The sequence below is a fragment of the Strigops habroptila genome, chromosome 3, assembly GCF_004027225.2.
Source record: "Strigops habroptila isolate Jane chromosome 3, bStrHab1.2.pri, whole genome shotgun sequence".
Taxonomy (NCBI): domain Eukaryota; kingdom Metazoa; phylum Chordata; class Aves; order Psittaciformes; family Psittacidae; genus Strigops; species Strigops habroptila.
The window spans coordinates 80100121-80244299 of NC_044279.2; the positions used below are offsets into that span (position 1 = coordinate 80100121).

The window sequence follows — 144179 nt, forward strand, 5'->3', positions numbered from 1 at the left end:
AAAAGGCCACTTGTGCTTAACACCTAGCCTCTGCAAACTAAAACACCCAAAAAGGAGAGGAAAAAGGACACACAGACCTTTCTCAGAAAGCATTAGTATACACATACCTTCCATCAGCTATAGATAAAAGGCTAAGAATATCATTACTGTCATGGTATTTTTAACTGGCATCATTATAATCCCTTGTGATGTCTAAAAGTTGAATATTCCTAAGGACAGGTAGTTTTTTGAGTAGTCTTCCATAACTCAGAGAATCTAAGCTCATTGCTTTTCATTCAGTGAAATTTGCCTGAAAGTAACTTGATAATTTTACAGTTCCATTTTTATTAGGACTTAGTAACTACAAAGGCATACTTAGATATTGCAGACAACAAATTTGAAGACAGACAAATCTGAAGGCAAAGCATTTATCTGCCTCAAAGCAGAATGAGATCAGCTGCAGATAACTAATGGGTCAAGATGCTGAATCACTTAACAAGAACAAGAGATGTTTTCAAAGCCATGAAACCACATCAGATAATTAAAAGGGAGTATTTTACTACAGAAGTCCTTACTGGGCTTTTATAATCCTCTTTCTCCTTGTCTACCTGGCAGTTCAAACTTCTGCACACTGCTGGCTCCATTCAAGATTCTCAAATGTGGGATAATCAGGAACCACTGGACAGTTTGCTCCCCAAGAAACATCTGCTTTCTGGAGTGAAGGAATGTGACTAATACAGTTGTGCCCTGCAGGCAAACATGTCCCCTTTACAAAAGGGCTGAGCAGTTTCTGTTTCAGAAAGGATTACCTGTTAAGATCAATAATACTGGCTGCATTTTCTGCTTCTGAGCAAACCTGGGGTTCAGTCTGCATGTGTAATAATCACAGGGTGTGTTTGCACACACGCAGACTACGCAAAACCTGTCCCTTAGATAGGATACTGCAGGCCAGAAGCGACTTGAGAATCCAGTAACTCTAAAACACCAAAACCCACCACCTTAAAAGCAAAGGCATCCCTAAGTCTTGATCATCATGAAACTAGCACCATTTTTTTTTTTATAAATGCAGGATGATGTTTCATGGCTCTGAATGGAGTACTTTGACAGGAAAGATTGGCATATAACTTGCCTTTGTAAGCTGGAATAATAGCCACCAAAAAAGTCACCTTTGTTAATAAATAAGAGACTGCAAAAGAAAACAGTGGTTCAAACAAATGATTTTGTCAAGTGTTGAAACACCTGAAGTCCTACAGTGATGAAATCTTCCTGGCTAGACAATAAAGGTTTGGTGTGAGAAATTGGATTCATATTGTACTTCTAAGTGGCAAGCTGATATTGCTGTCAAATGTACCTCTCTCATGCTATAAAATAGGTTCTAACAATGACAAACACTCCAAAGAAACTGAAAGTGAAGACTGTCTATGATGATTTCTTTACAGCTTTGAAAAATATTTCCACTTAAAGAGTAAGTTCTGACACAGAAAAGCTTAGCAGTAGCATTCTCTAGGTACCTGTAAAACAATCTGCTTCCATCAATGTAATTCAGATATGGTCCACATCATGAGTGGAGGAATATCCATCCTGACTGAAATGTAATTCTAAATTCTACAACAAACCATAATTTGGGATAGTAGTACTGACTCCTGGTGATTGTGTGGACAGAGAATACAAAAAACAGAGCTGCCAGGGTTAAGCTGAAATCAATACCATTATCTGAGCACTGTCTCGTCTACTTTTCCCCTGGACTCCATGAATTCTGAGAGATGGTGTGTATCAGCTGAAGAAACCTCTGAAGTATTTGCTATCAATATTGAGCTACTGTACTCCTGAGAACAAGAAGAAGATAATCTGCATTGTCTTTGGGCATAATGAGATCCATCACAGGGATAAATGTCTATGGAATACTTGGGGTACTACAGGCAGCTTTAGAATCCACTTTGAAAACCATCTTAAATTAATCTCAGGCTGTACTATTACTGAATTTAATAGAATCAACCTTTTCGACAGGGGGATGGTCTTAGATAACCTCAAGCTGATGATCGAAATATACCTTCAGAGAACATTTGTGGCAAACAGACTCTCTTGCTCAGATGGTCTGCCAACTACTGGCCATCCCTGCAGAGATGCATAGCCAGTGAATTTACTTGATTTATGATGTTCAGTTCTCAAGACACGTTAGCTTCCTAACAAATACGGTTTCATTCCCCTTGTTTGCTTAAGGATGTCAGATAGCCCAGGCTCTGACACAAAATGTTGCTTTTCCAAATCCAATGAAGATTCACACAAAAGCCATAACAGCTTTCAGTCGTCAAACACCTACATGAAGCCTGAAATTTGGTTTTGATCATACTCTGTGTATCAGAAAATTATGTGACTGGGGGATTAGTAGGCTCTAGTGCCCTTTGTAGGTAAACATTTTCTGTTCTTTCCATCACAGAAAGAATAAGAAAGATTTCCAGACTCTTATCAGCAGACCAGCACCGTTAATATTCACTGACATCTAAAATTGTCTGAAGTTTTACCAAGCAAACTGTCACAAATATGCAAGCTGCTAGATATCCCAAAGGACTGCTGTATTCATTTCTGATGAACCTGGATCAGCTTGTAACTCCTCCGAAATCTTTCAGATGGCTGAGAAAGAAGGAAGGGTCCTTATGATTCCAAAATCCAAGACCCCAAGTTCTTCAACAGACTGTCTCTACAGTCTCTTCTCCCTAGGGAAGAGTGGTAAATCATACAGAGATTGCTCATCCAAGGACTATGTACAGCTTCTGATACCGCACCCTTGTTCTTAATTCATAATACCTTCCATGATTGTTTCAGCTGTTATCTCAACCAGCAATAGACCACTCGGAAAACACCTTCTGATGGGAAAGGTAAAAGGAATCTCCCATGAGCAATCAACCCAAACGGTCAATGCAATATGTGTTACACCAAGGAGAGTGTTACTCTCTAACTTATCAAGGATATTCTAAGAGGACTTCACTCACACCAAGAAAATATCCTCATCCTAGTATACAGAGTCAGAACTCCTCTTATTTCCTCCTTCTTAAGCACCGAATCTTACATTTCTTCTCTCTATGCAGTTGTAGACTCAAGAGATACAGACTTTCACAAGTTTTTCCCACCCCATTTGCCTATACCTTGATGGTACAAACACTGTAAGAGTAAGAAATAGAGATGAAGGTTCTCAGTGCCCTGAAAGGGAATAACATTTCTACCATCAGGCAATTTTGGAATGAGAGGCCATTGCTACCATACTTGGTGCTGAGTTTACTGTTGCTGGGCCACACAACAGGACTCTAGGCCTATTAAGACAGATACCAAGATGCTCAACACAGCACGTTCTGTTTGTAAAAGAACTTCAGGTGACAAGCACTGGCTTTTGTCCCCTTAACTTCACCCCTTTGAACATCTCAGACACTAGGTAAGACTCTTGCAGAGCCTCTGCTAGATCTAGACTCTACAATTTCATCTAAGTCATACATGCACATTGAATACATCTTCTAGCATGGAAGCTGTAAGGGCTCAAACCTGGACTGTACTTAAAACCACTACGGTATTCCAAACAGCTTTGAAAGAGCTTTGTACAGATTTTTGCAGCTACAATTTCCTCTTCTGAGTACAGTACAATCATGTGAAGAAAAGCAACAGCTTTTAAATTTGCATATAGAAAGCAGCTCTAAAAAATATGACTATTATAGGCATGAAAATCTAAATTATAAAAACAAGGTAGGGAAAAATACATTTTAAAACTTCTTATGAGCAACTTGAAAAAATGTTTTTATGTGGTGTAACCAGACTATATAATGCAACATTTTTATATGGGGACATCATGGTTATTAACTATTGTTACTTGTAAGAAAGATCTGAAGTACAGTTTTAACTTCTAGTTATGTAAACATACATGTATGTGCATAATCTACATTTGACTTTCAGGAAATCAGTTCTATTACTCTCTTGCAAATCTATACACCTCAGTTTCTAAATGACCCAAAGCCTTAGTTTCAATTTTTATTATTTTTTTTAATCTATAGCAGTTTTACAATTGGAAACTGGTAAAATGGACTTAAAACCAGTGCTACTTGTCATTTTACTTTTTTTAATCTTAGCATGCAGTGCAGCAAATGTTCAGATAATTTTATAGATTTCCATGTAACTTGGATTAGTTAATCATGCCAAAGAGCATTCTGCATTTTCAAAAATATTATTAGTTTGACAGTTACCAAAGTATTACTAATTCCCTCAGATTAATAAAAATAGAAAACACTGAAAATTGTCACTTCACCTCTTCAGTCTAACACCCCACCCCAACAAAAATACCACACTCAAAAATTGGCAAGTCACTTTAGTCCAATGTTCTGCTCAAAGCAGAGACAACTTTACATCTAGACTGGGCCACTTGTCAGCACTGTTGCTGTTTCTTTCTTAATTTTTATTAATATGCTATATTTGATCACTGAAAAAAGCAGTTTAAATGTTTCTTGGGATTACAAGGAAGCAGTAGGTTCGGGAGCTTGGCTTTGAGAAAAAACACATCAGCAGTATTAACTACATACCAGCAGAGGGAAACACAGCCTCAAGAAAACTAACTCACCCTCTTGAAGATGGTTTTTACCCATTACACCCATTGAAATGGACTGATTTATCCAGGGATAAATTAGAGCCATTGTCGTCTTGTATCTTGTACTTACTATGTACACTGACAGAAATAAATGTGATCTCTGCTTTGATTTCTATCTGTTAATATATGGCCTGGACATCTTGGGCTTGACTTTTTTCAAGGTTGTGTTTCCTACTCCATGAAGTTAATGGGTCCAAGGTGCACCTGGCATGATATCATTCAAATCCAGTTAGAAGTGACTTCTGGACGTTGGAATTCACATCTTTCACCTTGGAAGATGTCCTTCAAACACCAGTCATTGCGGCACTAGGTGCTTGTGGCAAAACCACTTCTGGAAAAAAGAAACAGGATGCACAGGCATGATCAGCAAGCTCTAAGAGCACTTCTCACACACCACTTCAATGTGTCTCTTTCCCAAATACGGATAACCCACACCCTTTCTGTACAAAAGTGCAGTATTAGGCTAGGCTTTGCCAGAAGCTCAATGACAGAACTGGAAAGCATAGAGTCAAAGCAGATGACAAAGTTGGAAGGACACAGGAAAACAGCATGTCAATAATTAGTGAGGCGTTGCTGCCTTAAAGAGGTGTGTTCAGACAGCATGTATCCAAAACACTGGGAGGGCTTCCAAAACTAATAAGGAAGGTAGGAATTGTAGAAAAAGCTTCCAACAATGGACTGCGCACAAGCATGAATTTCACCTCTCTGAAAGCCCTTCGCTAGTCTGGCCTCGCAACATCTGCTTCCAAATCCCTCCAAACCAGACAGCACCTCATATGCGCTGTTCTAGCTCCTAAGGGTTACATCTGTTAAAGGACACTTATGAAAACATGTAATTAAAAGATGCTGAACTACCCTAGGCAACCAAAGCAAACACACACACTCTGACCTGCTTGCCAACTCTATACAAACAAAACAATGCACCACAGTGTGCTCTGCTCCAAGGGACACTGACTGTAGTGATATTAAACACCAGTCGTTTGGGCTAAGGGAAATAGATGAAAATTTAATTTAAATGTGATGGCTATGATGAGTAATCTTGCACAATTTGCCTTAAGAACACATTCTTTTCTTTCCCCCCGCCACATTTGCAGTCATCTACAGCCTCATCCTAGAAGTTCTGAGCACCTTTTTTCTCTGAAGTCAGGAGGCACTGACAAAATTAAGCACTTCAAGTCATTGCCTACAGAGCACCACAATTGCATTCCCCTGACTCTTACTGTACGCCAGTCCCCACGATGTGGAAGAGCTCAATGCTGCCGCACACAGAGACCTGACATGACTTTTGGTTATCAAAAGTGGGTCTGCAGCGTGTCCTTAATGTTAAATTCCTGTGACTGCATCCTCACTTTTGTTGCTATCATTTTCAGCTGTGTGCAGCTCCCTGAGAGCACCCTATGTGAAAAAGAAAACTGTGGCAACTGAGCCTGGTGAGGCAGCTCTCACTACCCTTCCTGTAAGTATGCAGGCCACATCAGTTGCTCAAGAACGGGCACTGATAGTTTCTATCTGAAAATGCAGTATGACTCTAGCAATAATTCCATAGATGAGGGTGAAAAGCAGGATGAATGCAAAGTATAGCAGTCAGCCAACATAGAGAATCTTGGTAGCTTTTAATTTCTTTCCATCCAATGGACCCTACAGCAGAATGGGTAGCTTTTGCCACATGACAGGGATGTTACAACTACTCATTATTGACATGCTGTTTCCTTACATCCTTCCACTTTGCCATCATTTTTGACTGTATACCTTCCAGAGTAGGCTCATCTTCCCGTACAGTCTAGAATAACACACATTCAATGCCACTTTCATGTCAGTAAGTCCCTAAACTTAAGAGGAAACAGAGCTAACTCAGCTGGTGTAAAAACCAGCAAGAGCTCCATGAGTACTGATGCAAAACAGCCTTGCACAAAGGGACATTAACCACAACCCATTAAAACTGAGGAGAAAAAATGTAATTCAGTGCTCCCCCCACCTTTTAGGCAAAGTGACAGTCACACAGATTTCTGAATTTAATAGCCAGTCTTGTAAGAAGTGCCACAAGACTCTAGCTCAGTTGCAAAAAAACAGCCTGTAACAGTTAAGAACTGTTGACCTTTGAAATTAAAGCAAAAAAGCCACCTAACAGATCATTTTGTAAAATCGTATCTCATTAAAGCAATAGGAGGAATAGAGTTTAGAGAAGAAAGCAACTTTAGGAACCCCTCTTATCCTTCTGCTACTACATCATCACTACATGAAGCAGCCAGCTGCATCTAACTAAGGCCGTACTCCTTTAATGTCTCCATTCCAAGCAAACTGATTCGATGTGACAGCTGACGAAATCAGAACCAGGAGTGTTGCAACAGGAGGTTATGCACGCTCACTTAAAAAAATCTGGAAACTTAGGTACTGAAAAAACTCTTTCTTTCCTTCCCTCTAGTGGGCCTCTTCTCTCATTTCAGGGTTTTCCTGTTCCAGAATGAAGCTTCATAACTGGGCTGCAATTTTTCATTTCCATTCCCTGCTCACAACTTCAGCTGCTTTCAAAATACGTCAGCTATTGCTAAGATTGGGTGAAGATCACCAATCCCAGCCATGAGAGGATTCAGGCTGCAGTATATGCTTTCAATGATTTCATGGAGGAGTTCTTCCCTTGGAGTCTTGCAAACAGGACCACAGAATGCTGTACAGTGTGCTGTTACGGGGAAGACCAAGGAGATATTCTTCTTGCCTACAACACAGCACTGCCCAGAAGGCTGGAAAAAAAGGACTAGAAAAAAAATAGACTAGAAGAAGGCTAGAAAACCACAGGAGTTGCTCCTTTCTTTCCCAAAAACCCCAAGCTCTCCACCTTGCCTCTCCCACACCACAGATGTGACCTCTAGTCCATTAGTGACCTATCACAGCTGGAAGAGATTCTGCCCCCTCCTTCCCCACTTCCTCCTGTCTTAATTTCATGTTCTTGCAGAGATAAGCATTGTCACCACTAAGCAGATGAATGTGGATGGATACCAGGGATGCTAGAAAGCAGCATCCCATTCCTTCCTCTTGGAAGCTCATCACTGTATTCTTCTCTTTCTCTTCATCCCAGATCTTAAGGGCTGTAGGGAGGAAGCAGCAAGTAATACCATCAAGCATACAGCTCTGACAGCTGCTGTATGCTCTCTTTAGGAAGGAAAAGACAGGCAGAATTCAAAGGAGGACTTTTTTCCTTCATTAGAAATCTTCAGAAGCACTGACAAAAAAATACAAAAATTTTTAATTATAAAATATGAAGAATTTTACTTTTCAGGCTGAAGTAAAATAGGGAGGAGTCGTAACTCCATCTCTGACAGAAACTCTTCCTAGCGTGTTTCACATGATTTTGGAGCCTAGTATTACTTACTCATCTCCCTTCCATAAACTGGGATAGTAGATCCACAGCAGATCAGAGCAAACATGCAGGAGACCAAGGAACTTGTCTGAATCCCAGTACCAGGCATTTGCAAAGCAAGAAAGAGCACAGCAGTATTGACACAGCAATCACTGATCTCACCAGCTGGCAGGGACAAGTGCTGTTTATCCCAACCACTGAAGCACGCCAATGTCCAAGATAAAGTGTATGAGTCAATAAACAGTGTAGGGCTTAGATTATTAACTAGTGCTGTGCTTACTAGCCTGTGCACCAGCAGCTAAATTGGGGGGGTAGGGGGGGAGGAGAAGCACAGAGTGGCACAGCCTTTCTCCCTTGGATTCCATCCTCGAGGCTTTTGAGGTGACTTGCACTGCATGCTCTTCCTTCTCAACATTACCATCTCAGCAGAGGAAGCCCTCCAAAGTAACATATCTGGAAAAATGCTGAATTGATGACAGCATGGGATGAGAGTCACAGAGAATATGATGTGATGCCTAGTTTCAAGCAGATCCCTAGATTTTGCAGACCACTAGAGGTAAATGTACAGTGATAAAACCATGTTGTTCAGCCAGAGAAAGAACAGGATGGAGAAACAACCAAGGTGGTAAGGTAAAGAATAAGAGAAGTGACCCAGAAAAATATAAAGATCGTGGTCAAAACCCAGCTGTCTGCTTACTTCATGCACAACTGGGAATGCAGGCCAGCCAAGTTGCAGAGGTTTTCCAGATCTTATACTAAACAAAATTACAACCTCTCTCTCAGTTTGGCCTCAATACAAACATACTCCACCCCAAGATCTCATTATACTAAGCAAAGCAGAGTGTTTTAAGTATTCTAGTTCTGTAGCCAGCACAAAAGCACAATTCTAATTGAGAGGAAATGCAGAAACGCAAAAAGAACTATTTATACCAGGTTTCCCCAAGCATCACAGCACAGGTCAGATTTATCACTACAGACCTTAGTTCTGTCTTCATGGTATTGGACAAATAATAATATCAAAATATTTAATTATGAATATCCAATTACTATTTAGTTATTGATACCCGGTAATTGTATTCAAGGAACAAAATTCAAAGTAATAAAGAAAAAGGAAAGTAAAGCTAAACATGTTACTAACATGTTCTTGACTACAGCTCTTGAATTAGAGCCTTTAAGTGAGGTACATGAGAAAGAGATTTCGAGGAGACCAATCCCTTCATCAAAGATAGCTAAATGAGTGCAACAGCCAAGGACCTACTTATCTTAGTACTGCAATTTGCTGACACTCACTGAGACAATACAGTAAAACCAGACATCTCTCTTTTAATTACCTTCTTTTAATTTCTGTTTAACTTCTAATGTGTTTTGGGCTGTGAAATACAAAAAGAACAAGCAGGAGCAGTGGTTAAGAGTAGAAACGACAGCAGGTCTTTTGCTATGACAAGCAGGCAGGAGCATTTGGAAAGGGAAAAAAAAAAAAAGGAGAGTGGGAAGGCATTCTGGACTATGAAGGCAGGAGGAGCAAATCTGTGAACTTTAGGCAGTAGAACAGGGAGAAAATTGCTGAATATCCATAAAAGAGAACCAAAATGTAGACAGGGGACAAGAACTAGCTTAGCAAGATGGGATATATGAAACCAAGCAGCCATTTAGGTGGTTTTCAGCCATTCTACTTTATTAAATATTAAGGAAATATTATATTAACATTAAATACTAAGGAAATATTATGGCTATTAATTTAAACATTAAGTGACAGAAAAGCACTTGTGCAAGCATTAGCATATGCACTACGTATACTCCTAAGTACTGAACCACAAGAGACAAAATGGCCACAAGTCTGCAGAGGCAGATGTTTTACCTGCTTAAAGAGGAACCACAGTGCTACCAGAGGCACGGTCTGGCACACAGATTTGCAAAACAAGTAACCACAAACTGCTGCTATTGGAGCCAGTTTCCACTGACATGTACAGAACTATACAAGCATGCAGAAAACAGGAATAAAAATATCCATACCACCATATGGAATCTTCATCAGTTGTAGCCCTCACTCTTCAACAGGTTTCAGAGAACAAGTTCCTGTACTGTTTGTGATATTAGAGAATGGAGAACCTATTACCCTAAAAGACATGCCTCCGTGCAAGGAATTCCATTTCATATCTGAGCCATCAGAATTGCTTACGGCTTGAGAAGCGATGTCTCAGCTCCACCTTGCACAATCTCCCTCTTTCTTTTTGACATCTCTCTAGAAATATCCAATTATTAAACTGTTTGTCTTTCCTATTGATACAATACACTGGTGGTCCAGTCATCATGTAAACGACAGTCATGTAAGGGCTTATAAAAATAAAACAATTGCCTCACTCTTGCTAAAATCTTGGTCTAAAGAGCACCTTGAAACCAATTCCTATATTCATCTTCTATCCAAGGGCACCTCCTGCACGAAGTGTATTATACTATTTTTACACAAACTGTGCTAGCTTTCATCCTGGTATCATGCAATGTAACTTTAAAATATGTCAAGATTTAAAGTCCAACGGCATAATACCCTTCTATTTCCTTATGCTCTCTCTTGCTATTACCAAGTAGCTGAAGGTTTTACAATTGACTCTCCATTTCCCACTTCAATTTCACCAATTCTTTGTCTTCTTTATAACACATTATCACAGCTCTCTGAAAGATTTAGCCAGGATTTCAAGGACAGAAGGAAAAGATTACAAAGAAACTGAACATTCTACCTTGTCAAGAGTAAAAGGGGGTTTACTGATAACATACCAACTCAGTATCTTGCTTCCCTTTTTGCTTTACTTTTTGTAACACAAATTTCAAGTAAGCACATTATGGAAATATCATCAGTATATGTCTAACTCTTTACAGTGTTTCAACAACAACAAACCAAGAGATATATGCACAAGATCCATAACCTATGGTTTTAAAGATGAGCTTTCTTCAGAAACAACATATAGTATGAATCTACATGACCATGTCTGTAAAGAGCCCTGCCACTGTGGCCTCAAAATCCAAAGGTACATTATAGAATCATAGAATGGTTGGGGTTGGAAAGGACCCTAAGATCATCTACTTCCAACCCCCCTGCCATGGGCAGGGACACCTCGCACCAGACCATGTCACCCAAGGCTCTGTCCAACCTGGCCTTGAACACTGCCAGGGATGGAGAATTCACCACTTCTTTGGGCAACCTGTGCCAGTGCCTTACCATTAGCTGATAGTTTAATAAATCTCTGATATGTTGAGAGTTGCAGTTCTGTTTCTCTCTAGCAGTCTCCAAAGCTATCAGTATGGCATGATCAGTATAGCATTTTTTCTTTTTTTTTTTTTAACAACTCAAGAGACTTGCATTCAGTGACTTAGGCAAATTCATAACTGCTAAAACCAAAGGCCTGATACTGAGATTCCAAGGCATCTGTGAAAATTTTTCATGTCAATATAAAGCATTTTAGAACTCTTAGCAATGAAATTACCGGGGGTGGGGGGAAAGGCTAATATGATAAAGAATATCTAACAGGTTTTACTTTTCTGGCGTAGCTGCAGATTTGATACAAGATCAACAGACTTCTGAAGTTAACCAGCACTTCAAGAAAGGGGAGTTGGCGCAGAAGATGATACCAAAATGAACCTCACACTCTCATGAATCAGAATTAAATTGTTTTATTCATTTCTCCATGTTAGCAGCACAGTGTTTATTATGACTGTTAACCCCAAGTGTGGACATCACCCCATTCCACATTGCTGCTGGTCCATCCTTTCTTCATTGTGAAGGAGGTGGTATCAAGAGATAAGTGTCCCTGTACAAGAGAAGACCTCCTGTGGTGTAGAAAAACCTAGAGAAACAAACCATTGAAGAAGTTAGTCTTTTTCCACAAAATAGTAGTATCAGAAATTCAAGCAGACATCATTACAAAAAGATCTCTGTAACTGGCACCTATCTGGTTTCCTGGATAGCATTACACATGCATCAAGGACTGAGCCATGCGTACCAAACTCCTGACCTTGGAAAAGGCCTTTCTAGGTCAAGGAGTGAGAGATGCAGTGAAGACTGTGTTCTAAAGAGAAAATCTAGTTCCTGTTACCTTTCCTGTGGGTAGAGGAGTTCAATCTCTGCAATTGTTGGTCCAGCATCTTTCACAAGCATTACATTCCTGTGGAAATATTTCATGTGGAGGAGAAATTGTGTAAAAGTTTAGCAAAGTCAAAATGCAGTCTCTTTCTGCCTAATTTTCTCACTGATAAAGCTTCAGTATTTGCCATCCGGTAAACAAACATTTCCATTTGGGCATCGACAAGCCCAAATCACATTACATTTGCACTACTCCTCCCATATGCTGTCGTAAAGATGGAAGGGGAGAATAACCATAACATTTGTGTTGTTTCTGTTGGCCTTGTGTTTGTTAGGTGGATGAGAAAACATACACACAAGCATACCAAGTTTCCTTCTGACACTCAGAAAACACTATACAATTTTTAGGCTTAATACACAATACCACTGAACAGACAGAACCCAGAGAATAAACACTAGCAGATGGTGCTTTGCAGAGTAGTAGTGAGAAAAAGAAACTGCACACGTGCCCTTGGGATAACCACACTTCCTGTAAACACAGGATATGAATTATTTACAGTTGCACAAACAGTCAATGTGGCATTCCCATTTCTCATCATGGTATAACTGTAACAGCCACCCTGACTCCTGGCCTCCCACTAGACTGGTAAGACAGAACTGCAAGATACCTGCATACACAGCTACTGCTTTGTCTTCTCTCTTTGCTTCACAGCACCTTCCTGATTAGTCCATGTAGCACTGTTTTCCTCCATACCTCCATACCTCTCCAGTTCCTTTCTTCCCAAAATTAAAGCATTTTATGACACAGATAAACTAAGCATCAAGGGAGGTCAGTAGTATCACTGCTTCCACCATAAACAGGACATCTGCGTAGAAAAAATGTGTGACTGGCCAAACAGGTAGCAACAACTGAGTTACAGGCTAATATAATAAAAATTTTTTTTCCTCCCTCTCTGGAAGCAAATGCTATTTTGTACAAGAGGAATCATCCCCGTAAATTCTGGATATTAACAAATACCCCTGAAAAATTACGAATGTGACAAATCAGTTTTTTCTGATTACAATACTTCATTGGGGGGGGGAAAAAAAAAAAAAAAATCAAATGATCCCTAATAAAACTTCTTTTCTTTTCCACACCTCAATTATATTGCAATTTGTCTAAGACAGAAATTCAGTCCTGATTTGGAAAACTGTACATATCATACTACAATAAGCCACAGATTAACATAATACTTGTAGTCAGGAAAATGAAAAGCATTACATGGTAAGGGAAATGTAAAGATTCATTATTGATCAAAAGCAACTGCATTCTAGTGACAGCTACACAGGTTACTACTGACAAAGACTTCTGCTACTATTGCATATATCACAATACAGTCCAGCAAAACCTGTGCTAGACTGCAACTCTCTGTCCTTACCTAATCAAAGCCAATATCAGCATAGCTAATTATTCTTGGTTAAAGAGCGTTCCACACCCCTGTTCGACCGACCTGAGCCCTATGCACCAGAGACATTTCAGCAGCCTATACTTTTTTAATAAGATACATGTACAGAAGCACATCAAAGAGTTCTGAAAGCAAAAGAAAAGGCAACAAAAGACACAATTCACTGTCTGAAACACTTTCAAAGTCCTTTCTCGGCTGTCTCAGTGTCTTCTTTAACTAGAAGACAGACCAAAAAGCCTTCTCCCCAGCAACATCAGTGAGTACTCAACTGACACCAGACTACAACTAGTTGTGAAGTTCCTACTTATTTTGACTGCTTTCCCTTAATCATTCTGCTTCCTATAGAAATGGACAACAGAATGACATATTTAACTCCCCAAACACATTTTCCTCCTTCCGAACAAAAAACCCCAACCCTCTGTTACCCTAAGACAGAGTACTATCTGCAGTTGCATAAGGCAAACTGCCTCCAAATAAAAAAAGCATACAGAAATTCACATAAATCTTTTATGAGCCCTTCCCCCACACACACTTGGCAGAGCTTTAATACACTGACATATCACTATGCAGACTCCGTATATTCTAGTAACACTTGTAGTGTTTCTCAATGGAACAAAAGTGGGATGCAGAAATACCTTGAAGATGCCTTGCCTAAGTACAATGTGAATATTAACTTTTCTATCAATCAGCCATAATCACCTTTTCAGACAGCATGAGGAACCTATTCATTCCTCCTTTCACATACATACGACCCCTTGCCTGCCTGTAAAAGTCTATGGCAAGAATGAAGAATATTCTGCCGCCTTCAAATCTCTACCACAGAAGAAAACAGGATGCTTTACTATGTCACATCTAGTAGAAAATAAAATACCCTTTTGTATTGACAGCCATGTGAAAACATGGAGGATCTGGCAAAGTACTATAAATTCCTGTTTGTTGCACACCCAAAATATCTTTTCTTAACAGATGCCTAGAAGTCACTAGAATGGTCCCCTTGCTCACTAAAAAGACTTACACACATTTTTACACCTCTATTCTTTACTGTGCTGAGAAGCAAAAAGTTACAGGTGTATCTGGACAAATAAGCCCATGTTCAGGGCCAGATGACCACCCTTCTTCCCAAGTATTGCTGTCATCCAAACTCAGTGCAGTTACATTTTTAATCCACATGAACAACCATTCTATTCAGCAAGTGCTATGGTTAGTTTCCAGATTAAAATTTCTGTATCAACTTTTAGCTCTCCTTCTTGACAACCAGTCCCCAAAGCCTAGCATATATTATGTACAGAAAGCCTGGTCAGATTCCTCCTTTCAACAAAAAGCTGGGATTGCTCAAGATCAGCAAAAGCTGGTTTATTGCCTCATCTTCATCTCTGCTGACAGACTGACATATGCTTCAGACTCCTTTGCCTCTACCACCAGAATTCACTTTCTCTCTCGCACATCTCCAGTCTGACTGGATTTAAAAAACTTTCTCTATGAGCTTCATCTCACACATAGACTTTGCTCATCATTATGTTTAACAAGGCTCCTTTCAAATCTCCATCCAAAATATTTTTCATTTTGCACATTTGATTCCATTCACTTCACAGGAACTCAGTTCTGGGATTTCCAGCCTGTGTTCCACATACTTTTAAAGGCTGTATGAGAAGTGAGAAGCTATTGAGAAAAGTACACCAGCTGTTCATAGTCCTCAGTGGTATCTGACATGCAATGGAGACTATTTAGTTGCCTGGATATCAATAACTCACATCCATCTTAGTTCCCATACATAAGAGTTGTTTCTGATTTTAGTGTGACTACTAATTCTTTGATGAGGTCTAGCTCAGTGGTGTCTAAAGTGGAGGTCACATTCCCTGGGGCAGGATGCAAAACAACACATGAGGCTGCAAGAAGAAAATAGTTTTTGCACCAAATGCAACAAAATAAATGTTTAAATAGTGTTCATTTTATCTTTACCTCATCTTTTTTTAATTTCTGGGTTTGTGTATGTTTTATAATGTACATAGTAGTACATGTATATAGCTTATAGACATGTATCAGGGTTCATGCTCCAAATGTTTTTTACTGATATAGATCTTTTAGAGACCACTGGTCTAGGTAACTGAAGAGGTGCTTAAAACTACTAGCTGTTAGCCACTAATTCAGAAACATTATAGAATTTACATTTCCCACTTTCAAAAAAGAATTGTAACTGTTGGTGCTTTGAGCATTTTTTCTATCTTGATATATATAAATCACAGAATCAGCTCGCTTGGAAAAAACCTTTAAGATCATCAAGTCCAAGCACCACCCCAGGACTCCCAAATCCACCACTACATCATGTAACCATAAAGAACACTGTCCTTTACTATCGTGGTGTTTCTAAGGCATCTATCATTTAATCTATATGGTGCTCTATAAATATCACACAGTAATTAATATCCATGTAAGACTCACAGGAGAGAATAATGAATCTGGTTTTTGGCTTTTCCTGGTTTAGAGCTTTCACTTACTATTTCCAGTTTTGGAAGTGATAGCATTTTGTTGCCCGAGAAAATTCTGCACTTTTACTTTGTTTCTATATCAGCATCTGATTTTTTCCTTACATAAAAATCTTTAGACATTATGTGGAAACAAATTTTTCTTAAGTTTTCTGTAAAGACATTCGAGCATCTCAATGAATAAGTCCTTAAATCATTTTTATTATATTGTAATGGGCCTAAGAATCAATTTATCTTCTGTACTTACCAGTTCAGATTTACTGGTATGACTAGTTAAACTAACCAATAGAAAAGGGGGGGGGGGGGGCATTTTATGTATAGGAAACTTCATAACAGAATTTTGAAAAATTAAATTAGATTTACTTGAGTAGGTGTGCACCACTGTGCCCTACCCAACAAAATTAAGAGTGGTTTAAGGATACAAGTTAGACTTGATGCAAAACCTATCCATGTGTTACAGGTTGTCTCTAAATCTCAAGTAACCACCATGTATCATATGAAAATACTCAGTTCTTAAAGTGTCATTACAGCATGCAGCTGGTTGCTTATTATGCTTACAAATGCTTATTATATGCATTTGTAAACTATGCTCCTTGCAGAAAAATAATGCACGTTGACAATACTAGGACAGAAGTTCTTCACACTCAAAGGGGTACAAGGCTTTAGATTCAAAGGAACCAACATTTGATGTGAAAAGTAAATTTATATATATAGACATATAATTTCAGTTATCACTAAGTAGCACTATGATGAAATACTCAATACGAGAAGTATATAAGAGAATCACCCCAAAAGTAGCATTACATAGTAGACAGGCAAAAAAGAAAGTAGCAAAAAAAGCAGATGGGCGCTCAGCCTATGAGGTTGACCACTAGCTGACAGTAAGGATGATTTTCAGCTTCATAAAATAAAATTCCATAGGTGAAGACTTCAGAATCTTTCTCATTTATCCTGTTTTTTAAGTCACGTTAAAATAAATATGTGACCGATGGTGTAACTATGACTTATCTTCCTGCGAGACAGAGAAATGGATGGACTAGATAAGGAGTACTGGAAAATAAGGCTGGAAGGAATTTAAGATGTGGCAATTTTTATGAAGTTTAACTTTTCAAGGCATATACTATGCCTTATAGAGGCAGTGGGGAAACCGGAATGTTGAATCAAAGATCACAATTAGGACATCAGGTAAACCAAACACCAACTCAGATTAATGAGTGTACTGTACTACAGTTAGTCTTTTGATCATGAGAATTCTTTAAATTAGACTCACCATTCAAAGGGACAGTTCAGGGACTCTGCCTCTCTCCTCCGTCCCCCTTACTTCAGTTAAGATTTTGCAATCCATTTTTCACAGTACCGGAGGTTTCCCAGGTCAGTCACATGAGTTTCTTCTACTGCTGCTGCCACCTACCAGTTTTATTACTCTGTTGCAGCAGAAGGGCATATAGAAGAAGTTCTTGTTCAGCACGCACATAATCATCATCCACACCATCTAAGATGTCATGGCTTACTCAAGTTCTACATTTCCCCCACACACTAGGCAAAGCACTGGGCACAACCAAGATCAATACAAGGCTTTGAAAGCCACTACATAAAGAGGAAAGAGCATGATCTGTAAAACTACCTTTCAAGCAACATTAAATATTAAGATAGTAACTTCTGCAGAATGAAATTTTTATCAACTCTCCCCACCACAGATCATTTGCAGACACTGCAAAGAACTAGCACCATCTGTCTTTCAAGAACACACCTTCATGTAATAAACATGAAATCAGGTTAAGAGATGCAAAACTGGGAGCCAACATCAATTTGTTAACAATCTGAGGAAATTATCTTTTTTTTTTTAGACATTATTACAAACCCACAAATCTCTTCCCCAAAGACACCCAACACATGCCTGAAAGTGTTACACCCGTGTCCTATAGCAGCTGATTCACAAAAATATACACAAATAAAGGAATAGGCCTGCCCAGTGCTGAGACGCAAGAAGTGGGTATGTCTGAAAGGAAAAAGCATTGGAAACATAAGTAAAACAGGTCTGTAAAATCATCTCGCAAGTAAAATTAAAGACATAAATTATACACTCAATTGTACCAGTGCAATTGGTTATCACTCCACTGGCTTTCCCAGACTGATTCCACGGTTATCTCAGTGTAACTGAGAGCAAAATTTGGCTCTAAAATTATTTCCTCCCACTTTAATTTGAAGCTGCAATTTATGGTATTGCTGATAAAACTTGCTGTGTTTCAGGATAATATAAATTGAGAATATGAAAAGCAGACTATTTGATGATATAGAAGAGTTCTTAATGTACACAAAAAAAAAATCTGAAACAAGTGCTAATTCTTTACAGATGTCATGGGAAATAAAACACTGCATCAGGAAACTTGGAAGCCTGAGTGTAGGCTCATATTCTTCCACTTGGTATTCCAACTGTCTGATATTTACCTCTGAGTAAAATATAGATTCTCCTCCTTAAACAAAGTAAAAAAAGTATTAAGTTCCTAGCACTTTTAAGTGATTTGAGATTAAGGGAGCGAGTTGCCAGAACAGTATAAAATGTACAAGTACTTGGATATAGCAGTAAGGGCAACAGAGAAATGTGTCACCCCATCCTCCACAAAGAGAAATAATCAGCCCCACCGTCTTTTTCTTTGGCACATGTGTTCTCCCATCTGTCCTCCTCATAGGTTCCTGCTCTATTGAATTTTAATAGATTAAATGTTCTTAGTACTATTTCTTCATACCAATCAACTCCTAATTGATGCACTTATATTTTACATTCCATCTTTCAAAAACCTAAGCTAAAATAGTACACTGGGAGGCAAACTACCTTGAATTGATAAAAGAGGAGGTGGAATGAACATATTACAAAACTATTCTGCACATATACTTACTTATATGAGGGGACTCACTTTTGTCTCACCTGAGTAAAGCAAAGGACAATGACAGTTTTTTTAAAATTAACATGTTTAAGGAGAGGAAATAAAGAAGAAATGTAGAATTCTCTCTAAATATCACTGTTAAAGAAATCACTCCAGAAGCTTCACCAAAACGAACTGATGGGATGAAAGGAAGGCAGACAAGTTAAACTTATGAAGGTTACAGTAAGAGCAGAAAAGAACCAATTTACCTGACAACAGGTCGGGTTTGGATGTCACCAAACTGCTGCATTTACCATTTTACCCGCTTGCATTACTGAGGGGAAAAGTTTAGGAAGGAACATTCTCAAGGACTTTTCATAAGTTCTCACTCTCGCCATCAGAAAGGGGAGAAGGGAAGGTTTTCTCTGGATTGTTTGACTTTTTTTGGCTCCTGAAAAGTTTTGCAAAGAACAGTAACAAAGTGTGAACTGTTAGAACACATTTCTGTAAAAAAAGGAGAATAAGTCACACAAAGTAGAGCAACAGCAAATCTCACCCAAAGTCCGCGCATCTAGTTTGTGTCATCAGTTTAAGCAAACAAACAAAACAAAAACTTTTCAACTCAAACTGGAAATACAAGAGGCCTGGAGGCTTCCAACAGCAGGCCAAGATCCACAATCAGAATGCTCCAAAAGTTACCCTCAAAGGTTAGGAAAGACTTAAAGAAATAAAACAAAGGAAAAGGCAGCAAATATCTGGTTATAAATCCTGCAGTGTTCAGCTTAAAGCAACTCCTAGAACAGTGAAAAAAAAACAGAAAAACAGAAAAAAAAAAAAAAAGAAAAAAAAAAAAAAGACAGTAGCAACAGAAGTTACCTGTCCGAGCACCTACTGTTCCATAGAGAGAACAGGAGTGGGTCGTGTGTCTCACACCAGCCATAAAGCCCATAAACCTTCTCAAAAAGAGTGAGCCATGAGAAAGATCCTGTACATACAATTTGTTTTCAGTCTCTCTAAGCCCTTAAGGTCCCTTCTGTATTTAACTGACAGATTTTTGCAATAATGGGGAGAAAAGATTTAGCAAACATCAATGGTTTCATTTGTTGCATTTTGAAGTCCAGCATAACATCTGAAGAAGTATCTCCTTTGCGTCTGACATACACAGATGTTCCAGAGGTTATTTCCTGAGTAAGTACCACACACAAAAGATAGCACACCAAGTGGGAGAAAATGCTCCAAGAGCAATCATCAGGTCAAACCAAAAACATTAACAGTCTACATATGCGTCAAGCATTGACACTGTGTTATGGACGAGGCGCTGACATTCCAAGAGAAGATTTTACAGAATACATTAAAGCATTAAATACAAGGTTTAAGATACAATCCGTACATTGACATAGCAAGACACCAATTATAAACATTGTAACTTCAACAGAAGAAAATCTCCAGTGTTACAAAGAACAAAATTTCATCAGATGCAGTTTAAGAAACTTATTCTTGCAAACAAAGAGTTTCTAACTGGCTCTTTCCAACATTAAAACATACAAAAACAGTAGCATCACCATCAGCTGCATTAGCACTATTGTAATCCAGCACTACATTGACCATTTTTCCAGCACATGCTTCCAAACCCACATATGGAGGTAGTGTTACTGCAACTGTATGAAAATTTAGCAGGTGTTTTTCAGCATATGGAACTGAAGGAAATACAGGGTATAAAACTGACATCTGTAAAGTTCACCTTCAATGGGAAACACTGCCCAGTTACCACAGGCTAGATTTTCTGGCGGGTTTTTTCTTCAAGGAAAAACAAGACTCCCCCCCCTCACACCCTCAGCCCACTCCATACATTTCACTGTTTCAGGAGCAATGGATAAGTAGGGAGTGAACACACAAGACAAGCGTGTCCCTTTGTACCAATGAACCTTCAAGCAAGGTTTTCATGTATTATCAATACCCACTGTCCAAACAAACGTACTTGATGTTTCAAATCCTATCTCCCTCCCTGACCACTGTATATGGACTTATCTCTGAACTAGCAATGGAAGCACCAAACACAGAGGAGCACCTTATCCCAAGGGAGCCAAATTGGAAACCTCTCAGTCCGCTGTTGATCTTTCAAAAAAAAAATCTAGTTTTTACTTCACAGATTTTACTACTGAGAGGTGTAACCTGGACATCCCAAAGGGTTGACAGAAATGTAAAGTTCCTGTGAGCCACAAAATACTATGGAGACTCAAAAAACAGTCCAGAATGTTAAGTTACCTGCTCTTTCTTCCAAAAGAAGTTTCCTGTGATAGAAATACAGAGGTTCCACTATACCAACTAGCACGTGTTTACTCACTGCTGTTATTACACACGTGCTCAATGCATGCCACAGCTGAAAAGGGAAGAATTGACCCTATCAGCCTCTCAAGGAGTGCAGGCACCTACTCATAAAAAGAAAAATCGCAAGGGGGAAAAAAAAAAAAACCCAACCAAAAAAATCCCAGCACCACACCACCACCCGAATTCCCCTTAGATAAACAAGCAAGAGGAGAAGAGCCTCTGGAAGACAAACTTCACTCAGTGACTAGAAAATTCTATTTCTTTCATGTTCTGTGGTTCTGCAACTCTTCATGGAAGTCAGAGACCTTTATATTCTTCAGGTATAACCTGTGTGCTTGAAGGCTCAGGAAGAAAGATTTGAAAATACCTTTACTGCTGAAGCTCCTTTTGGTGCTGGACCACCTGGTCCACTCTCCTGCTTAACACCAACAGTCAACCTTTCACTTGATTTTAATAATAATATTTAATTCTACAAAAAAAAAAAAGCCATTTTATTACATTCCTTTTAAAATAAAATTAAAAAAATAACAAACCAAACTGTACAAAGAAGCATGATCAAACCTCCATAAAGCAGGTTAATACTGTTCTGTTTATTGCCTCTTGAAGACTCTCTGCATAGTGTCCGTGAATAGTGTTTAAGGTCCAAGTGAAGATAAAACAGCAGAGCAGCAGAGAGGTGAGGAAGGGCCACAGAGGTGGGCAGTGCAGAGCCTCAGAGGGTACATGGGACATGCTCCATTAAAGTATCCAGAAAATAGCAGCATTGCACACACACAACCCCCCTCCAAACCAACCCTATTTTCACAAGATTATTTTTCAATTGTAAACATTTTACTTTTTTTTCTTTTTGTTTTTTGTTTTTTAGTTTTTCTTAAAAAGAGGCTTATCTTTTCATATATATATATATATCTATAGTTCCAGGGCTTTATGAACCCCGAGAATGAAAAAGGAATGAAAAGGGAGAAGGAAAAAGAGGAGGAAAAGGAAGAGGAAGATAGGGATTGAAAATGGACTCAGTATCTGTTTTGGTTATCTGTTTTCCAAAACAGCTCAAGGCTAAGGAGAAAATGCACAGCCAGAAGGACTAAGGAAAATCAGGCAGCCTGGAAAAAAACTAGGAGCTAAACAGCCAAAACCCAAAAGAAAAGCAAAGCCAAAAAAGAAACAAAGCAAAGCAAATGCACACACAAACACACACAGAAGTGTGTGTACTCACACCACACACGGAAGGGCCCAGCATCAATTTGTGGACCTAGGTTATATTTTTATTTTTTTTTAAATTCTGGCTGAGCAATTTTTTTTTTTTTTTTATTTTTTTTTATTATTTTTTTACTTTTCAATTTTTAAACCTGCTGCACATTTCCCAAAGCTAGAGAATTGGGTATTTCTCCCCAGTTATACTCTTTGGATTTCTGCCAACATCAGCTTTTATGTTCAGTGGGGAAAAAGTAAGCCTGGTTAAGTACTGTATGAACTGCAGCTTTATTCTAAAGTACCTCAAGATGTCTAATCACTTTTAACCATCTTTTCCCTTCTCTACACCTTACCATGTTCCCCCCCCCCCTCCAAAAAAATAGGGCAAAAACTAAAACCAAACAAAAATGCCTACCAATGTACAGGCTTTAACTCAGTGTTTTCTTAACAAATAGTCTGCAGTGTTTTTACTTTGGCCACTGTTAAAGATGCAGGCATAGAGAAGGGAGCGTTGGACTAGCATGTATTAAAGAAAACAGAACATTAACATTGCAGATCTCTCTCCAAAAGACTAAAACACTAACAAATACAAGTCGATGCACGTTTGCTTTAAACTAGTGTAATTCTTTTTCACATTGGATTAAACATTATTTTGTATACCAAACATTACAGTGCTGTTTATCTCCTCCAATCATGCAAAGATAGTTAAAACGTGCCACTTCTGCCACAACTAGAGTATGACCGATTCCCCTACATACCCTCCAAAATCAGGATTTGAAATGAGAAAAAACTAAAATCCTTCTTGAAAAACTTTATAAAGAAATATAGACACAAAGCTGCCAATTAATACCAAGATGGCACAAATTAGAGATTTCTACAGAAAGCTCACATTAAAGTCAACTGACGCTTCTCTCAGCGTCATCATTTGAAAGGCCAAATCCTGCAAGGACAGCTTTCAAAGGATCCTGAACTTACAGCTGCCATCTACTGGAGTAGGAACAGGAGGTGTCCAGGAACTTTGAAATACCTGGTACTTAACACCTTCAACTCACACCGAGAATTTGAGGCACTCGGCCACTTACAGGATCAAGCCTTACAAAGGCAGAAGAGACTTAACTGGTGCAAGAATTCACAGAAGTTTCTAGAGAGCTGCCAGACAGCTTTCTGAAAATCAAGTGTGAATCATGCTTCAGTGTTGTCCTATGAACACGCATGAATACGTCTGGGGACCAAAGCAGCATCCAAATAAAATTCCCACTTAGGTTGTGAACTGAGCATCTTCATTAGAAAACTGATACTGAAGAATGAACACAATTTTAAGTTCTGCAAAACAGTAGAGGCAGCGAGCACAACACATGTGCCTTTTACTCTTGCTCTCTTGATTGACACCCCACCCCCCCTTTCCTCACTCCTCTGAGCTTCTCTGATAAACAGCATTGCAAGTTGGTTTAAAAATAAAATGTACAAGAGAGAGTTCTGTTGGTCATCTATTTACATGTGGCATCACTCCACAAGAAGTTTGATCTCATTGGCTAATAGCTGGTTCATGTTGAACAGAGCCCCCGGGAGCTTGGTGAGCAACTCTCTCTCCGTGGTCTCAGGGTCACTGTCGACAGAGCTGGAGCTAGCACTCATATTGTCGACAGCGGCACTAGCTGGAGGGCCCAGCTCTGGCTCGCTAGTCTCGCTTGCCGTGGACACCACAGAGAGCAAGGACATGCGCCGCGTCAAGCGGCCGGGGGTAAGGAGAGAAGCGGCATAGTCCGCTATGATACCAGCTACATCTAGATTACAAGCCTTGTCAAAGGCAATGAAACCTACATTTGCATTGGCCTCGCAGACGTAGAATGAACCGTCGTCCTTCATCAGCAGGTCAATGCCACATACGTCCATCCCCAGGATGTTTGACACTTGGACTGCCAACTGCTTGCCTTGTTCACTCAGTGAGCACATCATCCCTACGCCACCTGCAAAAAGTGAAAAGCATTTGCTGTCTGTAGTCTGGTCACAGGTGACTGACATCCTTCTCAGCTCGGTAGTGCTTTTTGGCTGTAAGCATACTGCTCAGGACTCAGAAAGCAACCTCCTTTGCGCATTGACTACTAATGAACTCGAAGACACAGCACAATTTCAAAAGACTCTGACCTGCCAAGGGCAGGTCAAGATGACAACTTGTTTAAAAAAAAAAAAAAAAAAAAAAAAAAAAAAAAAAGGAGTTAAGTGCAGACTTTTTAGTCAAGAAAGATATCATACCTTTTTATAATCCTAGGATATTAAAACGATGACCTAACAAACCACCCTTGTTTCTTCTACATACATATATTTAAGTTATCACAAGACATCTTTCCGCAAAATTAAACCAACTGTTCCTGATAAGACTACAGCTCTAACAGATACAATCGAGGGGACGGGGTTAAAACATTACCAACTGCTCATGTTCCTCTTAGCTTGCTATCATAGGTTAGCATCTCTAAAGCAAGAATTAGAGAACGTTTGTGTCTGAACCTCAGCTGGCCCAGTCCACAGTCCATCACCTAAGTATTAACCAACTCAGACTTCATCTACCATACCACTTTTACATTTAAAAAACAAAACCAAAATATAACAAAAAAACCATTCAGCAGAAAAATCTTTCAGGTTGTATTTCCTCAGCATCAAGTAGTAACTAAACCTCTCAGGCACTTAGGGCATTCTGGCTAATCAAAACTGTACTACACGTGAACACATTTCATCCCATCCCTGCTCATGTTCAGTACAGTTTCAGCCAGGCAACCTCATCCATCCTTCCTCCTTCTACCCTCAGAAACCCCCCTGCCCTACACCCAAAGCTATGCAGAAACTCAGTGCTGTGTATGCTGCGATCAATGTAGTAACCTTCCTCTTCCTCCCAAGACATGGTCTTTAGGAGAAAAGGTCACAGGGAGGAGCCTGACAGACTTCAGGAAGCACAGCAGCTGCAAAATGCAATCCAACTGTTTACTGCCCTCAACACTTTCCTCCCTTAACACTCTCTTCTACCCTCTTACCAACTGGCTGTCTCGTCCACCTCCCTCAGTCTCATCTTCTGTCTTCCTTCTTTTTCTGTTCCTCTTAACAGGATGAAATGAATGATAACATGGCATTAGCACAACACTGCCACTACCACAGCAGTTGCTCCATTTTGCGTTCCTAGAACTTTCTCCTCCTTTTCATCCATTCTATCCAATGCTTTGGGCAGAGATTGCCTCTCCTTCTGTGTTGCTCAACACATGTCTCACTTATTCCTCACTCTAATGTTTCCTCTGTAAACCCCCAACAGCAAGCATAATTAATACAAAAGAAAATGTGCAGCTTATTTCAGTTGGATTTGTGATTCTTCAACTGGATTCAAGAATTTTGATCAAAACTATGAACAATGCTTTTCCTACCAAGCGAGCAGTTACTCTGCATCCTCCCATCTGTTGAGCAGCGGAGCATGGTGCCCACCACACGGCCTCCTACTACGATGACACGTACATCCTTGCCATGGGACTCTTTCACATATTTTTGAAATAAGTAAGGGGCATCGTGACGGATCAAGTGGCTTAGGTCTGCCAAATGGTGCTTGTCTCGTGCCAGGAACACAGCTTTACCTGTATGAAGAAAAGAACACAGGAAGATTGCAAGAAGTTGCTGGTTTGAGCTGCATCCAAGGTTCAGCGCACAGAAGTAAAACCTCTGACCAATACGTTGCCCATTCTCACAAGCCCCATCTGTAGCTTACACTCATCTACAAATTCTTCTGTGGACATCAGTGTTCCACTGCTCCAGTGCTCTAAGAGTTCAGGGACTGACAAGAGGTGAGGAGCCACATGGGAGGGAGGAAGAGGGGAGAAGAGAGAAAAAGCAAAGCAAAGCACTTTATGCTTTGTGGTCTTGCAATTTCTACTCCTTTTGGTACAGGTCCTTAATGAGAGAAAAAAAGGAAGAAATACTTAAAGAGCAGCAGACATATAATTAGTAAGACAGTTTTGTTTATCCAAAAGGACTAGACCTGCAGCTTACAGCTTTAACACATAGAAACCAATGACATGAAACTTAAACACCAGGCAGCTAAGAACTCTGAAGTTGCTAGCGTGACACTGCAGAACCAACTGCTTGTTAGAAGTTGCTGAGAGCTGCTCTTCTCAATACTTGCAAGAGCTCACAACTACAGAATGAGGCTTTGCAGTGGAAATAATTTAGCAGAAGATTCCACAAGACATAAAATGAATGGAATGTACTACGGTTTAGAAAAAAAAAAAAAAACAAACCCAAAAAAACAAACAAACAAACAAAAAAAAACCCCAAAACAAAGAAAAACACCTCTTCAGAAATCACTAGCTTTTCTACAAGCAAACATCTCAAGGACTTCTTAGGGTTTTTTTAACCTAAACCATAATTTCATTCCCCTTCATTTCTAGAGCACACCAAACATTTCTTTGTTCTTTCTCAATTTTACTAATATTGATGGAAAGTCACCCCTGAAAGACTCTACCACTTTCCATCTCATTTCTAGTCTCACAACATGACATCCTTTTCCCTCTCTAGCTACACTTCCCAACTCCTCTTCCCATTTCTTAAGGACTCTTCTAATGTGTCATATTACATGTTTTGCAACAAGGCTGCACATCTTTTTTTTGTGGCAGAATTGTAACTCAGCTATGCTACAACATTAACAGAGTACAAAAATCAATTGAGAAACTGCCTATCTTAACTAAGGGACCAGAAATGCAGAAATAGGGGAACTAGGAGAAATAACATACAAAGAAGAATTCCACCAAGTGCTCCAAAACCCAACTGCAGCAGCCTCTGCTTTGTCAGGATTTAAGGTCTGCATAAAACAGAACACTGCTTGATGAACACGGCATTTCTCATCCCAAACACTGTATCAGAATGTAGGCTTCAAAATCATGACAAGCAAGCTTCTCCCATTCCCAACTTCGGCTCTCCTGTAGGCACTTAATGATTCTACTATATTCCTAAAACGGGATAGGAAGAATAATGCCTTGGAGGGGACCTACTTACTTCTTAGGAATTATGCAGCATCATGACATCTCGGCAAAACCAAGACTGGCACATTTGCTGCAGCAGTCAACTATGCAGAAAATGGACCTAGAATAGAATGACTTTTATTCACTGGCCAGTACCTAGGACGACATTTGCCCGTTTTGGGTTTTTTTTTTTAAATACAATCTGCAAACGGCTGCTCTTCAATTAATCTTAAAAAGCTTCCCCGGCTCTCTCCATGTGAAAGGATATGTGATATGCATAAATTTACATTAAGATGCCTGGAATTTAAAGTGCTCTAAGGCAAAACTTGTAAACAGAGATTTACATGAATACTGGCTAAAAGAAAAAAAAAGAAAAAAAAAGGGCAGAAGAAATTTAGTAGCTGCAAACTCTGTAATTATTTGGCAGATCTTAACAAGAGGCAGTATCAAGCCAAATCCACTGCCTCAGATACTCCACAATTGTCAAATTCAGCTTGTTGCAAAGTCAAACTCCAACTTGGCTTCATGGCTCCACAAGCACTTCAAAACCATATAAACAAGTATTACTGCCAACAGAAGCAGGCCTATCTTCCTCTGTCCCAGACTTTCGCTCTCACTCTTCCATTACATCAGCACAAGCATTTGTCCGAGTAAATGACAATTCATGTAAGGAATTAATCCAAGTAAATATAACCCATCTAGAGTCACCCAACATCAGCTCCTGAATTCTAGTTACTACATGGCTACAAAAGCACTCATGCCAGCAGAAGAGATGCACCAGAGCAGCAGGGAGTGGGAACAAACTGATGGACAATAAGAAAGAAGTGCTGCCTTTTTGTTACATTTTTGTTTAAGGTAACTGCTGGTTTTTGTGCTTAAAACTTTGGTTTCAGTCTTTTTACTTTCAGTATTTATTAAATTGGTTTTAAAGTAAATTAAAAACAGTGCAACCTACTGTGCAAATAACCTCTGAAATTGATTTTTAACCTATCTTCCTTTAGTAGGTCACCAACATTAAACAAAATTTATGTATTGTTTTATATTCAATACTTAAAATAAAAGACTAATAACAGAATAATTTAATCTGAACCCGCTGTATTATCACCAGCACTGTCAGAGATATTTTTCTGAAGAAAAGAGATCCATGTGGAACAAACAATACATGGGATCTTATTTAAATCAGAATCCTAATTATAGGCAACATAGAAAAAAAGTCAAATTAAGACTGACTGAACTAAGATTTCATTTCTTATGCTTATTTAGAAACATTCCTAAAATCCATGTAGGCTTCCATTTCCCTAAGGCCAGACCTCCCATTACTCCAGTTCAAAGTTTTCCTCACAAAAGTCACCAATGCACCATAATTTTGAAACCCTATCCCCCCACCTATTGTAAGACTCAGTTCTGCTAAAACTGCTTCCCAGTGTTGCAGCCTACTCAACGTTAAGAGGTCAAAGGGTGGTAGATTAAAATGTACCACAAAGAAGTCCAACACCTAGTAGAAGACTTAACTATCTTCCTTTGACAAGACAAAATCTTAAAGAGACCTGCTCAGAACACTCTTTGCCCTCAGCCCTGGCCTCACACCCACCTCGGTGACCCCGCGTGTTCTTCACCACCATAGGGAACTCCAGCACTTCCGCCTCATCGATCATTTTGGCAAAATTCTCATGACCACCTGGCAAAAAGAAAACCAACAACATTATGTGCCACCAATCTAGTGTGGCCAAATCGGGGATGTAACTGCCACACATTCCTCCCACCCTTACAGCTTAGAGAATGCAGAAAAAAAAACTATCAGTTAAGAGAAACTCGTCATGAAGCAGACTTTGAAAGTTTGTGATCCATGGGATACTAACTCCTATGTCCTTTGAAATGAAAGACACACGCTGACAAAGGCCTCTTGATCATAACTCCAAAAGGCTCAATCCAATTTTAGAAATCTGAATGTCCCAATTCTACCATCTTGATCCAGTTTATCCCTTTTATCAACTCCCTCCTTTTCAAATATCTAGCAGGAAAACAGCACTGACATAACACCAGTAACAGTTCCATCCAAACTACTAACCAGGAAAGCAACAAGGAATATGAAGTCAAGCCATAACCCAGAGAACAGCAACAACCTAAGTCTTGTCACTCCTCCATCCCCCTTTCCAAGGCTTAAGCCTCCTGTATCTCATTCTCCCTATTTCCTGAAGTAGTACTTCAACCTTTTCATCTCATTGCATCTGTAAGGACCTTAAAGAGCAGCTTTTAATGACCATTCTCTTGATTATGGTTGATACTTGAAGGTTATTTGAGTTCAGCTCAATTCACAAAAGGCTGACCACAGTACAAGAAATACAGAAGAGAAAGTCAGCAGACAAAGGGATGAGAGTCCTCTAACAGAATGTGCAGTAAGTGAAGAGCAGATGTCAAGCCAAGACACTGGTCACAAAACCAGAAGCAGCCATCACTACCCTGCGATGGATTTTAATGCGTGTCATGGAATAACATGTCATTCAGCACATCCTCTTTTTCTTGGCAAAGCCAGCTCTCCCTGGGAATTTGATACTTGTGTTCAAAAAAAGTAGTCACCCTTCTGTCAAATTCCAGAGGCAGCCATTAAAAGAAGTGGCAGGAAGTTATGAACAAACAGAGATGTTCTGCAATTACCCCATTGCTTGGTCTCCCCAGAAAAAGATAAAACACTTATTCCTTTCTCAAAGAGCCAGAGCAACCATAGCTATAAAGAAAGGGTACGTTTCTTCTCAAATATGTTTTCACAGTAATTGATGGAAATCGTAATTCAGACTAATTGACAGAAACCCATGGTTTTGGTTTTGTCAAGTTTCTGGTTTTTTGTCAAGTTTCTGTTTTTTGTCAAATTCCCATTCCAAAAGTCTACTGGTGAAACGAGACAGAAGAAAATGAAGGCTGAGAGTTATCTTCGATTTTTTAATATATTGTAAATAAAATCAGAAATAGCATCAGGGTAGCTCATACTCATGGATCCCTTAATCTAGCAGTCTGTCAGGAACCACACACTCCAGAAGCAGGCACAAGAAACAAATAATTAACTGTTCTGGTGGCAAACAAGCCCCAAACAATTGTTGCTAGGTGAACACGAGGGCCTGTACTCTTTTTGTCCTTTCACAATAATCAATATATTTGCAGATTATTTTATTCATACAAAAGCTTAATCCCCTTTCCGATTTTTTCCCGAAGTCTAGATCCTTATGTTATTCTATGACATGTAGTTCCCCAAGTTCTTATCTGTTGTTTCAGGCAACTGGAGAAGAGTGCAAAGTGGTTTAGTAGTAACACCAAAGTTAGTTGCTTGGGAGGCTGAGATACAGCCAAAGTACCCTTCCCAAAGCATCACATCTAATCAACAAAGCCAAAACCAGAATCTAAGTGTTGTGACTTTAATTTACTTTTCTGGATATGGAACACTTATCTGTGGAACTAGCCTCATGCTACTTAATTCTATGGATTTCCAAAATTTGACTCACACCTTCTGCACTGCAAGAGCGTAAATTATGGTAGGCAACTACGCTATCCACTTGATCCAAAAGCCTTACCATATGAGAAAGTGTCTGGAAGAGGCACACCATGACCAGCAAGTTCCTGAAATGTCCAGAACTTGTTGACACAGTTGAGGATAGCCTGGGGACGATTCATCAATCGACAGCCCATCTTCTCTAGGTGGCGAAGGACTGTGATATCGCTGTCACTCTGGACCCAAGGTGTTGGTACACGCACAACCACCACCTGTGGGTAAGCAGTAATGAGCTCACCATTCACTCGGAGACCTAGAGAAGGAGGAGAAAAATATCCCAATCAACTACAAGGTCTTCAGGAGAAGGTAAACAGGCAAAGAAATACTGCACTGTATGTGATCACAACAGATACCAGACATCAGTGAGCGTTAAAACAGCACAACTATCCCTAAAATGCATCTTGTCAGTTGTGCTGTTTCACACATGCCACTCTTAACCTAGGACTAGGCAGAGAACAAACCGTATCAGGGCACAGAGTCTTGGGCTCCACCCCAGGGTAAAAGACTTTTTTTTTTATAGGCTGACACGTCATCCTGTCTATAGGTGTCAGCTGCACACTAAATTCACATCACCAGTATCGATAGCTCAGGAGGCTCCTGCCTCCCACCACTGGTTCTTGCCTACATCATTTCATACCTTTCCCAGTCCCATCTTTATTGATCCCTCTATTTGTGGCATCATATTACACAACACACTGCCAAAGTACCAGAGATTAGCTATGACCCTTAAAAACAAAAAAAACCGCAAAGCGGTATTTTTAACACCGATAATTTCAACAATCTGATTTATACTAAATAAGTACTTAGAAATAACTTTATCAGCTAACAGGATAATACCCCGTGACATCAAGGCAGAACTAGAAGGAAAGCAAGCTTTGCCACCAAGACCAATGCATTACTTAATCATGACCTATAGCTTTACACACCATGTCTCTGAAAAGGAAACAGTGAAAGACAGGCTGCAGGAATAAGAATACAATAGGATTGGATGGGAAGGCATCAAGGTCAATGCAGACAGTTTGGCACCTGAGGACAGGCAAAGACAAATAGTATTTGATATTCACTTTATCTGCTTTACATTTAAAGTAAAACTTTCTGATTTCAGCATAAAATAAGACAGCTCACACTGCAGCACCTAAGGTTTAAAAAAGAGAAAGGTGAGCTGAGAAATCACAGTGCATCTGCCTTTCTGTGCCTATGAAAGGCCAGCTGTAATTATTCAGATCTAGACCAAATTAATTACTCAGTTAGCTCTATACTCCAAAGATGTTACTTTTCTAATACAGACTTAAATCTACTCAACCTGAAGGCACATATTGGCAGGCAATATATTTCATTTTAAATTGCATTAGAATTAATGAGGGAGCAAGGGAGAAGGGAGGGTGTCCCCCTCTCTGTACTTCCCATTTTCTTTTCTTCTCCCAGTCAGGACATATCTTAGAGCCTGCCTTAAATATAATGAAGCAACCACCTAACTCCCAAAATGGAAGCAGAAACATGCTGTCCAGTATTCAAGACACAGAACCACACTCTCGAAAGGCCGAACCAGAGCCATATCCAATACATATCCCTTTTTCCAATCCCATTGCCATAACTGCATAGATATGAGCAAACACAAGCAGCCGGGTGCTCTGGCTGCTCACCTCATTAGCACCAAGCACTGCCGCATTGCAGCTGACATGACTTGCGTGTTTAAGCAAGCTGGCTTCAGACACACACACCCCATCATACAGAGGCATCTCAAGCAAGATTAAAAAGCAAAACACTGCTAAAAACCTAAACAGAATGTGAACATCAAGAAATGGACTACCATCTCCTTTCACCAGAAAGGGGTACAGATTCAGCAAGCGAAAGGTTTATTAGTCAGATTCTACCTTACGCATGTATTTTCTCATTTAGATGCATGCCCAGTTACTCCCACTTTTTGCCACTGTAATTGCATGCATGTCCTGATCCACATGCAAGCTGTGTAACAATCGTTTTAAGGAGGACTAAATTTTCTATAGAAACCCAAAACTGCCACTGCATCTGTGTTGTGAACGGAAACGACAGAGTTTTTTAATTTATAATCTCTCAGAGTCTATTTTGTTGTTTCACTTTAAAGCCACATCACATGCTGAAGTTTTGTGCACAGAGTCTGAAAAACAGCAGTTTGAGGATATGTGGAATTCACTCACCTGGAATTCTCCTGAATACCTGCATTAGACTTGACTACCAGACCAGTGTAAATTCTGCCAGGCCACAACCCCCCTAGAGTGACTCTGGAAGTACAGTGATGTTATCAACAGAACAATCTGAGCTCTTGTTCCAGATTCCATCATTTTCTCTGGTGTAAATTCTGTTCTCCCCAGAACAAAACAAAAAATTCTCTCCCTTTACAGAAGACAGTTTACAAACAAAGAGAAGAGCTACTCAATTAAATGTATAATTTGAATCGCTACTACTGACATACGCCATAAAAATTAGCTGCAGTCTCCCAGCAACACAGTGCTGCAAACAGAAGCAGCTCTATTATAGTAAAAAGGAGAGAGAGATTCTGCCATTTTGGAATAAGCTTGCATTCAGCATTCCATCCAGGACCCAGCAGTTAACAAGCAGGTTAATGCTCATTCTTTCATTCGTTCACTCCAATGTGCAGAAAGCAGTAACACAGAAGACATTCATGCATACAATTAATTTCTTTTCTGAAGAACTAACTCACGAATGCAAAGATGGAGAAGGGAATATTACAGACATATTACTAAAAGAGTGGTTAAGGGGTAACCAAACTTCTTTTTAATCACAGAATCAACTCGGTTGGAAAAGACCTATAAGATCATTAAGTCCAACCTTTACCCCAGCACTGCCAAGACCACCACTAACCATGTCACTGAGGGCCTCATCTACACGGTTTGTGAACACTTCCAGGGATGGTGACTCCACCACTGCACTGGGCAGCCTGTTCCAATGCCTGACCATCCTCTCTGTGAAGGAAGTTTTCCTAATATCCAGTCTAAACCTCCCCTGGAGCAGCCTGAGGCCATTTCCTCTTGTCCTATCACTTGTTTCTTGAAAGAAGAGACCGACCCCCACCTCACTACAACCTCCTTTCAGGTAGTTGAAGGGAGAGATAAGGTCCCCCCTGAGCCTTCTCTTATCCAGACTAAACAACCCCAGTTCCTCAGCCATTCCTCATAAGACTTGTTGCTCCGGACCCTTCACCAGCTCTGCTGCCCTTCTCTGGCCCCACTCCAGCACCTCAATGTCTCTCCTGTAGTGAGGAGCCCAGAACTGAACACAGTGTTCAAGGTGCGGCCTCACCAGTGCCCAGTACAGGGGGATGATCACTGCCCTGGTCCTGCTGGTCACACTACTGCTGATACAGGCCAGGATGCTCTTGGCTTCTTGGCTGCCTGGGCACAAGCTGCTCATGTTCAGCTCTGTCAATCAGCACCTCCAGGTCCTTTTCCATGAGCAGCTTTCCAGCCACTCTTCCCCAAGCCTGGAGCATTGCATGGGGTTGTTGTGGCCCAAATGCAGGATCTGGCACTTTGTCTTGCTGAACCTCATACCATTGGCCTCAGCCCATCGATCCAGCCTGCAACGGAGATGAACTCTTTCCTCTGCAGTAATAGTACCATTCTGGTCCCAGAACAGTAGTAGTGAGTTACAGTCACAGTTGACTGTGGACAATGAGCCCACCTCACAAACATGCAGAAGGATCATACAGAAGATGTTCAGGTCATACACAAGTACCTCAACAAATAACAAGTTGGAGCATTTGCTGGCTTTCTCAGTGGATGCCCATGGCATTGCAGATATGGCAAAGAGACAGCTATGCAGCCTTTTGAAGTACCAACACTGAGAGCCAGGAAATGCCATGTTTATCTCAGACAGCTATATAGTCCTTTGAAGCACCAATACTGAGAGCCAGGAAATTTCATGCTTATCTAATACTATGAACTTTACCAACATAGAACAACCATTTCACCAGTGTTTGGGGAAAAAGTTCTTACACTATCATAAAATGTCTGGGTATTCTTTGGCCCTAAGACTCCCGAGCTGGAATATCACACTATAAAAACAGATATAAATCCTGCACTTGAACAAGACCTGTTCTTTTCCTCAGTACCAGCTTTCTTTGTTCTTCGTCTCCAAGATAAAACTCTCCAGAATGGAATACGGTAGACCTTTAACATTACACACCAAACACCACAGTATTCAGATGAAAAGTACAAAAGGAGTTACTGCAATGTGAACAGTAATCACCTTGAATTAACTTAACCAGTTACACCACATCTCCCACATAAGGCCGAAAACCCTCAAGTATCTCTCAAAGACAGCTCAAAGCAGCACATGATACAAATGAGTGGGTAAATGCATGATTCCTTGTAAGTTGGCCTAACCAGCCCTGCTGCTTTTCATTCCCAAAGAACAGCAGGTGAGCTTGAAGTGCAAAGCAGCTAGTCTCTGCTAAAAAGGCTTATTTTGGCCCAAACAGATTAGAACCCATGAAGTTCACAGAAAACAGACACAGCATTAAACTCTAGCGAAGACAGAAGAAAGAGGCAGAAACATCTGTCACCAGTGAGATCAGAAGACATGTACCTATACCATAAAAAAGTTCTCAAGACAGTAACAACTAACATGGTAGAGACTATTTGCATAGCATCATATTCAAGATGACAGCTACCTGTCAACAACCTGATTTAGTGCCATTTTAAGGTGGATGCACATACTTTGGAAAAGAAAACCACAAAATTCTGGAACTTCTCAGTCCTTATTCATGCATGCAGTGGATTTTTTAGTACCTTCTGTCTTCTTCCCTATGACAAATTTATCTCACAATCACAATTTCTCAACTAAATAGCCTCACTCTTAAGAGAGTTATCATTCAGGTGGCACACATTCCAAACGAAATGCCTCAAAAAAAACCAGACATGCAAACAAAACTGAGTTATCCTGAGTTCACGAGTTGCTGCCCATCAGCTAAGATTCCTAAGATGACTATGTGCTAACTCCCACCCCACAGCACAACACAAGGGAAGATGCTGGAGCTTAAGCTTCAGTGGAGGGATTCTATAATAATGAATCTCACTACTCAACTGGGACAATCTAAGCGCCCAAACACAGGCGTTGCGCATAGCCTGCAAGCCAAGCACACTTCTGCCAGTCAATTACAACCATAGTCAGAGTACCTAAGTTCTTAAACTGCAGTCTCACTCCTCTTACAGTCCATAAGCATTGGTGCTTCATCTGCCCAGTTATCCTACTTTCTTGTGCTTTAGAAGCTCTAAGAAGCACTTCTGCATTGCTGGCATTATGGATGGCTAAAAAGCATCAAGATTTCAAGAAACTGTGTGGAGCTTCTAGACATCTTAATTTACACCCAAGCAGCATTTTAAATTGCTAGACGTTTCTGAAACTCATTCTATTCAGTTCGTACTCTACACAAAACCCTTCCAACCTCCACAAAACTCAGTTATCAGAAGATTAACAGCTACTGCAAAGCACTATCTCATGTCCAGGTTGCACGTTATAAACAACTGTACTTTCAGCTGAAACAATGGAAATGTTTTTGCAGAAGGAATATAGTTTCAGGACATTAAGTCCAAAATCTCAGAGAGTTGCATCAGGCATTTTTAACAAAACCTAAATCTCAGTAATATCAAATAACATTATAAAAGTATTTTCACTCCAAATTGTGATTTTGGAAAACTGTGGGAAAAAGCAAACTGAGTCACCAAGTTCTTAACACTCAAATTCCAGTCTTCAAGTACAGCATGTGACCACAAGAACCACAGCCAGCTTCTTCAACAAAATGGTACAATATAACGCTAAATGCTTCAAGTATTTAATACACAAGCAGAAGGAGATCTGGGAACTCTGACATGTAAGTCAAATTACTGATATGAAGCTTCTATTTTCATATAGTTTGAATCATCAGTATTAACTGATAGACTATGATAAATGAAAAGACTAAAGTAGCTGGAAAGGTAGTAGCTATGGCCTGGGGAAGAAACCCAAAGGACAGTGATACAAGAGTAATGAATAAGAAAATTTCTTAGAGAGAAATATTATATTTATCTTTACTTCTATGTGTACATTAGAAAAAAAATAAAGCAGTACACAGATTTCCATGATGAAAAACACCAAGCCTTTCAATCTGTGCCTGAAGACAACTGGTAACTGCCTTGCTACCCATGGAAGTCCATGACCTATCATCCCACTTTTCAAACCAAATGGATCAAAAGAGCAGGGATGATGCACAGAAGGTGGGATTGCAGAAGTTCCCTATTCAGTGCTGCCATGAATCCAGCCACATACAATATTCTAGCCATTTAAGTCACCTTCTTTCAAACCGACTTCCAAATTTCACAGACCTGTGCGACTATGAGAAATGCCCAAAGTGAAATAATTCCTTGGAGAGCATGGACAGCTAAGAAAGGAATCCTCATCTTTATGGCCACAGGTGCCACAAGCAGCCACCTCTCAGAAGAATTTAACTCCAGTGACTGCCTCAGTCTTTGGTGGAATCTCTAGTAAATGCCAACTGCTCTGAAACATGCAAAATGAAGCAGGAAAAAAGCGTTTACTGGGGCAGACCCAGGACGTGAAATACAGTTCTAACAAGCATAGCATACAAGTGGCATAACGCACAGTCATTGTGCATACGGCATTCCAGAAAATAAAATCTGAATCAAATTTTCAAAAGCACTAAACATATACCAGCTCCCATCACATTCCCAACAGGAGCTAACAGGGACTAAGAACTTCCCAAAATATTACCCAGATTTTCTCTCAGAGATCTTAATGCTACCCTGAAAGTCTCCAGCTCTCTCAACTTCATTGCACCAATTTATTCATCCATCCATCCATGGAGTTACTAACATTTCCCAAGTGAACAGTCACTAGAGTGGCAGAATTTAGAAATAATTAGCAGAAGTAACATTAACAAAATATTATTCTATACCTCAAAAACTTGCTGCAATATGCTGATTTAACATTACATATCTATCTTCTAGAACAACTGTAAGTAACACAAAATCCCAGATCCACAGTAAAAAAAAAAAAAAAAAAAAAAAGGCATTTAAATGCAATTTTATTTAAACTAGAACTTTGAGGAGCAGCTAAGCACTGAATTTTTAGAAGCCTGGGAATTTATTAACACCACTTTGGAGCTGCACAGGCATTTTCTCCTCTGCATCATTTACCACTGCACAGCCATAGTCTATCAGGAGGGCCATGAGGATGACCAGGGGGCTGGAGCACCTCCCATATGAAGACAGGCTGAGAAAGTTGGGGCTGTTCAGCCTGGAGAAGAGAAGCTGCGTGGAGACCTCATAGCAGCTTCCAGTATCTGAAGGGGGTCTATAAGGATGCTGGAGAGGGACTCTTCATCAGGGGCTTTAGTGCTAGGACAAGGAGTGATGGGTTTAAGCTTCAACAGGGGAAGTTCAGGTTAGATATAAGAAAGAAATTCTTTACAGTGAGGGTGGTGAGGCACTGGCACAGGCTGCTCAGAGAAGTGGTGAATGCTCCATCCCTGGCAGTGTTCAAGGCCAGGTTGGACAGAGCCTTGGGCAACATGGTCTAGGTGTCCCTGTCCATGGCAGGGGGTTGGAACTAGATGATCTTAAGGTCCTTTCCAACCCAAACCATTCTATGATTCATTTGAATGCTAAGTTGTCACAACTTCTCCAAAATTTCACTGCCATGGAAAAGCCCCTTTGATACCTAGTATTACCAAGGTATTTTTTTACTCCAGTGTAAACAGAAAGAGATTTCAGTAGTTCTGTGCTAGGTGTTTTAAGTTCATCTTCTCTCCATTCCTATACTACTTACTAGTTTTTCAAATCAAGTTAACAAGTGCTGGAATTTAACCCTATGGGTTTAATATGACCACAATCTCCTCCTCCACACAATCTTAACCAAAAGGCTTTCTCACCAAAAGATACTTCCACAGCTCAGCAGTTCAAATGAAATCACACGTAGCAGAAATAAAACTCTCTCTCTAGAACAGTACCTACACCCTTCTATGCCTGAACAGAGAACACAGAAATAAAGAGAAGCAGATTCAGCTTCAACTGGTAAATTCCTAATGCAAGTATTGTGAAAAGTTTCACAAAAGGCCACTGCTGCAGCAACAAACAGAAAGCAAGCAGGTACCTGAGTGAAACCAACTCTATTTCATGTCCCTTCCTGGACTTAGGGATCTCTTCCCTTCCCCAGGAAGAACATGGAATCCTTCTTAGACATGCACAGGCTATCAAAAATGGTGAAAAACTTGGGAAGGATAACAACACTCAAAGTGATTATGGCCATTCTGGCTTAGGGGTTCTCTTCAGACACAAGGGGGAAACAGCAGAGTTGCCCATATACATATCTCACTAAATCAATGCTAGTTGATTGACCAACTGATCATGCTAAATCTCTGTTTCAGAGCTACATTTCTAGTCAGAATATATTGTTTGCTTATAATCCCAAACCACAAGCACTTCTTCAGAGTCATGCATAAACGTGAAATGAATGAACCCAAATATAAAAGCATATGTAAAAGGTATATTACAAACACTAATTCTAGACCACCATCTTGCTCTGAGAGTTGATTTTATGGCAGGTATATAAGCATGGAAACTAGACTGAAATAACGTTAAAGCCTTAGCTACCATTATTATATATATATATAAACACACAATGAAGAAACTGTGACACTAACAAATAAAATACATTTCCAGAGACTACTTGGAAAATGTTCAAACAGGTATAGAAGGAAACATTCAGTATTTTAGCCCTACTCCCAAACACAGATACTTTAGTGATAAAACTGCTAAGATGCATTTTAAATGAAGTGTTACAAAAACAAATGCCACAAAAGGGAAATTAAAAGATTCATTAAACAAAACAAGTCAGTGTTGGAAAAGATGCGATTTCAAACACCTTGAAAAAAAGTGAAATTCACTCTGAAAAGTGAATTTCTGCTTTTCCCACTGAGTTTATGTAAAAGTTCTCATTACACATCTGCTTTTCCAATTTTCTCCTGGGCAAAGTTAGAAGAATTTTAAATAGCTTCCAATGCCTAAACTCAAAGAAAAAACATTCAGGACAAGATCCATTTAAATATACTGAAATTAAAAGTGCAGCTGTTGATCTAAGTTTTAAATTATTTGAATTATAACAACACAAAGACTCTCACAGCTCAGATGGAGTGAAGGGAGATAGTTTTGACTCCCATGTTGCAAAAGGGTCCCCCAATTTTTGCACAACTATATGCATGCATACATGCCGTACAGCCACTGCATAAGCAATGATTAGATTGTCTTTTGTCTATTAGATTTCCCTTCAAAGCTCTCAATGAATATGATGATTCTTCATATTAAGAGAAAGTTCAGGCTCACAAACAGGATTTACTGGTTTTCACCACACTTCTTCGCTGGAACTCCTGGAAGAGTTTTCCCCACTTTTTGGACAGTTTTTCTACAGCTGAGTCGCAAGTCACTACGGAGCAAGAGAGATTTTCTTCATACTGCTGGTGTTGGCAAGCCACTTCATCCACTGTCAGTACCACTTTGTCTCTCTAGGTCTTTAGTGCCAACGAGCTGGCATACGATGATGGTGTGCTCCATGCAGATTTCTGCCATATGAGCCATAGCACTGGACTTTGTCTGGATCTGTGGGTAACTGCACATTGTTTGGGCCATAACGAATCATCTCTAGCACAGCTAATTCCCTCAGGTACTGGATACCTCTCTCCATTGTGGTCCACTTGCCTGGGTGACGTATAACCTTCTTTTAAGGGATACCTTTCCTTCACACTTGACAGGAGTCACCTCTAGAGGCTAACGACTTGTGTCCCATTCCAGCCACCTTGTCAATGCCTATTCCCTAGGAAGTTTCCCTACTCTCTAATTCCAGACTACTAGCCCAGTTATCCCAGCACTAGAGCAGCCAGGTGATTATGTGTTCACCTGGATGATGGCTGAAATATTTCTGCATATCCCACAGATCATTCAGGGATAGGAACTGAGTGGTTACCTCTTACTCTGCCTCTATCTCCTGTTCTTGTGATGGCCCTGCTTCATCTTCCTTCACTACATGAGCTGACTTTCGCGTCCATTTCTTCTTCTGTACAAGGGCACCTGATAACGTCAGGTTGGTTCTTTGGTTCAGCTGCAGTGCCTGTCACTGGGGTTGGAGTAGCCACAGCGCCTGTCACCTTGTCGTCAGATCCAGAGACCTCCTTTTCCCCTTGAGGGCACTGAATAGTGTCAGCCAGGCCTCAGTGGACACAGGCATGCAGCACGTTGCAGTGATGTGTCCCTCTCTGGAGTTGCCAGGGTGACAGCATTCTTTTTCCAAATATTTTACTAGTTTTTCGAGATACTGCACTTGTTCAGGGGTAAAGATACAAAACACTGGAGGTGCCACTGGCCTAGGTACTTGCCCATACTATTCTACACACCCTGCCACTCAAAACTATCCAGCCTTGAGACAGATCTCCGGGTGGCATTCTTAAATAGTTGTTTAACCTTAAAAAAGACCTGGAACACGTCCAGCAACATGCTGTTTCCTAGTTATAGGACCATGCTAGTTTTGACATCTCAAGGATATTCAAAATCTTCAAAATCCTCAGCTGCTACTGTAATTAGCATAGTGGGGAAGATGTGGGAAGATATCTCCTCCGTAGATTGGCTCTCCAGGGAGAAAATTTAAAGGTGTAATTATTAATAGTTTCTGATAGATGGCTCCCAAAGTACAGAGGTGATGGCAATGCTGAGTACAAATACTAGGTTAGTTTCACAACCAGAAATTCTGTCGTACCATTAGCCAGTGTTACAAAATAGAACAACATGATAACCTTAGCCCAGTTCCCACGGGTGACAAACAGCACAACAGGGAACACATACTGCAAGTAAGGTACTACATACTGCAACTTTAAGAACAGGCAAACCAACTTTGACAGCAAATAATTCACTGTGACCAGTGACTATTAAGCTATACAACGAACAGTTACAACAGATTTGTTCTAACACATTCTATTCACATTTGTTGTTATCTCAACCCACTGAGGCCCACGTTGTGTGCCAAAAAGGACTGCTGTGGTTTAACCCCAACCAAGTATCACGCGGCTGATTGCTCACTCCCTGCCACTGGTGGGACGTGGGGGAGAATCAGAACCTGTGGGTTGAGATAAAACCCAGTTGCTATACTGAGCATGATGTTCTATGGTATGAAATATCCCCTTGGCTAGTTCAGGTCAGGTGTCCTGGCTGTGCTACTTCCCAATCTCCTCACTGGCAAAGCATGAGAGACCGGAAAGTCCTTGATCAGTGTAAGTGCTACTGAGCAACGACTAAACATCGGTGTGTTATCAGCATTGTTCTGACTAAAGCCAAAACAGCACTGCACAGCTACTGGCAAGAAAATTAACTCCATCCCAGCCAAAACCGGGATACTCTTCTATGTCTCAAATGTCCAACCTCTGTTCATTTTAAATAGCAGGTAAAGGGGGAAGGGGGGGGAGTCAAGACACACCTGAAAAAAAAAACCAAATAGATAATTGGGAAGGTCTTTCCAAAAGCAGAAAGAAATCCAGAGGAAGAATTCAAGCAACCCAGAAAGGCAGCTGTCTCCTCCCATCTGAGATGAATCTAAAATTCTCCGTGCAATGCCAAAAATCTACTAAACACCTTTTAAATGCATAACTTAGGCAGCAACTCTCTCTGCTACCAAACAATGCATTCTTTCATCTCAGGAATTCACCCTTTTATTAACTTAAGCAAACTGCTGAATTCATCCCATGTGAGTTTTCAACAAAACTAATGAAGACATGTAGCCTTCATATCTGTCTCCCATAACAGAAAAGATATCTATAAGCACACTGTCAGAAACTTTTAATAGATAATATAGAACTACCTGAATCTTCCAAGTGTTTTCAAACATGTTTGATTGAGCCTGAATTCTGAGGAATGAAAAAATCCCCTCAACTTACTGTTTTAACCCGTCATTACAGCCTAAGGACTTTCTAGGCAAAATTGCATTAAATTCATGAATTTGAGTCACTTATTTTGGAGACAAATGTATCCTTCTTAAAGGAAGGAATTTAACCATGATATTTCAAGTAAATTATGAGTTAAAACTGATTCCAAAGCTTGCAGAGATAACATTGACTCTCATCACCAGGGAGTTTCTATAATTCCTTTTTTTACAACAGTTTCAGGTCTCTTCACGAGTACAGTCTTTTCGTACACAAAACACACCCAAAACAAAACCCAAAATAATTGTTCGAGACCAAAAGATATAACCCAAAACTTCTTAGTTTTAACAGACATTAATATAAAATCATACACAAAGCAAAAGCTAGAGAAGGAAGAATTCCACCTTTTCCACATTTCTGTAAGCTCACACACTGGGCTTGTTTCCACTTCCCAGCTTTAGCAGGTTAAAACTACACTGCAGTAGCTGCACACGTGCTCCATGCCCATGCTGTAATGAAAATACAAGTATAACATCACAGTATCATTTCTCACCTGTTCTGAATGCAGAAGCTCCCACCTAGTGCCAAAAAGATGTTAAGATGTTAACTGATTGAGACATTTGCTTTGTATGTTCCCTAATCAAGACATTCCACACAATCTGGAACTATCTTCTTAAAAGAAAATGCTCCTCAGAATTACAGCCTTTCCAACCAGACAAGGCAAAGAAAGAAATCATGCAGTAGTACTGTTGTACTCACAGACAGCAGACTAAAGCAAGCAGAAGGGACATCCCCCACTGTCATCTTGGTTTGACCTTTGAAGGCAACACATTTAAGAGATCAGCTATTTTACCACTAACCTCTAGATTGTAAGCGTAGCCCTGAGTTTAGCAATCCCCAGAAATTGTTAAATATCTTTATATGCATTTATTCTGCACTACAAGCTTTAAAACTTTTTGTCTTGTCTTTCCTGAAATGAGCATCTGCCCAATTTACAAAGAAACAAAAAGCACTGAGGGGCTACTGATCTCATCAGAAACAAATCAACAGTAGAGATGGAGACAGAAGCTTTTTTTACCAGCATCAGGTATGACAAATCTCCTTAGTTCATTTATCTCACTCCTCCATAGATTCCTCTAAGAATCTTCTTTTAAATATTTGCAGGTTACATTTTTCTTCAAGTTCTTCCACTTTACAGCAACAGAATCATAAAAATCTCATTACCAAATGCCAGTCTTGATCTGTTCTCAGTAACAGAATAGTAATTTACACTCACTCCTCGTCTCTGCCTCGATCAATTTAAAAAGATTAAAAATTCTTAGAGGAAAAGGTTTAAGTGCATGTTATGCACCTTGGAAAACCCACGTGAGAAAGGGGAAGAAATGACCTCTTTAGAAATCCCTGTGTTGGACAAAACACGTAACACTGTGTTTCTAAGACAATTTAAGTCACCCTGTTGCAGCAACAGTTTTACTTTCCAGCCCCATGCAATCCTACAGCAGCATGAAGTACCACCCAGTCCCTAATGCTTATCGGCCCCACTGGTGAGCAGGTAACACCAGCAGAAAACTGTTTTGTTGTGGAATTTCATTTCTGCAGGTATTGCAAGCTGAACCAGCTCACTGTAGGATCTGATCAGACCTGAAGCTTAAATTGTCAAGACAGCACCATTTTCAGTCTGTAGAATTATCTGTAGTGAGATTTTTTTTTTCCTCTTTCTTACATCTACAACTCTGTGGTCACTGTGCTAACCCAGCTTTGTAAAACTTAGTTAAAAAAAGAAGCCTGTCAGACCAATTTCTCTTTCTCCAGCTCCTGCTCTCCTGTCCTATGCAGGTAATACATTCTCCAGTGGCTCCCACTCTATCACATAAGAAGAATTTGCAGCAAAATTGCTATAAAGGCCCAGCTACCAGCCTTGTTCGAGCATGACAAACAATTACAAGCGTTCAGACATGCAGTTTACATGTATGGATGGCATCCCTTTCACCTGCAGCCACAGACCTTTTCACCTCAAAGCATCCACAAAGGGCATGCACTTTCAGAATCCTGCCTCACCTTTAGTCCCAAGCATGTAAGGAGGAGTGCACAAAGAACCATTTCAGTCTTAGGCCAGAATGATCCTGGGAAGATCGACAGAAAAACAAAAGGAAGCAGGATATGAACATGCACATCTCAAAAACTTCCAGTCATTATTAAGTAACTTCTCACTAGCTTTCTACCTACACTTACAGCATGTCTCCAACCCATAACCTCTCCTCCTTGGCAGCTGGACAGTTTGCATACCTGGAGTACTGTGGTGAATGGATAAAGACTCTTTCAGAACGACAGGCTGTGGAAGCGAGGAGGAGGGTTTATGCCTCACATAAAGGAGTGGAGCACAGACGTGCAGCTTGGCTTTGGAGTGTGCAGTGCTAGTCAAGAGACTACCAACAGACATACAACTTGCAAACACAGTTGTGACCATGTATTTGGATTCCCTTCTCCCTCCGTGAGAGCGGCCAAACTTTGTGACAGATTGCCCTGAGAGGTTGTGGAGGCTTTGTCCTTGGAGATATTCAAAACCCAACTGGATATGACCCAAGCAACCTAATCTAACTTCAGAGCTGTCTCTAGCTTTCAAGTTGGCTGCTTTGAGCATTCCTTCCGATCTCACTTATTGTATGATTCTCTTATGTGGCTGCAGCAGCAGGACGCATGCTCCACACTGCACTATTTCACAGCTCAAAATAGATTTGTGGGTTCACTGGGAAATGTCCTTTCTTTCTTTTGCACAATTGAGACCATCTGACAAGTTCTTCGTGCTGAAAGTGGAAAGTGCCTCCATAGGTTTGACAGCTGGGGGAGGAACCACAGCTTGATTCTCTGACCACAATGAAACTTGGAAAGATATTTAAAAAGAAATTCAGTATATGATAAAGGCAAACCTTGTCTGGAAAGCAAAGTAAGGAACATGGGGGGAGAAAGCTGTGAAACTTTTATTGTTAAGCTATAAGCAAACAACTGAAAACAGGCCTTGCTCACCAACATTCCATCCTCCTGGCGGAAGCATTCATCCAACAATGTAGTCCTCCACAGAAAGATGCAGAAAGTTGTCAGGGGCACAAAGGGTAGTTCCCTTTAGGTCCCAAGTTGAGTTTGAATCTAGTTTTGTGGAACAAGTTAAGAGCTACTCCAAACCTTTAAAGAATTTTTAGGGTACAATTACGAAAACACTTGTCTCACTGGGGAACAAGCACACAAGAACTGCAACCCAAGCAAAACAAAGCCTTTAATCTTAGTCTGCAGGATATTCACAAAGATCGTCTAAATCAGAGAAACAGGGACACATAGTAACACTAGCAGGAAAACTTGATACTGGCTCTTTTGTTATTCATAAAAACCCTCATTGCGACAGGAAAGGCATGATCTAGGAATGAAAGCCACCTCTCAACAACATGAACAGGTAGGATTTGGGTGCGTCTGTTTTCTAGAAAAGTAAGCTAAAAGATACATGTGGTTGGTGCAAGAAAACCTGGAACTCCTAAAAATTAATTTCAAGATGATAACAACTGACTGCCTCTATCATGGCAGGCTCAGTCAGGTTCACTATTGCTCCCTTCCTTACCTCCTAGTAAGAAAGGGCTCAACTCAAACCACATCATCCTGCCTGGTCACCCACCCTGTGGGTCTGTTCCTCATCCAGGAACAGAAGGTCCAATACTTTGTATTTTTTTTTTTATCGTATGTTTATATCCAAAAGTAATATATTACTTTTTCATATATATTAAGATGTTCTTAAACATGAAAGATAGCCTGCAAGGCACCTCAAAAAAATATGAACCAAACGCTGAAAGCAATGGCTTCAAAAGAACCCAAACAGAAAGAATTCCAGGAACAGAGTAAGCCATTTTCCAAAGCAGTGGAGAAGTATAATAACAATGGGGATGTGCCAATTTACATATTCATTAAACAAGTATGAGAGAGAACAAGGCACAAGCACAACCTCTCCAGGTATTTAGAGAGATAATTCCTCAGTCTCACTGACAGGATATATACGTATCTTGAATGTAAATATATTGGTATTTATATACTTGGTATAACCAAGTATATAAACTTGGTTTATATATATATAACCAAGTAACTGGTTATCACTGCATCACTCCTGGTTTTCCCTACACCTAAGTTTTCCAAAGCCTGGCTAGTAAACTGCATTGATAGATCCAGCACAGTCCCCACATGTCTGCACATACATTATTTATAAAGAATGTGTATACACAGTATTACGTTAAAAAGCTACATTAAGAGAAAACTCCTGAATCCAGAAAGTCAAGCACACAAAGGTTAGCAAAAGCCACAACTAAGGATATGTCTGCAGCACTGACGTGCTGTCTTCAGTCACGCATTCTTTCCCCCCCTCCCAGCATTTATCCAACCTGCACAGGAGGTATAGCACTCACTCAACAAGCAGCTACTCAGCACTGTACCTTCTTTTACATTGTCCGGTCTGTAGTCCATGTACTGGTGTACTGAAACCCTTGCTTGAAACACACAATTATTCATTTCTTCTTGAGTTTAATTTATTGTGCTTGTCACAGTAACATCTAAATACTTCACAGACTTAACTTATTTTGTCAGCACCACAGGAGACCAGTGAGCATTCTACTAATTTCCAGCATGGGGAAGAGAAACAAAGAAATAAGTGTAAAAGGAATTCTAGATGCCACATTTGGGAGACCATGATTCCTCAGTTGCTGATGCTGCACCAACTGACTTTATTTGTGGATGCAAGTGTTCAGCACTTTCCCAAAGCTGATCCTAGCATCCAAAGTTTGGGCACTCAGAAAATGCAAAAACATGCAATTAAAGGCAATTTCTGAGCAGTCCAATTTAAATCACCAGACTAACACTTTTCTTCCAGCAATATCCTGCTTCAATGTCATAAATGTCTGTGACCACACAGAAAGCATCCTACAAATAGTCCTCTTCTTCACTACGCTGCAAGTTATGCTTCCAGAGCAGAATACCCTAGTACTCTAAGGAGAACGATGAAAAAGTAGCATGTGATCAAGTAATTTAAAACATAATACCTGAAAACAAATACACAACAAAGGAGCCAAAAACACAAATTTGGTTTTGCCGATTTCTAATTTGGGGGTACTTGCTGTTGCTACTCAAAATAGTATTTTGATTTACATTTGCAGATAATCAAAAGCGAACTTCATCACTTGGCACCTAAGTAACACAAACATGACACTGATGGACTAGCACATGAGGGTTAGAACAGTTTCATCTACCATACAGTCCTTTGACACTGCAGCTGGCAGCTAGGTGTCAGCAGCACTGGGCCAGCAGCCTCTATGTGGACCAGCACTTAAGGTGAATTGGGCTCTACTGTCAGCAAACATTCGTGTAAACAGCTGGCAGAGGAATGTTTTTCTCTGCAAGAGAGAAAAGCTCTGGAAGGTTTGATTCCAACCCAAGCACTGGAAGACAGCAAGTACTGCAAGCAGCTTCCTTTGCCCCAGTCACTCCCCGTAGGATTCATCCCCCTAGATGTAACACCTATACTTCCACTTCCTTTCTGTCCCTCCTTATTCCTCCAGTTCATTTCCAAACTACAGATTTCTCCTCCTGTCAAGTAGCTTCTTTGCCTGCAATTTTGAATACCACTCTAGCCACTCAGTTTCCTGCGTTGCCTCCAAACTTCTTTTCCATTTGAAGCTCCTTGTTCAGTTGGCATCTTTTCCCACGAAGTTTCAACACACAACCCATGTTCCCCCTGGTTTCCAGCTCCAATTTCCTTCTTGAGGGAAGCAACTGCTTAACCAGCAAGAGTTTCACTGCAATCTTTTCCTGTTACTATTGCTTGTTCCAGCAGATTTGCAAAGCATGCTGCCTTCACTCTTCCCCATTGACACTAAGTCCCCAGTCCCAAAACAATTTAACTCTTCTTACCCCTCCTACATTTGAATGGAGTACTTTACTCCATTCAGGTCTTTCTGTCAGTGAGAGGAGGGATAACCAACAGGAAAGGAAATACCCATCTTAAATTATGTGCTCAGACCAAACTGCAGCCCATCCCACAACAGACAAAGCCACAACACCAGAAGTCCTTTTTTTTCTTTTCTCTTTTGCATAATAGAGGGATATGTTTCCAATATTTTCACTGTGAAGCTTAAAGAAGCCGTTAAGATACTTAACAGACTATTTTTTCAAAGGGTAATAACTTGGGACAAATTTATGTCTATCTTCATGGGTGTAACAAGCCACTTCAGCCAAATTGAGCTCCTGTTCCAAGCTAGTTCTTTCAAAAACATCCTTACAAATTTAGAGAAAAATAGAAAAAAATTCTTTTCTCCTAGAAGTGCCTTCCTTCCACTGAATTGTTCTGCAGAAAATTTCCAAAGCTCCCTCAGACATTTAAGACTTAAGGGGTGACAGTGTATTAATAGAGAAGGACAAAGTATAAGCAATAAAAATCTGGTTTACAATGGAAAGTTTTGACCCATTGTCATGTTAAGATGAGCAATATAAGACCCATACGCAATGTCAAAGAACACCTCATACAATGTTTCATCAGATACAGGATGTCGCTTTAGGCATCCTAAACCTAAGTACTAAACCCCAAGATTGCAGATTGCTCCTGCACTGGTAAACCACTGCAGTCGTACTGTAATATTACTGAGGATTTAATCTGTGTTTTCACAAAAACATAAAATGTTCAGATTACTATTATCTGGGGATTATCAAGTAAAACAGTTACAAAACTAAGAAAAGCCCCTGTGATCTCAATTTCCAAAACCATCTACTGCTGATTGGTTACACTCTTCTGTACTGAAGCAATATATATATTTCTGTTCTATCACGATACATGGTACTGTCAGTTTGTAAAATAGTTTTAACAAATGGTCCCAAGGTAGCAAAACCAAACAAAACCACTAAAGGCCACGATTCCCTTGAGTGCCAAATTTAATTTCTTCTCATCTATTTAAGTAATGTTTCTACCAAAACTTAACCCCTCAGACGATTCTCAATCAGGTCTAAGCAGCTTCAAGAGCTAATTAAAATACGAAGTCAGTAACTTTTATTGGGGGTGGGGGAAAGCAAGAGAATCAATTCAGAATTGAAGACCTTCACAGTACTATGTGGAGCATAAAAAGAAACTTGGAAGCAGAAGCTTGACTTTTCACACCAGGTTCACAAAGGCACGCCAGGTTCAAAAAGGGATTTTGGCATTTTTCGCAGTAAGCATTTGGTGGTGGAGATATTCTTTTACCTCATCATTCAAGGACAGTTACTCAGATATGGAATCCAAATACTGATACAGTCATTAGGCGACACAATCTTCCTAAGTCGGTCTCTCTCTGTCCATATCAATCTGTTTCGTGTTACATAAACCAAGTACCTACCAGGTCAAAAATGAAAATATAACCCTAAGGTAGGGCATGAACCTGGGAAGAAATACACTTGCATTCCATTACTTCCTCCACCTAAGACAGAAGTCTTCAGAGAAGTCTCAGGCAAATGCCCCAAACTCCAGCTTTTATATGCTGCCAGCTCTTCCCTCCATGTGATGGCTCAATAAAGGCCTGAGCAGGCTCAGTGGAGATGGGCAAAGATGATGTGCTTGCAAAGCACTGGAAGTGCCTGACCACACTTCTGGCAGAGAAAGGTGACCTCATACTATGACAAAAAGGACTGGAAGGTGGCAGTTAAGATGAAGGGTTGTAACAGTTAGGGGGATTGGCTGACTCTCAGTTAGGCTGACTCTCAGTTGAGTATATCAACTGGTTGTGTAAATGTTTGTCCAGGACAGCAGAAAAAAGCATGAATGTCTTCCTGAGAGAACCAGACCAGTACAGGGGAGCATATACAGGGCTCAGCCCAACCCAGAGTATAAAATCTGAATGACTATCCAATAGAGTTTTGAAGGCAGCAATGGGCTTGAGCTGGCTTAAACCCCCTTATGCCTTCTCAATGGCTGGTGATGCCCAGTGTTGTCATAGTGAGCATATCAGATGCCTGTAATGAGAATCACATCTGTAATGTGATCCAACAGCTCTGTCAATGCTACTTATTTCTATTCCTAAAACACTTCTCAAACAAGAAATAGTTTTATACTCTGAACAACTAAAGGGAACACACAAGTTTTTACAAACAACTTCCTCTTCTGTCCTTGTAAAAGCTTAAAAGGAAATCCCTACCCCCAGAAGCTCCACAGCATTGTACCAGCACAACAAGACAACAGGCTAGATACCTAGAAGGCACTTTCAAATCAAGCTCTTAGAACTCAAGGGAGGTATTTATTGATCTTCTGACTGCTATGCTTCCCTACCAGGTCTCAATGACAGAAACTGCCAAGAAATAGGATTTGACAGCATGAATTTTGAGCATATCATTTCAGTGATGTTACATTACAACTATTACTGCAAATGAAATCACCTGCTCTATTTACTGTGCCAGCGCAGCCCACCCCTCTTCTCAACTAAAAAAATCCAGACGAGAACACTGGTGTATTGAGTCTTTTTACATCGCCTCTTGCCAAAATGGATCAAATCACTAGTTTGCCTCTTCCACTATCTGTTCTTCCACTACGCTAGTAATGGGCATGTTTAATTCTCCCATTTCTAACTACATCATGCAACATCATGTGTCTGAAAGAGAGAGAACTTCCCTTGCATTAAGCACATAGCACAAGTATTCCATTGGATTACCCTTTTTGCTTTATCTTTAGAAAAGAACACATTCCTCTCTCCTCTCTTTTTGTGAAAATATATTCCTAGGATCTGGAAGCCAAATTCTTCACTAGTACAATTCCACTGAGAGGCGAACATACACACACCCCCAAAAAAACACCAACCAACCAACCCCAAGCAAGCAACAGAAAGATGCCATCTGGGGGGAATGAATAAATAAATAAACTCCTTGCAGATGTGTGGAAGCGAGTAACAAGCACAGCAAGACAGCCCCTAGTTCAATACTTGCTCTAAATGGAAATACAGAGCAAGAAAACATTTCTGCATAACAGGAAAAGCCTTCCATTAGGTAAAGCACTTCATTAGTGTAACGCTTGTAGGGTTTCCCTGAGAACATGATGAGAATACCTTTGTTCTCAGGTGTTCTACTCATGTTGTCAAGCACATAACACATTCTGCTTACCAAAGCTTGCTTCAACTTTTGACAAAGGCATTTTAAAACTCCGTATCATGCTTTTAATCCTAAAGCACTGGACCTTTAAACAGATATGGGATCATGTAAGCTTTTCCTTTTAAAGAACAATCATTAAAAAGGACGCCATCACAGATTTTTGTGACACTGTAAATGTTAATTATTTACAATACCAGCAAATAAAAAATGTCTGATATTTTCATTAGTGACACTTTTTCTTTTGGTTCTCCTTTTCATTCTAATCTTTTAATGTAGAAAAGGGCAGATATAAAATGAAAGTGTAATTCTTGAAACCAGTATTTCACCACAGTTTATAGACAAGAGTTTTAAGAAAGTAAAGGGACTTGTTCACGGCCACTGGCACTCCTAGAAGCCTGTATCAGTTAAAACACAGGTCTGCACACTGGAAGACCCCTCTCATCACCTAGTGAAGTTGCCATACCAATCTCTCTCACATTCACAATCACTGCCTGTTATTCACAAGTGGGTAACAACTAGACTTGGAGAAGAGGTGGAGAAAACTGAAGCTACTGTCATCGCTTAAAGAACAAGTACTGCTGACTTCCCTGATCAGAAACCCAGTAAAGTTGTCAGTTGTTGTCAGTTTCATAAGTTTTTGTGGTATTGATACTTGTGGTATCTCCTTATGTCTCACACATGAACACACATACTTTCCCCCTCCTGATTTAAGTGCTGCAGCATTTTACATGTTGTTACCTGCCTCGGAAGACTAATGCAGCATTAAGAAACACCCTCCACCAAGGAGAGGCTGGTTTAAAACCACACCAGTCTGCAGACCTGGGTCACAGTGCAACTGCTCAGACAACTGTGCCAGCACAACTTGCTTAGGTGATGCAGCACTGGAAGAGGGACTGTTGGAAAAGTGACACAGAAACCCCCAGCCAGTTAAAGACTCGTCTGAGAAACACGAGACCCATTTTAATTTCTTGACTGTGATGTATGGAACACGCCTTTCATCTTGCTTTTGTGGTTTTTTACATTGTTTTTCCCCCAGATAGCCATTCCTGATAATTTGTACAACAATTAAAAACCTGGCAACGCTTTCTGGCATTTTCAGCTATGGTGACATGCACATCTGTTCAAGATGATATGTCCAAGACGAGCCTGATTTTCCTGGCTGACTGTGTTGGAACACATGCAAATGAAAAACTTCAGTCCTTAACACAGCCCTCTGAAATTACCATAATAAAATACTTCCATGCAGAAACATTCCTACCTCTCCATCTTGTAAAGGTAGCTTTGGACTGAGCCCACATCTACTATTGATGACATACTGACTCTACTGAAGAAACAGAACTAATCTGAGAAGATCAAATTCATTGTTAGCGTTTCTTATCTAGCATCAGCTTGAGATAACATGCAAGACTAGAAATCTCTGATAGCAAGGAGAAAAAATGCAAGGACATCCAGGGTCACAAAGTATAAATCCTTTCTTCCTACATGAATCCTAGGAAAGTTGTGTTTGGTGTCACAGTTCTAGAAGAAAACAATTCTTCCTAAAACATGTGGCAGCTGTTGAAATGCACTGTTATTAAAATATGTTTCTATGATAATAAAGCAAATGTACAAATTGCTGCTTTTTCTGGTACACATGTGTTTGTCTAAGGTATCTAATGGCGGGGTGGTCACAGTCACCCACCCCTAAACACAGCTACAGTTCCAGAATCCCCTCTATATACTGCCTACTAGTAACGCTTATGGCTTAATAAGATTTAATATCAATCAGACTGGCAAGCGACTGGCTTCCGTAGTCAAAGAACATCAGAAAGTTTCAAGTGGTTCTGAGCCCAACACTTTCAACACCACAAAATTCACTTCATGTCTAACCACCTTCCAGTCCTTTGCACACAATGCAGTTTCTTCTCCAGCTCCCACTACTGAGTTACAAACTACTACTACTTGTACTAGCACTAGTAGTACTACAATTGCTTCCCAACTCTGCAGAGGAAGCAATAGCTGCTCTGGCTGTTGTTAGTAGCAGGAAACAGGCCAACTCTGCAGTGCTCAACAAGGCACCTTGCCAAGGCCACTTGCCTCTGCTCCATTACTGCCAGAGCCATTGCTGAACACTGCAGGAAAGCTCCTGCAGTACGGTGCACCAGGGCACTGCTGAAACAGTCAAAGAGGAGGTGATTATGTTCCCTATTGCGTGATAGAAGACAGGTTTTAGATGACTTAAAGATGATTCAAAATTATTAAGACTTCTAACATTTTGATGTAACAACCATTTCATAGATGTAAAAGCCCTCTCTTATCATGGATCTAGCTGATAAGAGCACTTTTCTTTCCATTACACTGAAAACATAGGAATTTGTATCCAACCTTACTTTTTTTTTCCCCCAGCTTTCTATACTTCACAGAAATTTGACAGAAATCTTTCAACTATCCTGATTCCTCCAATGCTATCTAACTCAGATTTGATTCTTTGTGAGACAAAGAATCAAAGATCACAAATGTTTGTTACTAGTTCAGACAAAATCATAAATGAAGGCCAGGTCATATGAAACAAAACCAGATTTTGCAAAATTAAAGACTTTAAACGAAATAGTGACTAATACTGCAAATTTCAGGCCCACACAGGAAACCCAGATGCCTAAACAAGCACATCAGCAACCTTTACTAAGTTAACAGAATCTTACCTTCTAAATAAATGCCTCATCTCTGGCAGTGTTCGAGGCCAGACTGGACAGAGCCTTGGGCAACATGGTCTAGTGTGAGGTGTCCCTGCCCATGGCAGGGGGTTGGAACTGGATGATCTTAAGGTCCTTTCCAACCCAAACCATTCTATGATTCTGTGAAATACTTCCTCTGCAGCAAATATGAAGACAAGACATCAGTTCCCAGGTGACATTCATCTGACTTAAGACAGCCGATCGTACACTAAGTATTACTGTTTAAGAACAGATTACTAATATGTCCTTTTTATTCCTCAGCTAGACTGATCACTTGCCTTTACATTCCCAAAGGAAAAGCCAAGAAAGTCTTAGAAAAGTTAACACTTTGTTTTATGCTTTAGGACACGCCAATTCCACTCACTCCAGCATTTTTAATAGTTTAAATGTCATGAAAGCAACCTTCCTTAAAACTATTTTCCTTCACAGGACAGTATCAGAAAACACGGAGATTCCAAACACCTCAAATAAAGGAAAGGTAAGTTGCTGGCTCAGTGATCTCCAACTTCTGCTATTCTGGTACCTAAGAATTTTAATTAAGATAATCTTGTATATAATTTTAACAAAGGAAAGATCTAGATTCCCCTAGCATGTTCTTCACCAACAAACAGTTCTTGAACTGTGTTTCCCTACAGATGAGGCATGTAGTCTATGGGGAAGGTTACTGCTAGGTCCTACACGCAAGTGAGAGGAAAAAGAGCGCTCTCTTCAGAAACAGGAGACAACCAATGAATTACCTTTCATCTCTTGTCCACTAAGTCTCATAGTATGCTTGTTCCCTACAGGCTTTTTCCACCTCCACCCCCATCCCACCCTGCACACTACCGCTCACTAGTTTCAAATTCCCCAAACCTGTTATATCACTGCGCTAGCAAACTTAACACATGTAATTTTAAACTATTTATCTAACAGGACTCACTGTTAAGACTTTAGATGTGTGTCGGAAAATATCATGTACAGTTTTGTTAGATTATATGTTTCAAATGAATATAGGAATCGCCAAACTACATTAGGCAACTAGCCATTTAATTTCGTAACCCAGTACATTCCTTGCAGCAGTAAATACCAGACGCTTCAAAGAAACACAAAAACATCCTAAAGCTGACACTATGAAGCATCCCAACCATAAGAAAATTCCTCTGTTTTAAAGAATGCCTTGAAGCTACCATTAAATCAACATAAATACGAGCCATTCCCTAGAAGAGCAACACCAATCTCCCCTGACCTCGTGTACTACAGCTAGCAATTGTGTGACCACAAAATGGGTTGATGAAGCAAGCTATTCCAACAGAAAACTGTTCATAATAATGAACACTGTTCCATTGGATTAGCCAACTCAACTCACATGAATGCCAGATCCTGCAAACAAGCAGAGAATTTGGTCAATCTTTTTTTTGAATTAGATTAGTTTAGCTACAACATGAAAGCAAGCCAAGAGAGACATTAAGTCCTTACACAAGGCAAGCAGCTAGAGCAAGGCTGGAAAGGGGCAAGAACACGGCTGCTCCATTCCACAGTAGATGATACCAGCCCAGTTTAGCTTCAAGAATTTAGCTCTTAAGAAACAGACTACAGCCACACGATAGTTTGAGCCAGTTTAAATCAGAATAGCTGCAATATCACCCTCCACTTTTTTCCATACATGCATTCCTGTGCACCAATGTTGCACATGTCTGGTTCAATACCCATTTCAGCAGGTTCAGCCCACCAAAGCAGCAGAAAAATATTCATTGTTTTATGCATCTGGACTTTTCCACTTATTTTAACTTGACTTTTGCCTGGGAGATCTACAGAGCACTACTGCCAGTGTGCCAAGGAAACAGGAAGGCATGGCTCGAGTAAGCAGGCACTTACCTAATTAAGGTATAAACCATAGTTATTTTCAAAAACTAGTTGTTGAACTTAACTATTTCCAAACTAGTTTAAGCATAAATGAGTTTAACAGTTCCCTTCTAAACTTAAAGGGAAAACTTCAATTCTACATCTCTTAACTTGCACTTACAATCATTTCTGGACTCATGCTGTACTGAGTCATGTAACATAGATCTTCAGGATATGGCAGGTTCATCATGTGGCCAGTAAAACTGGGGGTGGGGTGGTGCTTGGGATGCTGGGTCACCCCAAGTTGTGGAAGGAACTGTCAAGAGACATGCTACACGCAAGGTACACAGCATGTAACTGGTGAAAGGGCCACACATCCCACTGTTCTGCTCCATTTTCCTAAGTTCACAAGTGTCTTTTCCACTCTACCTCTGTGAGGTAAATCGCTTCAAGCTTTGTAATGTCCCGTGCTGAATTTTCAGACTGCAAAGACCAGTCATGTTCCTGACACTCAGCAAGCCCACAAAGAAATATCCCATCTACAGAATACCACACTGTAAAGTTTTAAACAGCATCCAACTTGACTTTGTAAAGTTAACATTCTTTGAACAATTTATTTGAGAAACTGCCTAGGTTTTGAAGGACAAAGAAAAAAAAGCTCTAATCTCAAGTGTATGTGAAAACCTCCAACACCATCCATTACCCTCAGAGCCCTGTATTGCTAAGCTTCCAACACAAATAATGGCAGAACTGGAAGCAAAAGCAGGTTATTATCCACTGAAGATATACTCTCTTCATCAACTTTACTCAACCTGGATCCCTCACACAACAGTAGATAACAGAAAGGGTAGAGAATGCATTACCTCCTGGATTTTGTTCCAGGACACCTTTTCCTAGGCCAGCTGAGAACTTTAACACAGAAAATTAAACACAACACTTTTGCTTGTGTCCTCCACCAGAAATCTGTATCAAAAAAAAACTAGGCAAGCACTAAAAAAAAAAGAAAACTGGAAAAATAAGAGGGAAGATTCTTCATCTATCTCCAAGAGAAAGAACTGTTTGATATAAGACAACTCCCACACCCCAGCCCAAAAAGATCACAATTAGGTCAGATTATTTGTAAGAAAATTTCTAGCCGCAATCTTTCAGCATTTTTATCTTGCTTCTTTTCAAAAGGTCAGTTATTTACACAGTTTGAATGAACGCTTTGTGGGAAAATAATTTCCTTTTTTTATATTCTCTTTCTAGTCACTTCCTTTATTTTTCTCATTCTTATAACTACACATTCCTCAGCATTGGTTTTCCAACTTGCATACTTTATCTTTTCTTCTTGCAATAGATGCAGCATTAGGAGGCATTAAATAGAAGAGAGCAGAAAGGCCCACAATTCAAGCTTGCCATACTTAATTCCCAAAAAACAGGCAGAAAACACATCACCAAGAAATAAACACAATACTGAAATGCTGAAGGACCAATTCTGCATCTTAGAGGCTGCAGCTATAATCTAGGAGGGCTGCCTTCACAGAACATGCTGTCCTAAGGCCAGCACACCCAGAACAGTAAGATATTCAGACTTTCTGACAAGAAGTTGCCTTGATTTGAACACATCCTACAGAATTTCAAGTTTCTGATAAAAATCATAGATACCCCAGAATAAAAGACAAAACAGGTAAATAAAAGTTTAGTAATACCAGAATAAAAAAGAAAAATCCTGTTTTCCCATGCATTTCTTCTACGTTTGTTTGATTTGTGCTACAGAAAGGTACAAACTCTGAACAAAGTTCTTCCTCTGAGTCAGTTTTAACATTTCCCTCCTAGATAGATTCCCCAATAAGGAACAAGGTACAAGATCACACGGCAACCTCTTCTTCAGGGCTGAGGGTACTTGTATGTTTTCTCTCCACAGAGAATTACTCTAATACAATTTTCAGAAATTTAATCTTTCCCTGGATGTCCACTGATTCTTTTTTACTGGTATATGGGGAAGAGAAATGGAAGAAGTAAAGGTACAAAACAACACTGAAGTCTCCTTCCTTTAGGAAATCCAAATTAAAGAGTTGGAAAAAAATATAACAGTGTAACACAGCTTGACATTCTCCCCATAACATAAGCTTACTATCTATAGAATCATCTTATTTAACATTCCTAACACATTTTAGTATCTTGCTTTCCCTTTTAATCACCACAGAAAAAAAAAATCTAACAGGAAAACAGAACAGAAACCTTATTAAAACACTGTAAGTAGTTGTAATAGTTCAAATTTTTCTGTACAGCAGCATAGAATCATAGAGTGGTCCGAGTTGGAAAGGACCTTAAGATCATCTAGTTCCAAGCCCCCTGCAATGGGCAGGAACACCTCACCCCAGACCATGTCACCCAAGGCTCTGCCCAACCCGGCCTTGAACACTGCCAGGGATGGAGCATTTACCACTTCTCTGGGCAACCTATACCAGTGCCTCACCACCCTCACAGTAAAGAACTTCTTCCGTATATCTAACCTGAACTTCCCCTGTTTTAGTTTAAACCCATCACCCCTTCCTTGTCCTATCACTACAGTCCCTGATAAAGAGTCCTGCTTTAGTTATGTCACGTTATTACCTCTAGCTCCATGACAACTGGTATTGTCCATTGAAAATTCCTTTTCATTTCACATATGTTTGCTACCTTGAATTCAGAAAATAAGCAGAAGAAAAAAGTCCTCCTGAAACTCTTAAATGTGACCTATAAACTTCAAGTACCTATGCAAAAAAATGAAACTCCATGCTTTAATTCAGAGGTCCTTATCCTGGAATCAGTACACTAAAGCAACCCTCTATGTCTATGTTCTACAGAGGGAAGGCAAAAATAGTTCTAATGTGAATTAGCAAAGTTAGTTATATTTGATTATCGCAGTAAATACTAAAGAATATCATATCATCTAGATCTATATGAATTAGGTGATGTATGGTATTCTGGCACACATGGAATTCATTACTGAAGAGTACAGATGCTCCATTTTACAATCTTTTTCCAAATACCCTTTCAGCACATTCCCAGCCTTATCTCATTCTCACCAAGATTTCCATCCTCAATGGTCAGCACCACTTCATCCATCACCAAGGCCCGGAAATCTAGCTCCTCTTCACAGCACTTGGCCTTCAGTGCTCTCAGGATCTCCTGCTGAGGGTAATCTTCTCTGATGCGACGGTCTGTTAAGAACCACAGCCTGGGAGCAACCGAACTGCACATCTTGGAGTTGTCTTGCAACCTTCAAGGTCTCCTTTCAATGGAACTTCTAGATGGTGGACAAGATGAGACTCTGTTAAGTACATAGGCTCCTATCTTCATGTTCCCCACTGTACCACGTCCTACTCCCTCTGCACAAGTCAGTCCTTTTCAATGGAGCGCAACTTCCAACCTCCAAGTGGGAAAGTAATGTCTACACCTAACCTGCAGCAGAAGCAACAACTGGAACAAATCCATTTACATTCAACGGAATGAAATGGAATGGAATTCAATGGAATGTAAATGCTAGAAATCAGGTCTTGAACCTCATACCAGTTTCATCCACAAGAAGTACACACTTGACATAACAACTGGTACCGGTAGTAGCACCCCCCTTTCTTGACAGTACAAAGGAGCATGCCAAGAACTGAAAACATAGGGATGGCCATCTCTGAAGGCCAGAATTTCAACTTCACCATTGGGATAATTCCTTACAAATGGAAATAACTCAGCCCATCTCCTAGGCACTGCTAAAACACCAGTGACAGACTTGATGTATCCCTATCCACCATATATGGAAGACAACAGAGTGTGCCAAATTCTTTATGTTAAAAGAGCACTCCCGAACAAGAAGAAGAAATCCATTAAAACAGAATTTTCCATGTGAGTATTTCAAGACTGATTTGCTCTTACAAATACTTCACATCCACTGTACTATCCAGAACATATCATGGGGGGGGGGAGGGGTAAATCAATGGAACAAGAAGCATCTTGAAGTATTAAGAATACCCAACATTAATACATGGAACCTAAAGCAAAATCAAGGTTTGAATGTAAGTGCTAGCCTTTTCTTGCTCCACTTTTTTTAAATCACTCATATACATAAACAGCACTAGCAAAAATTCAGCACCAAAACTAGAAAAAAAACAGTTCAAACTTAAGAATTTCAATTTCAGTGGTATTAGAAGTGATAACAGCAAGGTACTGCTCCTTTTACTTTGAATACAGACGACCTGGACTATTTTTGACTGTATACTGGAATATTTTAAAAGCTGCTAAACAATTACAGTTAATGTTAATGGAATACTCATTTACACTCAACAGAAGCAAGCAGCATGGTGTGGGTAAAAAAAAAATTGTGGAGTAAAACAGAGCTGTTTTCCACGACAGATTTTAAACTTTCATATTGAAACAAAGAGATAGAAACCGTTGTTTTCACCAACAGAGCCTACATGAGTTTCAAACAGAATTGAAGGCTAGGACAGAAACAGGAGTTCTGCCTGGTAGTCCTAGTGACAGGACCTGTTGTCAACAGAAAATGAAAATGCAGAAAGACCTTAAGTGTACAACTGCTTTCAACCAACATCACAAAGAATTTCAGGTTTTGTAGCAGGTCTTGGGACAAAAGGACTGCTTTGCTACAACCATGAGCTGATTTTATTGTTATTATTATTAAACCAAGTTTTTTATACTAGTGCAGCTTCTTCTGAAGAAGAAGATACATTTTTAAGTGGACATTTTTATTCCTAGTACTGAGAACCATGACAAGAAGAAAACTTTTTTCCCATTGCTTTGGTAAATGAGGAGCAACAATAAAGCCAAGGACTGAAGTTTTTCATTCTAACAGCTTGAAAGAAAGCAGAAGCTAGAGAAAGGTAATCCCAGATGCAGACCAGGCCCTGACAGCAGTCAAGATGCTCAAGGTAAAGCAGGAAAAAGAGTGGTTGCTCCCTGCAGGAAATGGATAAGGGAGGTTGTAAGAATATTTTGGTTTCTCAAAGAACCCCCTTTTTCTTCAAAGCAGCTGAAAGTGAAAAGGGCAAGACGAGGCTTGGGCTTGCAATGGCTGACAACTGTCAGATCCTGCCCCACTTCTGGCTCTCTCAACAATGGATTTCTCTCCACGGTAGTTTAGAAAGCTTCCTGGGACAACATCCTCAGCCAAGAATCGGAACAAACTATCTTTTCCAGAAATGGCACTGCCATGGCACAGTTCAAAAAGCTTCTTATCCATTTATTTCTGCTATTTGCATGAATGACTGGGGAGACCAAATAGCCCCACCTACCGCCTCTCTTCTGAAAAGCAGCTCCGCTTAACAGGCTGGCCCACCTTGCTTTGAGTAACAGCTATAGAACACGGAGTACATGAAAACAATACACTTGACAGACAAATATAATTAAAAAAATAATAGTAATCAGAAGCCATCACATATTTTCAGCCTGTTTGGGTTTTTGATTTATTGTTTGGTGATGGTGGAAGGTTTTGTGCTCACAACTGTTTCTAACACTGGTGCAAAGAAACAAGTATTTTCTCTCCAGCAGCCTTCTCCCCCCGTTTTTGCTTGCTACTAACCCTTTATTTCTTTGCCAACAGCGATCTGCTCACATTTCTCTCAAGTATCTTTTCTACATAGCCCCACCGCCACTCCCTTGAATCTGCAGAGACTGTTCCATCATCTCCCCTGACTGCCATTTCAGGAGCGATTTCCTAAAAATCAGCAAAGGGTTGAAGAAGAAAGAAAGAAAAAAAAAGTACATCCTTTTCTATCCTCCATCTTTCTTCTATTTTTTAAAGGAGCTATAGCACCATCAAGAAGAACCATGCAGATATCCCAATTAGCACATTAAACCAGCAGGCATATAAAAATGCCTTGGGTATGGGTATTCATCTCCCTCCTAATACTATGTCTCCTCTCCTCTAAATCTAAGTTTTATAAGCATGTATATAAAAGCTCACACCTCATCATGAGGCAGGAAGGTAAGAACCTCAAGTCTGAACGTAAAGATTAAAAAAAACTCACCTTAGATGAAGCTACAAGCCAGAGGCAGAAACCAATAACCCCAACTATCAGTTCCCTGACCCTCGACCCAATACATTTTTTTTCCACCTGGAGAAATACCCTTTTCACACCAACGCTCTGCTCCTAAAACCAGAATCTACTTAACAGTTTCAACCTCTCCTTATAATCTCTGTTTTGATTGTGCAAGAAGTCTCACAGAACACAAAACCTACAATTTACCCTATTAACCCAAACATCTTAATCCCTCCCACATTCTCAAGCACACTGTAGGAGGACAGCTTGCCTTGCCATCAGATGCACAAGAGCATTAAGCTCTCAAGTTGGATACGATTTCCAGAATTTCTCCCTGAAAGCCAACTCCACCCATTTCAATCTAAAAGACACAGCCTCAGACAATGCTGGGTGTGCATGGAATACTTCCTAACCCATGAGACCATCTACTGCAAAGTAAGTATAGTATGTATAAGGGGAAGAGCAGATGTTTAAATGTCTTCAAGATGACCGGCTGAAATGCAGTTTCACTTAAAGCTAGCATAATCAATGCAAGTACCATCTTTCAATAACTATTTAACAGACATGTTAAAATGAAAAAAAATCGTGTTAGATTGGGACAGGTAAAAGTGGCAGCAAAGTAAAAACTCTAAGATAAAAATTTAACTGTGTGTCATGCCAGCCAAGCAGACATAGCTGCATCTTCTTCACAAAGACTGTGTGGAACAACTTATTCCCTCTATAAATTGCAACACTCACCCCAGCTTTGAGCTGTGGCATCCCTGTACTGCTTAAGCTAGGCTTTAGTCGGGTATTCACACAGCAGCTTCCTCTGCTCCCCATAACATGCAAATATATTTTCTTCCACACTCCTTGAATCTGCAACACAACTTTAGCACCTGTTCTAACAAAAACACTCACTCTGCTACTTTTCTACTTTACATCATATACAAATACGTTTGGTTGACCTAACAAGGAACTCATCCATGCAGATCAGCTGTCTAGAGAACTGGAAATCTCTGAACGTGACTCCTTCTCCTTTGAACGGGTCTCCTCTTCACACAGAGCCTTCCAGACCTGCCTGCAGGAATGGGACACTGGTCTCCACTGTACATTTACTCCTTGTCCTGTCCTCAACACCCAAAAGCAAGAGAAAAAATGACTAGTCTTTTTTTCTTTTTCATCATGATGTATTTTCCCCTAAACTGAAACAAGAAACCAGTTATTAGGAGATACCAATTCATCCATGTATTAATGATAAATGTGTACCATAAAAGACACCTAGTACACAAAAAGATTATATCCTTTCTATTCAGAATTCAACTACTCAATGCCCTTGTAAATTAAAAAGACTAGGTTGTTTCTGTCCTATGGGAACCATGAATGGAAACCCAGATGTTTTTTCAGCATTAGGAATGAATGGGATCTGGCTATCTCAACTGCTCAACTTGTGATCTGATGTAGTAGCACAGTCCCATCGACTACCCCAGCTCATGCTGATCCCAGTGCGACCTGGGAGTCGCGTTACTGGAACAATTATTACCATCAGCCCCTCCCAGAATCGCCTCTTTTTTCAGACCTCGGCCTAGTCTCTTGGCCTCAGTTACAGCACTATGCAGCTAACACAACTCCATGCATTTCAGCAGTTAATAGAGAAGTAAAACCTAATCTTAGTTTTAGCACACCTCTAGGCTTATTTAATCCCTACAGCTCAGATAACGATAATAAAAATCTCACAGAAGTGAGAAGGAAAGAGCAAAGAGCCTGACAGTCATCACTGCCATGGGAAATTCAGAACTAGGAAAAATAAGCTCTAAGCACTCACCTCACTACAAATAACACTGCACCTTCTTATGTATCATTAATGCATATCCCTTAATACTTCTTTGCAGAACACTTAGCTAAGTTGGAAAAGGTATTTTATTTTCCTTTTAACCATAAATTTGCTAAGGCTTGAAACCCAGTACATACTTCCGGTAAACCAATTGTCTGTACCATTGCAGCAGTTTCTAGAATCCTACTTTGGAGGCCACACCTCATGACGCTGAAGACCTAAGGACAGTTGGCAGATGCTCATAAGTTATCTCCTTTAGGAGATATCTCAAGGCAAATCTGAATTACAAAGTCAATTTTAGGTAGCAGACCGGTCAAACAGCTAACGAAGGCTCTGGCACATGACCCTGCGTACGATCCATCATACGCTGTCATGGAAGCCTCTGTCTCATCTTAATGAAAGCAGTGTTTGAAACAACTCGGAAATTTGACTATGTCGTAGGGAGACTAGGTCTGAAAACAGTTCACAGCTGTTTCAAGTATAAAGCACAATTAATTTTTTCCACACAAAGATACCAGAATGATGATCACTTAAAGAAAACCTTAAGGAAATATGTATATAACCCATGGTGATATATACAGACATCAAAACTAACATCTTGAACCACTTGTTCAATTTGCTTTAGAAAAATAAATCCAAGGTAAGCCAACTCCTTCCTGACACTGCTGCTTCATGGCAATGCTTAAGGACAACCTCACGAATAATTCCTCTCTTACCTACCAGAGACCAGTTTTCCTAAGCCTGTCATATAACTGTTTGAGAATCTTTGGAAAGAACGCATTTTTAAAAGCTGAAGAATCTGAAAAATTAAAATATTTCTTTAAATGCATTTTATATAATAAATTGAGCAGCTGCAGCGCAATCTGTCCAGCGCTGCTGCATTATCATCCGCCCTCTACACATGCTTCATAGAATTTAAAGTCACTGCAGGCAGGTAAACCCCAAGCACACCTCTTTGAAAGCATATCACAGTATCTACCTCCTTTGCCGTATGAGATTTGTAGACTGCAACGATCCAGGGATATGGGAATACATTAATCGTTCCCATTCATTCCCAGTACAACCCTCCACATCCGCAGATGGGCAACTGCACTCCCTGATGGCTTTCATCTGCTTGTCCCCACCTCTGCACTGAGTGATGTTGAAGATGTTAGCTGCAAACCTTCCAGGCACAATTGCCTCTAAAAAGCAGAGATCCACACCCCCAGTCTTTCCTCCTCTATGTTCATGCTTGCAAGTAGGTGACAACATGCCCCATTCACACACCCCAGTTCCTGATCTCCAGTGAATAATCCGTTCACTCTACCCCCATACTGGTCAGCATCACCTCTCTTGCTTCTGTCTTGGTGGATTTTTTTCCCCTACAACAGGCTCTCAGCTTTTTCACCCCGCTCCACTCTGCCTGTGCATGCAAATAAAACATACATTTCCTCCCACACCAGCTGCTTTTCTGGACAGGCTCTTCCACCTCTGCCCAGGTTCCCCTGCAATGTGGTACAATACCCCCCCGGTTCCCTGCCTCCCCCCACCCTGATCCGTGTGTACACAGGCAGTTCTCCCTCCCCCCTTTCCCCACCCCCTCTCTGTCTCTGTGCCTCTCCCAGCGCCTGGAGTGGGGGAAGGGAAACATGCACTGTATGAATGAATGGGCCGAAGAGACTTACCAGAAATTGGGTGATGAAAAAGAGTGGAAGACGAAAAGGACACCAAAGATGGGAGCTTGCTTCCTTCAGCTTGCCAAGTGCTGCTTCAGTTCTGGCTCCCTTCACGAGGTCACGTGTCCTGGTAGGTACCCCTTTCCCTGGATCCTCTACTAACCACAAAGGGTGGCAGGGAAGTCTTCTGGATGCCTCTCTGTGCTCCGGAGGGAAGGGTACTACTGAAGCTCCCACAGCAACCAAAGTCCTATAACAGGCAACGTATAGAGGATGCCTTGGGGAACAAGGCAGATTTCGGAGGGGGGGAAAGGGCGAGTAGATGACTGTTAAATTAATTCCCAAATTGGCTTCCCCTGCGGGGGAAGAGAGATGGGAAGGAGGCAAGAGTGTACTGGTGAAGCGCTGTAGCTTTCTATGTAAAATAAACTGAATCCTCGTGTCTCTACTTGCTCAGAACTGAACCCTAAATGACTCTGAAGTCACAAACACCTAGGGAGGAAAAAGAAAAGGGGAGAAAAATTTCTATTAAGACATAAACTAACATATAAAGGTACCTAATAAAGATAAAACTAAATCTTCCCACCGTAAGAAAAGGTACCATACAAGACAGTAAGCAAAGCCAAAAGAAAAAGATGGCCCAAACACAATTTTGGGAAATGTACAACTTTAAACAATTTACAGAAATGTACTACCACCGAAGCCCGTTTTAAGGGGGGGAGGGGGGAAGATTAAGCAGTTTGTTCCTTTACTGAAGAACGTGTGTTCAAAGGAAAGTTAAATCTGCATCTATACGTGAACATATGAAGAAATTAAGTTTTAAAACGTTCGAAAACTATTCCTATTTATTTGCATGAGTCTTTAAACCCCTCCTCCACTATAACATTCAGAATGCAGACGACGAGACTTGAGAAAAGTATGTTTCAGGTCAGGAGCATATACCCCTACGCATTAGACCCCACTCCGCCATAGAAAATAAACTGTCGCTCATAAAGGGTGACCAAAATAAAAAGCCAAAATAACACAGCTAGAGGATGCTTAATCAAAGATGAACAGTCGCACACTTGGAGCCCCCGGCAGATCAGTTAAGTCACCGATGTGCCATGAGCTCTTTAAACACCAGAAAACAAAAGAGAAGAAACCTAGTTGAAAGATTTCGTTCCAAGACTCGGCAGCAGACACACACACATCCACACACCCTGCGTCACGTGGAGAAACTGTCCCCAGCAGCCGCAGACCCCCACGTTCACGCGCAGGGAAGCCGTTTTTCACCCCGTTTCCGCGGCGGCTTTGCACACCCCTAACGCGTGTGAGGGCGCAGGCAGCCCGCAAGGCGGGAGCAGACCCCCACGGCTCACACGCAGCGCTCCGCCCGAGCGCGACCCGCCCGCGGAACGCCATGGGCGAGGCGGCAGCACGGCGAGGAGCCGCCGCCCGCCCGTCCTTCTGCCTGTGCCCCCGCCGCGCACAACGAGCGGCCGCCGCCTGCACACCCCCCGACCCCTCCCCAGCCCCGAAGCGGCCGCGGCCGCCACCCACCTGGGCGCCCCGGCAGTCCGGCCCGCGCGGGGCGGCGGGAAGGCGCCGGGATGCACAATCACCATGGGCGCAGCGCGGCGGCGGGGCGGGACGGCTGAGAGGACGGTCCCAACCCCCCCCCACACACACACACTCCTTCCCGCCTGCCCCCTCCCCGGGCACGGCGGACCCCACCCCCGGGCTCGCACCCGCTCAGCCCGACATCTCACCCGCCCCGGGCACCGCCGAGCCCGACACTGAGGGGACCCGCGCGCCCCGCCGGCGCCCCCCTCCCCTTCCCGCCGGCACCGGGCCTAGGAAGGGAAGCCACGGGGCGAAGAAGGCTCCGGAGAGACTCGCCCCTTCCTCCCCGCCGGCGGCGGTCGCTCGGCGGCGCGGTCCTAAAGGGGAGCGGGCGACGCCACACGACGCTCCGCTCGCACCCCCCTCCCTCCGCGTCCCTCCTCCCCGCAGCTGAGGCGAGGAGGACGGCTGTTCCCTGCACCGAGACCCCCGCCCCCCGCGGCCGCCGCTCCAGCCACAGCGCGGGCACGGCCGCCTCCTCCCGCGCTCGCTCCCGCCGCCCGACTGGAGCGGCGGCGGCGCTAACGGCCGAGCGCGGCTGGCACGCGCCGGCGGAGGGAGGGGACGCGAGGCGGGGCGCCCGGCTCCGCGGTGGGTGGGGCGGCAGCGGCGGCGCGCTCCCGCCTGACACCCCCCACCGGTTGCGGGGCGGGGGTGCCCGGCCCAACCAAACCGAACCGAACCGGCGGCCGTGCGCCCCCGGGCGGGGCAGCGGCACCACACGCACGCTGAGGCTGCCTCTATGGCACGGCCGAGACATCCTGCCCCGCCGCCGTCGCCGCCATCCCTCTGCCGCGGGTGACCGGCCGCGGCGGGACTCTGGTACGGGGCGCGCCAAGCCAAAACCTTTGTCCTTCGTGTGACAGGTACCGGCGCGACGCGTCCCACGCGCCACCTGCCACGCACCGTCACGTGCGCGGCGTACCGGGCGCGCCGCGCCACCCCTCGCTGCTGTCATTCCGCTAACATAATGGCTGCTGGCCACGGAGCGGTGCAGCCCTCCCGTGTGTCGTTAACCAGCGCGTCTCCGCCGCCGGGTCTGCGGCACGCCGGCCCGCGCGCCTCCGTGCTGCACCCGTTCTATTCACCGCGTCGTGTTAGCTGTGTATCCCACGGGGATTCCCGGGGGAACCTCTCCTTCGCCAACCTTCATAACCTCGAGATTCTGTGCCCCAGGGGAACAGCCTCCGTCCCTGACATGGCAGGGAGGGTGGAACTAGATGATCTTTAAGGTTTCTTCCAACGCAACCTATTCCGTGATCCTATGTTCCTCAACAACCAGTGTCACAGCGTTGCAAATCTGGGACATACCCACTTGGTCACGTCCGATACCCCCAGACACTCACCTGGTGTCTTCTGTCTCTCGAGCATGTGGTGGTTCTGTCCCAGCATTCTTAGTTCTTTCACCTGAACACAGACACTCTTGCCTCCCAGTGTAGTTCATGTATACATGACACACACATGACAGGCTCCAGAGCCTGTGGCTGCAAGGTAAAGATCATCCAAACCTTCCATGTGATACCCCTGATATTTGACTGACATGATGGGACTGATGACCCTACGTATTACAAGACAGAATGCCCTAAAATCTACTGCAATGTTTATCCATTCATACTGCAGAGATATGTACCACTGTATCCTATGTTCCACCTTTGGTACACCCTCTGCAAAGTCATAGCTGATAGTTAAAATGCAATGCAAACATCACTAAGCGTTCCTAAGGCTGACTTTACTGTGTTTGTTCATTTGGTCCTGCAAACATCTGGGTCCTACTCCCCAAACCTCAGGTGTGATTCACACAGCTCTTTGAGCATGAGGCAAGGCTACCTCAGAGATGTTGTCAACCTCGTTTACTGTGAGGTGTCCCTGCCCATGGCTGGGGGTTGGAACTGGATGAACTTTAAGGTCCCTTCCAACCCAAACCATTCGTGATTCTATGATTCTGTGATGTCAGTGGCCAAATGCCCTGTTTATCCAGACATCACCCGATGCTCTCTGCCTGCTGGGGTTGCTCGCCAAGCCTTCTGGCTTCTCATGGCTGCAAGCCAGAGACAATTGCTGGATTCCAGGTTCCTGTCCACCCGACCCTGTACAACAGCATAGCAAAAAATACACCGTGACTCACTTAAATGCCAACTCAAAGTACAACTTGAGAGCAGGAGGCAGGTCGTAGGCAAGTCCCAGCAGGGTAAATAAAAACTAAATAAATTACTCCAAAATGCTGGACAGTATTTTCGTTACTTTGACTGTTACAAAACAATACCACCTTTGACAGAATTACTACATCCCAAGGCTTCTGGAATAGAGTTCCCACGTGCACAGTGTTCACACTTCTGAAAGTTGTAGTTTCAGGTTGTGAGGTGCACGGGTTTGTTTACACAGGGAATTTACTAACAGGAAGCTGCTGTGGCACCACTGCTCTGCTGAAGATGTGTGCAACCACTACACAGCATCTAGCATGCACCCATGTTTCGGAGGAAGAATTCTTCTGGATTCATGCATGCTGTTTTAATTTAAGATAGTATAAAGCAAAGAGGAAAGAAAATGCACATATTTAGGATGTATATAGTTATAACTACATATAATAGTGATATAATAGAAAATTTTTATTATTATTTTTACAAGGGCATGTAGAGATAGGACAAGGGGGAATGGCTTCAATCTGACAGAGGGGACATTGAGATTAGATATAAGGAAGAAGTTCTTCCCTGTGAGGGTGGTGAGGCCCTGGCACAGGGTGCCCAGAGAAGCTGTGGCTGCCCCATCCCTGGCAGTGTTCAAGGCCAGGCTGGACGTGGCTTGGAGCAACCTGCTCTAGTGGAAGGTGTCCCTGCCCATGGCAGGGGGTTGGAACTGGATGAGCTTTAAGGTCCCTTCCACCCCAAACCAGTCTGTGATTCTATTATTATCAGTGACTATTGATTCCACCAACTATCACTTGCCTTCCTCACAGTCTCACATGCAAAATGTAGCCTTGCCTCCCTTTTTTTACTGTTTGCGGAGCTGCTGGAGCTGTAGTGTGTTGGACCTCAGCACAAACAAACTCTGAGTATTGAAGCAAGAGCAATGATCTGAGCCAGCTGAAAGAGCAGGTTGGATAACCTCTACCTCTAGAACATCTTACTGCCGTCCAGAAACATCACTCAGTTTGGAGAGAGCCCTCAAAGCCTTTTGGTATTTCTTGGAAAGGCAGAGCAGGGCAAAGTGACGATTTATTGTTCAGGATGTGCCCACCCAGGACATGCCCACAACTGCAGAAGCTTTTGAGTTCTGTATAAAGAGTTGTCACTGCAGATGAGTTGGATGTAGACGTTACACTTCCCTAGGCACGACTTTTTTTTAATTTTTTTTAATTTTTAATTTTAGTTTTTTCTACTCTGTTTGCCAGTGAAGGTGAGGTCTCTCCTGTCAGCTACAGAGCTATTCTCAGGCCAAAATTCTCACAAAGAGAGTATTGGCTACTGCCCTTGGCATCGATGGTCCAGAGTACCAAGTTTCGCCCTTTGGGAAAATAATGTAATTGTAGTATCAGCAAAGAATGGGCGACTCTGAACACTGAACATTCCTGGCACCTTTCTTTTGAGATTTTTCCCATGCACTCTGAAATGCATAATGTAAGGACTGGTCCAAACCCTTAATGTATGCAAAATCTGATTTCACGGTTGATTCCATGAAGCATCTTTTGTCACTGAGTTCACTAAAAATGCAAACCAGCCGTTCAGTCCTGCGGCCAAAGGCTGCAGGACATTACTCCGTTATTATTCACATCAGATAGTTTCCTATGGTGTCTCTGGTTGGGTGTATGAGCTTGTGGAGGAAAAATGCTGCAAAGTCCAGCCTGCAAATGTTGCTAAGCCTAATTATTTATACTAATTTGCCCATGTGCTGCTGCTGCAGTGGCTACTCATGCGGTCAGCTAAGTCTTGCAGCGATGCTTCTGCTTCCCACTTGGGTGACTGAATAATAAAAACTGTAAGGCAAGGTAAGTGCCTGTGCTCACACACAAATGCTTGGGTTCGCATATGAACACAGATGGTCCCATGGAGGGAAACGATTTCTGGATTGTGTTTCTGTGAGAAAATGGCCATATCATTCTTGTTTCACACCATGTAAAATGAGAACTATGAGAAATCATCTTTAATTTCACCCAACCTCCATTTACTCACTGGTTCTGACTGCTATACTAATTCCTGTTGTGGATAAAAGAACATAAGGTAGCGGAAAATGGAGAAATGACTGCCAACACAAAGGACTACCAGCTAAAGCGGCCAGCGGGAAGTTCCGGGTTTCACTTACTCAACCCCAAAAGTATTTTGACCGAGCACCACGAGCGACTCCAATCTCATCAGCCAGCTGCTCGGGGCTCATCTCTTGGAGGTTGTGACACCCACCACATGTTCCCCCTCCCGACACGGCACCGGAGCTCGAAAACGGGGGGGTCACGGCGGGGAGGCCGAAGGGGCCCGGCGCCGGAGAGCGCAGCCCCGACCTCGCCCCGCAGCCCGCCCGCACGTGCGGCGCCGCCACCGCCAGCCTCGCATCCCGCATGCGCACCGCTGCCCCGGGCAGGCGGGGCGGTAACGGTGGCGGTGGCGGGGCCGTGTCGCTCAGCCCCGCCTGCGGCGACCCGCGCCCGGCGGCAGCCGGCTAGAACCGGCGGCAACAGCAGCGAGGTGTCTGTAGCCAGAGCGGCTGCCAGCGCCGCCATCCCGCCCGGCCGCGGTTCCCCCCGGCGGGAGGCACGGGGTGCGGGGGAGCGGCTGGACGGGGCTCCAGGCGGCTGCAGCCCACCGCGGGACGGAGCGGTCCTGCTGCGGCGTCACGCACTGGCAGCGGCAAAGCGCGACCGTCTGTTTCCTGTGCCGCGCGCTGGGAAGGGAGCGAGCAGGCTGCTGGGGCGGAAAATAATCCTTATGGTATAAATACTGACACAACATGAAGGAAGAGAGGTCTGTGCAGGTGGTGGAATGGAAGGGGTGAGAACCCCCTTGTTCACTTGAAAGGAGGACTGCAAAGGCTTGGGGCACAATCCCGCCAGAAGGAAAGAGCTCGCAGGGGCATTGCAGGACTTTTCCTGCCAGACAGCAAGCATTTGGGGACACACGGGAGGAGAGCATGCATCTCATTGAATAAGTAACTTTGAAGAAGGTCAGAGGCTTCTCCTATCCTTATTCTGGGCACAGTCTGAGAACTGAGAGACACAAAGAAGCTCAGGCAGGCAGAGTTACAAACAGAAACAAAGGGATGGATGAATAGCAGCTGGGAGGCTTCAAAGGCCAGTATATAACAGCAGCTCCCACTTCCAGAAGAGAGGAGTGCATTTCTCCCTGCTAAGTTGCAGTTGTGCTGCAGGGAAACAGGGAACAGTACAGAGAAGCTGGACAAAAGAGAAATGTGCTTTTGATGGAAACAGTAATTTGCAAAAAAAAAGCTTCCTTCTCTCTGTCCCCTTTCTGCCTCTCCTTTATGGCTGCCTGGCCGCCTCTCCAACTGTTTTTCCTCATTCTGCATTTTTCCTTTACCATCTTGAAAAAGTTCCTTTCTCTTTTCTGTCTGCCTGCTTTTGTTTCCTGTTCCTTTCCCTCCTTTTGACTCCTCTTCTGTCCTTTTCTGTCTCCATTGTCTTTTGATGAATGCTATTGCAATGATGACTTAGGATTTCAGTGCCTGTTGGGAAGGATCTGATGCAACCACCGGGTGGCTATACCTTGCAAGCACTTCGCTGCAGTAAGATTGATAAACATCTGTCCTGTGAGCTAAACAGCTTCAGATGACAGGTTAAATGTCCTTGAGTTTTTCCCAGCCGTGTTGGTGTTTCCCTCCTGTGTGCAGCAATTCTGTGCCCAGAGCTGGTGAGACGTCGTTGCAGGGAATCTAAGACTTCTCTCATTCGTGGGGAGGGGTTTCTTCGTCTAAGCGATGCTCCCCCTCGCCACTGCCAAGTGTGGTTATACACCCAGCGCCTGCCTGCCTTAGGCCGATGGAGGACGTGGAGGGGCGGGCGCCTCAGGTCTCCCCTTGCGGGGTCCGGCGCCATTATGGGAGCGATACTCAAGGGGACTCTTCCCCCTTTCCTCCTTCTGCGGCCAGGTGCTAAGGGAGGAGGGGATGGAGGTGTCTTGAAGGGAGGCCAGAACTAGGTCACTGTAGCTGCAAACTGCAGCTGGTGCAGTGCAGGGAGGGGCGGAGAGCCCGCGATAGCCGGAGCGGGGCGAGTGAGAAGAGCCGAGCTGGATGCGGGAGGCGGGGGGAGGCACTGACAAGTTGCAGGGGAGGGACAGCCTCCTGCAGGCTGATTGCGTGGCTGCCAGCACGCACAGCCCTCGCTCCCCAGCCTCCTCCAGCCCCTCACCCCCTGCACCCGCCTCCGGGCGCCCGCAGAGCCCCTTCCCCGCCGCCTTGCCCCGGGCGTGCGGAGAGGAGCGCTGGCACCGCGTTTAGCCATGGGGGAATGGCCTGGGGGTGGGCAGGAGGAGGTCGGCAAAACGGGAGAGGGAGAGGAAGGGAGGGTGGAAGATGATGCTGGAAGGTGGACTGAGAGAAAGATGTCAGTGATGGAGAAAGGAGGCTGGATGGAAACGGAGACATGGAGGAAAATCTGGGCAATAAATAAGGAACAGATGGAGAAATATATATTAAAAAGGGGAATAAGAGAAGTATGAAAGGCAACAAACAATGACAACCGATGTTTCAGCACTTGAAATTGGTGCAGTAGGGAGGAGGTCGTTTGCATTCCTCACAGCGCCCAGGCAGAAGGACACATCCCCCTTGCCAAAAACCACAAGGCAATAAAGCTGCTGCAGCCAGACGCTGCCAACACGCTTACCATCACCAGTGGCTTCAGTAGTACAGATGTACCTCGCTACTGCCCAAGGGCCGTACTGTTACCACCCTTCATGGTGCAATGAAAGCACGTTTCAATACGGTTTGCAGTATGCCTCGTTTGACCTTTTGAGTGCTTCTACATCTCTGACATTGGCTCCTCTATTGCGAGTCCAAAGAAATTCAGGTTGCAAGAGTTGTGTTCTTTTGTCATTGCTGCATAACCTAAGCAGTACTTTCTCAGGCTCTGACTTTCTCTCCCTCCTCCCTTTCCCTAGTGCTTTTCCATTTCCCTGCCCGTCTGCCCCTCTGGCCAGTGACAGCCTTGCCCGCGCTGCCTTGTGCCTCCCTCAGACCTGGGCTCCTCAGTCTGCGCGGAACGATGCAGCCTGCAGAAACGCATGCCCTCCCCTTCCCCATTTTCCACTCCCCTCTCCTCAGCCCCACTACATCCTTCCTGTCCTGACGCTGGCAGCGTGTCTCCTCCCTTCCCCATCCCTCCCCCTCTTTTCCCTGCAGTGCTCCCAGGCCTCACTGCAGTGCAATCCATCACTCCCAGCCAAGGTCCTCACGCCAGGGGAGGGAGAAGCCTGGCTCCCTGTGAGGCTGGGGGTGGGCAGGCAGTGCAACTATCTCCTCCTGTGCTAAGAAGTGAGAAAAATCTCGCAGAATACAGACCCTTCTGGAATTGAAACCTTCCATCCTCTTCCAGCTATTCAATTTATTCATTTACTTATTTAGTCTCTTTGTTTTCAAAGAAAAAAATGTTTCTGCCAACATTCCAGTGAAGGTGACTGAAAGGAAACCGGGGAGACAAACAGAAAGCCAGAGTCAGAAAAGCTTGTGTAGAGAGAGAAGCCGGGAGAAAGAGCCCGGGGGGGCTGTAAGGGGAATGGGACATGACAATATGACATATACAGAAGAGAAATCAGGAAGAAATACAGAAATAAAGAGGGGGAGAAAAAATATTAGCTCTTAGATGCAGGAAAAAGAAAGCATAGGAAATAATAATAATAGTGAAAGAATTAAATGGGAGAGAGACCCGAGATGGCAGGCACAGCAATAACACTCAAGGAGGATATAATAAATAGCCAAAGGAGCCTTGCTAAAGAGGCTAGGTTGACACAATGAAATAACATTTAGATATCGTAACAAGCAAACTCAGCATGCTTTTATTTGAATGCAAATATTCTATACAGCTGCATGCAAATGAAATTCCAGTGTGTTTTTATTCTAAGAACAATTACAAATGAGGAAATAATGGGTGAATAGTTGAAGTCTTTTTTCATAAAAAGATGCATATTGGGGCAGCTGCACTTGATGGACAGAGACAAGAAATTATTAGAATAATATCAAATTAGATTTTTCAGCTACCAGTGTTGTTACCCTTTCACAGGCATCTTGTAAAGGTGTGCATGTTGATACAGAATGGCCTACATTTGGTGCTGGTTTAATCTCTTTAAAACTGAGGTGAGCTAAATCAGTGCAGGCCCTTTACCTGTACGCGTATCACATTAGGACAGATTTTCATTAACATCACTTGCCTTGGTTTCAGTCTGCCATAAAGTCAGAATAGTGACTTCAGAGGTGGAGGTCGGAAGAAAATTCAAATGATCTGGTTGAAGTCAGCTGTACCTACCGGAGAGACAGTGATTTATAGCAATGCAGTTGCAGTAATGCCCAAAATCTCTGTTCAAATTCCTCTAACATTAACTGTAGAATAAAACTTAAATGAGCATTGAAAAGATAAGTCAGCCTTTACAGTCCCTGTGAAGGCATTGGAAATGGAGGGATAAAAACCTGAAAGGTGGTGCTTCCTAATTTTCCCCACAATATCAACTCTTAGCAATTTGTCTGCTAACATGTAGAATCATTTGCATTTCTTCTACTCGGTGCAATTGCTGTTCTCCTTTTTTACCTCCTTTCAGAAGCACGGCAAGTGCTGTCAATGCTGACACTGAAAAGGACTGCAACAGTGTGCATATTTTGGATATGGCCTTGACCACAGATCTTTTTCTAAATGTTACAGAATTTAAAGTAAATTGCTTTTAAAGTTGCCACTTTTATCCCCTTCCCTCCTAATATTTAAAAGCTTATGAGGTATCCTATTTTATAATAATATATACTATGCTATACAATACTATACGATCCTATACAATATGATACTATACTATACATTACATTATTTTATTTTTAATTACTATTTCTGCTCCCATTCTCTCTATGTGCTCATGAAGCATCCTCTTGTTGTATGCCCCTATACACCTCCCTTCCTCCGATGCCACTTTTAACTGAAAAGCCATGTCCCATTCAGGCACTGTGAGCTGATCCCGATTTAATCTTGTAATATCCAGTACTCTCTGTAGCCCCACTAGTGGACTCATGAGGTTGTGTAAGGATCTCAGAGCAATGTACGCTTTAGCACTGCAAAATTGAACATCAGAGTAGCCCCTTCAGGGTGTGATTTTTGAAGCTGATCTGCTTGGGGGAGGAATAGAGAGGCACCTCTTCTGGTTTTGGACTGTTATGGTAGGCAAAACTGCCGAAATCTGCTCCACCTTGGAGGACTACTGAAAGACAATAAAATGGTGCAAAAGACTGGACCTTGAGTGAGGCAGATACTGTATTTTTTGGAAAGCTCAGCTGTGACTTGATCTCCACCAGAGCAGCTCTGACCAACATCTCCGTGTAGGTGTAAGACCCTTCTGCTTCCCAGCAGTGACATGTTTAGCCAGCTCTGGTTACTGCTCCAGTGTCACCCTGTGATGGGAGGATTAATCCTGCTGACTTTGCTCCAGGGTCTGTGATGCCCAGAAAAGGTGGGAGAAGGGAAGGAGGAATCCATCGTGTCTTTACTGGTGTTTAACTCTTGGCCACAGCCTCATCCATATGGAAAACTTGCACTAGTTGAATTAAAGTGGTGTTTCCATGTGGTCCAAAGTCTATATGGACACACATAGGGCTTAGTGGTGGGGTTTATATATTTGTTAAGCCCCAAGTGTTACCTGTCTCCCTGAGAGAATGGTCTTGGAAAAAGAGAGAAGCTGTATTTGACCTCAGCTGCTTGGAGAAAGGGGAGTGCCGAGAGGGACATGTGAAACAGCCAGGAAGAATTGGCCCTGCAACAGTACAAAGGACCAGAAAGGAAGGATGTTTGTGATAGTAAGAGCTACAGAGAGAGCAGGGAAGGAAACCCCAAAGCACAGCAGGGGAAAAAGAAAGGCCCTGACAACTTCTCACCGTAGCCTTCTTGGCCATGAGAAGCTGAAGCATGTGGCCAAATCACCAACCAAACAGCAAAGAGCTCGCAGACTGCCTCTTCTCGTGCTCAACACTTGGCAAATGTTGAACTGATTTGAAGGAGCTGAGCAGGTATTAATTAGAGTTTTGTGGGCTCCCTTAGGGTGTTTTGTGACTGCAAAACTGCCTGCTGCCTGAACATTAGCTCGCTGATTTGGAAATAAAGGGGTGAAGAATTCCTTTTCTTGTAGATGGGACAATAGAAAGTATGACCATCAGTCAAAAAGAGGTGAATCATGCCCAGGCTCCTGTACTTTGCAGTGTTTGCATTTCTACAGTGGGTTGGATACAAAGTCAGATGTAAACCTCCCAAAACTGGGGACAGATGGATCAGGCCTTGACCTCATGTGCCTTCCTACTGGTGACCTCAGGAACACCAGTGAAACAACTGCAGGATAGTGTCAGACCTCAGGTATTATGGAGCCCATCAGCAGTGTGGGTGCCAAGAAAATTCACTTCAGCCCCAACTGACATAACCAGAAGTGCTGCATTATTGACATGATACATTCAAACATCTTACAGCAGTTCATTAATTTCTTGTCACTCAGATGTAACTTAATGCCCTGTTACTGTGAGGATACATGAAAGCCAGGGAAACAGAGAGAGGGAGAGAAACCAGCAGGCATTTAAATGCCTAAGACCTTTACAAATAGTCTGCCCCAAATAATATACCTGCAGTAATCTCCGGGGTGAAATGCACCAGGAGATTTTAATTTCCAGGAAGACTGATCTTGTGTCTCATCCAAAATGGCGCTCTACCATTGCTGTAGCATCCCTGGTAACATAATGGGATCAGTACCAGCTTGGAAGAAGGAGAACTTTTTGCTGAATCACAGTCTGGTCTTAGGTAAAACACCTACAGGCACTGGGGTCAGTGCAGCTTAAGCAAATATATGCTTATGCACATAAAATATATACATATATAAGTGTACACAATAAAACACAATAAAAGCGTTTTCTTTATGAGTCACCCATGCTATTTACTGCGGCATAGTTCTCCTTCACACCATACTGTGGCACCAATACCTGACTTTTTAGAGAGAAGAGTACTTCACCTTGAGTCATATGCTGTAGATGTCCCCAAGATACCCTCTGCTGGAGAAGGACGGCTGCACACAAAGCAGAATGCATCATGAATGAGAAGGGAAGGTGCAGAAGGATGTTCATTATTCATATCTCCAGTCATGAGGGCTGTCCAGCTATCTTTGTCAATGTCATGGGACAAGGATGGGGAATGGGGGGGAAATAACAAGGTTCTTTTCTGTCCCAGAAAGCAAACCGGTTAAACCGTTGTGAATCCAGTAGACTGACAAACAGGAGAGCTAAGCCGAGAGCCTTCATACCAGATCGGGGCCTGCAGACACAGCCACATCTCTTGAAGAATGTGCTTGGACTGCAAGAGTCAAAATGGGGCTTCGCATTCCGGTGTGCTGCAGCTCCCTCCGGTGTCCACAGCGAGCAAAAGCAGCGGGAGACCAGCTCACTGCAGTTTATCTGGTGCATAAAATACTGAACTGCTTCCCAGCCAGCGATTCCGTCAGCAGGAGCATCCTCCGCATCCGCACCAACCTCTCCAAATGGACGAGTGCTACTAGGCACAAGGGGTCTACAGAGCAGGTGGGGGAAGACAGTTTGAAAGAAACAGATGTAAAGCTCAAGAGCAATCAGAAGAAACCTTGCCCAGGACTAGAGGTGAATCCTGCACTCTGTTGGAGATGGTGGTACATCACCACATCACTAGACACGCACATTCGGCATCACTGAGAGTTTCCAGATAAATGTGTTCTGAACTCACGAGGTCTTCGAGATATCCTAGTTATCAGTCAGGCAGTAACAGAGGATTGAATTACAAACACAGAGGCACAGAGAAAAACAAAAGCCAAAGCAAGCAGTGTGGAAAGGTGTAGCCCAAACATATTGCCATGTGGACTTCCAGAACATATGGGAGGATTCCTCAAACCAAGGCATGGTTACAACGTCTATCACTTTCTTTTGGTTAATTGCCGTTTGAGCATCTCTGGTGGACTGAGTTTCAGCCAGTCGCTGAAAATGGGAATGGTGGTGTCTCGCTCCAGTGAAAGAGCGTGATGGTGCTCTTGGTCCAGAGGGCTGCCCTTTTGAGCAGGGAAATGCCCAGTTTTCCCCATCCCCTCTACCCCTCTTCTGTTATGGTCCACCACCGGTGCTTCCCCCACAAGTCTAAGGAAATAAGGAGCAGTGGTTCTGTCTTTTCTCTTGAGCACTGCCACAACCAATGCTCAGCCACTGTTACTTAAGTGGTGGTTTCAGTTATGTCACATGCAGGTAACACTTTTCTGGGTCTTCTGTGGCAGCAAGGGCATAGTAAGGATTTCCTTAGTAAGTGTGTACAAGGCATTACAGGATTTTATTCCTAGTCCTCAATTTATTGAAAATGAATGAGGGTTACCTAGCTACCAGGATAAGCCTTAAGGGACACAGCTTTCCCCTGCAAGGTTTCCGTCCTTCATTGCTGTAAGAGGGAGGGAGTTCAAGTCATTTCCTAGCTTTCTCCTTGGCTTCAGGACCGAGATTGTGCCCTGAAGCTCATACAGGGGCACCGTCCTCCTCAGACCCACAAGAGCAATTCCAGGAACAGCAAAGGGAAAAGACGCCTCTCAGAAAGCATCAGGACATGGGGGATCCCGGCGCTGTTGGAAGAAGAGTTAAGGGAGAGTGGCAGTTCCAGTGGGGCTCATGGGCTTCCCCCCGCATTAAAATGGAGCATGCTTGGAGGCACAAGGGAGCCTGTAGAATGACAGTGAGGGTCAGACCTCATTCTTCCTCCTCCTTTCTCACTTTATGTCTCTCCCATTTTCCTTTTCCCCCACTCTTTTTCCCTATTCCCCACCTTTCTCAGCCTGGCCAGAACGGCAACGCCGTTGCAAAACGGACCCTCTGCCCAGTGCCTGTTCCGCGTCCCCCCCGCTCACGACCCTGGTCGTGGTGGGAGCCCTATCCCTACCCCTATCCCTACCCACATCCATATCCACACCCCCGTTCCCCCCAATTCTCATCCCGCCGGGAGACGCCGGCAAGAGAAGCGGGGTGATGTCATCACCGTTGCTGCCAGCCGATTGGCTGCGGGCCAGCCCGCCATCTGCCCGCGCCGCGGGGCGCCGCTGGCCGCGTCCCGCCCGTCCCCGCCGGCCGGAGCAGCGCCGCCGGGCGGGCGGGCCCGTGTCCGCACCGCGGCACACCGAGCCCGTGGCTTAGGGCAAGCAGGGATGCGGGGTCCGCAGGGTGCGGGAGGCAGGCAGGGAAAGAGGAGGAGAAAAGGACCGGAGGGCTGGGGTGGAAAGAGGCAGGAGCTGAGTGGGGAAACGAGGCTGGATGTAGCGTCTGAGGAGGAGAGGAGGGACTTCTGAGGAGGGCGAAACGGAACGGGACACAACACAGACACAAGAATCCATCCCTGGTGCTGGGCCGTCCTGGGGGAATGGGAGGAGCGGGCTCCCTTCGGAGAAGCATAAACTCTGGAATGAGGGTGTGAGCTGCTTCTCCTCGCTCCCCCTATCATTCCAGATGCATGATGACACCACGTCCCACCATCTCGCTGGCTTGTCCTTTTTTTTTTTTCCCCTTTCCCGAAATTGTATTTTGAAGACAACCAAAAGCAGAACGTGTTCTGGGTGTGGCTGCATGTGATTTACCCAATAGCCAGAGTGGGGGGGACTGCTGAAGGGGAAAGGCAGAGCGGCTGCTGCTGAAGGGAGTGGAGACCGAGGGCTGCAGTAAGTGATGGGGACCCTGTCTGTTCTCTCAGTGCTCCTCAGGATAACCTAAAAGTAGAAGAGGGTGGAGGGAGATAACAAGGGGAAACTTTTCTTTGCATGCTGGGTGTGTGTGGAGGGGGGCTTAGCCACATGGATGAGAAAAGGTGGAGAATGGAGAAAGGAGGTGGAAAGAGAAAGCAGATGGAGGTACATGTTCCATCAGAACGTTTCAGAAACAACTGGAAAACTGGCCAGATGAGAAGTGCGTGAGAGGGAGGCTAGAAAGGCAAATTTATCTTGAGAGGGAAATGGAGGCAGCAAGCAAAGAGTTTCTGTGCTATAGGGGAGGGTATCCCAGTTCCAGCCTTTGCCTTCCCCTGACCCCTCTTTCTTCCACTCCACAGTGATGAAGACCTCTGGAGCCTGTATACTGTTGTGTTTCTTAGCACTCTCCTTGTTCTCAGCTGGTGAGTCCTTGTGTCAGGGGGAGGATTTCTCCTCCACCCTGGCCCCACGGAGTTTCTTACACAGGCTGATGTGCAATGACCGAAGGAGAAAGACATGTAGATGGACAGTGAAAGGGGAAGGACCAAAACAGGAAAGGCAAGGTGGATACAGGGATTGTAAAGAAAAATTGAGGAACTGGGAACTGTTTCCCATATGTGTCCGCTCTCCAGTAAGTACTGGGTGTTGCAAGAGACAGCGGTCCACAGCCTCCACTGCAGGGATGTTTGGGTAAGCAAAATAGCCAGGTTGGTTTGAGAAAGAGTTAGCCGTGGTTTGTGCTGGCTGTAGACTGCTGTACCACCTGTCTTGGCATGATCTGCAGAGCATCTCCCAGTGCTTCACAAAATGTGTTCTGTCATCGTTGTGAAACATTTGCTGTCACAAGTGGTTCTTGCAAGAATGGCCCCATTCCAGGCCACTCAGCTGCCAGGAGCTTTTGTAGGTGTTTTATACAGCAGTTGTGAGAAACCTGACCTCCACATTTGAAACCATCTCTCTGCTTTTGTGGTTGTGGTTCTAGTCTGTTGCTCCATGTCTTTGGTTACTTGGAGTTACTTAGACATTACAGTCTGAAGACTCAGGACAGACAGCAGAAGATTAATTGCAGTGAACAGAAAACGCCTTCTGCAGGAAAGGCTGCAAGACTGTATGTAGGAGACAGATGACTGCACCTATCACGTTCTCATCAGGATGTTCCAATCTACTCTCCTTGGTCCTTCCCTCGTGCTGAAGCCTGATTCTGCTCCCAATAGCGGCACTTTTTGCTGTGAAGGTGCACAGCAGAGGATGTCATGTTTGTGACTGAGTCAGGGAGGTGAGGCATCCAAGAAATGAGCTTGTATGTGGCCTACAAAGTTAGAGGCAGAAAAAAAAGGCTGTGGCTTTTATGATGCATTGCTGAAAGGAATATTTCATACTTTTGTGTATTTTGTTTTATAATTTCTTGGTTGGTTTGTTGGGGTTTTTTTTCCTTTGGTTGTTTTTCTGTTGTTGGATTTATTTATTAACTTGGAAAATAACAGGAATCACCAGTCTCCCATTGTCTCTTTTGGTTTTGGGTAAGCTACTGACCAGTGAATCAGGATAGCAGTTTTAGATCTCAAGGATTTTGCAACTTGGGCAGTAAAGTCTAATTGTTTATAAAGCATATTGTCGGGCTGTAGCTGAACCCAGGACACATATGAATTGAGTACCATAGCAAATATAAGTTCAAGTGATTGAAAATTGGGTAAGAAAGTCACCTCTTTTGTCTCCTGTTACGTGCAGAGGTTTCACTTCACTTCTGCCCTGTTGTTTTAGAATTGGTCCAGTTTTCTGGTTCTGTTAGGGAGGGGAGAAAAAAAAAAAAGCTAGTAACAGCTGAATTTCAATGTCAGAAAAATGTTGGGGAGCCTCCCTGCTTTTTCTATATGACTCCTGTTTCAAATCTGGCACTGCTGGCCTCTGCAGTGGTTTCAGAATCTGTGTCCTTCATTTTGTATCAGAAACAAGTGAAAAAATGTGCAATATAATTTTTTCTCCTCTACTTGTTACCATTAAGAGATTAGCCAGAACAGGGAACATTTTGGACTGCACTACATTGTGCAGTTAAGTCATTATGCATGTCTGGCTCTCCCTGGGTCCGTTGCCAGCAGCTGAGCCCTCGCTGGCAGCTGGGTGGGGAAGGGAAGAGCAGGGTCCAGCGACTCCTCTAATGCTGCAGAGCAGGATTATATAGAGTCCCAAGAGTCCCTCTTCAGCCTGCAAGTAACTGCTCTTGGAATGAGGAAGAACTAAGACAAAAGCTTCAGACCCGATAGTTTTTACCCAGGAGTGCTTCCATTAAGAACAGAAAGCTAAAGGCTGAGTTTGTAAGACAGGGTGTACTGGTTTTAAGCTGCTCCTGCACACATCCCTGCAGTGCCCCAGTTCACTGGGTTTTTCCTGCCAACTCCTTCCTTCATCCCACCCCAGTTATGCAGACATTTCCCTCCTCTGTGGCTAGCAGGAAATATTTTCCTATTCCTGGCTGCTGTAGGAAGCAGCTCGCTCACCCTTTATATTTGGACAAATGAACAGTCTAGCTCAATTTCAATTTCTCCTCTTCCCACATAGCATGCACAGACAAACCTTCATCGTTCTCCCTCTCCAGCACACTCAGGTGCTGAGAGGAGAAAGATTATCTGCTCTGTGCAGCATGATGGACCAGGTAATTATTTGCCTAAGGAGCTACAAGACCTGGCAATCTGTTCCTTACAGTGCCAATGATTCAATCTGTGACCCCAAGAAAATAATTTCCATGACACTTATAAAATGGAGATAGCGATTTTGACCAACCTCCAGAGCAGAGGAACAATGTGCAGTCTGTTTTGCAAGTGCATCAAACGGGGTTTCAGAAAGGCAAAGTCTGGTAGCAGATCTGGAGGTATTTACTATATTGTCCCTGTCCCTAGCATTTGACCCTGGTGGAAGCAGCAGGAATAGGATCAAGGCCCGCTGTATCCAGTCTCAACGGCAAACCCAGGCAGCAGTGGAGGCTGAGGCAGAGAGATCATTTCTCCCTTCAGCAGAGGGCAGTGGTGTCTCCTGGACAGATAAGCGTCTCGTAAACATTTCACAAGGGCTGCAGACTGTAGAAATCCCTCTCTGTGTCCTTTCTTCACTCCCCTCTCTTCTGCTCTTGCAGACTGGTTTCCATGGGTGGTCAATGGGCAAGACCTGGAAAGTGCAACTGGTAAGTATTAGAGGCATGTTATGTGCTAAAGAATGCTTGTATGACTCAGTTGTCCTGTGGAGTTACAGCCTGTTTAATCGCAAATGCTGTTCTTTTTTTCCTTGCCTCTGACATTTGTGAGCTTGCCTTTCAGTGAAGATTAAACAAGCCCTCCAAGACAACCTGCTAAGCGTTGTGTGTTCTTTACAAGTAATTCACTAGTGTTGGGGTCCTGAACACTTAGCATATGAAGTTATGTTCACTGTCAAGGGTTGTGGGAGACCCATAAGAGCTGATTACTCTTCAGCCGTGAGATGCTCAGCAAATTCCCAAGGGTACGCAAGTGGCATGGTGCTTTAGCAGTGAGAAAGGATATCAACGGGTCTTCATACTGGTTGTGTTGTTGGGGGTAAATTGCTTTGTCCCTCTGGACCTGTTTCCATTTCTGTGCCATGATAAAATGAATGTATGTTTGCATCATGCTTCAGCACCCAGAAGAACCACAAGGGCTTGCATTTTCTACAAACTGAAGCCCCTGGCTAAGCCACCAGATATCTCCCAGCTATGATCCTGCCATATGTAATACCGAGGGCTTTCCGGGCCAGTCCAAAACATGTCCACCAAGCTTTCCTTTCCCTCACACTTCATCCCTCCGTCACACCTATCCCAGCTTTGCTATCAGTTGCCTTTCAAGGAACTCATCTGCTGATGAAGTTCTGCAGTCGAGGCTGGGTTCTGGAGTTGCGTCCCTCCTCTATAGTGGGTGCCTCAGCTGTCTGTCCAGCTGCTGCAGGAGCCATCAGAGCATTCGTTTCAGATGTCTGTCTTTCCCATCGAGATGCTCACAATGGCTATATCTGAGAAGTCAGAATATGAACTCAGAGTTCAGTAGTGGTTGGTGCAGCATTTGCACCAAGAAACCCAGTCCCAGGCCTCTCACGGAAAAGGGGGATGGGTACAGGTGGGATGGGGGAATTGTGTTTATTTATGTGTTTACAGGATTGGATCCTGCTGTCTCATGAGCGTGCCACGGAGGCTAAGGTAATTCACGCTAGCTAGGCTAGCTATGCAAGAGACCACAAAGTAAAGACAAGCTCTCTCAAGGATATTCTCTCTTTTCCAGGTGAAGTTAGCACCGACTCTCTTATCAGCACCCCTGGTAAGCTCCTATCTCTTGGCAACTTCAGGCTTCTTTCTCCCTTTTCATCTTTACTTCTGTCTGCACAGACCCAGAAATTGCTCATCATGCCTCTTCCCCACTTTTGACATCTAGCAATGTTCTTTCAGTGTTTGTGGCCATCTGGGAGTCCTTTCTGTGCCCCATGCAGGGAGATGAATTTAGGGGGCTTAATGGCCTGTTCTCCAAGGAAATGCCAATCTCACCCGATGTACCAGGGCTCTCTGAAGCCGTTTGCACTGCAGGAAACCATGAAATCTAAAGGTGACACAGTCTGGGCTTCCAGAGAAGGTTGCAGAAAGGAAGAGACTAAATGATGAGAGAGAGAAATTGGTCAGGTTCACCAGTTAACTGGGCAGCACTGGGATGCGGGTTATGTCTGTTGGCAACTAGCAGCCATGCTTGAGTGCTCAGGAGACAGATGTGGCAAAATAACCTGAAAAACAGTAATAAGGAAAACTCTGAGCAGCGGTGGGATGGGGAGGTTGCCATACTGTTCTTTCAATATTGTTTTGCCTGCTGTGCCTGTGGCTGTGTCCTTGGGGGCAGTAAAATGTATGTGAAATGTAGGGTAGATAGAGGACACTTGGAAGATGAGCACTTACAACATGCAATGTGCCTCCTGAGGGAGCTGAGCCTTGCTGTGAAGACAGACCCCGGGGAAGGACATGGAAGTGTAGGCATTTACAGGTTAGACTGATCCTGCCAGACTCAATGGAGGAGAGGCCCAGAGGCTTAAGAAGGAGCCTCCCCACTTCTTTCAGATGAGTCTTGTTTCAAACCCGGCACTGCCGGCCTCAACATGGGTTTGTCTCTCTGCTGGGACAGTCTCTCAAACACCCCCCACCCTTTGAGGTGGGGGGATAAGGCAAGGACAAGGAGAGAGAGAACGCATCTGGTTGGTGAAAAAGACTAAATGTGAAGCCTTTGCAGCAGACACTTACTGTTGAGGGATCAAGAAGAGAATCTTCACAAAGGATGTGCCATGGGACCCATCTTTGCTCTACAGCGTCCCATCGGCTCTAGGACACCCTGCATATTCACAGGGAAAGCTGCAGTTACTCTGACAAATCAAATGATAACAACATCACAATTAGCGTTGTCTGTGAAGCAGATGTGGGATGGCTACTGGTCAGGAGTGGTGAGCCACCGGCAGAACTGTGGGAGGGGGAAAGAGGCTGAAAGCTGAAATCAGGATCTTTCAGAACATCTTCTCTTTTTCCAGCTGCAGCTGTCACACCATCTGTGCTGCTTAGTCCTGGTGAGTTTATTCTCAGTTCAGACCCAAATGTTGTGGACCCTCCTTGCCCAGTCCCTTGCACACCCAGAATCCTGCTTCCCTGACTGCCCTAAACATAGCCCTGACACCCAAAAACATCATTCACTCTGCGTGCATGCGTTCTGTCTGTGCTTCTGGCTCACATGAACAGAAGTTCTCTGTAACTGTTGGTGAAAGCTTGTACTAGCAGGCAGTTCTCCGAGTTCCTTTCCAGTTTGTCGCTGGGTAAATGATAAAATGTACTGGTTTACTGTTGTACAGGTGGGTTGCTTTATCATAACAAACCAACTTCCTTTTGACCCTTTGTCATGGACGTTAAAGAACCAGTGGTCTGGGGATGCTGTTTCCTAAAGGAGTCACTGTTCATTAGGAAGAGGTAGATACAGGCTCCTTTGCTTCTTGTCTAGATGAATGGCAATTACATCAACTAGATGAATTTACCCGATCTTTTGAAATATAAGTCAAGATGCCCTTACAGTGTAATTTTGAATAGTAGAGGTAATGCTTTATGGTAAAACTTGGGCAGATTTTTAGCATTGTTGGATGAGTAGCTGGCACTAGATTCATGTTGGATTTGTACCTTCTCTTATGCTTTCATGTCAGTAACAGTGAAATCTTTTTCCGTGTTAGAAATCACTCCTGAAAGAGCTTTCCAGTTATTTGTTTTGAGTAAGCTGATGTCTAGGAAGGAATAATGGTAAATCACACTAATGTTGCTACCTTCTGTCTTCCAGTTCAGTCCGACAGCGAAACTACAACAGCTTCATCAGGTATGTTGAAGTTTGGTGCCTGCACCCCCTCCAAACCCACTTTCATCCACCCTATTACCTCTCCAGGCAGGTGCTGGCTGAGCACTGACCTTCATCTCCTGGAGAATTCCTTTCACCCTATTCCTTGAGTTAGAAGTACTGGAAACTGATGGTAGTGGAAGCTGAAGTCTTCCTGTGGATGGCATGCCCGGGAGGGGTGGAACTGGCAGATCACCAGACCACATATGCTGGCTCAATTTTCTGCCATTGTCAGGGTGCAAGACCTGGCATTTCAGAAGGAAATGCAAGAAAACCCATCATAGTTAGCTACAGGGCTGATTGTCCAGAAAAGAAGGATTTGTGTCCTGAAGTTTTGAGATTGCAGACGTACAGAAACACGTGTCTTAAACATGTGACTACAATTTGTACTGCATTTATTTGTGTCTGTCCCATTTACAGCATGTGCCTTCTAAACTGAGGATTCCCAGTGGTCTTGTTTTGCATTTCACTCAACTTTCCCTTTGTCTTAGGAGGCAAGGGTATCAGAAATGTCTGCCTTATTTTCTTGTTCTCTAAACCATCCCCATCTCTCACGAGAGTGGAAAATAGAGGGTAAGGGCCTTCCCTAGAATCCTGGTGGACAGTACCTAGTGATGAAGTTCTGTGTGTGCCAGCATGAGCGCACCTGTCAATGGTCCTGAATTGCACCTCTGTGTGTGTGTGTTCCCAGATTGTCGTGAAGAAAAGTTCCCTTGCACACGCCTGTACTCTGTCCACAAACCAGTAAAGCAGTGTATCAGCTACCTCTGTGTTACAAGGTAAGAAACCAGCAGTCCCAAAGAAAAGCCCTAAAAAATCTCCAGAAATGGCATGTCCAGTTCAGCAATTGTTTCCATTGAAATTTAGAGGTTCCCTCAGGGAACCAGTTGGTGAGATGAATCCTATTGTCAGAGTGTCCTTTTAGGGTGATTAATTAAAACAGCACAATAACTATTATCTGTGCAGCACTATGGAGCTGTAATGTGCTCTATACTGTAATCTGTGTTTAAGGTATTTGGCCATTACATGAAGTCATGACAAAGATTACTTTCCTGTTGACAACAGCCTTATTCTAGACTAACTAATCCTAAAGATTTTGGATTTGCCTCCTCATCAGTGAATATTTTTATTTAGTTTATTACCTGTATCCCTGAGTATATTTATTGCCTGTATCCCTTTTTTTGTTTCTTCGGGTCCCTGTGCTTTTCGCTTCTGTCCTTGGTGTGTTCCTGATGGTCCCTCAGTGTGCGTCGCATGTACATAATAAACAAGGAGGTGTGCTCTCGCATTGTCTGCAAGGAGAACGAGGTCATGCAAGGTGAGTGATGGCACAAGCTAGCCTACCTGAATAGCTGCAGCCATCTGATGGTAGAATCTCCAAGCTAACTAATTACCCAACTGCAATCCATGTGTAGTAGTTTCCCTGGACTTGGTTTGGGAGAATTTTAATGCAGTGCAGCCTTGCATCCAGTACACATGCCATGAAAAACACTGGGAAGTAGATACTGTACTATCAAGAAGTATGAGAGCTCTGCCTTCCTCAATCTTGATCATGCTCTATTAGCCCCAGACACACTTTTACTCAAACTTGCCTTTGAGGTTAAAGAGTAACTCTCAGTATTTCTCTTCATGACTAGAAAGAGGATCCAGTCTAGATTTCTTATGCAGTGTCTTTTTTGCAGCAAAATATGAGTGATTTTAATGTGTATTGCACATTAATAAAGCCAGAAGGAAATTAATAAAAGCCTAAGGACTTGTTCACTTGCCTCGTGAATATGAGGATTCAGCAGTTCCAACAGTTTTTGTAGATGCAGTGAAGGATGTACCTCTGACTGTTCTGGTAGTGAAAAGTTTAGAGGAAGCTTTGACTATCTGTCAACCTGTGTGTGTCTGCTATGTCTTCAGATGAGATCTGTCGCCAGCTGGCTGGCCTTCCTTCTCGACGTCTCCGCCGATCTGGACAACCCCTGCACCTCCCTTGCAGGCAACTCCTGGAGCAGCAGCACAGAAGGCCTGATGCTCTGTGAGCTACCAACAGTAGGAGAGAAAAAGGAAGGGAGAGAAGAGAAATCATCATCCACTACCTACAACCCAAGACAAGTCCTTGTTTGTGATTTCTCCACCATTTCCTTGCTTCTCTGCCTTCCCCCAAATCCTCTTCTTCAGGTGCTGTAGTACACAGAGTCCCCGCTCTGCTAGTCTGTCTCCGTGGCTGTTGCCATCTTCTAAATCTGTTGCTGAGGTTGTGGGTGCTCCCCTCTTTTCTCTCAAACTGGCTTGCCATGAACTGCTCATTTCCCAGAGGTCCTTATAAATGTGCTGCATCTTCTCTTGCTCTGCCCCTGCAGAGGGACAGCCATGGGGACAGGATGTTGTCCTCTCCAATGGTACAGATGCCCTAAGCTGCATCTCATGGAGGACTGCAAACCTTTATGCCTTATGACTCCTGGTCTAGGTTTCTTGCATGACATCAGTATGAGTTTGGTTATGGCTAGTCAGCCTAAGCCTCCCTGTTTGCTGTATGATAGCACAGCCTCCTGCTGGCCTCAGAGAAGTGACAGAAATGGGAAATGAGCTGCCCTCAACCCAAGGCAAACCTTGTTGTCCCTGTATGGCATTTATAACTACCTCTGGGAAGTTCTTTGCCTCAAGCCCATTGCCTCCCTCACACACAACTGCTACCAAAAGGAAGAATCCTGGATTTAGTATGGCATTGTGTTTTTCTCAAGAAGATTATGTTGGAACAGAGTGCTGTCTCGTACTCTCCCTCCTCTCCCCTGTTCTGTCCCTCTCTTCCCATTGAAGAAATCTCTTGATGCCCATTCCAGGCAAGTTCCAGGGAGCAGTAAGTATAGCTGCCGCTGCTCCTAAGCCCAAGAAAGAACCTGTCTGTTTTTGCAGTACTGAGAACTTGCAGTGAATTAACTTATCCTGGTGACTTGTCTTGGTCTGGCTACCTCCACACTCGCCAGTTGCTGAGCCTACTTTCAGTATCTCCACTTGAGTTCCTACCTCTTGACCTGGGAGCTCCTGCACAAAGCAGAAGGGAGTCACACATTGGAATGGGATTTGGGAGAAGAATTGTTATCTGGGATCCTGGGTTTTCTGTGAGTTCTCTGGCTGTGCTGACCTGCACAGAGCCAGGTGCTGGTGGGGAGGTAAATGTATCTGCAGGCCAACCTGGGGAAGAGAATTCACTCTGGTAGCACTGGATGTCTGTTTGAGAACTTTGTTTTCCAGATATGTGGGGAACATTTCCAGGTATATGGGTAGGTTTCAGTATAAGACTGGGTAGGGTAAGTGGGGAAGAGCTGTCCGAAGTGTATTATTCTATGTGACTCTTAGTGACATGATTCTGTGGGGCACCAGGGCTAAGCAGCTTAGCTCACTGCAGCAGCAGATCAGCGAGACCCTATCTCTAGGATGTCTAACCATTGTTCCCAAATAACAGAAAATTACTTTGCTAGAGTAGGCATTCACCCCCATCATATAATATATATATACTCTGCTGCTGAACTGAGTACCATTCAGCCTTGCAGAAGTACTGGTTGCTGCATAGAGCCAAGATCACGCCATGTAGGGGACAGTTTGCAGCATAGAGGCAGACTTCTCTGAAAAAAAAGAGCAAAACAATTAAGGTAAGAGCCTCTTCCCCAGGACTCAGATTTCTGCTGTATGCAGCAAGAAGCTGGTTCCATCCTCTGTGTAGGGGAACACACCTTGTGCAGACACAGATTTGTTCCATGGAAGGTCAAACTTTGCTATAAATGGGCTAAATCTGTGTATATTAATCCAATATACAGCAGATAGAATTCCAAGTTAGGCAGTGACTGGAATTTCATCCTATACTGAGGGGCATCACGCCCTTGCACAGAAGATGGTGCTCCTCTTGAGCACTCAAGGCTCATGAGACTGGGGATGGAGGAGAAATTTCTCTGTACTGAGAGTGTACACATTTCTGTAGAGAGGAGGGCACTGAGAGCTTGATCTCAAAGACATTTAAGTCGCTGGTGGCCATTGACTTCGATGCTGGGATGCCTGTGGAATTTGCAGGAATGAGATGGGATGTTAGAGGAAGCACTTGGAAATTGGACCAGGCATAGTCTCCACTCTGTATTTAGAGCTGAATGTAAGCTGATATAGATATATAACTGTATAACATAGCTACTGTAAAGTATATAGAAAATTAACATTCATACAGTTTGGGGAATGGTTAGAAGCCTTTCCATTGTTTGCTCTCAGCAGGGGCAGGAAGAGGTGCTCCTCTCCAGGAGAACACTGTTTTAATGTTAGAGTCCATATAATGCACACAAAAATATTAAAAGAAAATTTATTTCCTGTTATTCTTGGCAATTCTCATGTGTTTGGGTTTATTTGTCTCTAGCTATACTTCCTCCAGATTTGCAGGGAGACTTGACTGCAGCCCAGATCTGTCATTTGGACTTTTTTACTCCCTGCTAGCCCTCCCTTCGTTGTGAATCACAGGTCTTCCTGGGAGGTCATTCTTTTTTTTCTAGAGGTGCAGAAAATTGTCTTCAATAATTTTTTCCATGGATAGCTGTGCTAGATTTTCCTGACAGTTGATAGCTGCTGAGCACAGGGATAACTCGTTCCAGCCCATGAGATTTGTGCTGAGACCGCATCTTTTCACTGTGCATGTGCCATGACCTGCTGGTGGCAAATTACCGTCTCCAAGTAAAATGGTAAGACGGCTGAAATAAGAGAAGAGCTGTGATAAATCATCGTATAAGCAAAGAAGAATTTGTTCACTGGAGCTATTTAACTCAGTAATGGGAATAACTGAAAGACTACATTAAAGATTGCACATGTAGGTCAAAAGGATTAGGAAAATTTATCTTTCATTGAATGTCTGACTTTTGCATAGATTCATCAGACACTGACTGTATATCATATTTTGGTTGAAAAGATGGAGCACTCAGAGCATGGGGGACTCCAGGCACTGTCTTCATGTGCGAGCAGTAAAATCAGAATTTATATGGTATTTCTAGAACAAAATTGGCTGTGGCCCAAATTACCCATTAAACTGCCTCTGACAGTGTCCTATAGTTCTTCAGGACTAAACCATACAACACAGGTTATTGCACGATCCCCTAGAATCAATGCTCCTTCCTGGCTAATGCTGTAGTGTCCCTATCTCAGATGGTTATAATAAAAACAGCCTCAGCCCAAGTTACTGTAGATGTTGGTCCCATCTACACAGGCCTGTCCCTGCTCTGACACATGAGCCTTTCTTGGTCTTTGCAGTGCCCCTCTACTGGCACGTTCCATAGGCTGTGTGAACAGAGCACAACATGCTGTCAATTGTAATTCACTTTATTCTTCCCTTTCCTTACAGTACTGGAGTCCACAGACAGATTACCACTTCTCCCATACACAGATTTATCTCCCCTGGCATTCCAACCTGAATTGTTTTGGTGCTGCATTGCTGATCTCTGGATGTTGCTTTCTCTTATAAGCTGGGGTTTTAATGGTTTTAAATATAGCTCCAGCTAGGTCTGTTTCTCATGAAATTGAACTAGCCACAAAGAGAGCTGCCAGTGTCCCATTCTAGAAGCATGATCTAGAGTTTGTGGCTGGTTTTCATAAATCCTTCTGACCTGGAGGAGGGGTCAGATGGCCTTCAGTCACTTCTCACACAATGGTTGTTCTTGCTCCTTTTGCTGTCATAGCTCCTGAATATTGGTAAGTGTTGTCAATTTGAAGACTGCTGTTTTAAGACCAGTGCTCTGATGTCTGGTCCCCGGTTTGAAGTGGTACCTCACATTGCTGGGCATATGGAGCTGGAGATCCCTGCAAGGGAAGCTGGCCACACCAAGGGGTTTCTGCTGCACATGGAAAGCAAAGCTTGTTCCACCTTCCCCTCATTCTCCTCTTTCTTCTCTGCCTCTATTTTCCTCATCCCTTCTCTTTCTTTCCTGTTCATATATTCATCTGGGAGCAAGAAACATGCTGAGGAGGGCAGCGGGGCTGAAGTGGGGCAGCAGGAATGGTGCTCGATGAGGTGACACACAGCATTGCCAAGTGGGGTTGGGGGTAGTGCTTGGACCATGCCAACACTCCTTTTCTATTGCCCTCTGTTTCTCGGGCACCGTGGCTCCCTCAGCTGCCAAGCTATGGATTTTCTGAAGGGAAAGACAAGGGAAAGACCAGGAAGGGGAGAATGGCACCTCAGGTCAACTCGTGCACTGTGGGAACAGCAACCACATCTCTTGAGGTGGCAACTCCTCGTTGCAGAAGCAAGGCAAGGAGGAAAGGTAGTGCTGCAGGAAAGCACAGGGAGGCCGTTAGAAGTGGCTGCCATGTCACCTAGAAGCTCCATGTTGCCTGGATCTTGTCCACAAGAACCCGCAGCATGAACAAAGCATGTTGTCATCAGGCCTCTGAGCTTGGAGGGATCCGTCAGGGGCATACTGCAGGCTGGGGTGTGGGCTTGTCCTTCACAGAGGGGAGCGGTGCTTGCAACCCATCCAAAAAGAGCACCTCTATTGCAGAAAGAATAGCTGGGTTGAAGCCAAAAGGGATTTTAGCTTAGGTTTTTCGTTTTAAGTTGTTTTTTTTTTTTTTAAGTGAGTGTTCTGGTGGGTTTTGTTTGGGATTTTTTTTTTTTTTTTGGTGTTTTTTGGGGGTTTTCTTGTTTTGTTTTTAATGTTTTCAAGGTGCATGATCCCATAACATTTACTGCTGGCACCACATGGTCCAACATTACTTGACAGTTGCGAACAGCTCTTTGACTGGGACACAGGAAATCTGAATTCCATTTCTGGATCTCCTCTTCACCTCCTGCTCTCTGATCTTCAGCATATTGCTTTGTTTCTCTCTGTTCCCTGCCATCCTTAGCCCTTGTAATGCAGCAAACTGGAATAAACTCCCACAAATTAGAGAGCTGGATTTTCAGTCCATTAAAAAATAACTATTAAAAAAGTGTGTGTAACCTCCTGAATTAATTTGTCTGCTTTTGCTATCAATGTAATTATTCTTTTCAAATAAAAATGTTTTGAATAATACAAATTATCCATTAAAATGCAAGCTGCATGTACTTGCTGCTGCTATGTTGAAGGTATATAAAACCCATGAATTGGTGAAAGTCATCAGCAGAGACGACATTCAGAATGCTGGTTTGGGCATTTTAGTAAAATTACCATTTCCATACAAATACAGCTTGCCACAGAATAGACATTAACAAAAAGATGCAATAAATAATAGAGATGTAATTCAATGTGTCTAAATAATGTGATGTGAGAATTCACCTGATAAAATATAAGAATAAATGTACATGAAGCTGTGCATGTTTTCTTGAGGTAGTATACCTCCCCAGTATATATCAGGGATAAAAGTATGTTGAAAGTTAGCAAGCAGAGCTAACTTCGAAGCTAAACAGACTGCTCAGAGCCTCGTCCAGCTGCATTTTGAAAAAGTCAGCAAGGATGGAGAATCCACAACCTGTTTCAGTGGAAACCTTAAGATGGAGAATATTGTTCTGTTGTCAGATCAGAAAATCCTTTGTTGAAGCTTTCGTTGGTTGCCTGAATTATTCTTGCTGTGCACCTCTGAGCACACTCTGTCTCCATTTCCCCTACAATACTCCTGCAGACTATTGCATAAAATAGGGAGAAAAAACCATTTAATTCATAGAATCAACCAGGTTGGAAGAGACTTGTAATATCACCAAGTCCAACCTTTACCCCAGCACTGCCAAGACCACCACTAACCCATGTCACTGAGGGCCTCATCTACACGGTTTGTGAACAATTCCAGGGACACTGACTCCACCACTGCACTGGGCAGCCTGATCCAATGTCTGACCACCCTTTGGGGAAGGAATATTTCCTAATATCCAATCTAAACCTCCCCTGGCACAGCTTGGGGCTGTTTCCTCTTATCCTTGTTAGCTGGGAGAAGAGACCGACCCCCACCTCACTACAACCTTCTTTCAGGTAGTTGCAGAGAGCGATAAAGTCCCCTCTGAGCTTTCTCTTCTCCAGACTAAACAACCCCAGTTCCCTCAGCCGCTCCTCATCAGGCTTGTGCTCCAGACCTTTCAACACCTCCGTTGCCCTTCTCTGGACCCGTCTCAACACTTCAATATCTTTCTTGTAGTGAGGGGGCCCAAAACTGAACACAGTGTTCGAGGTGTGGCCTCACCAGTGCCCAGTACAGGGGGATGATCACTGCCCTGGCCCTGCTGGCTATGTTATTGCCAAAGTCAGCTCTCTGGAAGTTGAAGGTGGAGGTTTTGCTGACCTTCTTCCAAGGCTGAAAGTTCAATCATTTCGTGATCACTTTGCCCAAGATGGCCTCTAACCATCACATCACTCATCAGACCTTCTCTGTTTGCGAAAAGCAAATCCAGCCAGGCATCTCCCCTAGTTGGCTCAGTAACCAGATAGGTTAGGAAGTTATCTTCCACACCCTCCAAGAACCTCCCGGTTTGTTTGTTCTCTGCTGTGCTGTACTTCCAGCAGACAACTGGGGGGTTGAAGTCCCCCATGAGAACAAGGGCAAGCAATCGTGAAACTTCTCCCAGTTGTTTGAAGAACACTTCATCTGTAGCTTCATCCTGGCTGGGTGGTCTATAACAGACTCCTACCAGGATATCTGCTTGGTTGGCCTTCCCCCTGATCTTCACCCAGAAACACTGACCCTTCTCACTCACAACATTGAGTTCAAGACAGTCAGTGCACTCCCTGACATACAATGCAACACCACCACCTCTTTTTCCTTGCCTATCCCTTCTGAAGAGCCTGTAGCCATCCATTGCATCCATGCTACACTGTGGCTCACGTCTAGTGAGCCTGGTGTTATCCCTTTCCCCCTTCAAACCCAGTTTAAAGCTCTCTCTATAAGCCCCGCTAACTCCTGGGCTAGGATCCTTTTCCCCCTTTGGGACAGGCATACCCCACTTGCCACCAGCAGGTCTGATGCTGTATAAACTGACCCATGGTCAAAACCCCCAGAATTCTGACATTGGCACGAAATACACTTCATACAAAGCCTGAGTTTTATTGCAAAACAGGGAATTTTAATTACTACTATTTATTATCTTCCTTTGGGGAACTGTGTTCAAAAATCAGAAAACATGGCAAAAATCAGTGGTTCAATTAAAGGATTTACAGTCTGTGTCCCTGAAGCAGGACACTTTGTGCTCATACATCATCTACTTCTTATATACTACCTTCTCAGCCCAAGGCCACTTTCGATTTCTCTGCCTTGGGTTTGGTAGCCTTGGGTGTCACTGTCTTGCCCTTAGCTGGATCTTTGTCTTTTTTGGTCTGCCAGCTTTCGTGTTCTCTAGGCTCTTAATTGCTTTCTTGGCCACTGTGGCTGTCAGTTTCTTGGCTTTCCTTGGGTTTTTCTTCACAGCCACATCTAATCTGGGCTTCTTGGGAATGCCAGTCAAGGATCAGGTGGTTCTTGGCCTTTGCTGCCTTCTTGGCACCTTCCTCTTGGCTTGTTGAGTTCAAAGGAACTAGAAGTACCAAGTCCTCTAGTGCTGCACTTGTCCAGGCTTCTGAGCCCAGCCTGGTCCTTCTGTACTGTGTAGACTTCAGTTCCCTTTTTCAGAGTGGTAAGATAAAATTCTTCCGTGCCTCCTGGAGACAGTCATCACCCTCATAATCAGCCTCCCTGGAGACTGGGGGCTTGCAGGATTTGGATCCTTCTGCCACCTTCTCTGGCTTCTTAGCCAATGCCTTAGAGGCTGGAGCAGCAGTGACACGTGCAGCAGCAGCAGTTCCTTCAAACATGATAGCACACACTATCAACATGACGTCTTGACCAAGGTTTTGTTTTCACACTGATGCAGATGTCAGCGTGCCACCTCTTGTGTTGGGTGCCTTGTACCTACAAAGCCTTTCCATGATGAAGGCATTCCTGTGGGGCTTACTGCTGTGACTGTTCCCTTGTAGCACCAAACTCTGATGGTATTAGAAAACACCTACTAGAAAATGCTTACACCTCATTATGCCTGCTGTCTGGTACCCAGACAGCACAGATCAGCTGGAGCGAGCTGCATTGGCCATTATTATGGATTAACAAATCAAACCTGTTTTCTTCCGCAGCCTAGACTTAGCCTCCAGCCAGGTCCTTGCTGTGTAGGAAGGGTTCAAAAGAACTTCTTTTCTGCATGGTGCAGTGTGAATGTAGTCATTCCTGAGACTCTCTGCACAAACCGTGGCCACAGGTAATTTTCTCATCAGCTCTGCTTGAGCCCAGCACCATCATTATACCATTTCCCTTAGTTCTGTTTTCCATCAGCTGTCGTCTTTGTAGTTTCCCTTTGTTTTGGTTTAGGAAAGGCATCTGAACTCTTCACAGTCTCTGCAAGCTCCTTTGCCATTCCTGTTCCCTGAGAGTCCCCAAGGGCACTGCTTCAGGGTAGATTTTTGCCTCTCCAGTCTGTGAGCTTTTTGGGTCTTGTCTTCAGTTTTACAAACAGGGATGGAACCAAGCTAGCCACCTTAAAATAAATGTGCCTGTGCCGTACCCTACCTGTATGTGCACAGAAATGATGGAAGGTGAGTGGACATGTTTTCCCCTTGCTGAATACAGACTGGGCAAAGGGAAGTAGAGTGGTTGTGTGTGTGAACACAAGAGCTGTATATTTTACTGAGATATAGTTGCTTTGGGGCCACATCTTTCAGAAAGCAATTATTCCTGGGAAGCAGAAGCAAAGCTGCAAGCATTGTCTAAAAGCAGTGAGCACCAGTGAATTAAAATTTCTGATAATAATAATTCTTCATCAGTAGTTTCCCCGAGTCTTTGTTTCCCCTTCAGGTTCTTCTTCTTTCCTGTGCTTTCTAAGAGCTTCTACCAGCCTTTTCACCCAAGCAGAACCCATGCTTTTAGCTGGAACATGAAAGGGTAAACTGTGGAATTAGCTGGGAAATTCTCATACCCTTGGATACTCTCTCCTGCCTGGGCAGCTAGCTCAAGTGTGTCACAGCTCCCACCTCACTGCTTACAGCAGAAATTTGGGAGCTTCCCATGTGGTCATGGCTAAAGAAAGAATTGAAGCTAACAGTCAGCACAGCCAGGCATGGCAGTACACTAGCAAGGAAGGAAGACAGCAGAGATACCACAGCAAAGGAGGAGATCCTCATCATGCAATGAGAATCATTTTCCCCCCTTTTCCCTCTCTTCATTGGCCTTAGGGTGGATCTCCCATTCCACCCCCATTGACAAGAGCACTGGGCACCCTGGAAGAGGACCAAGGTGTCAGGAGCAGACCCTTATTTTACTTTCTGACACTTTGGCATTAGGGAGTAGAGGCTAGTGGTCACAACCTTCTGGATGTGGCCAGCGATGGGAGCATAGAAGCAGCTCTGAAGTCTGGGTGGGGAAAGAAAAGAAGTAGCAAGGCTATCTTGAATCATCTGAAAATGCTTGCTTTGTTGATAAGAAAACTTTGTAAGATGCAAGAACACTGCTCATGAGGACCTCCAGCCAAGGAAAGCTTGCACAACTGCAGAGAACTCAACACATGAAAGCAAGCCAAGGAACATGCAACGTGCTGCTCTTTAGAGAGCTACCAAGCACTCCTGTCCCAGCCTCTCCAGCAAAGGACTTCTCCCAAGACAACAGGGAAATTAAAATCAGGATTTACCACCCAAGCCTCACGTGCAAGCTCTTTTTGCACCGAGTAGCATGAGCTGCAGCAACTGCACAAACAGGAGCTAATAACAGGCAACTTTGGTCTGTGAAACCATAACCACAGCTAGAAGGTGAGTCTCATTGCGAAAAACTGTGGTGCAGAACTGAGTTTCTCCCTGTGACTAGCAGATGATTGCAGAGATATGGAGCCAGTGACTTCCATTAAGGAGGGAGAAGATGTGATTGAGAGCAGCGCCTGGGGTGCCCAGAACAGGGGTCTGAGCTGTATGACAATGGAGCAACACCAGGACGCAGCCTGCAGCTCCCTGTGCAAAAAGAGGATGTTCTCCAGGTCTGTGCAGCATGGAGCCAGAACCCAAGCCTGATGGGCAGGGTGCGCTAGAGGCTGGGGCTGCATGCACTGCTCTGGGAAGCAGCAAGATGCAAGCAGCTCTGGTGGGTGCTGCCCCACCTCCAGCTCTCGGCATGGGGAAGGCACGTTCCGCCTCGATCACAGACTGTGTTTTTCTTAGTGTAAATGAGATAAGCTGCCAACCATGCCACAGACTCAAGCTAGACAAGGCACTTGAGGACATTTAATGCAAGTACTTGGACTTTGGTCACATTTTGTACCTGCATTTGTGATGGGGAAGCCATTCACTGTGTCTCAAACTTCTCAACCGAACATCCCTCCTTTCCTCCCTTCCTGCTGGTGATCCAAGCAGGTGTCAGTCACTGGTAGCAAGGGATGGGACTGCTGCTGCCTAGAGATGAGGTGGGAGGAATTAATACAGCCCAGGAGAGAAAAAACTGTGGGGGTACAGAGACAGGATTAAGGACCATTAGTTCCTATCAGGAGCCCCAGGCTGAGCTAGCAGAGAGCTGCAGGGCAGGAATGAGAGGCACTCACAGGACTGCGGTTGAAATGTGTGTACTCAATTCAATAGTTTCACCCTAATTTGCCTTATCCCTCAGGACCAAAACAAGCTCAACAGTGGAACAAAAATAAACCGCGAGTCATACCTCCAGGTAAAGGGTTTGCAGTGCAAACCTGGAAAGCCAAATTACTAGTAAAACGCATAGTAATGTACAATCTTAGTGCACACCCAGCAACCAGAAGCCCTCAATTCTGCATCAGTGGCATTATCTACTGTCCTGCAGCATGAAGCAGTGCACAGCACAGGGGCCCGGGTTTCATAAACCCACCTTACCAGCAGCACTCCCACACATCCTGAACTCCTGCCTTCTCTCCTTCCCACTTCCCTCTCATGACCACGGATGCCTGCTCTCGTCTAACTTCAATGCAGCCTCAGTGGTATTCACCTCACAGTGCTTTAGATTTGCATTTGCAACCCCCCCACCACACTCACCCCCTCTTGTGATGTCCACCCCAGGCAGACCCCATACACACCCTCACAGCTTTCATATATCTCTGTGGTGCTGCATATTCCGCGCCATGAGAGGCAATGCTTCGTCATGCAGCTGCTGAAACCTTCTCCCCAGGCATGGCATCCACAGCTGTGTCACAAGATGAGTTGGCAGCTCTAGGGACAAGGCCCTTTGCCCCATGTCCTAGACGGCAAGCTGCCTTTACATCTAGTGCAGATGGGTTTTTTACAGCCAGGACTGGAGTAATGGGAGTGATCTGCTTGTCAGAGGTGCCTGAGCAAGCACGTTACCTATGTGTTGCCTCTGTTGCTCAAAATAGGGAGATGAATCTTTGTGGAATGAACATAGAATGTAATGTAATGTGTGTATAATAAATAAGCACTTTAATCATAGAATCATAGAATGGTTTGGATTGGAAAGGACCTTGAGATCATCCTATTACAACCCTCTGCCATGGGCAGGGACGCCTCACACTAGACCATGTAGCCTAAGGCTCTGTCCAGCCTGGCCTTGAACACTGCCAGGGATGGAGCATTCACCTCTTCTTTGGGCAGCCTGTTCCAGTGCCTCACCACCCTCACAGTACAGAACTTGTTCCTTATATCTAACCTGAACTTCCCCTGTTGAAGTTTGAACCCATCACCCCTTGTCTTGTCGCTACAGTCCCTGATGAAGAGTTCCTCTCAGTTATCCTTATGCTTAACATGCTTATATGAAATAAGCATATTACATTATATGTTCTTATAATAAATAATCGCATCAGCTTATTTATTTGCCTGTGTCTAACTGCAAGAAGCTCTACTGTTCCCCTGCTCGAGGTCCCTGTGCAAGCCAGTGCCAGTGGTGCATCAGCACTTGTTTAGCAGAGAAAGTTTTTCTGCTTGAGGTTTTCACACGAGGCGAGGAGAAGCAGGTGTCTGCGTTTCTTGTGTTCGGCCTAAGAACCCACCAACTGGTGGTGCCGGCGCTTGTTTCAAAATGTGATTTCTGAGCAAAGGGTGAATGGAAAAAATAAATATGTATTTATATCGGTGCACACCAACACACGACTTCCTGTTGACTAAACAAGCAACTTCTCCTCTGCTTTGGGGCTAGGTGATTACTTTTAATTATTCACCGCATTTTTGCTCTCTGAGTTCTTAGCAGTTTGCTTTCTGAATCTTTAGTAACAGTAACTGTGATATTCCTCCCCCCCCTCTACACCTGACTACTGCTTTTCAGCCTGTTGTCCTTTCTCTGTTGTTCTGACTTCGAGACAGGGAATAGAGGAGCACTGAGCACAAGGAACCTGGAGAGATGCTAGAACATCCTTCTGTGATCTTGATAAGCTAGAGCAGCGTCTCTCGCTAGGTAACACTCCAAACACACCAGCACAGGCACCCTTTATAGCCTTTCCCACTAGCCTTTAACTGACCTGGGCTTTGATCAGAAATAGAGGTGGACACACCTTCAATATAATTATTTTTCTCTCCCACCCTCAGTCCCCTCTCCACATAAGTTTGCATTGAGCAGAAAGGAAGGAAACATGGAGCAGTCAGCGTTTCTCCTCATATATTAGCTCCCAGCCAAAATGGTCCCACCATATGTTAAAGGTTTGGAAATTTACAGCCAGGAAGGAGGCTGGACTAGCAGCTAGCCCAGGGATCAGCAACCTTTCCATGATTTTCCAAATTCCATTTTTTGTACCAGAGCAGAGATGACATCTGCTAATGAGCAAGATCTTGCCTTGGCAAGAGACTGTAGCTCCTGCTTTAGGCAGAACTGCATAGGAGCTGAGGGTCCCTCTCAAAATGTCACCCTAGACTTGCTATGAGACACTAAAAACACATCCACACCAAAACATTTCTGCTCTGGGGATTAGAGCTAGAGGCAGAGAATTGCTGCCACTGACTTTGTGTGCTCACATCTCCAGTGTGAGGGAAGTTACCCATCTAAACAAAGGGCATTAGAAAGCCTACATCAGTATTTAGACTTGAGAGCCCTGACACAGAGTGACATAGTTCATCTGTTCATTCCATCATTTGTTCATTCTTTTTTATCTCTGTGGAGAGCAAAGAGGCTCTCAACAATCAGGGAGAAGAGCTGATGCTTTAAACATGGAAGAATGAATTCCACTTACAGGCAGGACCAGAGAAAGGATCTAGTTAAATGTTTTATGAGACTTGACATGTTAAACCTTTGAGAAAATCATTATGCACAAATCTAATTTATGGGGAAGACTAGGCTGGCCATGAAGATATTTCTTGGTTCCTTTCAGAGCAGAAAATGTTATGTAAAATTTTCTGCAAGCTTTTGGCTATGGAAATTAGGAACCAGAACAAAATAAAGCTGAAGCTAGCTTAATTTACCTGACAAAATGCAAACAGTTGTGATCTCTAAGAAGCACATTTCCTGGGGTGTGTTGGGTTTTTATTTTCTTTTTTCTTTTTTCTTTTTTTTTTTTTTTAATGTCATGTGTAACAAACATCATCCTTGCATTATTAAAAGAAAAAAATGGTATGAAAGGGAGACAAAATGACTCTTGGTCTGACCTAGGATATTTGTCACAAGGTGCTGCTAGGGCAAAGGCTGAAAGGGGACACTGTGTCATTATGAGGAGCATCCTCTCTGACTCTATTCAGTAGGACAGGGATTCACAAGGACTGCAGACTCTTCTAGCTTGGGTCAAACACAACGAGCCAGATCCTCAAAGAAAATAATTGCCACAACTCTTGAGACCAGTGCAGCTGTCAAAATGTGGATTCTTAGAGCACGTGCCTTGCCCGTACGCTTCCCCAGAGAGTAGGGTACCCCAGCCCTGGACCTTCCCAGAAGTGCTTCTCCTTTCCCTAAAGTGTGCCGTGTCAGCCGCTCTGACAAGCGGCTTTGGCAAAGACTCAAAGTGCTAGGCTAGAGACTTGTCTGCTATGTGCCAGCAACTCATCTCTCCTTTTCATGTTTTTGCATACACTGGTTTCACACAGTCCTAGCATGCTGAAAGCCAGTAAAATTAATAAGTAAATCAAGCAGAGAAGAAATGAAGAACTGCCCTAGCATGAGGTAAACAAAAGCCCTGTTTCTCAGCCATAGCACTGACTGAGCCCTGCTTGAGGCAGAAACAGAGAAGAATATCCCTGGGCTGCCTTTTCAGCACCCTGCCTGGCCGAAGCCACTGCCTCATCCCTTGGCTATCCTTCAGCCCTGCAGAGGGTTCGGGTGCCTGGACAGGCGCTGCGGGGCCATGGTGGAGCAAAGCCGCGGTGGCAGAGAGCAGTGTTGGTGGAGCGAAGCGTGTGCATCCTGAGTATGAGCCTGGGCATGCTGGCGTACAGCAGGTGATGGGGGGTCCTGCCAGCCACCCTGGAGCAGCAGGATCAGGCCCTGAGTCATTCCCCGCCAATCCTTTGCATACAGCTTCGCAGTGTAGGTTCTCCCGGCATGCTGGCACAGCTTAGGTGCCCGTGGCCATGTTCAGGTGCCAAAGAGGGGCCAGACACTGGGTCCCCCTCACTCTCCTCTTCAGCTTCAGCGTTGCCCCATCCTGCCAAGCAGCTGCCAGGGCCTTTAATGGGGGACACAGAGGAGGGGGGGAAGCCTCCAACAATTTAGTGTTCCCTGAGGTCCTTCCAGCTGAGCTCACTCCGCAGTGGGGCAGGGCAGGGTCACCATCTTCACTGCACAGCTGCATGACCCGGGGCCCAGAGGGATAGTGTGGTTTTGCCCACATTCACGTTAGTGGTACGTGAGCTCCTAGGTCCTGTTCTAACCACTAGACAATACTTCCTGCCTCGTTATGTTATTGATATTAATTCAGAATGATTTTGCAGGTGAGGAAGGCCCAATGGGGAGTGTAGCAGGGGGAGATGACCAATGGGTGCAGAGCATCTTTCAGAACTGATGCCCCTTTGCATCTCAACCCTTTGCTCTTCATCTTCTGCAACTCCAGAACTGCACTAACTCCTCCCTCAACCACACCCTGATCAAACCCAGCAGGGGCTAGATAGGAGTGAATGGGGAGGGGACACACGTGGCAGTCCACATTTCTGTACATCAAGCCAGAGGGCTGCGCAGTCAGAGCCTGCGAGACAGCCTCCCTGCAGTCCTATCACCTGAAAGAGAGCCTGGCAGTCATGGACAGGTAAAACGAGTGCTTCCAGTTTCTTGCTCATATAAGAAATGAGGGTCTTTCTCTTAGAATTAATCTGCTCTCCATTTGGTGCTCACCATTCCTGCCCCTTTCCCTATCTGACTCGGTAAACTAACTCCCCACCCCATCCTGCTCTTGCACCTTGCATCTCTGCGCCTCTATCCTTCTTTCTCTTTGACTGTCTGCCACCCCATACCCTTTTCCCTTTCTGTAATTTCTCTTTCTCATGACTATTCTCTCTTCATTCTTTTTCTTTTCTAGAAACAAAAATACCCAAAACCCCAAACCCAACAGAAAGATGAACATTTAGATGCTACCTGATTCTTAAACACCTCAATACCTGCCCACTCTTCTCTCATCCATCTATTCTTTCTCTTGCATCAGATTTCTCTAACTCTGTTTCTGCTGCTCATAACCTTGTACTTGTAAGCACAGACTGTTCCAGCACTGGATTCACCTACCTGCACTGCAATTATCCTGCAAGCTAATTATCACTAATCACTCTCCACAATTGCATATCATTCACACACTCAGTAGCTTTCACTCTGATTTGAACATTGCCTTCACGAGTTTTTGTTTGAGGAGGTCTCTCTCAGTCTACTTCTTCAGTGCCCAGATATACTCACAGCTCCTGTGACCTTGCTGCTTTCCCTTGAGCTGTACTACAGCTATAGGAGTTGCACATGTATCCAGCAATTTGAACCTAGCTGCACATCTGCTCAGTTGCTCCTTGCAACATCTGTTCATTCATTATTCTTCTTCTTGCACCAGTCACGTTCTGAAATCCTCCCTAGCAAAAAAACCCTGGGACAGGGAAAACAGGACTGATGTTAATGAACATTTCTAGTTGAACAAATGGATTATGTATGTGATTCAAAATTGTCTTCACTTTGTTCTGACACTGAAAAATAACCCAAGTGATCACTATTCTATTTTTCTGGGGTTTGGGTTAATTTTTTGTTCTTCACCCTTATTTGCATCTACATGCTGCTCCACAGGGGCAAACCCCTTGAACAGAGAAAAATGGGAAGAAGTGAAAAAAGGGGAAATTAGAAGAAGAATCAGAAACATTTTGAAAACAAAATGAAAGAAAAAGGAAAGCCTGCTTTCCCTAATATTTTTTTATGTGTTGAAAAGCATTTTTCCATGTGGGATTTGATGAAACATCAACATAATTGTCATCGTTTTTCACCTGGTTTTATAAGGTTCCCCAATAAGTAATTGCATTTTTCACAATTCCTCTGCTCTGTTTTCTGCTGTTGTGAAACACACCAGGTAAGAGCTCTGCAAGCTTTTGTCCTGTCATACCTGTTTATTCCCTGCATGATTAACTGGGTTATCCTCTCTGAACAACCTGAGGATCTGTCACACATAGAAGGGGTATGCCCTCTCTGGCACCTCCGTTATGGGGGATAGTCTTCCCCACAGCCCTGCAGTAACACATATCTAAGAGGGAGAAGCCTGAGGTGAACCACTGGCCTAAAGTTTTGTGAGGGGACCAATATGTGCATGTGTATGTATTGGGGAATATACACACATGCTCACAAGTGTTTGTACAAAGGCAGAGAAATAGGATGAATCTAAGGTGGTAGAAAGTGGGGCAGCTCTAAATGTGAGAAATAACTCAAAACTGATGATGAAGAACGTAGAGTGAGTATCAGTAACACACACCCAACATGAACTCCTGACCCAATCTGCAAGCCCAGCAGAGCAGGACTGTGGCTTACAGGACAGATCTCCAGGAACTGCCTCAGGCTGTTGTTGGGCTGAATAAAATGCTTAGTAAGGATGCTTTGCACTCAGAGTGTGTGTAGGACTCTCCATAGACTTGTCTTCTCAATGGACTTTCTCCTAGCAGGAAACATCCCGCAACTCCCGTGTGATCTACATCTCTGGGAGCATGTCTGTATAAAGACTGGCACAAGTCAGTATATGTGTGCTTGCTCTTTCTGTGTGAGGAGGACAGGGACAGGCATTTTTGCTGAGGGTGACATGGCAGGAAGGAGGATGTGTGCGGGTGGCTTGCCTATCTGTGGGACAATCAGGGTAGCAGGGGTGCTTGAGGGAAGAATGTGCTTCTGGTGGTTTGGTGTGAGGTGTGATAGAAGTGCTAGAGGAGAGCAAAGCACGTGTACTAGGTAAGAAAAGGCAAGAGGATGTGCATGACTGTATGAATGACACCCGTGGTGATTAGCCAAGGGTGCTCTGAGAGGAGCAAAGAGGATGCCTGTTAGCTGAAGATAAAGTGCTCTGCAGTCCTCAGGCTTCATGGTGACATTGGCAAACAGATGAAGGGTGTTCGTGTAAGAAACTTTTCCTTGCTTAGACTTTCAGATTTAAATTCCTAAGAGACCCAAACTCCCCTTCCCTACACCTCACTGGAGATCCCTTAGAAAACCCAGCTCAGTATCACCTAAACTGACCCCATGTCCCTGCTGAACATCAGCCTATCAGAGGGAAAAGATGTCAAAGGACATGCTTATTTTTAATCCATACACTTCTGTTTTGCATTGCTGTGGGGGAGGTAAATACCTCAATGAACACAGCTGTTCTCAGCTGCCTCTGTACCTCCATTTGCCTTTGAGACTGCTAGATAAAGATCATGACTACCTTATCCTCCCTGTGCTCCTGCTGCCTCTCCCCAGCAGGATCCCTGGGCATCGGAGCAGGCCCCCACCGAAATTGATGTTTGTCTAATGTGGGAATGGTACTTGAGTCTGGAAAGGTATCAGCATCCCTAACCCATTAAGTATTGTCAGCTAGTATACGGCACCTTAGCTGAGCCCATAGCCCTGCACACTTTCAACCATGCTCTTCTTTCGGGCAATGCTGGGAAGAAATTTTATCCAGTCTTCTCTAAATTTGATCTAATTTGATCCATCCCTTGCCCCAGTGGCTTTTTCAGGGTTTCATACAGCAAAAATAGTATTTCTTGATGACTGAACTCCAGACCCTCTCTTCTTCACAGGTCTTCTCAGACACCTTCATCCTTCTCCCTCATTGGTGTCCATCTTTTGGATATTCGCAGATACTTTTGTACTCTACCCAGCCATAGTTCCTGTTTGAGTAATCACTACTAATTCACTTACTGTTTCCCCTCACAAGGTCAACTGCTTCATCCCCACAGTCACGTCTGCATCCTTTCCCTAACACATTGCATGCAAATTACTGATGCTCTTCTCGTACTAAGAGGCCTGGACATGACGAGGATATTTTTAGTGCTGAGCCCTCAACAAAGACATAGCCAACTGCTTGCTCTAGGGTGGGGTGGTGTAAATTCTCTTTTCTCCTGCAGCCTCCTGATGAAGAGGAAACTCTTCCTCTACAACTTCAAGAACCTGCGCTGGGCGAAGGGTCGCCGTGAAACCTACCTCTGCTATGTTGTAAAGCGCCGTGACAGTGCTACATCATGCTCCCTGGACTTTGGATACCTGCGCAATCAGGTATGGGGAGCACCTTGGCATCCTGTTCTTACACCCATGCTGAGGAGCATGCAGCTCCAGTTTGCCTGGGGCTGCAGAGGAAGGAGGGCTGCGACAGCAATGCGGGTACTGGCACGTGTGCATGGCTGGACTGCTATATACTAGTTGGGAGATGCAGACTCCAGGTAAACCTGTACTTTATGCTACCCCCAAGTCTGTTACCAGCAAGACAACCATACGCCCTGCTGCTTTACCAGTCTACCTACTTTTCTGCTTAGATCCCACCCATTCCTCTTGTAGGTCCCTACATATCAGTGCATTCCTGTGTTTTCCCAGCCAGTCTTCCACTTACGTACCACTGTGCCTTCTCCTTCTGCGTGCTGACTCTAGGACCTTCCCCCCACCTTTGGTCCCCCCCTCACACCTCACGCAGCTCACACCTCCCTCCTCACCCATCTTACGTCCTGCTCCCCCGCACCTCACGCCTTGCCCCTCTCCCTCTTTCATGAAGATGGGCTGTCACGTGGAGGTGCTCTTCCTGCGCTACATCTCAGCCTGGGACCTGGACCCGGGCCGCTGCTACCGTATCACCTGGTTCACCTCCTGGAGCCCCTGTTACGACTGCGCCCGGCACGTGGCCAATTTCCTGCGCGCCTACCCCAACCTGACCCTCCGCATCTTCACAGCCCGCCTCTACTTCTGCGAGGACCGCAAGGCAGAGCCTGAGGGGCTGAGGCGCCTGCACAGGGCAGGGGCCCAAATTGCCATCATGACTTTCAAAGGTGAGATGTGCAAGCAAGAAAGACACAACAGAAAGTTGGGGGGGTGCTGTGGGGAGGTGTGTTAGCGAGACCCAGGAGAGTGGGAGAAGCTAGGACAAGAAGACAGAGAAGATGATGGTAGGACGTGATGATTTAGTGATCCTAGGAGAGGTTGGTGTCCTCTCTGGGGCAGTCTTGAGCACGCCTTGAGTAACTCCCTGTGCCTTGCACAGATTACTTCTACTGCTGGAACACATTTGTGGAGAACAGGGAAAAGACATTCAAGGCCTGGGAAGGACTGCATGAAAACTCTGTCCATCTGTCCAGGAAACTTCGACGGATCCTCCTGGTGAGAGCAAATTCTCCTTCTGGTACCTCTTCTCTTCAGCTTCTTCCTCTTATCCTCACTATAGCTCCTCTCTGCTCTAAGTGCCCATCTCTGCCATATGCTATTTCATTCTTTCTTGTGTCTTCACTTTCCACATCCCTCATGCTTCTCTCCCGCAACTTTCTCAATATCTCCATGTTGTCTTTCCCTTCTTCCACCTCATATCCCATCTCCTGCCATTCCTTCCTCCTTCCCCATCTTCATAGGTTCCTGCTCACTTGATAACTGACCTACCATTTATATTTCGTCCTGCAGCCACTGTACGAAGTAGATGATTTACGAGATGCTTTTAAAACTCTGGGACTTTGAAGTGGAAGTCATCAGCAACCAGAAGACTTCACAAACACTTGTTCTTTGTTTTCCAGCTCTCTCCCTTACAACAGCTCTTTCTCTTCCTCCCTCTCTACATCTCTCTTCCTTCCAGCCCTGTATCTAGAGATAAAGAGTATCCTTACTCTTTCATTTCCAATGAGAATTAGGCTGATCTTCTGAAGACACATTCCCCAGGCTCACGCCTCATCCATTGCTAGCTGGGAATAGCCAGGACTGCAGTGACATTGCCAGAGAGCAATTTGACCCTCCTCAGTCCTTGCAGAGCTAATTCAGGTGGTCCAGTAAATGGAGCCTGGGTTTAGCGTTGCCCAAGTGGGAGCAGACAGTCTGAAGAGCTGTTTGAGTGACTGTGTTCTCACTGGCATCGCACTGACCTGCACAGTCCATGAGGGCTTCAGGGAGCACATCTCTTGGCTCTTACAGCTGCATTTCACCGAGCTGCTCTGTGTCCTCCCCTGTGAAATGGTTTATTTGTCCTTCTAGATGTGGGTAGGAAGTTGAAAACCATCTTCATTTAAGTGGTATAGCTTATGTTCTAACTGCAAAATTGGCCAGTTGTTGGAAAGCTCAACTGAGACTATTGAACTGAGTCCTGGACAGCCCAGGTACCTTAGCTTGAAAACCTCACTTGAAGACAGCAGGTCTTCTAAGTGGATTGTGTGCTGGCCCAGGCCCTGTAGTGCCTCCTGCCCAGAAAGGAGGGAGCTTCAATAGCTGTAGGTCCAGGTTTTGTGCCCTCAAACGTGAGCTTTTGCCAATGTAGGAGAGGTTGAAACTAGACAATAAAAGCCTAAAATGAAAGTAGACTATCCAACATTGCCAAGTTCAAACTGCGATTCTGGGTGTCCAACAAGACATTTTCCATGTAGAAATAGAAAGTCCACTCAACTTCTATTAACTATGTTGAGAGCTATGGCAGCTTGGGGTCAGTACTGATCAGCGTGTGGACCTCCCACCCGGCAGGGAAGGAGCCATCAGGGCACTTCAACTCTGTAATGTTTTTCCATCATACCTCTATTGGAAAACACACTTTATTTCCACATTGTATTATCCCTTAGACTTAATTTCTCATTCATGTAGGTTGAGGCTGTGGCATTTATAGATGGTGTATTGGCGTCCACATCAGTCACCATCTGTTTCTTCTCATACCTCAGGGAGGAGCACCATAGCTCTCTTTACTCATGCACTGAGCATTTCCTCCTAGATCAAACCTGCAATATGTCCCCTCGTTAGCCAACTGTTCCCTGCTGGAGGCACCTTAATAGTCTCACAGTCTTCTGGTTTTTCAGGCCTTTTGGTGCCCATAATATGGCCAGATATAGCTAGCTGGTGACTGGACTGAAAGCTGACCGTTAAAAAACATCCAGCATGAGCAAAGCTAAGCAGCCTGAAGATAAGTATCTTCTGCAGGGGGCAAAATCAAGGCGTCATTCTGCCTGTCAGCCGCCGAGTTTCCACTAGGGGACCCCATTAGCACCTGATCTTGTGGACAGGGTCATACCATGTTGAAGGCACGGGTTCATAGTACACAACTACTCACCAGCAGCTTTCCACTACCTAAATTACAGACAGATTGTCCTCTGCAGTCTAATCTCTTGAGGCTTTGCCAAGGCTAAGCGTGTCCCACATTCTGGGGGTGCTCTGCTCTGTCGTTTCCTTCATGATGGTGGCGAGTGCGTTGCTTCATCCTGTTCCTCTTTCTGCCTAAGGCTGGAGGCTCTTGTCTTGCTCCTTAAACACTTCCTCTGGTGATAGGCCAGTGCATGAGGACAGCAGAGAGCTCTGCTCCCACAGTGCCTACTCCTGCTAGGAGATGTCACAACCGGGTTCATCACAAGCTTCCTACAACTTCAGGCTCCTGAGGCACTCTCAGCTTGAGGAATTTCAACCAGGAATAGCAATGAGAGTTCTTTGCAAAGCATTAATTTGCAAGCATGATGTTGTATATTTGTTTGATATAGTGGATATTATTTATATAAATAAAGGTCTTGCAAATGAGCATCTGGTTTTGTCATTGTTTTGGTACTATGTGGGTGAGGGAAGTAAAAGATGACACAAAGGATTAAGGTGCCATCTATCCTTTCTGGTTTCTGGAGAGAAAACCTGGCAATACCCTATTAAACTGTCTTTATCCTTTTCACTTGTAACTTTGAACTTGCTGAGAGTGTCAACCAGCAGCTCAAGGCAAATGAAGTATTCAGGCAATAGGTACCTTGGAAATACTACCAAAAACCTGTCATGTAAATGCTAAAGTAGTTCAAGATGCTTCCTTCATTGGCTGCAAGCCTATCATCCACGTTCATGACTCGTAACAGACCAAAGTGGATACAGCAGTGCTGACCCAACGTACTTTGCAAAGCAAAAAGAGAAGCAGAGATGGGAAAAGGATCTCTGTCTTCCACGTTTTGGTATTGCCCTGTAAAACAACATTGTCCTTCTCAGCGGAACTGTTGGAGACCTACTAGAAAAACTAGCATTTTCTAAAAAAGCAGTTAAGACACTGGCTTTTGCTTAAATGCTGACAAACATTGAAGATACTTGTTGGAACATGACAATCGGTGACATTAAATAATAGAATAAATGCAATGAGTAAATGCAAAGAAACATGCACCACATTCAGAATACATCCTAGGTTGCTTCTTGTGAATCTAAAGTGGATTAAATTCAGAGTGGACTGTCCTTATGATTTAATTGTAGGAATTCAGCTCTTCTGCTATAGATTCTTTCTAACTGCACTTTTTCTGTTCTCAAATATGAATTCATATTATATGTTACCAGGTATACTTAGAATTGGCATTATTAATTAATTCAAATGAATTAACCTCAAATGCATTAGGTGTCTCTGCCAAGAATAACTCCCTGGAGGATGACTGTTATGGAGCAACACTGCTTTTTCGGCCTAAGGTTTTTTTACTTGCTTTATGAACAGTATATGTGGAACATTTCTCTAATGCTTGTATACTCTTGAATGCCACTTATGTTTATAGTCCCTTATGGAGATAGTGACTGTGCTATTCTAGGTGTCTCCTTCCTTCACAAGCACCTGGGAAAGAGCTAATCCCTCAAGGGGGCTGTGGCAAATACACTTCAGGCCCCATTGCCTGAGCTGTGGGAAATGAGCACTTGTGATTTTGGGGAGGGTATTTCTTCCGAGACTGTGGGGAACAACCAGATGCAGGGGCCTATGGTGCCAGCTGAAAACCGCAGTCTCACTTGGTCCAACATGCCACAGGTTGCAGTGATGAGCAAGGCATAGGCACATCTGAATAACGTTACTGCTGCCACCCCAGCCTTGCTTCCCATGAGCATGCCCACTTCCTCATTCTCTTGTTACTCGCACCCTAAGGATTACAGCCACAATTAATGACAGAATACAAAAGATTTCATGGCGAATCTGGCACAAACGTGAGCTTTTGCCAGGCCTGTCCCCGTGACCGGCTGTATAATGTTTTGGGTGCTTTTTGCATGCTCAAGCTGTATACACCAACACTATCATCACCACACCTCCATGAGGCCCAGAGGGCTGCTGAAAGCCATCCTGCCCACGGGCTGGGCATAGCAAATTCGTCCTCACTGAATGTCATCCTGTGTGCCTGCATGCAGCCACCTGCATCACCTTTAGTCAATGAGACCCTCAGGATGCATCCAGTTTTATGACAACTGACATGTGCTTTATCACCCTGGGGGCTGGGATATAGAGAGTACCCATTCTGTGAAAGCTTGAACCCCTCAGCAGAGCGAGGTATGGACTCGGTCTTTGATAACTGAGGAAAGAGGATAAACGGGATGGGATTGTTATCGGTACAGTGTGGAAAACTGGGCATGGCTGCCACCTCCTGGTGTACGGGGGTGTCTGGCACCCTTTACGAGGGTGTTGGCTGGAGGGATATGTTGCTTCTCGCTGCAAACAGCTCCTGGAGTCCAGCTCTCGACAACCCCCAGAACATGCCCATTGAAGAACAAGACACTGACATCATTCCCACAGCTGCACACAGCATTACTCCAGGTCAGTACACAGCGTCCTTGGACATCGCATTGTAGTAATAAGAAACAGATTACCATTAAAAAATGCAAAGACACACTCCAGGCCCTCGCAAATACAAGGAGGATTTCCTAAGCATGTCTCCTTTCCATGTTTGCTCTTTCTTTGTCTCTCACATGCTGGTACTTGGAAACCAGGACAGAAAGGGGCTTCAAGGTCATGGCAGTCCAGTCCCCTGCCGCTTGCCCTTTCAGCGGCTTTTAGTCTAGATGTATTCCAGCATCGTCCTCTAGCTGAAGCAGTTTTTTCTCCTCACCCTGGTGCTGACCCTTTGGTGTTTCTATGAGCAGAAATGTAATTATTTAATCACATATGTATTAAATATTTGCAGTGATGGAAATCAGATTCGGTTCATGGAAGAAACGTGGAGGGGTTTGGCACAGAAGAGACTATTTGTTCTGACAGTGCTAGCAGTGATAAGGAGAGCCTCTGAAGGGGAAAGAGAAAGAGAGTTGCTGCAAGAGCAGAGGTCAGAACAGAAGGGTAGGCAAGTAATTTGAAGGCTGCCTTCGGCTTTTAAATCTCTCATACATTTTTATGATAGGCAGGTTTCAGGCTTCCAAACTCATATCAGATATAGCTAAAACACCATTGCTGTTGCTGCTGTTGTCATTATTAAGCATATAAGTCCACTAAAGGACTAATGTGATTGTCGAAGGTGCGGGGCTAATACTGGAGAGTATTGCAAGGGGCCTGTCCCTTCACATGGGTGAGTGCCCCAAGTTCCAGAGCAGGGAGGATGTTGATGTCTTTATGCTACAATCTTGTTATTAAAGCACAGTTAAGAACTATCCTACTTTACAAGCTGGAACAATGTTCTTAGCAGTCCAGAGAGACAGAAGATGTTGAGAATAGACCTTTGGTGGTTACCTTTGTAGGCTATCAGTGTGGTAGACCTACCTCCAGACTCCTACATGCCAACAGGGGCACAGCAAGGATACAGCAGATTACAAGTTCCCTCTGGCAGCTAAAACTGGTTTAAAAAACTTCACCTGGCTGACTTGAAACTGGCAAGATTCCAAATGGACCGGAGAAAGTTTATCCTCCTGCCTTCAGTGGGAAAGGGCTGAGCCTTCCATGAAGAATCACGCACCCTGGCTAATTCATAAAAATGAGTACATGCATTTCAGTTAACCCAGGCACTTCTGTGCAGCTGAATGGCATGGCGATGCCCAGAGCTGATGCAGCGGTAGCAGAACTGTGACCCATGACAGAGATGCTGGAGAACTCTGCCTCATTGCACTCCGGTGTTCAGCTGTAGCAAGAGGCTATCCCCAGACAGATGTGACTAGGGGAGGTGGAGGCACCAGCCTGTGACAGTGTTCACTTCAGAGTCCAGGATCCACGAGGAGTATGGCACCATCTCTCACTCTGCCTTGTTCATCATTTCTGCTTTATCAGGTATCCTCTTGCTCCCTTAGGGATAGTACTACACATCATAGGACCACCACCACTGCTTAATAGACTAGGATTGCTGCTGAGCAAATGGGCACATTTCTGGTTCACCCCTCTGACCCATATTTATTTGTACCGGGGCAGGGACACAGGACCCTGATTACTCCAGCTGGAGTTGTTACAGCCTCCATAAAATGCTGTCTCTGCTTTCAGCTGTCTCCAAGATCTTGCTTACTTCCTCTCCCAGAACAGCAGTGTAGCTGCTTATGCTTCAGACAGGGCTACTGAATATTCAGAAACTACATTTGGCTGAGGAAGAGCTGAAGAGGTCTCGAGCCTGGAAGTGTGTCAGGCGAGACAGTATTACATCTTCTCACTTTGTTCTTCTCTTCCCTAGTATTTCACTTCCAGGAACCCGCTGTTGCTGTGTTTCTCTTTTGGGACTTCTAGCAAGACTGATTAGCCCTTCTGAGAAGGAGAAACAAACAAACAAGAAGTTGGAAAGAAAAACAGGTAGTTAAAGAGGATAACAAATGAAAACTTTTGTTTTGGAAGTAAAAGTCAGATAGTCAATACTGTAGCTATAGGGAGATGAAAGGGGAAATAAACCAGCACATCCCTGAGCAGGCACCCACTGCTCCCTGAGGAGCCAGCGGACACTTGCCAATACCGCTTTGAGAAAGGATGATGGAGTAGGCCCAACACTTCTAAGATGTGTGTTCAAAACTCAGCAGGTCGCATACCCATCTCATATTCTTGCTAGTGCTGACCTACTGTTATTAATCCCCGAGGCATACCTCACGAGCTGAAGAGAATCACACCTACTGCACACACCTGTCTGAGAGAAGCTGCACTGGGTTATGCTGCAAAGACTCATGTTAAATTAAACTGAGGAGCCTGGTGGGATCTCATTTTCCTCCTCCTTCATTGATCATTTTGTCCTCTGTTGTTCTGCTGTGTATCCTGACTTCTCCCTTGGCCACCACGCCACCCTTATCCAAGGGTCTCTGGCCTGGGGCTAAACAGAGGAATTATTAGCTGAAGTCCAAAGCAAGGATAGGTTACGTCTTGGTGTGTCAGGAATAACTCCTCTGTTCTGCAGTAAAAGCACTGTCCTCTACCTTGCCTGCAGGAAAACTCTTTCATGGTTAATAGTTCACTGAGATGGGCCTTGGACTGGCAGGAACAAAGTTGAAAGATTCACAGCAGGGTCTGTACTCACCCTCAGACGATACTGCAGGAAAAAGCATAGTTACTTTGGAGCAGGTCACCCTACTGCTGTTATAGGATCAAGATCAAGTTTGGGCTGGTATATTCCTTACTGGACTACTAGTGCTTTCTCACGTAAAACAGTCAGGTTTTACACACCCTTAGCTTCTGGTCCTTCTAATCTCCTTCACTGTCCTGGGGTCAGCAGTAGCAGTCATTTTTTCTCCTTCTTAGCAGCTGGTGCAGTGCTGTGTTTTTGACTTTAGTCTGAGAACAGTGCTGATAGCACACTGGTGTTTTTAGTTGTTGCTAAGTAATGTGTACTCCAATCAAGGACTTTTCAGACTCTCATGTTCTGCCAGTGAGGAGGGGCACAGGAAGCTGGGAGGAAGCAGAGACAGGACACCTGACCCAAACTAGCCAAAGGGATATTCCATACGACAGCATGTCATGCCCAGTATAGAAACTGGGGGGAGTTACACGGAAGGCCCTGATCGCTGCTTGGGTCGGGCTGGGTATCAGTCGGTGGGTGGTGAGCAATTGTTTTGTGTATCACTGCTGTTTGTTGTTTTCCTTTTCCCCTTTTAGTTTTATATTCTCTCCCCTTGTTATTTCCCTTATCATTATTAAAACTGGGCTTAAACCATGACATTCACCTAGTGCTATTGACAGAAGTCTCCTGATCTCTTTTTTGGGTCTTCTCAGGCAAATCCTCTCCCATCAACCCAACTTCTCCTAATTCAAATTCACGTCTTGTTTAATCTTCAGGCAATGTCATCATCCTACTCCAGAGAGCTGGGTCATCCAACCTGCCATCTTCCTCCAGAGAGTTGGAGTTTTAGATGCACTGAGCTATGACCTTTCCAAGGTAAAAGTCTGACCTTATGTAAGATACACAAACATAGTGACACCTACCAGCATTTTTAGATTATTTCGTGCAAACTAGCAATGTGGCAGTAATTTCCACACTGTGGTGGGTAAAGCCTTCTCTGTGCTATGCTAACCTGTGAGCAAGATTTTATGATCATAGAATCATAGAATCGTAAGGGTTGGAAAGGACCTTAAGATCATCTAGTTCCAACCCCCCTGCCATGGGCAGGGACACCTTGCCCTAAACCACGTGGTTCAAGGCTCTGTCCAACCTGGCCTTGAACACTGCCAGGGATGGAGCATCCACAACCTCCCTGGGCAACCCATTCCAGTGCTTCACCACCCTCACTGTAAAGAACTTCTTCCTTACATCTAGTCTAAACTTCCCCTGTTTAAGTTTGAAGCCATTACCCCTTGTCCTACCACTACAGTCCCTAAGGAAGAGTCCCTCCTCAGCATCCTTGTAGACCCCCTTCAGATACTGGAAGGCTGCTATGAGGTCACCACGCAGCCTTCTCTTCTCCAGGCTGAACAGCCCCAACTCTCTCAGCCTGTCTTCATACGGGAGGTGCTCCAGCCCTCTTATCATCCTCGTGGCCCTCCTCTGGACTCGCTCCAACAGCTCCATGTCCTTTTTATGTTGAGGACACCAGAACTGTACGCAGTACTCCAAGTGAGGTCTCACAAGAGCAGAGTAGAGGGGCAGGATCACCTCCTTTGACCTGCTGGTCACGCTTCTTTTGATGCAGCCCAGGATACGGTTGGCTTTCTGGGCTGCAAGCGCACACTGCCGGCTCATGTTAAGCTTCTCATCAACCAACACCCCCAAGTCCTTCTCCACAGGGCTGCTCTGAATCTCTTCTCTGCCCAGCCTGTAGCAGTGCCTGGGATTGCCCCAGCCCAGGTGTAGGACCTTACACTTGGCTTGGTTAAACTTCATAAGGTTGGCATCGGCCCACCCCACAAGCATGTCAAGGTCCCTCTGGATGGCATCCCCTCCCTCCAGCGTATCAACCGAACCACACAGCTTGGTGTCGTCGGCAAACTTGCTGAGGGCGCACTCAATTCCACTGTCCATGTTGCCGACAAAGATGTTGAACAGGACCGGTCCCAACACCGATCCCTGAGGGACACCACTCATTACAGGTTTCCAACTGGACATCGAGCCATTTACCACAACTCTTTGCGTGCAGCCATCGAGCCAGTTTTTTATCCACCGAGTGGTCCATCTATCAAATTGATGTCTCTCCAATTTAGAGACAAGGATGTCGTGTGGGACAGTGTCGAACGCTTTGCACAAGTCCAGGTAGATGACGTCAACTGCTCTGCCGCTGTCCATCAGTTCCGTGGCTCCATCATAGAAGGCCATCAAATTGGTCAGGCAGGATTTCCCCTTAGTGAAGCCATGTTGGCTGTCACCAACCACCTCGTTGTTTTCCATGTGCCTTAGCATGTTTTCCAGGAGAAACTGTTCCAAGATTTTGCCAGGCACAGAGGTGAGGCTGACTGGTCTGTAGTTCCCCGGGTCTTCCACCTTCCCCTTCTTGAAAATGGGGGTTATATTACCCTTCTTCCAGTCATCGGGAACTTCACCTGACTGCCAGGATTTTTCGAATATGATGGACAGTGGCTTAGCAACTTCATTCGCCAGCTCCTTCAGGACCCGTGGATGGATTTCATCAGGTCCCATGGACTTGTGCACGTTCAGGTTCTTAAGATGGTCTCGAACCTGATCCTCTCCTACAGTGGGCCTAAGGTCTTCATTCTCACAGTCCCTGCATTTGCTTTCCAAGACTTGGGTTGTGTAGTCAGAGCATTTACTGGTGAAGACTGAGGCAAAGAAGTCATTAAGAACCTCCATGGTAGCCAGTTCTCCTGATAGCTTCTGGAGAGGGCCTACATTGTCCCTAGTCTGTCTTTTATTTGCTACGTATCTATAGAATCCTTTCCTGTTATCTTTTACATCCCTTGCCAAACTTAATTCTAGCTGGGCCTTAGCTTTCCTAACCTGGTCCCTAGCTTCCCGGGCAATGCTCCTATATTCTTCCCAGGCCGCCTGTCCTCGCTTCCACCTTCTGTAAGCTTCTTTTTTCCCCTCTAACTTTCCTTAGCAGCTCCTTGTCCATCCATGGAGGTCTCCTGGCCCTCCTGCTGCACTTTCTTCTAGTCGGGATGCAACACTCTTGAGCACGTAGCAGGTGATCCTTGAATACCGACCAGCAGTCTTGGGCCCCCCTGCCCTCTAGGACTGTATCCCATGAAACCTCACTAAGGAGGTTCCTGAAGAGGCCAAAGTCTACTTTCTTGAAGTCCAGGGCAGTGAGCTTGCTGCACGCTCTTCTCACCGTCCTGAGGATCTCAAACTCAACCATCTCGTGATCACTAGAGCCAAGGCTGCCCTGGAGCGTCACATTTCCAACCAGTCCCCCCCCTGTTGGTGAGCACAAGGTCCAGCATGGCACTTCTCCTCGTCGGCTCCTCTACTGCTTGAAAGAGGAAGTTGTCTTCCACACAATCGAGGAACCTCCTGGATTGCTTGTGCCGGGCCGTACCATCCCTCCAACAGATGTCAGGATAGTTGAAGTCCCCCATGAGGACCAGGGCCTGCGAGCGTGAGGCTGCTCCTATCTGTCTGTAGAGCGCTTCATCCACAGAGTCCTCTTGATCAGGCGGCCTGTAACAGATCCCCACCGTAATGTCCCCCGTTGCTGTTTTCCCTTTCATCCTGACCCACAAACACTCTGTTACCTCATCACCCGTCCCCAGACAGAGTTCCATACTCTCTAGCCTATCACTGACATAGATAGCAACGCCCCCTCCCTGTCTGCCTGGCCTGTCTTTTCTAAACAGCCTGTAACCTTCCATTCCGACATTCCAGTCATAGGAGCCATCCCACCATGTTTCTGTGATACCAATGACATCATATTCCCGTAGCCTTGCACACATCTCTAATTCCTCTTGTTTGTTCCCCATACTACGGGCGTTTGTATAGAGGCACCTTAGCCGAGCTCCAAGTGGAGCTGACTCAATGGCTGGGGCAGCTGGAACATCTCTACATCGCTCCAAGCACTTATTACAGGTGCTGGCAACTGACCAGGAATGTTGGGATGGATCAATGCTCCCCTTCCCCAACACATCTAGTTTAAAGCTTTCCTGACCAGCCTGGCAAGCCTCCTACCAAAACAGCTCTTCCCCTTCTTTGTCAGACCAGCTCCACCAGCCTCCAGTAGATCTGGCCTCCCAAATGGAGCCCCATGTTCTAAATAGCCAAACCCCTGACTATGGCACCAGCATTCTAACCATTTATTAACCTGCCAAACACGCCTAGCTTTTTTAAGGTCCTCCCCTTTGTCCTGGAGAATCGATGAAAAAACTATCTGAGCTCCAGAGCCCCTAACCACCTCTCCCAGGGCTCTGTAGTCCTTCTTAATGTTTTCCAGGCTACTGCTATCTATATCTCTAGCACCCACATGGACTACTAGGAGGGGGTAATAGTCAGCAGGACTTACTAGAGCAGGCAGCCTCTCAGCAACATCCCTGATCCGAGCCCCTGGCAGGCAACACACCTCCCTCGAGACCGGATCAGGCCGGCAGATGAGCACCTCTGTGCCTTTCAAAGTAGAGTCCCCTACTACTATGACCCTCCTCTTTTTCCTGGAGGCACCAGTAGTGATCCTCTTTACTGGTGCATCAGCAGGATGCTCATTAGGTGCGGTGGGTGCTTTCTCATTAGCCCCCTGCAGAACTGCGAAGTGGTTCTGGGTGGGGACATCAGATTTAGGAGGAAGCCCCTTGTCGTTAATTGTCCTCTTCCTCCTTTTTTTGTTCGTTTTTCTCGTGACTAATTCCCAGCTTCCTGGGTTGCTGCCCTCCTTCTTTCCTATATGAGCAGTGCTAGACGTTTGCAGCCCCTGCACAGTTTGGGCCTGGAGCAAGCAGCCCAGCTTCCTCTCAGCTTCCCTGGCATCTTTTAGCTCTCCAACAGCCTCCCGCAGCTCAGCCACCTGCTGCAGGAGGACCTCCACCAGGGCGCACCGAGTGCAGCCCTGTCCATTGTGCACCCTCGCCTCAAGAGACCAGTCGAGGCACTCTCTACACTCCGAGGTCTGCGCCGCAGCCTCCCCTCTCATCGGCTCTGTCTGGGTGCCTACGCTGGCCACCGCCGGGGCAGAGCTCCCAGAGCGGGCCCTGCTCCTGAGGCAAGTGCTCACCATCCCGCTCGCTGCCCGCGCAAACTGCCGCGCCACACCCTGACTGACGTGCCACGCCACACCCTGACTGACGTGCCACGCCCTGGTCGTCGCGCTCCCTGGGATGGGTTTTTCCCCACTGAGGGCTGGTGCCGTCACTCCTGGCGCCGCCCCCTGTGAGTCAGCGCTCGCGTCAGCTGAGCTGCCGGCTCCTGGGCAACTCCTGTCGAGGACTTGAGGCTCCCTCGGTCGCTCTTGCCGCTCCGAACTGAGGCTCCGGGACGCTGTGCTTCCCCCCGCTCCGGTGTTAAAGGCGTCCTCTCTGGAGATACTCACCTCGGCAATTAATGATGCTTATATATTTCTGGCAAGAGACATTGGATGGGTCTTCACGTCTTGCAGATTTTCTTAATATTTAGGGTTTCCATTTTGTGATGGCCATGATACTACACACTGTGGTATAGCTTTGTGCTGTTGTACTTTCTAGATTCTTCAATGGGACACAGCTAACTTCTGTAGCATAATGAAGTTTCAAAGCAAGACAAAAGTGAAGGTGTTTGAAGGTGTGTATGTTGATTAGGCTCAAATTGAGTTGCCACATTCCTCAGCGGAGCAGTAACTTGCAAGTTATGTTGCTGAATGGTTCTGGACTCTGGTGTACTCAACTACACGTTGATGGAGTGATTTGATTTCTCCCTAAGGAAATGAAGAGTTAACACTAGAATTAGTGTTAACAGAGAGGAGGCATGTGACATCCAGCCTGAGGGAGGGGAGAAAACTTTAGCTATGCTATACATTACTTGAAGTAATTCTATTAATGTAGGAGGCACTTCCCAGCCAGCTGCATTCAGCTTTAGATATTCTCTCAGACAGCAGGGACTGGAGCTGCTTCCTCAGCCGGCAGCTTTTCTGGCTGTCCTGGTTGTCTGCTAAACATCTGGACAGTTTGGCATGGCCAAAGGATGCTATAAGCGTTAATCAACTAGAAGAGATAGGCATGGTTCCTACCATCCCCTGCCTTATTCTTCAAATAATCGTTTGTGCCTGCATGTTGCAGATCCCAGCAGCAGCACATTCACCAGTGGGCTCACACAATGAGCCTCCTGCTTGGAGGGGCTGGGAATCATGAAACATGGAGCTCCCAACATGATTCATTCAGATGTTTTGCATTATTTGCAGCACAAACTGAAAACTTCTGCAAGGCCAAACACACCTGTACCTCCTTTTTTCCTTCTGTCTGTAGAGATAACTCAGAGCTTTCAACATCTCCTACCTCACCATTCCACTCAGTGTTTCCAGATGGAAAAGCAGATTTTTTACTGTGTTCCCCCAGTTTTCAGTGAACAGCTGGGACTCCAGCATGTGGAATTACAAGGGAAGGATGTGTGCCCAGGAACTGAACAAGAAAAGCAAAGTTGCCACAGAGTTGACATTTTCTCTTTTATTCCATTGTTTCCAAAGTCATAAAAATAGGGAAAATAAAACCTTAAAATGAAGCAATATAATCCTTAGTAATATAATTGTATTATACATTAATAAAAGCAGTAATATAACAGTAATATTACATAAATACTGTACTAGTATGAAGTATTATCTGAAATATTACACAGATAGCCATAAAAGTGAGATTCATAAGAAATTCTCAAAACCAGAATGCATTGCCCTGGTTACTTCTTTGGATCAGATCAGAACATGAAAGATGTTACTCTCTGTAACAGAGTACTGTGTCCTGCAGCCTCATGCAAACTTTCTGATGGTTTCTCACATGCTCCTTCTGTTGTGTCAAATACTGGCAAAGCCCCGCCAGTGATAAGAGCTTTCTCTGGTGGCATTATGAAGCTCATAGCTCAAGGCTGCAGTAGAAAGAAGGCATGCTGCTGATGCTTGTTAGTATTCAGTTTGCCAGCATTGGAGGAAGTCCCTAGTAGGAAGAAAGGAACATGAACATTAAAAATTAGATGCCAAAAGCTTAAGCTTGTCTCTTCAACATGATCCAGAGTTTGAAAATACATCTATTCCAGGAGATCACTCTGATCCACCTTCAGCAATTTAGATAATCTCTCTTGGGACACAGCTTTCTAGACAACAGCGTAGCACCTCAGAATTTACTGTGCCGTGTAAACCCCTCCTAGAAAGACTGACCACTCAGAAGCAGGAACATTTAAAAGGTGGCAGATTGCGCAGCTGAATCGAGGGAAAAAGATAGATCCCATTGAAAGGCAGAGTTTTGGGGGGCAAAAAGGCCCTCTAGAGGTCTCTAGTCCAACGACATCTTTGCGGCATGGCTAACTCCAAAGCTTAGAGGAAAGTTCTCAGTGTCTCCAGGGAAGGAGATCTGACAGGGATGGATGGAGCCTCTCTGGGCACCTGCTCCAGTACAGCACTGCTGTCAGGGGAGACTTTTTCTTCTGTCCAGTTGGAATTTCCCTTGTCACAGCTTGTGCCTATTGCCTCATTTTCCCTCTGTGCAACACTAAGGAGAGTCTGGTTCTGTCTTTGCTGCCTTTATGTAGTGGAAAACTTTGCCTTCTTTTCATTAGGTCTAACAAACCCGGTTCCCTCAGCCTTTCCCTGTAGGGCAAGTGCTCCAGCCTCCTTACCACTGCAGTTGCACTCACCAGACCCTCTCCAGTTCTTCAGAGTCTTTCTTCTGCCAGGAATTTTACATAACAGTCTGTATTTCTCTGGAGCATGTGCCTAAAACTAACTCTCATTACACCTCTGCATAATTAGTACAATGGGGCTGGGTGCTCGCAAGCAAATAAACCTTCCTATTCCTTCTGTGGAGGGTTGGTAGTTAATAATGTTAGTTGTTACTTACTGATAATGGGCTTTATTTACTTTCATTTTAGGGGTGGCTTGAGTTTGGCTGAGACTACAAAGCAGTTGAGCAAGTGCCTCACTTTCAGCATAAGTGTCCCAGTGCAAGCTTCCCAGCTGCGAGCACTCAGCAGTAATCAACAAGGCTGCCAGGGCCATTGGGAGGGAAAGGTCCTTTGCTAACTGGCTTTTTAAAACCAAGATGTGAAGGGCTCGTTCACCTTGTACTGCTGCCCAGGCAACTGTGCTGAGTTGGCTGTAGTTTGTTAGTGTTTAGCAGGCAGCTCTGTTCAGCTCCCTGGTAAGCATAGTGCATAAGGTGCTAAAGTATTTAATCTTCTCAGACATTAGGAGACATAGGAAGGCTGAAAGCCAAGGGAAAAGCATCTCCTAAGCAGTTACACTGCATTAACTACTTTGTCAGATCGACTAACTGATGGATAACGCCACTGACTGTGTGTATCCTGTCACCTGAATATCTTATTCAGACAGTTAGAAAGGTCAGGTCTTAAAAGACCTATGTAAAGTTTGAGGTAGGTAGAAGTGAAATGAAGTCTAATGTGTGCCTTTTCCCCACTCAGAAATAAAACATTTATAGCACCTCACAAATAAGTTAGTTTTTCTCTTTCTAGACTTTAAGTTCTTGTCCATATTACGTAGTTCTATATATCCCTTCCTCTGTCTCCTGTTGTCCATTCTGCTAGCCCCCATTCTACATATAGGGACCAGTTCAAGCAAGAGCTGGCTTGCTCCACAAAGAGTGGCTGAGCCAGGAAGTTAACTCCAGTCCTAGTTTTTTCCCCTGTCCAGTAGACCACCTTCTCTTTCTTGTACAGTAGGATATCAGGTCATACAAATAACTGCTGCAGCTGTGTGGATTGCAAGAAATAAGGAATGCAGATCTCAGTCATATGATACTCTTATGTGTAAGTTCTGATCCTGAAAGTGAATCCACCCATCTGAGCTTTTGAACTTGCTCTGAAATCAACTGAAATTAGTGGCCCTGTCCTGAGAGGCAAAAAGAGTCTACCTGAATCATGTTTACACAGCTGAAGGAGCTTTTGGGATCAAATAGCTCCAGTAAGCTGCAAGCTAATGTACTCTTAGGTGACCCATGTAAAGGGTTTAAATAATTTCCCTTTTCTTCACAAAAAACCCCCTGTGAGTATTGCTAAATCTCTTCTCTACACCTGGCTATGAAGGCACAATGTAGCAACATAGTCCTTGGCAATCTCTTGCCTGCTGGGCCCTCTGTTCACGCAGCATCAAGCCCATGCTTATTTTTCCTACAATCATTTCTGCTAACACCATTCCCAGGATACTTCAAACCTCCTTTTCCTAAGATTTTGCATTACTTTTCACTCAGTGTTTTCTTCTAGTGCCTACTAACCAAAAGGATATGGCAGAGCTCTGTCCAATTCAGAAAGATGTATGGAGCGAAACTCCAGGGCCAATAATCATCTTCTCCGTGTTGGTATGCAACAAATCTTTTCCAGTAGTAATTGTAATCTGAGAAGAGAGAGATCCAGTCACTCTTGGTGAAAGGCATACCCAGTTCCTTCTTCATGAATATGCCAGTGAGTCATTTTTTTCTCAGCAAGAAAATGGTAAAGAGCAGGAGACACAGATATTCATTTGAGGGCATTCATGCAAGGGATCAACAATGACTTGCAACTACACAAATAAGTTAGTGGAAAGGGGAACCGAAACTCTACAGATAGCAATATGTCTAAAAAGGAGAATTGCCAGGGAGAGATCACTACGGTATCTTGGGCAACCCCTATCACAGATAGCACATCAGGGCATAAAGCCAGAGCACGCTGGCCAAGGGAGAAGGAACCAGTGAGGAGCAGGCTGCTTCTCTGTGAAGGACTGAAAAGGGAGGTGGCACATACAGTCAGGGCTGTTCTGGCATACCTTTTGGCAGACTTGTGTTTGATCACAACAGCTTTGGGCAGGAAAATAAACTTGTTGCTTTAATCGTGAATGTCTGCCATCTCAATGGTCAGAGAAAACCTGGAGTGAACGCCCTAACATTTAGCAGTTTCATGTTGATCTTACTGTTAATAGAATGGCCAGAGCTTCTGTCACTGCTCTGGTGGTATAATCCCAGAGACAGGTTCCCCAAGATATGCCATATCCTTTAAGTTTACATTTGACCTGGTAGATTTTGTAGCTTCACACTCCAGTAGGAAGTATCCAGACAGGTATGCAAGATTCATCTCTTCAAATATACATTCCTTTCTGGGAGCTACTTGTCTGGACTGTTTGTATAGCCAAACATCAAGAGGCAAGCAAGACATACATCTAAAAAGACACATATGCAAGACGTGTCCTCTGTGATGCACCATCTGAAAGTCTCCTTTGGATATGTGTCCTTCTCTTCTCCAGCTATCAAAGGAAACCAATTACTTGCTGCATCTGCATATATACACTAGGAGGGACAGGTTCTATCTTACACTCAGGATTTTTCATTGTATATAAAGGAGATGTGGAAAGCTAGAGAAAGACGTAACTTTCCTTGTATTGGAGAAGAAATAAGGCACAAGCGAATGGCATTTTGCATTCATTAGTCCTCCCCAATGCCAGTCATCATCACTATTACAAAACACAACTGCTGAGAGTGCACATAATCCCAAAACTTTCAATCCACACTTAGTCAAAAACAAGGAGTAGTTGGGTTACCTTCAAGATTCATGATACGTATACTGACTCTATTATTTGCCAGGTTCTGGAGACCTTGCCGGTTACGGTTATCCAGGTGCTTGAATAGCTTGGCTGCATATATTTCCAAGGTCACATTGGGATATACACTCAGGAAATCCAGAATTCTTCTGGAACATTCCCCACAGGGTGTAGTAGACAGGACCCAGGTAATGGAGCAAGAAACTGATGGCTTGGCCTTGAAACAATTTTTCAAGAAGTTGGCTTCAGCATGTTGGGTAGAATTGTTTGAGCACCAGCTCCTCCAGATGGTACCTCTGCTCCATCTGATTTCATACAGCAGGCACACCATCTTTGGATGTTGGTTAGGCAAATAATTTCTTTTGAAGTCCTTTGGCTGTATCTTCCATCTGCATCAAAAGTACCAGCAGTACTGTCATCCCAACACTCCAGTGGTGTTTGGTCCCATTGTTGCCTGCTCTCAGCATCAGCCAAGCCTCCCACTCTCAGCCTTTCCCACCACAAAGTGACAGACAGATTGAAGAATGTTGCAATCTGATGATCTAAATCTGGAATTTGGAATTTGATGAAGGGTCCAAAATTTTTCCCCTAAAGGTGAAACACCCATACCCCTTCCTTGGGATATCTTGGGAAGTTAAGCAACCCCATCACCACTCTGAGATCAACACTAGACAAAGCAGTGAGACAACTGAAAAGGAAGATTGAGGAAAGGGATGATAAGAGGAAAACAGAGCACAAGGATTCTTAGCTTTGCCTGTCTCTGGAAATTGCCACAGGTTCCAGGCAGCACACAGTGACGCAACTGTATCTCTTACCTTTGGTTGTTCTCTCTGGGTGCAGGATCTATATACAAAAGATTTGTGAGTCATTTAGGATAGTAGGTCAGAAAATAAAATTTCCTTTACATGTCCTGTCTTGACCCATTTCAGTTTACACACTCCCTGCCTAATGCCACATCAGGTTAACAAAAACATTAATATTTTGAAGCTGGACCTCAGACTTAAGATACAGCAATACATTCAAAGAGATAAGACACACAAATACACAAATATCTCCTGTGTATTTTCATGTTGCAACGTACACATTTGTCTGTATTCACCAGTTCCTTAGATATAACTACAGTAAATACCTACACTGAATATGGAGAAATAGACCTGCTTTTCACTTACATATTCTTACCTCTATCAGTGACAGCAGCCATGGATATTTCTGGATTTGCCTGTCACCTCTTGGGTGATGGATGTCCTTTTATTAGTCTTCCATATTTTTTTTTCGGTTTCTATTCCCCAAGACTGAGCTTTGGACATTAGTGATGTTATTGAACTGAATATTTCCTCGTGGTGACTTGTCTTTATGCAAACAAACCACCCCACTGGGTGAAACTGAAAGCAAGTTTTCCAAAAGAGGGTGAGTCCCATTCGGAAGTGGATCCGAGGTTGTAGACAAGCTTGCCTGCTGGAAGCTGGAATTAACATGTGAGCCTTTTTTTTTTTTTTTTTTTTGCAGTGAAGAACAGAACTTATATCTCTTCCTTATCACTAGCCCCAGAATAGAAAAGCATAACTTCTCTAATCACCCCAGTGCACCAAGAGAGGAAGAACGTCTACACAAATGGCATCAAGTCACATAGCTGTGGCATGGCAGATAACTTTCCAGATATCAACAGCAAGTTGGGCAGAACCCAGTAGAGAGAAGGAAACAGACGACGTGATCTGCAAAAGCTGGTGATTTTGTGGGTCTCCAGCAGGTGGTGATGGTTACTGCCGTTTTCCTTCATGGGACCATTCTCTGGAGTTTCAAGGACTACTCATACACCCTTGAACCTGGATCCTCACGTAAGCCAGGAAGACTCTCAGTGTGTGTGAGGACCACATTGTGCTCAGTGACTAGGCAGACACTTTCAGGCCAAATCTAAGCAAGCTGTCCAGCAGCCAGGAGATCTATGGCAGTGAACAGTTTGTTCTGGGGAAACACCCAGGTATTTATGAAACTTCCCAACTGGGAAGAGGACTGTATTCATGTGGGCACCCTGAGAACAAGACCTGAGCCTGCTGGTGAGTACCTGCAGAAGCTATTAGTCATGACAGAGTAGTGCCCTGATGTAAAAAGAATAGGCTTTTTCCAGTGCCCTGAGAAATCTGCTTAGCTTTATGAACTTGGCAGCACCTTCCTGTGATCTGTTCTATAACTCACACAAGGTGCAGCAAAAAGTATTTCCTATTTAATCTGAAAATGAGTGAAACAATGCTAGTTGCTGGTGAGAAGCTTTTCTCTGACTGACACACCCAAAACTGGCTTGCAGAGCAAAGGGGTTACGAAAGAATTCTTCATTTGGTTTATCTAGAGATGACTGTGCTGAGTCAGTCTCTGTCATTTACAGTTTCCTCTGGTTTTGTGACACAATTATTTTGTGGCCTGATGCAAGCTGCAGAAGTGGATCCTTGGTGAGCCATCATCCAGTAATGTGCTCTCTCTGAGGACACAGCCATTGCCTTCCTCAATGCCAAGTCTAGCTTGGGATTGTAAAGCTAGGGGAGTGATTTATTTGCATTCTCAGAGGCAAGCCCTCAATATTCTATTGTCAAAAATACTCAGTTTCCTGCAAGGACAGAACGAACAGAAGTGAACATGAATACCTGAGTATAGAAGGAGTAGGGTTTCAGGCGCTGGCCAGACAATCTGTGGAGAAGTCTAGTTGTGGCAGGTTATGGGGCAGCGAAGCATCTGCCTTCAGGGCCTCTTCTGTTGCAAGGTCACCAATCACTTCACAGCACAGAATTGTTCCCTCCTAGTTGTTGCATTAGTTGATAACTTAGGAAGAGTTGAGACAAGGAAGTACAAATCTTTTAAATTCAGTTAGGCTTTGTGGCCTTGTAATAGATGACATTGAAAAAGTAGGATATTGTAATAGATGACAGTGAGAAAGTATCTTGGGTAAATGTTTCAGAATGACCAGGCAGAACTGGACTAGTGGCAGTTGGCTTGATGACGGGACTTTCCAGACTTGAAGTTCAGCCAAAGGACAAGGTGATGAAGAGGAAGATGATGAAGGAACAACCACCAGAGGTCCCAGAGACCACTAGCATAATAAAGTGGGCATGCAGGAAGAATGTTCTAGAACTGTGATGTCATGTATAAGCAACTTCATAAATATGCATATAATGTAATGAATATGTATGATTAACAACAATATAATCACAGTTTGTTTGATGCTCGCCAGGGACACGCTAGGAGGAGCTATCCCCCGTGTTCCCCGGCGCCACAATAAAGAATACCTGTCAACTTAAAACTTTGTTGGCGAGTTCTTAACGAGTTCTTTGAATCAGAGTGAATGGGATCAACTCAGACACAGACTTCTTAAACAACTAAAATAAGTGTTTGACTAATGTAGTATTGAGTTCACAGACATGATACTTAGTAAAGCTAGAAATGCAGATTGAAGGAAGTGATCCTGCCCCTCCACTCTGCTCTCATGAGACCCCACGTCGAGCACTGTGTGCGGTCCTGGTGCCCTCAACATAAGAAGGACATGGAGCTGTTGGAGCAAGTCCAGAGGAGGCCACGAGGATGATCAGGGGGCTGGAGCACCTCCCGTATGAAGACAGGCTGAGAAAGTTGGGGCTGTTCAGCCTGGAGAAGAGAAGCTGCGTGGAGACCTCATAGCAGCCTTCCAGTATCTGAAGGGGGCCTACAAGGATGCTGGGGAGGGACTCTTCATCAGGGGCTGTAGCGATAGGTCAAGGGGTGATGGGTTCAAACTTCGACAGGGGAAGTTCAGGTTAGATATAAGGAAGAAGTTCTTTACTGTGAGGGTGGTGAGGCACTGGCACAGGCTGCCCAGAGAAGTGGTGAATGCTCCACCCCTGGCGGTGTTCAAGGTCAGGCTGGGCAAAGCCTTGGGCAGCATGGTCTAGTGTGAGGCATCCCTGCCCAAGGCAGGGGTGTTGGAACTAGATGATCCTAAGGTCCTTTCCAACCCTAACCATTCTATGATTCTATGATCCTGTAGTATTCTCTAAATTTCCTTCTCTCTGCAGTAGATATCAGTGGATAAAGAACTGGCTCGATTGCCACACACAAAGAGTTGTGGTAAATGGCTCAATGTCCAGTTGGAAACCTGTAACGAGTGGTGTCCCTCAGGGATCGGTGTTAGGACCGGTCCTGTTCAACACCTTTGTTGGCGACATGGACAGTGGGATTGAGTGCGCCCTCAGCAAGTTTGCTGACAACACCAAGCTGTGTGGTTCGGTTGATACGCTGGAGGGAAGGGATGCCATCCAGAGGGACCTTGACACGCTTGTGAGGTGGGCCGTTGCCAACCTTATGAAGTTTGACCAAGCCAAGTGTAAGGTCTTACACCTGGGCCGGGGCAATCCCAGGCACTGCTACAGGTTGGGCGTAGAAGAGGTTCAGAGCAGCCCTGTGGAGAAGGACTTGGGGGTGTTGGTTGACGAGAAGCTTAACATGAGCCAGCAGTGTGTGCTTGCAGCCCAGAAAGCCAACCGTATCCTGGGCTGCATCAAAAGAAGCGTGACCAGCAGGTCAAAGGAGGTGATCCTGCCCCTCTACTCTGCTCTCGTGAGACCTCACTTGGAGTACTGCGTACAGTTCTGATGTTCTCAACATAAAAAGGACATGGAGCTGTTGGAGCGAGTCCAGAGGAGGGCCACGAGGATGATAAGAGGGCTGGAGCACCTCCCGTATGAAGACAGGCTGAGAGAGTTGGGGCTGTTCAGCCTGGAGAAGAGAAGGCTGCATGGAAACCTCAGAGCAGCCTTCCAGTATCTGAAGGATGCTGGGGAGGGACTCTTCCTTAAGGGCTGTAGTGGTAGGACAAGGGGTAATGGGTTCAAACTTAAACAGGGAAAGTTCAGGTTAGATATAAGGAAGAAGTTCTTTACAGTGAGGGTGGTGAAGCACTGGAATGGGTTGCCCAGGGAGGTTGTGGATGCTCCATCCCTGGCAGTGTTCAAGGCCAGGTTGGACAGAGTCTTGGGGCACATGGTTTAGTGTGAGGTGTCCCTGCCCATGGCAGGGGGGTTGGAACTAGATGATCTTAAGGTCCTTTCCAACCCTAACAATTCTATGATTGTATGATTCTATGAGTCTATATTTACAAATATGCAGTTGTAAATTAGTCTTTTAGATGCTTAGTCTGATTTGCAAGAAACAGCTTGACTAGCCTAGCAGCGCTCAGTAGCAGTAGTTCCTGGTATAAAACCAGCAATGTGACACCGAAAGCAGAGCGAGAAAAAATTAGTCCAAGCAGAAGCAGGGAATTTGCAGCACAACATTTCCAGGTATCTCCAGGTGCTCTATGAGATGGTGGAAAACAAAAGGAAAAAAAAAAAAGGGAAATACCATTCTGTCATTCTTGCCAGCCTAATGTGAGGAGAGGAGTCCCTTCCAAATCTGTCCGTTGGTTTAACAAAATCAGAAAGACAAGGTTACCTACCACAAAAGTGAATTTTAATGCAAATTTAGAAGAACTCGCACATCTTGTTTATGGGGACCAAACTTCAGGGCTTCAGAGGGTGATGGAACCTCCAGAAAGGTCATATATTTGGGCGGGAAAGGTCTTTCTTGGCCTTTATGAGCAAAAAGCAGTAGTCCAGTATGTCACAATAATCCTATTTTTGGTAGTAGTAGACCCATACTGTATACACTGGTAACACCAACTCCACTGTCACACTGAAGCACACTGTTCAGCATAGAACACAAATCTGGAGTGAGGTAGAAGTCATAGAAATGGAAACATGTGGAAGAAATTGGGAAAGGCAGGCAGGTTAGAGAGATGAAAGAGGATCACAGACGGAGAAAAGTTAGATCAGACATCAAAGAAGACAAAAAGGGACAAGGTTTGAATCAGCCAAGATCACAATTTGCAAATCTCTGAGGATTTTACAGGTTCTTTCTATTCTCCGGCTGAATGATCTATTGGAAAGAGGTGAGAATCACCCAGAGGAAGTCTGGAAGCAAGGGGGAAGGCAAAATTTGACTAAAAGCTTGGGGCTCGTACCACAGAAGCTTAGGTCTCAATCTCCACTTACAAGCCACCTCCTAGACTTAATTTGTAATGGTAAATTTGGGGTTAGTTCAAGTGTTCTGCTGCGGGCACTTTTGACAGTAAAAGAAAAATCCACTGTATGCTTGTTTGGATTTAATGGAGATTTCTTAGTAGATATCTACATTTTTAATGGAGGTTTCTCACTAGATATCTATATTTTTACAGAAAAAAGAAACACAGAGAGCCTTTTGAGATTTACTCTGTGAACTTAAATTTAAAAAAGGGCTAAAACATGTCTTTATGTGTGTATGAATAGGTATGTATGAATACACACTCAGATATTTACATATCTATGTATGCATAATAATGCAATAATGCATATAAAAACAAGTTTGTAGATACACAAATTCACGTCCTTAGCAGTATATCAGTTTACAGCTCTGACCGATAAGCACACCCACCCATGGCATTTTTATCTCTCCCAGCACCTTTGCTTTCCTTTCCTCTGCAGGTTACACAGCATCATCATGCTTTACTGATACTTGTTCAGTTTCCATACGTGGAAACCAAAACGTAAGGGGTCAAGGTAACCACTGACACCCTGCTACTACTGGGTGAGATTTATGAGTGTGACTCTGAACAATGAAGTGGAATGGCAGCCAGCCACAAGGGTGTGTGGGCAGAGCCCTGGCCCAGGCAAGGTGGAGAACAGATAGCTAGTGAGAAGGACTTAACCTGTGGCTTACTTCAGTGTTAATTTTTTTTAGCCAGACTTCCCAATATCATTGTAATGCAATTCTTTCGCAGTAACTGGTGAGGTTCTAGAAATCAGAGAAGTGGATCAAATATATTTCATGAGGAGTCAAGTGTGAAAAAAGGAAAAGCTGCAAGTGAACAGCAAGTGAAGTAGCTCCCATGGGAGGTAAAACCTCCATCAGAAACAGAAAAATATCTGTATTTTGGAATATGATTTTCTACTGTCCTTTTACAGCAGTCCTTTTACAGTCATCTCACACTACTTTGCATCACAAAAGTTCTCTGTGTTTATCTTTCTGATTTTGCCTCTTTTCTACCTCTTTGTTTCACTGCATGTACTGTGTCAAAGCACTTGGCAGAACAATAAGTACCCCAAACCCAGTGAACACTGGAGTGTCCATACTTGCTTTGGGAGGCTGAGTCTGGCCTACAGTCATCACACAACTGTCAGGGTTTTAAATAGCAAGGGGGAAAACAAAACCAGGTGGACTTCGCTTGAGAGAAAGCAATGATTCACCTGTTCTTTTTCTACCAGTCATACCAGAGACAGTGCTCACAGCAGCTCTAGGAACTTTTCAGTGCTGAGCTTTTCTTTTCCAAGCACTCTGGGATTGATCAATGGCAACCATATGGTTAAACTCTCCCCAGAATTTACCTATAAGCTGTAGCTCCCATGGGAGGTAAAACCTCCACCAGAAGCAAAAAAAAGCCTGCCAGAACTAGGCATTATAACCACTGGACACCATCAAGGATGGAGTTCATTTTCTTCATAGCAGCCCACCTAGTGCTGTGGTTTAGCCAGATGAACAGAACAGTGCTAATAACACACCGACATTTTAGCTTATTGCTAAACAGCACTTGCACAGCATCAAGGCCTTCTCTGTTTCTGACTTTGCCCCCAAGTGAGTAGGCCAGGGGTGGCCAATAAATGCTGGGACAACTGACCTGAAGACTCGAAGTGACCACAGGGATCTTTCATGTGCTCTAATGGTATGCTCAACAATAAAACTGGCGGGGAGGGGATTTTTTTCTGAAGGTGCTGTTGCTTGCAGACTGGGGGGTCATCGGTCTGCTCATGGTGAGTGATTGCTTCTGCATTATTTGGGGTGTCTTCTTTTCCCCTTATTCAACTATCTTGATGCATGAGTTTTCTCAGTTTAGCCTTTCTGATTCTTCCCTTTCCCCCATCCCATTGGGTAGGGAGAAGGGAGAGTAAACAGCTGTGTGGTGCTTAGCTGCCTCCCAGGGTTAACCCACCTCACCATCTCATGTCCACGGGTAGGCTAGAAATCCACCCTACTTGGGTATCCACAGCTAAGCTGCTAAAGAGGTTTTTAAGAAAGAAGTCTTCAAAAGACTCCAGAAATATGGGTTTGTTCTGCCAGGATCTTCATGATTCAAGCCCTGTGTTACTATGTAGTCTCTCCATCACAGGTAACACTCTCTACTGTCACTGGCATGGAGCAGAACTGTGAGATAGGAACCTGTGTGCTTAAGCAGCAGTAAGTGTGATATTCCTCAGAGCAGCAGCAGGACAATCTTCAGGGGACTACCTATCAGTAGTCTTTATAGCTTTGAACTCGAACAGCCATGATGTGGTATAGGTGCAGGGGATACCTGGTACAGCTGTGAGATAACCCTTCAAGGGAAGAGATTTAGGGAATGCACCTCAAGAGGTGAGTCCCAACTACCTTTTCCCAGGTTGAACCTTTGTTGCTTAAGCCATTCAGCAGTACAAGGAGGAGCCACACCTGCTGCAGTAATGGTTATGGATTGTGGTCACTGCATCTGGGTAGATCTTAAGAGAGGTAGGGGATTAAAAAATGCATATGCGGCTAAGCAGTATTTGTGAGCAGCATATGGCAGAATTGGAAAAAAAATTAGATGGAAATTGATAGCAGGGAACTGTGAGGGTGGACACGCAGACCTTATATCCAAAAATGCAACTGAGCTGTTATGGTTTACTCAGATGAGTACACCCAATGAGGTCAACTGTAAATGCTCATCAGATCCAGCTATGGAAGTGGACTGAAAATAGTCTCGAACTACCTAAATAGTCTTGGCCCTAGCAGTATGGATTAGGTGTTCACTGCTCAGGATATTGCTATGGAAAGACCTCACTATATGGAGTAGACCAATAATCCAGATGGTTGTTGGAAGCAGAGGGAATTATGACATCATGTCTAAGCAATCTGCCCTGTCACAATTTTCCTGACTTAGAGAAGTCATGCATGATGCTGACAGGGAAGCCCTGCCAGATCTCACTATTACAGTTAACACAGATTGCAGATTTGGAGGCTAACACAGTTACTCCTTGTCTTGTAAGACAGGCAAGGCTGCAGGATGGGCAACACACCCATCTGCACCTCCTTTGCCACAGCCTACTGCCCAGTCCACAATCCACCTCCATCAGAGACACTTAAACTGAGACACCTGCCTCCTACTGCCATGGCTAAAGTTCAAGAATGAACAGACACTTCATTTGGCAGGAAAACTGCTCTTGGTTTAACCAGACCCATGATAGCAACAGATGCAGCACAAACAAGGCAATGCCAGTGCAAAGCACTGGGCCTCTGTATCATACCTCTGAGGCTGCAGATCAGGAAGCAGAGCTGGGCCAGGCTCCCAAAGCCACTTTGGGGAGATAAAGCTCTGGCTGTTCCCTGGGTGTGTTCAGAGCTCTGAGATGCCATCAAGTGACCATCCAGATGCACAGGTGGGATGGCACATACAGAGTATGCTGGCATAGGAGCTCTGATATGCTGAAGGAGAAGTCCAGGCCAAAACAGTGATGGAGCTCCAACCTCTTCGGTGCCTGACAGATCTGAGCATCAGCAGGGATGCTGCAGGAAGAGAGACAGCAGCTTTGTCCAGTCAGGAAACGGACTGGGAGGAAAGCAGTTGTCATGCTCTGAGTCAGGACACAGGCTTGGACTAGAAAGGTGGAGAAGATGTAGACAGGCCAGGCAGGAAGAACAGGATGCTGGAAGAGGCCTTACTCTGCATATGATCCATAATCTCTAAATGACTGAGTTTAAGCACAAATTTCAGTCTATAGGAGACTAAAATGTCACATGTGTCAAACAGGGAACAGAAAGGCCACAGTGCCTAAGGGACTAGCAGTGGCCACAGAGGTGACACTTGGTACTGGATTCAAGCCTTTCTGTTTCTCTGTGCATGAGAACTACAAGGCATCCAAGTACATAACATCACTCCATGTGGCTCTTGCATGTGCCACATGGTTAGATGGCAGTACTCCAGACAGCTAAGGCAGCAACAAGAGTATTCTGGTTCAGGACTTGGCCATTGTCTCTGCTAGTTTGAGAGATGGCTTCTGATTTCTAAGTTACTATTGAGAAATATTGTTCAGCTGAATCATTGATATTTGGCCTATTTGGTCTCATTTGGTATGTTTACTTTCACTATTACATTAGATGGAGCATTCTGTATTTCACTTCCTTGTTCTCACACGCACACACAGGGGAGAACTGAGCTGAATGTGAGGTCTCTTCTTGCTTACTGTTTGACCACAGACTGATCCCCTAGGCAAATATGAGTTTAAAAAAAAAAAAAAAGGAAAAAAAAAAAAGGCTTGAAATAAACATGTCTTCATAGTATTATAGATAAGCAGAATCTAGACAACTGACCAGGTATCCAGAGCCACTGTTTTCTGTGACCAAGTCACAGCAGCTCTTGCCGGACACTACCAGGGCACAGCAAGGGCCAGCTACACCCTAAGGGGTGAGGAGTCGAGTCAAGCAAGATAAAGGAGACAGCAAAGAAGGAGCCTTGCTAGCCAGGGCCCATCCAGTGTGGCCAGAAAAGGAGAGCAAGGCAGGCCCAGGGCTAGCAACCAGTATCAGCCAAAAGTCCAGATTTTCAGGTAGGTTCATGCTGATGAGGCAGATCCTAGGCAAGTCAATCGTCAGGTCAGAATCAGGTCCTGTGATGGCAACCAAGGTCACATACAGGCACAGTGATCACAGGGCTGGTCCGCAGAAATGAGACAGGTCTGAGGTCAACCCAGAAAATCAGTTCACAGCTTAGGAAACAGATCAATAGTATCCATGGCTGGCTATGAGCATGCACATAGGCATGGGTTTGACAGTGAAGGCAGGCACACTCACACCATAGCTCATGCAGGTTCTAGTAGTGCAGACATGAGCTCAAATGGAGCTCCTGGACCATCTATGGGCAGCATGTGAGTGGAAGGCCCTAGTGAGGCTGGCCAAGGCAACTAAGGGGGGTTTAATGCTCTCTTGCTCTGTAATGCTAAGAGATAGACACCATAATAATTGCCTTCAGTTTTATTGTGAAAAAAATTTGGAGTTGTTGCTTGCTTGTGACGTAGGAATGTCACAGCCTTGCTTTGGCCAAGAGCTTGTTACAATGCAAACAGAGGCAGAGTGTGGTAAGCTAAAGCCAAGAGGACAATGTAAACATGAACTAAACATAATGAGTCTTGGATCAACAAGCAACAGAATCACCCCCAAACACGCTAGGCAGGTATACTGTGATATCATTTGATTGTTAGCCTGCGCCACCAATTAGCTACAAAGACCTTCAGCAATGGAGGTTGAGGGGGGACACTTGGTCCACTTCATAAATTGAGCTTAGTGATTAGACACTGTCGTCTTCACATTTTGTTTCTCTTCCACTCATCAGAATTTGTGTGATCAATTTTCTCTGCCTCTTTAAGACCACTTTGACAGCACCAGCTCCTGAACTTGTAAGATGTAAAGACCCACACGTAAGCAAGAGGACACACCTACCAAAGTGGACATTACTTAACTGAGGAGTGCTGCCATTTTGTGAGTTACAGGTTGTCATCTCTTAGTTTCCATAAGCCAAATTCTCTTTAGGCTGCACTGGTTCAAAACTCTGAGTAGTTCTATTGATTCTGTTAAAAGATTAGCAATTTCAATGGGAGAAGAAGCAGGGCCCAATCATAGCTTTAGAGTTTGATGACTATAATGGGTATAAGTCAATGAATATTTATCCGAGTCTTGCAAAAATAACTTAGCATCAGGAGTAGGGAATGGAGAGAGGTTCTATTCCAAGCACTTGGTACTGACAGGAGGATTCACACCTCTGCACAATACAGAGGAGCAAACAAGCCCTTCCACCTTGACTACTGCAAGCGATACAGCTGCATTCCTACACTTCTTTGTGCAGCCTAACATGCCTTGCTTTTTGAGGGGTTCCCAGTGGATACATCTAGTGGTCCAGCTCCAGGATGGGCTTGTTGATAAAAATATTTTCTTACTTCTTTTAACCACCCGAGTGGAAATGCTGAAATGCGATGACATTGGACACTGTGATTATTATTCCACAGTCACACCACTTGGTGGATGGAGGATTTGCTTCTGTCGAATAGAGCATCTGTGGATTTTTTAAGTTACTCTTTTAAGATCAAGTGCTGCTGTCACTTTTGCGTTATAGCTCCTACTAAGCCAGTGGAAAGTTCTCTAGGCTAGCACAGTCTTTCAAATGCAGACAAGTGTTTCAGTGATTAATGATGAGACATTAGTATAGCAAGAACTGGCACTTACTGTGATTAATTGGTCAGTTTAAAACAGAAACAAATACTTATTTACATGGCAAGCTGTGGACTTCTGGAATCTGCTGCCCCAGTAAACTGCAGACACAGATGTCAGGACAGAGTCAAAAGAGATCTGAGACGTTCATGGTAACAAGTCCATAAACAGACACTAAAGGACAGATGCAGGGTTCTCAACCACAGTCATTGTGGGTATTAAAGTAGTGTGATTGGATCGTAATGAACCACAGTTACTGAAAAACACTTGAGAGACAATGCAGCCACTGGTCATAGCCAGCATGGGTTCATGAAGGGAAAGTCCTCTTAACCAACTTAGTTTCTTTTTATGACAAGGTCACCCATCTAGTTGACCAAGGGAAGCCCGTAGATGTGGTGGGTTTGGATTTTAGCAAAGCTTTTCTATATTGTTTCTCACCGTATCCTTCTGGATAAACCATCCATCACACAGCTAAACAAGTCCATCATACACTGGGTGAGCAATTGGCTGATGGGTCCGGCTCAAAGGGTTATAGTAAATGGGGTTACATCAAGCTCCTCAAGAACACCAGTGAAGTTCTCAAGGGCACAATTTTAAGGCCGGTGCACTTTAATGGTTTTATAAATTATATGGATTAATTATCTACATTAAGTAAGTTTGCCAATGATGTGGACTCCCTCGAGAATAGAAAGGCCTTCGAGAGAGATCTGGATGGGCTAGGGAGCTGGGCAATCACATGAAGTGTAACAAGCAAGTGCCAAATCCTCCACCTGGGCCAGAGTAATCCTGGTGCTGATCTCCTGTCTCTGGTGCCCATCAACAGGACATGAGGAAATGGAATGAAGCTGCATCAGGGGCAGTTCAGCTTGGACATTAGGAGAAGGTTCTTCACTGTGAGAGTGGTCAGTCATTGGAACAGGCTCCCCAGGGAAGTGGTCATGGCAGCAAGCCTGTTAAAGACTTCAAGGAGCATCTGGATGACACTTGTAATCATACAGTTCAGTTTTATGTAGTCCTGCGAGGAGCAGGGAGTTGGACTCGATGATCTTTATGGATTCCTTCCAACTTGAGATATTCTGTAATTCTATGATTCTACAAATGGAAAATCCTGAAATGAAAGTAAAAATATGTAATTTAGATCCTTTAACAATTGCACTTCGGACTTGCTGTGATTTGAAATGGATATAGCAGAAGCCTATATTGTAATAGCACAGAATATTTCTCTTCCACAGATGCCATATGAAATGGATTTCCTAGATGTTCAGTGACCTACTTGGCCATAGATTTCTTTCACTCTGTTTCACTAAATATGCTAGTTGTTAGAAAACTCTAATGCATTGAAATCAAAAAGCTACAGAACTTATATTAGTTTTGCTATATTTTTTGGTACGCAGTCCTTCCAGGCCAAGGATGTGTTGGATTCATTCAAGCAGGGTCTCTTATCTCCAGGGGCACAAACTTTCAGCACTGTTGGTGAACACACGCTCTCTCCTCTGTGCTGCCTTTCAGGAGGTCTGGAACAAATCAAAAACAAAGGCTGGATTTTCCCAGGGCACAGACATTCTCTTTTGAACAACTTTTCCCATCTTGCAGAACCTGTATCCTTTGGACTAGTCAAGGAAGTTGCTGAAACAAATCTGGAAGGGACCTTAATGAAGTACGTAAGGGCCCAAGTGACTGGGAAGGTGTGTCAGACCACCACCGATACTGACAGAAAGTGGCTGAGCAGCGTCATTTGGCGAACAGAAACCCATGCTCAGATCCAGATTAGAAAGAAATCTGGTGGAGGGTTTCTGGGTTGAGAACTGGAGTTTCAGCTGATAAGGGATTTCCCACTCTAGAGCCTGAAGGAGAAAATATGCGCTCTTAGCCTTTGCTTCATTTTATGATGGAAGAAAATCCACAGTGCTTCTCTGCCAATGGGACAGGACAATTCCTATGATTTTACTATACTATTTTTCCAAAAGCATGCTGCAGCACTCTTTAAGCTCTGTCTAGATATGAACTGCTTTCCTGCTCTTTACAGTTCAGTGACCCCGGACTGCACACTATTTCATGTGGTTCCTCCTATCCCTCAGACTCTACTAACCTCGAGCATGTCCTGGAGCTTCAAACGATTCTTAGTTAACTCTGATTGAAAGCCCACAGTCCAGGAATCATCATCAACATCTCCTTGGATGAAGTTTTCCCAGCAGAAAGTGTAGTCTAGAGAAATGAAAGCAAGATGACTAACCCAAGTTTATTTAGATATCAGGCAAGCTCAGGGAACAAGACTTTTTAACCTCTTCCTTGTGCCCATGACACAGAGACAGCTTGGCCGTGGACAGGATGGATGCTCTCCACTCCATACTTGGAACTAATGCCGTTCTCTCTGGGCGCCCTTTTTTCCCGTCTTTTATCAGAGGAAGGCCCCTTCAACCAGCTTTATCCCAGCAGCTGCATTTAGTCCCGTAGGACAAGGGAAAAGCACCCTATCTCCCGTCGCTTCAAGAGTGACAGAAAGATGATATCTCTAAACAACAGAGAATTCTCATACAGGTCTGGCTCCTAAGAGTCCTGCCCCCATTCTACAATATTTTAACATCTTTTTTTGGATGCAGCAGTCACTGAATGGTGATGGATGTGCCCCCAAAGAAGCTGGGCAGGACACTACACACAGAAGCAAGCCTGTACCAGATTCACCCATGCACAAAGTTCACCAGTTCACCCCTTCCCAGTCCCACAAAGCATGGGAAACCTTGCCTTCAATTTCCATGACAGCAATGGTTACATTCACCAAGCTCATGAGGTTCTTCAGATTTCGACGGATTTCGTCATCATCTATGTAATAAAGCCGTGCTACATATATGTTTATGTTCACATATGAGTGCTGCTGTAAGAAATTCAGTATTTTACGGCAGCAGTTCACACACGGGCTCCAGGACAAGTACCAAGCGATGGAACAGTTGACATAATTATTGGATCTCCTCATCTTAAAGATCTTCTCCAGGAAGTAGACTTCAGCATGGTAACGATCATTTTTGACCCAGTGTGTCCAAGGCGTGCCGGTCTCACCCCACTGCAGTCTGCATAGTAGGTATGCATCCCGTGGAGCCTTACGGGGGTCAAAATGATGCTTTAATGCCTTCTTAGATATATACATGCTGAAACAGAAGAGAAGCTTCAAGGAATCACCCATTACAACTTCGTTTTCAGTAGTTCTCCGGTACAGTAAAAAAGGGGAGGGTAGGAGAAATGAGAGGAGAAATGAGAAGGGCAAAACACGAGAGAGCAATACAAAGACAATGAAGAGGTAGGCACCATGGCCCGGTAAGAGAACCAAACCCTGAACCACCTAATCCTCCCTTTGTCTGCAACTGCATGCAGAACTTTCACCTCCTCACCTCTCCCTAAGGCTGTTCTCTTCCCCATTAGCGTGGAGATTTCTAAAAGCTTTCCATATCTTTTTAAGTGTCAGACGTTTTTCCAGGGCTTCTATGTAGCCCTTTTTGACACAGGGAGCCACTTTGAATTTTGTAAAAACTGAAAAAAAAAAAAAAACCCAAACCCAAAAAAAGAAAGAAAATAAAACCACTGATAAATTATGAAGCTGAGTATTCCTCCTTATTGGATTCTCCTGCTGTTTGTATTTTTGTAAGGATTAGCATAGTCAGCCCAATCCTATATCAGAGAAGGCAAAAGAAGTGGTCTATACAAAAAGATGCAGCTCCCAAGAATGACGTTTTCTGACAGATAGTCCATCTCTTAGATCCTGAACTGATGCAGTTCAGAGCAGACCTCTAAATATTGCCATTTAAATAACTGTACAAAGATTGCCAGTGTTGATTGTGATTATGTCCTTTATATCACTAAGTATCCATGATACATGAATAATATTTGAAGTCACCATTACCATTTTTGTAGCCTTGGTACAATTGCTTTATACAGAGATTTATATGAGAATGCACTTCAGATATATATATTCCACATTAGAGTAATTCAGAATAAATCTAGCAGACAACTGAACAGACACTTAACAGAGAAAAAATAAGGCTGTAGGTTGTTTCATAGATTAGCATCCATCAATAACAAAAACCAAAACAAGATAAAACCAAACAAACCACTATCGGAAATAAGGACAAAGGAAATCTTGCAGATCAAGCAACTGTTACGTACTCTTTAGCTGCAGAACTCATCACCTATGTAAAAAAACATTTCGTTTGTCTACGCCTGTCAGAAGGCTTTGTCTTGTTACCCTGCCTTCTTCCACATCCCAGCCTCCTACACATTAAAATACAGATGTACATAAACCAGCTTATAAACCACTGAGTATCTCTGTTTACTTTCACCATGTAAACTCTGTTGTACATAAATCACAGAAACGATGTATGAAGATTTCTTTGTCAGATTTTCTACTGAATTTATGTAAATGTAGCAAATGTAAATGTCACCAAATGTTTCAGGAATATTTTTTTTTTATTATTATTATTATTATACTTAATTCCTTTAGTTTGCTGGTGAGAGAGAGAGAGAAATGAAGCACAGGCTTAACTATATTTTTTTTTAATTTGTGGTGCTGAAATAGATGTAATTTTTCCATTTCTATTATGTTATTTTGAAGTTGGTCTAACTAACCTAACTTAATAGATTAGCTTAAGTTTCTTCAAAACTTGATGATTAAGGAACATATGTATATGTAAAATAAGTATATCAAATGTACATAATAGTGTGTGTGTGCGTATACGAGAAATATAGTGACTGGTTGAAGTACACCA

At 43.8% G+C, this 144179-nt stretch overlaps 5 protein-coding genes across 15 annotated transcripts in view; 2 read left to right on the forward strand and 3 right to left on the reverse strand.

Annotated features, from left to right (window-relative positions):
* Positions 1-11608: 11608 nt before the first annotated feature.
* RIMKLB (ribosomal modification protein rimK like family member B) lies at positions 11609-68083 on the reverse strand. Of its 8 annotated transcripts, none has more exons than XM_032919805.1 (11): positions 67524-68083; positions 65994-66476; positions 59553-59773; positions 30902-31132; positions 28930-29016; positions 25755-25958; positions 21521-24314; positions 17232-19276; positions 12702-12899; positions 12047-12115; positions 11609-11797 (listed from the first exon to the last, which is right to left on the reverse strand). In XM_032919805.1, exons 3-7 carry the CDS (start codon positions 59725-59727, stop codon positions 23851-23853), a joined length of 1161 nt encoding a protein of 386 aa, XP_032775696.1. In that variant the 5' UTR covers positions 59728-59773; positions 65994-66476; positions 67524-68083; the 3' UTR covers positions 11609-11797; positions 12047-12115; positions 12702-12899; positions 17232-19276; positions 21521-23850. The 8 variants fall into 8 exon arrangements, with proteins under 8 accessions (XP_032775696.1, XP_032775698.1, XP_032775697.1 ...); XM_032919807.1 differs by having other exon boundaries at positions 17232-17385; positions 19095-24314; XM_032919806.1 differs by having other exon boundaries at positions 17232-17960; positions 19095-24314.
* Positions 68084-80833: 12750 nt separating this feature from the next.
* On the forward strand, positions 80834-92238 carry MFAP5 (microfibril associated protein 5). The gene is made up of 9 exons (XM_030480490.1): positions 80834-81460; positions 81847-81909; positions 84615-84662; positions 85765-85800; positions 87044-87079; positions 87832-87867; positions 88577-88664; positions 89130-89203; positions 89791-92238. Coding segments are annotated over exons 1-9 (504 nt in total). The 5' UTR covers positions 80834-81459; the 3' UTR covers positions 89913-92238.
* A 15972-nt stretch (positions 92239-108210) lies between these two features.
* AICDA (activation induced cytidine deaminase) lies at positions 108211-109952 on the forward strand. Its single transcript, XM_030479594.1, has 4 exons — positions 108211-108453; positions 108944-109214; positions 109427-109542; positions 109837-109952. The coding sequence occupies exons 1-4, from the start codon at positions 108211-108213 to the stop codon at positions 109888-109890; spliced, it is 684 nt and encodes a 227-aa protein (XP_030335454.1). The 3' UTR covers positions 109891-109952.
* Positions 109953-123046: 13094 nt separating this feature from the next.
* On the reverse strand, positions 123047-130251 carry LOC115605723 (C->U-editing enzyme APOBEC-1-like). 2 transcript variants are annotated; one of them, XM_030480567.1, is made up of 5 exons: positions 128305-130251; positions 127941-127968; positions 127126-127514; positions 125831-125949; positions 123047-123541 (listed from the first exon to the last, which is right to left on the reverse strand). In XM_030480567.1, the coding sequence occupies exons 1-5, from the start codon at positions 128324-128326 to the stop codon at positions 123515-123517; spliced, it is 585 nt and encodes a 194-aa protein (XP_030336427.1). In that variant the 5' UTR covers positions 128327-130251; the 3' UTR covers positions 123047-123514. The 2 variants fall into 2 exon arrangements, with proteins under 2 accessions (XP_030336427.1, XP_030336428.1); XM_030480568.1 differs by lacking the exon at positions 125831-125949 and having other exon boundaries at positions 123080-123541.
* A 7929-nt stretch (positions 130252-138180) lies between these two features.
* The window catches only part of LOC115605661 (C->U-editing enzyme APOBEC-1-like), an 8168-nt gene continuing 2169 nt past the window's right edge, over positions 138181-144179 (reverse strand). The window contains exons 2-4 of one of the 3 annotated variants that reach the window (XM_030480434.1): positions 142168-142568; positions 141515-141630; positions 138181-140939 (exon numbers count right to left, since the gene is read on the reverse strand). In XM_030480434.1, coding sequence (XP_030336294.1) covers positions 140931-140939; positions 141515-141630; positions 142168-142568 — 526 coding nt within the window. In that variant the 3' untranslated portion in view covers positions 138181-140930. Of the gene's footprint in view, positions 141631-142167; positions 142898-144179 lie in introns of those variants that run through there. The other 2 variants (XM_030480432.1, XM_030480433.1) reach the window with 2 other exon arrangements.

Coding starts and splice junctions, on each gene's coding strand:
- RIMKLB (XM_032919805.1), bottom strand. CDS start 59,727: ATGTGCAGTTCGGTTGCTCCCAGGCTGTGGTTCTTAACAGACCGTCGC. Junction 31,133..59,552: donor CATTGAGGATGGAAATCTTG/GTGAGAATGAGA, acceptor CTCCTTCTCTAG/GTCTCCGAGTGAATGGTGAG. Junction 24,315..25,754: donor GCAGAGTAACTGCTCGCTTG/GTAGGAAAAGCA, acceptor CACTTTTTGCAG/GTGGCGTAGGGATGATGTGC.
- MFAP5 (XM_030480490.1), top strand. Junction 84,663..85,764: donor AGACCTGGAAAGTGCAACTG/GTAAGTATTAGA, acceptor TCTCTTTTCCAG/GTGAAGTTAGCACCGACTCT. Junction 88,665..89,129: donor AGCTACCTCTGTGTTACAAG/GTAAGAAACCAG, acceptor ATGGTCCCTCAG/TGTGCGTCGCATGTACATAA.
- AICDA (XM_030479594.1), top strand. CDS start 108,211: ATGACGAGGATATTTTTAGTGCTGAGCCCTCAACAAAGACATAGCCAA. Junction 108,454..108,943: donor TTGGATACCTGCGCAATCAG/GTATGGGGAGCA, acceptor TCTTTCATGAAG/ATGGGCTGTCACGTGGAGGT. Junction 109,215..109,426: donor TGCCATCATGACTTTCAAAG/GTGAGATGTGCA, acceptor TGCCTTGCACAG/ATTACTTCTACTGCTGGAAC.
- LOC115605723 (XM_030480567.1), bottom strand. CDS start 128,326: ATGGCTGCTGTCACTGATAGAG. Junction 125,950..127,125: donor ACGTATCATGAATCTTGAAG/GTAACCCAACTA, acceptor CTCTCTTCTCAG/ATTACAATTACTACTGGAAA. Junction 123,542..125,830: donor AGCTCTGCCATATCCTTTTG/GTTAGTAGGCAC, acceptor TCTTCCTACTAG/GGACTTCCTCCAATGCTGGC.